This window comes from Jaculus jaculus, chromosome 2, assembly GCF_020740685.1.
Source record: "Jaculus jaculus isolate mJacJac1 chromosome 2, mJacJac1.mat.Y.cur, whole genome shotgun sequence".
NCBI lineage: Eukaryota > Metazoa > Chordata > Mammalia > Rodentia > Dipodidae > Jaculus > Jaculus jaculus.
The window spans coordinates 101,174,810-101,318,988 of record NC_059103.1 but is presented as its reverse complement, the minus strand read 5'-3'; the positions used below and the strand labels follow the sequence as shown (position 1 = coordinate 101,318,988).

General features: G+C 41.3%; 2 protein-coding genes across 4 annotated transcripts in view; both read right to left on the bottom strand.

The window, feature by feature from the left end:
• Window positions 1-33,833, bottom strand: part of Manba (mannosidase beta) — a 123,116-nt gene extending 89,283 nt beyond the window's left edge. Inside the window, exons 1-5 of the mRNA XM_004662987.2 lie at window positions 33,657-33,833; window positions 11,332-11,426; window positions 9,016-9,121; window positions 8,098-8,268; window positions 4,714-4,837 (exon numbers count right to left, since the gene is read on the bottom strand). Of these exons, the coding sequence (XP_004663044.1) occupies window positions 4,714-4,837; window positions 8,098-8,268; window positions 9,016-9,121; window positions 11,332-11,426; window positions 33,657-33,833 (673 nt within the window). The remainder of the gene's footprint in view (window positions 1-4,713; window positions 4,838-8,097; window positions 8,269-9,015; window positions 9,122-11,331; window positions 11,427-33,656) is intronic.
• A 26,011-nt stretch (window positions 33,834-59,844) lies between these two features.
• Ube2d3 (ubiquitin conjugating enzyme E2 D3) lies at window positions 59,845-98,016 on the bottom strand. 3 transcript variants are annotated; one of them, XM_004662989.2, is made up of 8 exons: window positions 97,883-98,016; window positions 96,493-96,645; window positions 74,232-74,295; window positions 74,102-74,133; window positions 69,577-69,654; window positions 66,634-66,739; window positions 63,190-63,283; window positions 59,845-61,313 (listed from the first exon to the last, which is right to left on the bottom strand). In XM_004662989.2, exons 2-8 carry the CDS (start codon window positions 96,514-96,516, stop codon window positions 61,268-61,270), a joined length of 444 nt encoding a protein of 147 aa, XP_004663046.1. In that variant the 5' UTR covers window positions 96,517-96,645; window positions 97,883-98,016; the 3' UTR covers window positions 59,845-61,267. The 3 variants fall into 3 exon arrangements, with proteins under 3 accessions (XP_004663046.1, XP_044998436.1, XP_004663045.1); XM_045142501.1 differs by lacking the exon at window positions 97,883-98,016 and adding an exon at window positions 97,512-97,531; XM_004662988.2 differs by lacking the exon at window positions 97,883-98,016 and adding an exon at window positions 97,338-97,483.
• Window positions 98,017-144,179: the final 46,163 nt, after the last annotated feature.

Genomic DNA, 144,179 nt, shown 5'->3' with positions numbered 1-144,179 from the left:
GGTAATGAAACTAGAAAAGAGACAATGAGGGTGAAAAGTGGTCTTAAGAAAGGTTCAAGGGGGGCTGGGGAAATGGCTTAGTGGTTAAGGTATTTGCCTGCGAAGCCTAAGGACCCTGGTTCAATTCCCCAGGACCCACATAAGGCAGATGCACAAGGGGGCACATGTGTCTGGAGTTTATTTGCAGTGGCTGGGGGCTCTGGCTGGCCCATTCTCTCTCTCTCTCTCTCTCTCTCTCTCTCTCTCTCTCTCTCGAAGAAAGGGAGAGAGAAGGGGGGAAGGAAGGAGGAAAGCATTTTCCAATACATTGAAAAAAATAAAGGTTAAAGGAGTGAGGGAAAGAAAAATGTGTATGACATGAAAGCAAAAGAAGGGCAGGGAGGTGGAGGAGGGGATGAGGAAGAAGATCATCAAAAGCATGAAAATCTCAAAATAAACCCCATTGCTTTGTAGTGTGGTAGAATGTGGGGGGAGGGTGCTGTGCCCGTACGTGTGAAGATGTGGAAGTCAGAGAAGGCTAGTGTCTTCCTTTATAGCTCATTCCCTTCATTTTATTCATAACCTCATATTCGCTGGTGTTACCTACCCAAAACCAGCATGATTTTGGGCCCATCAGTAGGTTGTCATGGATGATAGAAGAAAGAAGAAAGGAAGGAAGGAAAGAAAGAAGAGGAAGAGAGAGGGAGGTAGGGAGGGAGGCAGGAAAAAAAGAGAAAGAATAAAAAGGAAAAAAAGGAAGGAATGACTGAAGGAAAGAAAGAAAGAAGACATCATATAGAATAGGGAGTAGTAGGAAAGAAGAGAAGCGTTTCAGTGAAAGGGGGTGGGAAGGGGAAAGAGGAGTATGGTGAGAGAATATTATGTAACTTTTTAGTGCTCCCTGTTTTTCCTTTATTCCCTTGTATTAACTATTATTTGAGTATGGTTTATTTCTTTCCTATTTCCTCATGAGTGTGTTTTCCTTTCTCTTCAGCATGAAGGATCCCTTCAAGCATTTTCTGAAGAGCTGGCTTAGTGGTAATATATTCCTGGATGCATCATTCAAATAAATTTTTGTGAATCAGTTGTTTTGCTTTGGATTGAGTTGGTCTCATTTTATGAGGTCTCAGCAGGCTGGCCACAAAATTGCTATGTACTCAAGAAGGACTTTGAATTACTGATCCTCTTATCTCCACCTCCCAACTACTGGGATTACAACAGTGAGCCAACATGCCCAGCTTTTATTCTTTTTTGTTGTAGTTGTTTAGTTTTGTCGTGTTTTCTGAGGCAGTCTCATTCTAGCCCAGCCTGGCTCACAGCGATCCTCCTACCTCTGCCTTCTGGGTGCTGGGATTACAGGTGTATACTACCACACCTGGCCTCCTTGATTGGTTGTTTTTTTAGACAAGGTCTCAGTCTGTAGTCCAGGCTGGGCTTGAACTCTTAGTTATCCTCCTGCCTCAGCCTCCCAAGTGCTGGGATTGCAGTCATGCAGCACCACATTTGCACCTGTCACAGTTCGAAGAAAGTTGTCCCAATGCATTAGCATCTCCTAGTACTTAGGATCCTACGAGGTTGTTGTTTTTTTAAAAAAAAAAAAACAAAACTGACTTTTTCCCCTTTAACCTCAGTATTATATTTCATCTTAAATATTAGAATGTGAAAACTGGGACTTGGATAAAGCTTAGTGGTAGAACACTTGCCTAGCATTAAGAGGCCCTGGGTTCAATCCCCAGCACTCAATAAGCAAACAAACTTGAATATATGAAAATCATAGGAAGCTAAAGTTAACGTAAATTCAAACAAATAACCATACTATATCAAAAGTAGTTAGGTGTGGTGGCACAGGCCTTTAATCCCAGCACTTGGGAGGTAGAGGTAGAAGGATCGCTACGAGTTTGAGGCCAGTCTGGGACTACAGAGTGAATCCCAGGTCAGCCTGGGCTAGAGCGAGACCCTACCTCAAAAAAAAAAAAAAAAAAGTGAAGTGCAATAATATGGTCACTTTCCAGCTTTCTAGCCTCAACAGTGAAAAAAAAAGAAAGTATCTTGCAGATAAATTATTTGGCTGAAATGACTCGCTTGGTTTAATAATTTTTGTCCTTAATACATGCATAATTCAGGTTCAACATAGAAATTCTAGAAAGGAAACTAAAGCACACAGTAAAACAGCATGAATGATCCCCACTACAACTATTGAGAGAGGTACTACTGTTCAAGTTAGTTTTAAGCAACCTCATTTCATTACGAAATTTTTTTTATTTTTTGGATTATTTTTTATTTATTTATTTGAGAGTGACAGACAGAGAAAGAGGCAGAGAGAGAGAGAGAATGGGCATGCCAGGGCTTCCAGCCACTGCAGACAAATTCCAGACGCGTGCACCCCCTTGTGCATCTGGCTAACATGGGTCCTGGGGAATCGAGCCTCGAACTGGGGTCCTTAGGCTTCACAGGCAAGCGCTTAACAGCTAAGCCATATCTCCATGCCTTATAATCTCAGCACTCAGGAGACGGAAGCAGTAGGCAGGAGACTGTACAAGTTTACGTAGTGAGTTTGAGGCCAACTTAGACTACCTAAGACCCTTCAAGGCTATCCTGGACTACAGAGTAAAACTCTGTCTCAAAATGGATGGGTTGGGGGCTGGAGAGATAGATGGCTTAGCAGTTAAGCGCTTGCCTATGAAGCCTAAGGACCCTGGTTCAAGGCTCGATTCCCCAGGACCCACGTAAGCCAGATGCACAAGGGGACGCATGCAGCTGGAGTTCATTTGCAGTGGCTCGAGGCCTGGTACGCCCATTCTCTCTTCTCTCCTTCCCCCCCCCCCGTCTCTTTCAAATAAATAAATAATAATAAAATTCTTTTAAAAATGAAGAGGAGGAGAAGGTAGAAGAAACAGATTTGGTTCAACTGAACAACCTAGGGTCACTAGTACCCTAGGGGTAACAGAATTCTTGAACTGACACACCATGCTTTCTTCCTGGTTTCCCTAGCTAGGCTTCCACATAATTGGACTGAAAATTCCAGGCTATCATTTAAGATCACATTTGTCTCTTGCCTTCACTGGTTACCCACCTACCTTCTGGAATCTTCACTGGCCTTCGATTTTCTGAATGACTGACCTCATCCTGAAAGACGATTAGTACAGACTTGCCTGATGTGGTCATTGCTCCCACACACACACCCCAGCACAGCACAGCACACTGGGAACAACGAGACATGCTCCATTTCTTTCCTATGCCAAGCAATGCAGGGCTCAGCAAGGTAAACATTTGACCAGATTCTAGCTGATTCACAATCATCTGTGAGAATTCTGAAGTTTCATTTTCATTTCCTTGGTAGTGACTAGCTCACACTCTTCACTACATTCTGCGTCTTTGCCTTCCAGCTCTTGTTCAGCCTCCCAAGGTGGGTGTCAGGCCTCAGTGGGCGCTGAGTTGTGGAGATCAGTGCAGTGACTCCTCTTCTCTTCCCTTCCCTTCCCTTTTTTTTTTTTGTTTTTTTGTTTTTGTTTTGTTTGTTTTGTTTTCCCAAAGTAGGGTCTTGCTCTAGCTCAGGCTGACCTGGAATTCACTATGTAGTCTCAGGGTGGCCTCGAACTTATGGTGATCCTCCTACCTTTGCCTTCCTAGTGCTGGGATTAAAGGAATGCGCCACCATGCCCGGCCATCTTTATTTCCTTTCCCTTTTCCTCTCTTGTCTTTTTTCCTTTCCTTTAATTTTCTTTTCTATTTTTTTCAAAAACATGCTAAAAGGGTATGTATCCACTAACCTACCTGCTTTACACTATAAGTTTTTATAGTAAATCAATTTGTACCTATTTCATACTGTTTTAAAATGTTTGTGATACATTATTTTCTTAATATTTATTTATTTATTTGAGAAAGAGAAGAAAGAGACGGAATGGGCACACCAGAGCCTCCTGCAGCTGTAAACAAACTCCAGGTGCATGTGCCACTTTATGCATCTGGATTTACCTGGGTACTAAGGAATCAAACTCAGATCATTGGGCTTTGCAAGCAAGTTGAACCATCTCTCCAGAACCCTACATTATTTTTTAAAGTCTCTGAAATAAAATTGTATATTCAAAGCCAGGCGGGGTGGCAAACGCCTTTCATCCCAGCACTCGGGAGGTACAGGTAGGAGGATTGCTGTGAGTTCAAGGCCACCCTGAGACTCCATAGTAAATTCCAGGTCAGCCTAGGCTAGAGTAAGACCCTACCTCGAAAAACAAACAAACAAACAAACAAAAAACTATATATTCAAGCCATACATGGTAGCAAATGTCTTTAATCCCAGCACTCGGGAAGCAGAGGCAGGAGGAGCACATGAGTTCGAGGCCAGCCTGAAACTTCATAGTGAATTCTAGAGCAGCCTGGACTACAGCAAGACCCTACCTTGAAAAAAAATAAAAAGAAAAAGGGTTGGAGAGATGGCTTAGTGGTTAAGCGCTTGCCTGTGAAGCCTAAGGACCCCGGGTCGAGGCTTGATTCCCCAGGACCCACGTTAGCCAGATGCACAAGGCGGCGCACACATCTGGAATTCATCTGCAGTGGCTGGAAGCCCTGGCATGCCCAATGTCTCTCTCTCTGCCTCTTTCTCTGTCTATTGCTGTCAAATAAATAAATAAAAATAAACCAAAAAAAAAAAAAAGAAACTTATATTCAAAGTTTAAGTGCAATTTTTGTAACAAAGTAAAACTAAAATATTACAAGAAATCATAATTCTTTGCTTACCATATAATGGTGCAAATGTGAGGTAATTCAGCTGGCAAATATTATAGGCTTCAATTCTAACATCTTTCCAGATCCCCTGGGTAGGAAAGGAAGGACCGAAGTCCCAACTAAAGGAACACTGCGCCTGTAATTTCAAGAGAAGAAAAAAGATACATTCTGGTTATTTCAAAATGTAAACATTATAAAAGACACTTTTGAGGGACAAATGAAGACACTATGTAATGATGTCTAGATGTCTAGATATGAAAATGTCACAGTAAGACTCATTTCTGAATGCTAAACCAAAAGTAATAGAAAAGAAAAAAATACTTTCTTGTAAGTATTGTATGTGCATGTCTCCATCAATTTTCTAACCACCACATGGCAAGTTTATCTCCGCGTATGGCTTTTACCCAGGGGAATTCATTTCCTCCCAGTCGGGAGGCCAGAAGCCCCAGGCTGAGGTGCCAGCAGGTGCGGTTGCTCAAGGGGCCTCTCTTTTGGCTTGCAGTCGGCTACCTTCCTCAGTGTCCTCACTTGGCCTCTTTCTGTGATCCAGGATCTCTGCTCTGTCTGTCTGTCTGTCTTCCTTCCTCCCTTCATGTCTGTGTGTGTATGTGTCCCTTCTCCCCTTCCCCACCTCTCTTTTTCTAACATCCAAGCTCCTCTTCTTACACAGACACCAGTTATGCAGGATTAGGGCTCATCCTACCTCATTTTAATTCAACCATCTTCTGAAAAACTCTCTCCAGATCCATTCTGAAACGTTAGGGTTATACCTTCAACATGTGAGTTTGGGAAACAGGCCGTAGCCTGTGGGTACATGCGCCCTGCCTGTGCTGTGGCCTCCTCCTGGTACTCATGGCCCTCTGGGCTCCCCTCCCCAACATATGTGCTGGAAATCAAGAACTCCTCCTACCAATGGGATACAGAAGTGATGTCATTTCCAAAATTAGACTACAGAAGACAGAGCCTTCTGTTTGGGGCACTGTCCCATTCTGTGTCCCAAGCCAGCGGCCATGTCCTGGAGGAGCACAGCAGGGAAGCCACTCTGGGGTCTGCCGGTGGCCAGGCATGAACACCGAAACACAGCCGTCCTCGTCAAGGCAGGAGGTGACAGCTTGCTTGTGAGACCCAGAGCCAAGCTGGGTTCCTGACGGACAGAAACTGCAGTAACAAATGCGCTTTTCCACTGAGAAGTACACCAGGACATATGCTTATTACAGTAACTAAATACACATCTATATAACAACACTCAACCTAACAAAACAAAAAGAACATGTAATTCAATTACAAAGAGTTTTACATTCATTCTTCAAAAATATATTACAGGCTGGGGAGATATCTCAATTGTAATAAGTCTGTCTTACAGGAACGAGGACCTGAGTTCAATCCCAAGGCCGCATGTGAAGCAGCCCAGGGCCACGGGAAGTGCTTATCCGCCCGGTGCTGGCGGGAGGACACAGGAGGCTCTCTGGGCTGGCTGTCCTGTCAGGCTAGCCTCATTGGCAACTTTCAAGCTAGCGAGACACCGTCTCTCAAAAGGTGCTGGGTACTTAAGGAACACTATCTGAGTGCTCCAGCTTGCACATGCATATGTACATACATGCATGTATGTTTACACACACACACACAAGTGCTCACATACAAGTACACAAAAATGAATGATTATTACAGAAATGCACACTAGTTAGTTAGTTGGTTGGTTGGATGAGTTTTGTGAGACTAAGTCCCACTAAGTAGCCCACACTGGCCTTTAGCCAGTAATCATCATTCTGAGTCTCCTAAGTACTAGGATTTCAGATGATCACACCCAGCTAATAGTTACTCTTTTTAAATGTTTCCAAAATATCTCTGGGCCAAACCAGTTATTATATTTATCTCTGAGTTAAGTATAATAACAACTAAGAATCAGTAGCCAGACTAAAAGATAAGGATATCATAAACAGATTTAAGAAGCAGCCGCCTCAATGAGTATGAACTCAGAAGGCCTCCTCTCTGCACACGGCACGCACGCAGTCAGCTCCGACCTCACACACCGGAACTCAGAAGTCCTCTCTGCACACCTCTGCACACGGCACGCACGCAGTCAGCTCCGACCTCACACACCGGAATTCAGAAGTCCTCTCTGCACACGGCACGCACGCAGTCAGCTCCGACCTCACACACCGGAACTCAGAAGTCCTCTCTGCACACGGCACGCACGCAGTCAGCTCCGACCTCACACACCGGAATTCAGAAGTCCCCTCTGCACACGGCACGCACGCAGTCAGCTCCGACCTCACACACCGGAACTCAGAAGTCCTCTCTGCACATGGCACGCACGCAGTCAGCTCCGACCTCAGACACTGGCATGGGTGGCCCCAGCAGCCATTCTGTCTAATCCTATTTTTTTCTTTTTTTTTTTTTTGGCTATCTCCCTGAGGGATCCTGACATGTCACTTTTACATTACAAAGTTACAAAGGTTCAAATTCAAAAATAGTAAATAATTCTCTTAAGATAATTTCTAAAGATGAGCAGAAAAGAGTGTAATGGAATAAATGTGATGACAACAAAGCAAAAGGGAGGACTCTGGAGAAAGGAATGGAACTAGCCAAGGGCAGGGAGAAAACACAGAGAGGACAAGGAGAAGGGACTTACTGAGAACAAAATACCTCGCAGAGGTCTGAAAATGTCATAATGAAACTCACTCCTTTGCATGTGAGACTAAAACTTTACTTTAGAAAGTAAATGAATAGAGCCAGCCATGGTGTTTGACTCTCCAGATCCCACGTAAGCCAGATGGACAAGGTCATGCAAGGTCACACATGCTCACAAGATGGCACAGGTGTCTGGAGTTTGATTGCAGTAGCTGGAGGCCCTGGTGCACCAATTCTCTTAATCTCAAAAGTTCCCCCCTCCCCCTCTCTCCCTTCCTCCCTCCCCCCCCCCTCTTTCTCTCTTTCTCTTTTGCATTTAAAAAAGGCAGCATGTTGGGCTTGCCTCAAAAAAATAAAAATAAACAACAAAAAATTCTGGGCATGGTGGCACATGCGTTTAATCTCAGCACTCGGGAGGCAGAGGTAGGATTGCTCTGAGTTTGGGGCCAGCCTGGGCTAGAGTGAGACCCTACCTTGGAATACCCAGAAAGAAAGAAAATTTCAGCTACATATTTTTCTTCTTGTTTTGATTCTACTTAAGTCCCGAAATGTGCCTCTGATAGAAAACCTAGAAAGATGAAGTTTCTCCACAAACATTCAGAGACTTTCTGGATCTTTTTTCAAATCTTCAAGTCCTACATGCAGGATCTAGGCTCCTGGAGATCCCCAACTTTGAAAACACTGGTGGAGTGTTCAAACAAGTATTCACATTCCCCACAAATCAGCTTCTCAAGGCTGAAGTTCCTCCACTGGAAAAAACGTTACCTTTCTGATAAAGTTGACGTGGCACTCCCCCTTCTGCTGGGGCGGGGGGCACTCTGGGGGCACCTGGTAGCCAGCGTGACTCTTGCTCTGCCATGCTGCGTACTGCACCGCAGACTGGAAGCGCACCTCAATGGAGTTCACGTCTTTGACTATGTTGGTAATATCAAAGCTCTGGAGTAAAGAGAAAGAACAAAGAGACTCGTGAGGCAGAAGTAGTCTTGTGTGTAAAATCTTAGGAAGGCAGAAAATATAAGATGCCTAAAATAATTTAATCTAGGGTTAGCCTCATTGGCAGGAAACATCCTTCCAAAATGTAACTTAGTGCTCACTTTAATTAGAGCTAAGCATATTCTCCTATTCAAACACAGACTTCTAGGTTTCTCCTTCTATTTTTACTGACAAAACAATGGTCCCAGAGAGGCAAAAAATATCTTTAGCCCTGGCATGTCTGCTCTGCTATTTGCATGTGGCCTTGAACTGCCAAGGGTTCCTAGACACCTCATGACAACCCGACTCTCTGGAATGCACAGCATGTATTTCTGAGTCATAAGTTATTTTTGCTTTGAAAAGTGCACCCTTGAAATGGCAGGAAAATAGGGTGCAATGTCAATGTAATTGTTTCAAAAGCAAACATTCCTTCGGCAATCATGTATCAACTGTCATTTCCCTGGAAACTCTGAATCGGACGACAGAGACGTGGCTAGCACAGACAGACAGACACTTCCATCTCACACCGTTCCTTGTTAAAGTCCCACAACATCCCACGGGGCTTGTACTGTTTCTAATGTGCCACAAATGTGCTCATAAGAAATACAGTCACTTTTCCCAGCATTTTATAAACCTTGTGGGCCATCACGTAATAAAAAGAATGCAAGCACACACGTGTGCCCTTTCTAAACTGTAGCACTGTGTACTTACATATGAACGGAACATGTTATCTGTTGTCCCAAGGGCAACTTCATTGAACAGGATTTTTGCAACGGTATCAACTCCTTCAAAAATCAAATTTACTTTCTGCCATTGGCTAAGAAAAAGAAAAGACTTTTAAAACCAAAATGTGTGAAACACGTAGCTATCCTCATGTTGCTGAGACAAAACACCTGACCAAAAGGAAAAGGTTTATTTTGGCTCTTACACTCAAGGGGAAGCTTCACGGGGCAGCAGGAAGCACGGCATGAGCAGAGGCTGCACATCCATCTCCTTGTTCCACAGGTGGAAAATAGCAGCAAGAGAATGAGCCTGGCTCCAGCAAGGGGGAGCTGGCTATAACGCCCCTAAATCCACCCCCAATAACAAGCCTCCTCTGCCTAGGCTCCACCTCCCAAATTGCCATCCGCTGGGGAACAGGCATCCAAAATACATGATTTCATGGGTGACATCTGATTCAAACCACCACCAAAAAAATTAACTTACATAAACCTTTGTTATTCAAGAAGTAAAGAAATAAATATTTCACAGAAAATGTATATTTTTAAAGTAGCTTCTCATGTAGCCAGGCTGGCCTCAAACTCACTACGTAGCTGAGGATGAACTTAAACTCCTGATCCTCCAACCTCTACCTTCCAAGCAAAAGAATTTTAGGCATGTGTCACAATGTCCAGTTATTTTTTGCAGTGCTAGAGATCAACCCCTGGGCTTCCTTCATACCAGGCATACACTCCACAAGCTTCGTACATCCTCAGTCTAGAAAATATAGACTCTTAGCTAGCAGTTTTCAATGAAATGTTCCTGGGTATTGGTTTGACACATATATTTCTTTGAATGATCTAGCTTGTTTCTATAATGTAACAAGTAACCACCATAAAATCAAAAGCACAATTCTTAATTTCAAAATAGCTCATTTTTTTCCAGTTACTTCACAAAGTTCTTATGTGAGCCAAGTCAAGTAATACACAAAAGATTTGCCAAAGCTATCACATTTGCTGGCACTAAGAGATGGCAATGACCATTATCTACTATCTGTGAGTGAATGCATGTGTCCAGAACTCTATTAAGCCTCACAGGGAATGCTTTCTGAATTTATGGAATCTGCAGTCTGGTTGGCATTCAAGCTGAGGACACAGCAATCAGAGAGAAACCTTTTGCTCTATTCTTAAGTTTTTGTTGGGCACCTAGAAGAGCTATCAGAATTTATCCCACAAAGACAGACTTCGAGAAGAAAATTAAAACTCAAAGAAGAGATAAAATAAAGTGTGGAAGAGCCAGGCAGAGTGGCACACACCTTTAATCCCAGCACTCGGGAGGCTGAGGAAGGGTGATCGCCATGAGTTGGAAACCAGCCTGAGGCTACAGAGTGAGAGTTCCAAATCAGCCTGGGCTAGAGTGAGACCCTACCTTAAAGAAAGGAAGGAAGGAAGGAGAGGGGAGGGGAGGGGAGGGGAGGGGAGGGGAAGGGAGGGGAAGGGAGGGGAGGAGAGGGGAAGGGAGGGCAAGGGAGGGCAAGGGAGGGGAAGGGAGGGGAAGGGAGAGGAAGAGAGGGGAAGGGAAGGAATTAAACAATGACACATGCTGCAATGTTGATGAGCATAGCTAAAACAATCACACTGAGCAGAAGCCCTGAACAAGGGACCACACGGGGATCAGTGTGTATGCACTTTCTAGATCAGGCAAACCCAGAGAACAGAAAGCAAGCTAGTGGCTGCAGCCTGGTTTTAGAGAGGACATGAGGCACTGGGTTGATTCCTAGTAACATCCAACACATACACACACAGCAACAACAACTTCACAAAAATGCTATAAATAAATATCCTCTCCTGCTTACTGGGGAGGTTAGAGGCACTATCTGACTAAGTCAACTGACTCCATTATAACCACTGGGAAAATGACTCCATAAGACACAATTCCACGAGCAATATGATCAGTGGCACCACCCTCACCGTGAAACAAAACATAAACCATGATTTCATAAACCATGCTTTCATGCTTAATGTGGCCTGACTCTCTGATATGCAACCTAAGCAGAAAAAAAAGAAAAACTCAGGCTTGGAGAGATGGCTTTGCAGTTAAGGCACTTACCTGCGAAGCCTAAGAACTCATGTTTGAATCTCCAGGCTCCACATAACCAGACGCAAAGTGATGCAAGTGTGCAATGTCACACATGTGCACATGTCTGGAGTTTGTTTGCAGAAGCTAAGGCCCTGGTGTGCCCATTCTCTCTCTTTCAAAAAAATTTTTTAATTAAAAGAATTTTTTAAGCTCAGGTAATAATGTAAGTCAGTACAAATATATACATACCTAATATTAAAGGGCACTTTGAACTTCTTGCTGTAGATCCAGTTATCTAAGGAGACCCATCTGTAGTTACGGTCATTGAATCGGTAGTAAGGGTCCTGTTAACACAATATCAAATATTATGGCAGTTAGCTAAATAGGCCAAAGTAAATCAATAAAACAAATTGCTAACAATAGCTACTAGTCACCTAAAAATTAATGCACTCTTGACCATGAAGTATAAACAGCTAAGTTAGATCATTAACACTAAGAATGTGGGTGGGCACAGGGGCTGCAGATTCATCTCAGCAGAGAAACAGCTGCCTAAAATGCATGAGGTTCTGAGTGTGATATCCATCATTGCAAAACGACAAAAAATAAGCGGGGGGAGGGGGGGAATTTCTATAAATATACCTGAAAGTGTTCTAAGATATAAATGATATACTTTCATTATCGAAGAATATGTGTAGAGATTAATACCAGCTTCCCCTTTTAAAACCAGGTGCAAAAAAAGAAAAAGAAAAAGAAAAAGAAATTAAAACCAGACGCAGAACCTTCAGAGTATAGGCAGAAAATGAAAGACAGAAGTGACTGCCTCATGACCCAGTTCTTCACTTGTTGCTGTCACTACCCCCAGGTGGCCGCCAGGGGGAAGCACTTCTCCTCTACTGTTCAAAGGTCAGCAAAACTCACTCCTTGGAGTCCTTTGGCATTTCCAAAGTTATTTTTCACTTGGTTTTCCCGAGCACAGAGAGCACAGAAAGGACCTGTTCAGAGAACACACAGCTCACCTCCAAACTTTAGCCTTCTTATATTATGCTAATCTAGGTCTGCAAACTGTCACCCACAAGCCAAACGCAACTCACTGCCTGATGGTGAGGCCAGCAAGCTGAGAAGGGCTACGTGCTCACACCTGCCATGCCTTTACAAATTTCATGAGGCCTTCGTGCTGCACTTGCAGAAGTGAGTGGACACGACTGCAACCAGATGATCCTCGAAGCATACTGTGAGGACAGTCAAGTCCTGCGCTGAAAACGTCAGCCACCCTTTAGCCCTGGATGACCAGCCTCAGTATTCACCCATCTTGTTCCATGTCAACATCCAGCATCATCCCTAAGTGTTTCTTCCCAGGTCCACTTTCCATCCTTTCGCTTTCTCAGAGGAGTTGCCAGACGGGAGGCAGGCCCTACAGCAGTACTGGAGCGGTATGGTCATCTATGAGCGTAACCAGGGCTTCAGAGAAGGAAGTGGTATTGGCATGGAGGGAGGGCTTCCTCCTCCATTGGAGACAAAGGACAAGGGTTGTTGTCTCATGGACTACACCTCGACAAAGAAAAGCCAGCTTTGTCAAGATTCCAGCTGGATGGTCCTGTTCAGCTGGCAATGGCCGCTGGGCAGTGGTCCAAGGTGCCCAGCCATAAAATGGTACTGCTTGATCCAGTGTGACTGGGGGTAGGAGGGAATGCATCAAGACCAAGATCATTTATCTGCCGTGCTGTGCTCCAGATTAGAAGAAATCTTTGATATGCTACCATGAGGATGGAGGAGGGAAGAGTAATGGATGAGACTTAATAACACTAAATGAATTTTAAGTTCTGATTCATGGTAAGTTTGGTTCTGTTACGTGGTGTGTGCAAGTCCCAGCCAACATGCCTCCTCTCTGATCTTCTCTCATATAGGAGAGCCTCTCCAATGAATAACATGGACACAGGTTTAAAGAGGCACCTAATTATTAGATTGCCCAAGTGTCTCCACTCAGCACTGTTTATAACTCTACACTGTGGACTTGGTCCAATATAGCTAAAAATACCAGTGGCAGCAAAGTGTGCGGACAGCTCAACCACACACTTGTCATACTAAGCTGCAGAGCCCCCTGGCTTCCAGAAGGCAACATGCTGAGCAAGCTTCCTAGATGTATTTTCTCCACATGAACAGAATTTACAGGTTAAAAATGTTCTCTGGATTGAAAAATCAATGCCTACCAAATCAGAGAGCCAGAGCCCCAGAGGCCCCCAACACCTCATCACTGAAGCAGACCAAAAACGAACCCAACATGGCTCAGGGAAATTTTGTGGAAGAGGAGGCGGAAAGAATGTCAGAACCACATGTTGGGTCATGATCTGCAGAGACATTTATCGTACCAATAACTGTGGGCTAACTCCACAATGCACGACCCATATACCTCAACAAGGAGAGGCCAATGGGGAGGGGGTAGGTCACGGATGAGCCTAATGATGGTACCAAAGTGCCTGTACTTGCAGAATAGAAAACTAATTTTTTAAAAAAATGTTCCCTGGATTGAACAAAACCCTCGGTCTATTCTTATTCCAATCACAGGACTTTCTAGATGTTTAGCATAAATTATGAGAGGGGCTAGAGAGATGGCTTAGCTGTTAAGCGCTTGCCTGTGAAGCCTAAGGACCCCAGGTCCCACATTAGCCAGATGCACAAGGGGGTGCACACATCTGGAGTTTGTTTGCAGTGGCTGGAAGCCCCGGCGCGCCCATTCTCTCTCTCTGCCTCTTTTTCTCTTTCTCCCTCCCTCCCTCCCTCCCTCTCTCTCCCTCCCTCCCTCCCTCCCTCCCTCCCTCTCTCTCTCTCTCTCTCTCTCTCTCTCTCTCTCTCTCTCTTTCTGTCTCTGTTGCTCTCAAATAAATAAATATTTTTTAAAAAAGTAAGTGACTTAAAAAAATTATGAGAGGCCATGCTAAGTGTCACTTAAACAAACTGTAGTGATGCAGGTAGATCCACAAACAGACCAGTTTTTCCTGAAAATAGGAGGTTCTAGTCTACCTGTGATGAGTGTAATAAGGGAGTCTGTGATCCTTGATTTAAACTGTCAACTCTATTGGGCTGAGAAACCCCTGTGGCATTAGTGAGGGGTGTCTTCGAGGGAGTCTTCAGGGAAAATAACTTGAGAGGGGACACCACCCTAGACGTGGGCAGCCCCATGCCATGGGCTGGGGCCCAGACTGAGTAGGAAGAGTCGGAGGAGAAAACCAGCGGGCAGCACGGCAGTCCCTGCTCTCTGCTCGGTGAACTTCACCATGCCTTCCCCACCAAGATAGAATGTAACCTGAGCTAAAATAAAACCACCTAAGGTAAGCACCAGCATTTGGGAGGCAGAAGTACAAGGATTGTCCTGAGTTCGAGACCACCCTGAGAATACATAGTGAATTTCATGTCAGCCTAAGCTAGAGAGAGACCCTACCTTGAAAAACAAAACAACAAAAAGAAAACACCTATAAATCCTCTCTGCTTAAACCCTTACAAGAAAAGTAAACTGGAGTTACCCAGTCAGATTTTTGTGGTTGTTGTTGTTGTTTGTTTGGTTTTTTTGTTGTTGTTGTTTTTCAAGGTAGTGTCTCACTTTAGCCCAGGCTGACCTGGAATTGACTATGTAGTCTCAAGGTGGCCTTGAACTCACAGCGATCCTCCTACCTCTGCCTCCCAAGTGCTGGCATTAAAGATGTGCACCACCACTCCCAGCTCTTCCAGAATTGTTTTGTTTTGTTGTTTTCCAGGTAGGGTCTCACTCTAGCCCAGGCTGATCTGGAACTCTCTATGTAGTCTCAGGGTGGCCTTGAACTCACAGCTATCTGTCTGCCTCTGACTCCCAAGTGCTAGGATAAAAGGCATGCACTACCACACCCAGCAGGGTTTTTTTGTTGTTTGTTTGTTTGTTTTTAACTTTTAATGTTTGCTTCTTCCCTTCTTAAAACTCACTGTTCTAGCAGAGTGTGATGGCATGAGTTCAAGGCCAGCCTGAGACTACATTGTGAATTCCAGGTCGGTCTGGGCTAGAATGAGAACCTACCTTGAAAAAAAAAAAAAAAAGCAAAACAGGGCTGGGGAGATAGCGCAGACATAACATAAAAGGTGCTTGCTTGCAAAGCATGCTATCCTAGGTTCAATTTCCCAGTATCCACGTAAAGATAGATGCACAAAATGGCATGTGTGTCTAGAGTTCATTTGTACAAGCAAGAGGCCCTGGAGCACCCATACTCTCTCACTTTCTCCCTCTCTCTTTCTCTCATAAATAAATAAATAAATAAGAATACTTGATATTTTGAACTTTTGTTTGCATTTTTTATGACTGAGAGAAAGGGGAGAAAAGAATTGGCACTCCTGCCACTGCAATCGACCTCTAGACATGGGCACCATCTTGTGTGCATGTGCAACCCTGCACACTTGCACCACCTTGTGCATCTGGCTTACATAGGATCGGGAGCGTAGAACATGAGTCCTTAGGCTTCACAAGCAAGTGACTTAACTGCTAAGCCATCTCCCCAGCCCATGTTTGTTTGCTTTTTTTTACATATACTGCTCTGCCATTGAGGGTGAATTCTCATTCTGTTTTAGAGAATGGAAGTTGCTCTGAATCATCAATCCCAAATCCAATCCCATTCCATTTTTAGCCTGGGCTGGTGCTTTGTAACCACAGAACCTGGGAGGTAAAGATAGGAATATCTGGCACAACTTCAAAGCCTAAAATCCATTTGGCTATATACAGAGTTCAAGGGCAGCCTGACCTACATGAGACCCTGCCACAATGCACAAACACAACATGCTAATTGGGTGTTTTACTGAATTTGTTGTTGTAATTTTGTCTTTTGTGAAGGCAAAGCTGTGTAGACAATGAAAGGACCAGTAGTTACCAAGAGCTGACAAGGACAAGGGATGAATATGTGGCATATGGAGTATTTTAGGCACTGAAACTATTTAGTGTCATCTTGCAATGGTGAATGCATGTCATTCCACATTTCTCCACACCCACTGACTATACAGTCAGAGTAGACCCAAAGGCAAAGTGCAGACTTGAGGAAATACTAATAGTCGGTCCTTTACTGTTTATAACAAACATACCACTGTGGGGGCAGATGGTGAAGGGGAGTGGGCCTATATGGATTAGGAGGTGCATGGGAACTTTATTAATAGTCCAGCTTTTCTCTGAAACTACTACTGTGATAAAAAAAAAAAAAGTCTAATTGTCTTTTTTTTTTAATATTTTTTTGTTCATTTTTTATTTATTTATTTGAGAGCAACAGACACAGAGAGAAAGACAGATAGAGGGAGAGAGAGAGAATGGGCGTGCCAGGGCTTCCAGCCTCTGCAAACGAACTCCAGACGCGTGCGCCCCCTTGTGCATCTGGCTAACGTGGGACCTGGGGAACCGAGCCTCGAACCGGGGTCCATAGGCTTCATAGGCGAGCGCTTAACTGCTAAGCCATCTCTCCAGCCCTAATTGTCTTTTTTTTAATCAAAGACTTTATTGTAACAGGGGAGAGGGAGGAGGGGGAATATAGGAAGAAGAGAAGGCATGGAAGTTGTGTGCACCAGAGAAGTGCGGGGAAGAGAGAAAAGCAGGGACACTGCACACACCTGAGAAGGAAATCCAGAAAAAGAAACTTGATCTCAATAAAGGAATATATACTCTACACAAAAGTTGCAGAGATTTAGATTTTATTTGTAATAGTTACTCTAAATGTTAATCCTCCAACTTAATTTGGTTACAGATGGATTGGCCCACTTTGAATCATATTAAAACCTGAGTCCAGAGCCAGGGCATGGTGGCGCACACCTTTAATCCCAGCACTTGGGAGGCAGAGGTAGGAGGATTGCCATGAGTTCAAGGCCACCCTGATACTACATAGTGAGTTCCAGGTCAGCCTGAGCTAGAGTGAGGCCCTACCTGAGGCGGGGGGGGGGGGGGGGGGGGGGGCAAAACAAAACCTGAGTATTGTTTAAAGCAAACAGAACAGCCCAGCCCTTATCTTCCCCCAGCCCCTCCCCAAACTCCATGCCACACCTCCCCCGCCCCAGTCCACCCACACACACCCCCAAAATAGAAAGAAAACAGAAAAGAAAGCAAACAGCAGTTCAGAGTTACCTCTCGTGACTAAGGAGCAATGTAAGCTGCTAAACAAACCTATGAGCCCTAAGACTACTATGCAGTCATTGTTGACTACTGCATACCAGCCTTCAGGGGAGACACTTGCATACTCCTATCATCATAATAAACATATGTAGTTCAACAACAAGTTATCTAGGAAGAAACTTAAGGCTACAAATTGTGAAGTTGCTGTCTTAAAGCCCATGACTGAGCAGAAGTGTCTTCACGAAGGAAAGCAACTTACTCCTCCACTATGGTCAGCATTCCTGCAACCACACCACAGGGCCTCATGCCACATACACTGACCCTGCTGTGCCAGCTGATACCTGCAGCAACACTAATAAGAGCCAGAAGTTTACTGCCTGTGACCTACTGAGTAGATACCATTATCATTCCCATTTGCTAATGAAGAGTTCAAGGTGCAAAGTCAAATAGCTACTAGACAGGAGCCAGTGACTCAGACCTAGAAAATCTGGCTCAGCTTCCACACACTTAATCATTACCCACTACCGTGGCCTGTAAGAGACACCATCAATACTGACAGTGTCAGCGCTGCTTTGTGTGCCTAGCTAGTCATTCATAATTGGCCTTTACCACACTTCTTATATAACAACAACCCATGTGAGCTAAGCATGTGCATCTATAATCCTGACTCAAGGAAGGTTAAGGTAGGAGGATTGCTATGACGTCAAGGTCAGCCTGGGCCACAAAGTGAGCTCAAGACTAGCTGAGCTACATAACAAGACACTGTCTCAAAAAGAAAACTAGAGCCAGGCATCGTGGTGCAGGTGGCAGAAGTAGGAGGATCACTGTGAACTCAAGGCCAGTCTGAGACTACAGAGTGAATTCCAGGTCAGCCTGGCCTAGGCACAGACCCTAAATTGAAAGAAAGAAAGAAAGAAAGAAAGAAAGAAAGAAAGAAAGAAAGAAAGAAAGAAAGAAAGAAAGAGAGAGAGAGAGAGAGAGAGAGAGAGAGGGAGGGAGGGAGGGAGGGAGGGAGGGAGGGAGGGAGGGAGGGGGGAGGGAGGGAGGGGGGAGGGAGGGGGAGGGAGGGGGAAGGGTGGGGCAGGGAGGGGGAGGGGAAGGGGAGGGGAGGGGAGGGGAGGAAGGAAGGAAGGAAGGAAGGAAGGAAGGAAATCAGAGACACAGAGAGAGAGACGGGCAGACCCAGCCCCTCCTCGTCTCAATCTCTCGACCATGCCGTGAACAATGCACATTGACACCACGATGTGTTACCAAGGCTCCCAAACAATGAAGCCAATTGAACTGAATTGCAAATTGCAAAACTGGGAGCCAAAATAAACATTTTGTGTTTATAAGCTAATTAGCTCAGGTATTTATTACAGTGAGGAAAAGCTGATGGTGCTGTGGAGGAAGTGGGAAATGGGCTTGAGAGCAGCAAGTAATGCTATGGCACTGGTGATGTGCAGGCTTACAAACTGGATGGTGAGTAGATGGGTTTTCATTTAATTGTTAGAGCTTAAAAATTATTAACATATGCTCATATGTTATTAACATATATTCACATAATTATTATATTAATATAATCATTAACAGAAATACATTAACATAAGGACATGACCTTCCATGTGCCAAGTCCTATAATAAATATAAAAATAAGCAATGTTGCTGTGATGCTAAGCCACCCTACACGGCATGGAGGCTTCAATGTGCTCCATTCAGCAAAAGCTGTACTCTCCAATCTGGTTTCTCAATTGTCAGCTTCGAGCCTTCAAAGAGTGCATAGGTACAGCCCATGCGTCAGTGTTGAGTGCTCACCCATAAATGGGACATCTGTGTCACACCTTTCCAGGAACAGGGAACATTGCAGAATGGGTGGCTGAAGGAAGGTAAGAGTCAGAGGATGGGGTATGTTGTTTGGCTTCTGGATGTAACATGGGCGTTGTATTCATGAACTCACAGCAGCTGTGGTTTCCCTACACGAGGCTGAACAGCCAACAGTCCATCATAGATGGGGAAGGGACTCCTGAGATTCCCCCTCCTCCCAGAGGAGCTACTGGCAGTAGTGATACAACTAGACGTCAAACTATGTGAGGACTGAGGCCAGGAGTACGTCATGAACACGGCCACTGCACTCACGAACTCACAGCAGCTGTGGTCATCTGCATAAGATCGGGCCCATCAACTTCCATCATGGGTGGAAAGGGGTTCATGAGGTCCCACCCCTCCCTGAGTTGCAATTGGCAGTTAATGGTTGCTGGGGTAGGAAGAGACGTTTTCTTCAATGCTGATGTAGCTAGTGATAAGTTACCATACCATGCTCCAGTCAATAACCCCCACCCATGCTCATATAAGCATTTTTCTTCTTGTTTTGGTCTTTTGTTTTCTGTTGTTGTTTTTTCGAGGTAGGGCCTCACTCCAGACAAGGCTGACCTGGAATTCACTATGTAGTCTCAGGGTGGCCTCGAACTCACACCAATCCTCCTACCTCTGCCTCCTGAGTGCTGGAATTAAAGGCATGTGTCACCACACCAGGCAAGCATTGGGTTTTGTTTTTTAGACATGAAGGAGCTGGGGAGATGGCTCATCCATTGAAGGTGCTTGCTCATAAAGCCTGTTGGCTCGGGTTTAATTCCCCAGTACTCACATAAAGCCAGGTGTACAAAGTGACACGTGCATTTGGAGTTCATTTGCAGTTGCAAGAGGCATTGGCACAGCCATATTCATTCTTTCTCGTTCAATCTCTCTCTGTCATTCATACATACATAGATAGATACATAGATAGATACATAGATACATAGATAGATAGATACATAGATAGATAGATACATAGATAGATAGATACATAGATAGATAGATACATAGATAGATAGATACATAGATAGATAGATAGATAATTATAGATAGATGATAAATGGATAGGTGATAGATAAATAGATAGATAGAGAGATAGATAGGTAGATAGATAGATAGATAGATGGATGGATGGATGGATGGATGGATGGACGGACGGACGGACGGACGGACGATAGATAATTAAAATAAAAAACCATGAAGTAGCGTAAAGTGCCATGCAGGCTGCTGGGGAAGAAAAGTCTTCAAGAGTCTTAACCCAACAGTGGACCATGCAAGCTGCATAACCTCTTCGCCAGAGAAGGCATACCCACTGACGGAAGAATGGCATGAGTGTTATGGGAGTGTGGTAGTTGGAATTTATGTTCCCTACTAGACACAGATGTTTTACTAAAGCTGTAACTTGCATTCCAGTAGCCTAGTTGGAAGAAGTGTCACTGTGGGTGGATCCTGGGGTCCAGCCCTATCGTGTTCCTGGGGGTGGATCTGAATTGCAGCCTAAGGTATGCAGAGCGCTTGAGCTCTGCCTGGAGTTCCCAGCTGTTCGGTTCTTACTCACTGTGCTGGTGGCAGTTTCTTTCGGCATGGATTTGGTAAAGGGAGCCAGCTTCTTCCACCATCATGGAACTTCCACTGGATCTGTAAGCCTGAAACGGTTTCTGGTTTGGAGGTTCATCCCAGCAGCATGGAGCTGACGATGACAGGGAGTAACTAAGTACTCTCTGATGAGATTTGAGGCACATTCCACACAAGGAAATATTTAGGCCTGCTACTGAAAACCTGGTCAGAAGCCTATGGATGGGAAGCCGGGTGTGGTGGTGCACACCTTTAATCCCAGCACTTGGGAGGCTGACGTAGGATTGCTGTGAATTTGAGGCCATCCTGATACTACATAATGAATTCCAGGTCAACATGGGTTAGAGTGAGACCCTACCTCAAAAAAACAAACAACAGGGCTGGAGAGATGGCTTAGCAGTTAAGCGCTTGCCTGTGAAGCCTGAGGACCCCGGTTCAAGGCTCGGTTCTCTAGGACCCACGTTAGCCAGATGCACAAGGGGGCGCACACATCTGGAGTTCAGTTTGCAGTGGCTGGAGGCCCTGGCGCGCCCATTCTCTCTCTATATCTGCCTCTTTCTCTCTCTCTCTGTTGCCCTCAAATAAGTAAAAGCAAACAAAAAGGTTAAAAAACAACAACAACAACAAAATTTTTTTTAAACCCCATGGATGGGAAGGTCACAGGCTCTAAGGAGGGAGCTACTACTATTGTTTGGCTAAATGGATATGGTGTACCCATCAATTTGCCCTCTAAATATTTATGTTTATGCCCACAGATTAGTGTTGCTCTCTCACTTTTGATCATAGAAGCTTCTTTTGTAGATGACAATCCATGGTAGTTTGAATGCATGTTCCCCCATAGACTCGTGTGTGTGTGTTTTTAATTCTTATTTTATTTATTTATTTATTTATTTATTCATTTATTTATTTGTGAGAGAAAGACAGAATTGGCATGCCAGGGCCTCTAGTCACTGAAAACAAACTCCAGATACATGTGCCACCCTGTGTATCTGGCTTATGTGGGTCCTGGGAGCTCAAACTGAGATTGTTATGCTTTGCAGGCAAGCCCTTTAACTGCTGAGTCCCAACTCAGGTGTTTTATTAAAACTTGTAACTTGGATTTTCAGCCATCTGGCTGGAAGAGGTGTCACTGGGGGGTGGATCCTGGGGTCCAGATCTAGGGTGTTTCTGGGGAAGACCTGATTTCCAGCCCAAAGGTATGCAGAACAGTCTGAGCTCTGGCAGGGCCCTGTTGCTTGTTATCAGGTTTGTGCTGGTCGCTTTGGGTGTTTGCTGCCTGGTGATGGTTTCTCTCTGCTTGGATGTCTGGAAACAGCTTCTGCTGCCACTGATGGAACTCCTCCCCGCCCCCCACACACCTGGATCTATAAACTTGAAATAAATCCCTTGCTCCCCTAAACTGTGCCTGGTCTGGATGTTCATCCCAGCAACGTGGAGCTGTGTATAACACAGTGACTCCTGAAAAGATTCAAACCTTGTCCAAGTGCTGAGAAGTAACACATGAGTCTTTAGCACTAAATGAGACCTCTCTAGCACATACTGCAAGACTCAGAGCATTGCAAAAAGAGGTGATGGAAAGAATATAAATTCCAAAGGATGGGAAGGAGTGCTTTGGAACACTGAGCTCTGGACACAAAGCAGCCATTGCATTCATGACACCACAGCAGCTGTCATGACCTGCACAAGACCTGAAAAATATTGGGCTCATCAACATGTCATTATAGATGAAGGAAGAAGAAGAAAAAAAAACAATAAAACATGACATCAGAGAAACTAAGTGGAAAGAAGTCCCATGGAAAGGGGTAGGGGACAAAAGAAGGTAACAGGAGGTGTGGTGGTTTGATTCAGGTGTCCCCCATAAACTTAGGTGTTCTGAATGCTAGGTTCCCAGCTGATGGAGATTTGGGAATTAATGCCTCCTGGAGGGAGTGTATTGTTGGGGGTGGGCTTATGGGTGTTATAGTCAGTTTCCCCATGCCAGTGTTTGGCACACTGTCCTGTTCCTATTGTCCACCTTATGTTGGCCAAGGGGTGAGGTCCACCCTCTGCTTATGCCATCGTTTTCCCCTGCCACCGTGGAGCTTCCCCTCAAGCCTGTAAGCCAAAATAAACCTCTTTTTCCCATAAGCTGTTCTTGGTTGGGTGATTTCTACCAGCAATGCAAATATGACTGCAACAGGAAATTATGATCAAAATACATTACATGCATTTACACATTTACAAGTACCACCTTACTCAAATAGTTTTTCCAAATATCTGTGAAGATACAACCTTGGAAATGAGTTGGATGATGAAGTGTTTGCTATTACACAATAATTACACTTTGTCATTAAGTAGTCACCATCTCTTTTTTCTTGATATGCAGGTAGCCCTATAACATGGGGCAGCCATCTGATATGCTAAAGTCACTATTTCCCATTGGATTATTAGATGAAAAAGGCCTTGTGGAATAAACTCAAGCATTCTCAAAGCAGATGAAAGTGAAGACTCAGGACACCAGGGTCAATTGAGGCTAATATCGCATGTAGTTTGTTAAATAAGAATAAATTATTAAATTTGAAAATAATTTACCTTTAAGAAAACATATTGGAGAATGTTCACTGCAATATAAAACATTCACTTTCTTTCTGTTATCTCCCATAGAAGGGAAAAGGGGAGGGAGGGAGCTAAGTAGAAAAGGAAGGAAAGAAGGGAGGGGAAAGGAAGGAAAGAAAGGTGGGAGAGGGCTGGAGAGTTGGCTTAGCGGTTAAGGCACTTGCCTGCAAAGCCAAGGAATCCAGGTTCTATTTCCCAAGACACACCTAAGCCAGATGCATAAGGTGGCACATGCATTTGGAGTTCGTTTGTAGCAGCTGAAGGCCCTGGTATGCCCATTCTCTCCCTTCCTCTCCCTCTCTCTACTCCTCCCTCCCTCCCTCTCTCTCTCTCTCTCTCTCTCTCTCAAATAAATAAAATAAATGTTTTTGGTTTTGTTTTTTTAAAAAAACAGGGGGGTACTGGAGAGATGGCTTGGTGGTTAAGGTGTTTGCCTACAAAGCCAAAGGACCCAAGTTTGATTCCCCAGGACCCACGTAAGCCAGATGCACAAGGGGCACATATGTCTGGAGTTTGTTTGCAGGAGCTAGAGACCCTGACATGCCCATTCTCCCTCTATCTGTCTCTCTTCTCTCTATCTCTCTCTGCTTCCAAATAAAAAAACTATTTTTTAAAAATATTAAAACAATTAAAAAAGAAAGGAGGGAGAAATGGGAAAGGAAGGAGTGGGAAGAGGAAGAAAGGAAGAAGGGAGAAGGAAGAAAGGAAGGGAGAGAATGATAGAGGGAGGAAGGAAAGGAAGACGGGAGAAAGGGGGAAAGGAGAAGGAGGAAAGGAAGGGAGAAAGAAGAAAGAAGGGAAAGAGGGAGGAAGGATAGAGGAAAGAAAGGAAGACCTGAGCACCAGGTCAGAACTTCTGTCTAACTCTAGTAGATAGTACTTTTGGTGGTGGTGGTGTTTCTTTTTTGAGGTAGGGTCTCACTCTAGCCCAGACTGCCCTGAAATTCACTCTGTAGTCTCAGGGTGTCCTTGAAAATAGGACTTTTTTTAAAAAATGCATGATTTGGGGCTGGGAAAATTGCTCAGTGGTTAAAGCATTTACCTGTGAAGCCTAAGGACCCCAGTTCTATTCCCCAGGACCCACATAAGCCAGATGCCCAACAGGGCACATGCATCTGGAGTGTGTTTACAGTGGGTAGAGGCCCTGGCGTGCACATTCTCTCTCTCTATCTGCCTCCCTCTCTCATAAATAAAAAATTAAATAAAATGCATTTCTTATTGCTGAAGACTCCACATGCTTGGGCTGCAAGTTCACTAAGAAATCTTGCTGGAGCTGAGCTGAAAACCTCATCCCTGTACACTAGCTGACAGAAAAGCTACACTGCATGTAGTTCCATGAGAGAGAGAGAGAAGGCGTAAGTGGAGGTAACCAATAGTGGATATACTGCAAGCCTCAAGTTTGGCCAGTCAGGCCAAATGAGCCAATGGGTGCAACAGTAGCATGCCTGTTATGGAGGAAACCAACTGGTCTCTAATTGGGCTGGAGGCCCACTCCACTGGAGGGAATACATGCCTGATATTGAAAACCTATGATGGGGGAAGTCATGAGCCCTAGGGGTGTAAAACCTGCTGGCGTCTGGCTAAATGCACATATTATACTCACCAAACTGCGTGGTAAACACATTTCTTAACATCCGTACCCATATATTAATGCTATTCACACTTTTGGTTAGAGAAGCTTCTCTTTTCAGATGGTGGTGACCTCTGGGATGACTCAAAAGGCACAATGGTGCTGAGATGAAATGACAGAGGAGTGCTCAACACTGAAATATCTCTATCACACCTTCCAAGGTTCAGGGTCCATTGTGGAAGAGGTAGCAGAAAGAATGTAAGAGCCAAAGGAAGGGTAGGATTCCTTACAGTGCACTCTTCCAGACACAAAATGGCCTAGATACCCATGACCTCACAGTGCCTGGAACTACCTACACAAGACTAGTATAATATGATGAAAAGATAATGACATCAAAATAAAAGAGAGATTGACTGTGAGGAGGAGGGGATATGATGGAAAATAGAGTTGTGAATGAGAAAGTGGGGGAGGGCATTACCATGGTTTATTGTCTATAATTATGGAAGTCGTCAATAATAAAAATGCTTAATTTCTGAGTCATGTATGATGGCATAGGACCTGTAATTCCAATTGCTTGGGAGGCTGAGGCAAGAAAAGACAAAGTTCAAGGCCAGCCTGAGCAACTTAAGAAGACCCTATCTCAGAACATAAAATAAAAAAATAGTGGTTTTATATTTCAAAGCACTCTGGTTAGCATGGCATGGTATAGCATCCAGACTATGGAGACAATGTAAACCTAGATTAAACTTTTGTTTCTGTCATCTGGTTGCTATTTGATATTGGACATGTTCTCTAACTTCTGTGGACTTCATAAGTCCATGCTATTTATGAAATCCAGGAAAGGTCTGGGGAAATGGCTCAGTGGTCAAAGGTGCTTGCCAGCAAAGTCTAGGGCACAAGTTCAGGTGCATGAAGTGGTACATGTGTCTGAACTTTATCTGCAATGGTGTCCCTGTGTTTTCTCTCTGATTAAATAAAAAAATAATAATAAAATAAATTTAAAAAAAAACTAAAGACATCCAAAAAAAGACCTCCTTATCTCTAGAGTTGCTATGAGAACTGGACCATCACATGCTACCCCCAGGCACAGCAAAGACAAGTACATCTTCTCCCAGGCAGAGATCTGAGAAGAATATGTGTGGGAAGTGCAACAGCGAAAGCAGCGAAGGGTGCAAACCCCTGTGCTCTGGATGCCAAGCATGGGTCTGTAGGCTGGAGTAGCCATCTATAGGTCTCTCTCCCTCTCCTCACCAACACACACACACACACACAAAACCTCACATGTCCTCTGAAAAAAAATTGACTCTCAACCAAGTCAGCCTTAACAATGACATTGGGTGGGGCTGGGGAGATGGCTCAGTGTGTTGAGTGCAACATGAGGACCTGCATTGAGAGCCCCAGTGCCCATGTGAAGACGTCCAGTGTGGTGCTATGTGAGAGACTGTCTCAAGGAATAATATGCAGAATGATGGAGGAAGATAGCCCATGTCAAACTCTGGCCTATATATGCACCAGCACACTCAGGTACTCATACACATATGAACATACAGACATGCATGCACACGCACCACACACATATATACATGAAGAAAGCAATGTAGGTTTCCTGCAAAAATTATTATGACAGTTCCTTAAAATGTTAAACAGGGATGGAGGTTAAGGCGCTTGTCTGCAAAGCCGAACGACCCAGGTTCTATTCCCTGATTCCCAGTGCCCACATAAATCCAGATGCAATGGCACATGCATCCGTAGTTCATTTGCAGCAACTAGAGGCCCTGGCATGCCTTTTTTTTTTTTTTTAATTTTTATTTGTATTTATTTGAGAGTGACAGAGAGAGAGAGAGAAAGAGGCACATAGAGAGAGAGAGAATGGGCGCGCCAGGGCCTCCAGCCACTGCAAACGAACTCCAGACGTGTGCGCCCCCTTGTGCATCTGGCTAACGTGGGACCTGGGGAGCCGAGCCTCGAACCGGGGTCCTTAGGCTTCACAGGCAAGTGCTTAACCGCTAAGCCGTCTCTCCAGCCCCCTCGCATGCCTTTTCCTCTCCCTCTCTCTCTCCTTCTCCCACTCTCCCCTCCTTGCAAATAAATTTTTGTTTTGTTTTGTTTTGGTTTGGTTTGGTTTGGTTTGGTTTTTTGAGGTAGGGTCTCATTCTGGCTCAGGCTGACCTGGAATTCACTATGTAGTCTCAGGGTGACCTTGAACTCACCACAATCCTCCTACCTCTGCCTCCCAAGTGCTGGGATTAAAGGCGTGAACTACCATGCCCGGCTGCAAATAAATTTTTTTAAAAATATTTTTAAAAATTGAAAACAGAGTAAAAGGCTGGAGAGACGGTTCAGTGATTAAGGGCTTGCCGGCCAACCCTAAGGACTGGGGTTCAATTCCACAATACCTACATAAAGCCAGATGCACAAAGGGGCACATGGATCTGGAGTTCATTTGCACTAGCTGAAGGCAATCTTACCAAAAGCAATCTGCACATTTAATGCAATCCCCACCAAAATCCCAATGGCACTTTTCACAGCAATAGAAAAAACAATCCAAAAATTCATTTGGAATCACAAAAAAAAAATCTCAAATATCTAAAACAACACTGAGCAACAAAAATAAGGCTGGTGATATCACCATACCTGATTTGAACCTATACTACAGAGCCATTGTAACAAAAACAGCATGGTACTGGCACAAAAGCAGACATATAGATCTATGGAACAGAATAGAGGACCCAGATGTAAGTCCGGGTAGCTATAGCCACCTGATATTCTACAAAAATGCCAAAAAATTCTCATTGGAGAAAAGACAGCCTCTTCAGCAAATGGTGCTGGGGAAACGGGATATGTATGTGTAGAAGGGTGAAAATAGATTCTTCTCTCTCTCCATGCACAGGAATTAAGTCCAGATGGATTAAAGACCTTAACATCAGACCTGAAACTCTGAAACTGCTAGAGTTTCGAAAAAGTAGGGGAAACCTTTCAACATATTGGTCTTAGCAAAGACTTTCTGAATTATAACCCCAATTGCTCAGGAAATAAAACCACAGATTAACCACTGGGACCTCTTGAAATTACAAAGATTTTATACAGCAAAGGACACTGTGTATTCACAAGGAAAGAGGCAACCTACAGAATGGGAAAAATCTTTGCTAGCTATAAATCTAAGGATTTATATATTTTATATATAAATAGAGGATTAATATCTAGGATATACAAAGAACTCAAAAAATTAAATAATAAGAAATCAAACAAGCCAGTTAAAAAATGGGCTATGGGGCTGGAGAGATGGCTTAGCGGTTAAGCGCTTGCCTGGGAAGCCTAAAGACCCCGGTTCGAGGCTCGGTTCCCCAGGTCCCACGTTAGCCAGATGCACAAGGGGGCGCACGCGTCTGGAGTTCGTTTGCAGAGGCTGGAAGCCCTGGCACGCCCATTCCCTCTCTCTCCCTCTATCTGTCTTTCTCTCTGTGTCTGTCACTCTCAAATAAATAAATAAAATAAAAAGTTTTTTAAAAATATTTTAAAAAATGGGCTATGGAACTAAATACAGAGTTCTCAAAAGAAGAAATACAGATGGCATATAAGCATCTGAAAAAAAGTTCTACATCCCTAGTCATCAGGGAAATGCAGATTAAAACTACATTGAGATTCCATCTCACTCCTGTCAGATTGGCTACCATTATATACCATATATGGTAGAGAATCTTCTCTTTTCAGATGGCAGTGACCTTGGGATGACTCAGAAGGCATCATGGTGCTGGAAAGAAGTGACAGGAGTGCTCAGCACTACAATATCTCTATCATACCTTCCAAGGATCAGGGTCCATTGTGGAAGAGGTGGTGGAAAGAATGTAAGAGCCAAAGGAAGTGTAGGACTCCTTACAACGTGCTCCCTCCAGACACAAAATGGCCTGGATACACATGACCTCACCGTGCCTGACACTACCTACACAAGACCATCATGAGAGGAGGAAAATCATGACATCAAAAGAAAAGAGAGACTGATTGAGAGGGGGAGGAGATACAATGTAGAATGGAGCTTCAAAGGGGAAAGGGGGGGCATTACCATGGAGTATTTTTTATGATCATGGAAGTTGTTAATAAAAAAACATTTGAAAGGAAAAAAATAAAAACAGAATAAAAGACTGGAGAGATGGCTCAGTGATTAAAGGTTTGCCTGCAAAGCTTAAGGACTGGGATTCAATTTCACAATACCTACATAAAGCCAGATGCACAAAGGGACACATGGATCCGGAGTTCATTTGCACTGGCTGAAGGTCCTGGTGTGCCCTCTCTCTCTTTCTCCCACTCCCCATCCCCCACCCCCACTTCTCTCAATCTCTCTCTGCTTGCAAAGAAATAATATTTCTAAATAACAAGAAACAGAGTAAGACCCTTTCTTAAAACTATACCAACCAGAGATGCAGGGATGGTTCAATATATGCAAATCAATAAGTGTAATACACTATATAAATGGACTGAAGGACAAAAATCACATGATCATCTCAATAGATGCAGGAAAAACATTCAACAAAATCCTACATCCCTTCATGGTAAAAGTTCCACAGAAACTAGGAATAGAAGGAACACATCTCAACATAATAAAAGCTATTTATGACAAACCTACAGCCAATATAATACTAAATGGTGAAAAACTTGAAGCTTTTCCACTAAATTCAGGAACAAGACAAGGGTATGTAATGTACTCACTTTTATTTAATATAGTACTGGAAGTCTTAGCGATACCATTAAGGCAAGAGACATTCATAAAAGGGATACAGATTGGAAAGGAAGAAATCAAATTATCATTATTTGCAAATGATGTAATTCTATACATAAAGAACCCTAAAGACTCTACCAGCAAACTGTTAGAGCTGATAAATACTTTTATCAAAGCAGCAGGATACAAAATAAACACACAGAAATCAATAGCTTTCCTATATACGAACAACAAACAGGTGGAAGATGAAATCAGGGAATAAATCCCATTCACAATTGCCTCAAAAAAAAAAGTACCTTGGAATAAACCTAACCAAGGAAGTGAAGGATCTCTAAAATGAGAACTTTAAAACACTCAAGTGAGAAATTTCCAATGACATTCTTCACAGAAATAGAAAAAACAATCCTAAAATTCATTTGGAAGGACAAAAAAAAATTCAAATAACCAAAACAATTTTGAGCAACAAAAACAAGGCTGGTTGTATTACCATGCCCAATTTTAAGTTATATTACAAAGCCATAGTAACAAAAACAGCATGGTGTTGGCACAAAGACAGACACATAGATCAATGGAACAGAATAGAGGACCCAGATATTGATCCAAGCAGCTACAGCTATCTGATTTTTGACAAAAGTGCCAAAAATATTCATTGGAGGAAAGACAGCCTCTTCAACAAGTGGTGCTGGGAAAACTGGATATCTATATGTAAAAGGATGAAAATAAATTCTTGTCTTTCTCCATGCACAAGAACCAAGTCCAAATGGATAAGGGACCTTAGTATCAGACCTGAAACTCTGAAACTGCTAGAGGAAAAGATAGGTGAAACCCTTCAACATATTGGCATAGGCAATGACTTTCTGAATATAATCCCAATTGCTCAGGAAATAAAACCACTAATCAGCCACTGGGATCTCATGAAATTACAAAGCTTTTTTACAGCAAAGAACACTGTGAATAGAGCAAATAGACAACCTACAGAATGGGAGAAAATCTTTGCCAGCTACATATCTGACAGGGGATTAATATCCAGAATATACAAAGAATTCAAAAAACAAAACAATAAGAAATCAAACAACCCAATTAAAAAATGGGCTATGGCCAGGCATGGTAGTGTACACCTTTAATCCCATGATCTCCATGAGTTCAAGGCCACCCTCAGACTACGTAGTTAATTCCAGGTCAGCCTGGACCAGAGAGAGAGCCCACCTCAAAAAACAAAACAAAAAAAGGCTATGGAACTAAATAAAGAGTTCTCAAAAGAAGAAATACAGATGGCATATATAAACATCTAAAAAATTGTTCTACATCTTTAGCCATTAGGGAAATGCAAATTAAAACTACTTTGAAATTCCATCTCCCTCTTGTCAGAATAGCTACCATAAAGAAAACAAATAACAATAAATGTTGGGGAGGATGTGGAAAAGGGGGAACCTTTCTACACTGTTGTGGGAATGTAGTCTGGTACAGCCATTGTGGAAATCAGTGTGAAGGTTCCTGAGACAACGAAAAATAGATCTACCATATGACCCAGCAATACCACTCCTAGGCAGATATCCTAATGACTCTTCTCACTACCTTAGAGATACTTGCTCAACCATGTTTATTGCTGTTCAATTCATAATAGCTAGGAAATGGAACCAGCCTAGATGTCACTCAGTAGATGAATAGATAATAAAGATGTGGTACATTTACACAATGGAGTTCTTTCAGCAGTAAAGAAAAATAAAATGATGAACTTTGCATGGAAATGGATGGATCTGGAAAGGATTATACTAAGTGAGGTAACCCAGGCCCAGAAAGCCAAACATCATATGTCCTCTCTCATACATGGATCCTACTTACAAATGTTTACACTTGTGTGTGAGCTGAAACCAAAACTTGGTAGCAGAGGCCAGTAAGCTAGAAAAAGGCTATAAGGGAGGGAGGAGAGGGAAGGACTTTAGGGGATGGTATTGTACATATGTAAGTAAAAGAACAGTTTACAGGGAGTGGAATGGCCTAAGTGAGGCCAGGGAAAGAGATTGAGTAAGAGAAGGGTGGGGGCAGGGTCAAGCAAAATTCAACATATTGTGAATAAGACATATGAAAGCCTACTTTTTTGGATAATGGCACATCCAGAAGCCATAGATTGCTACTGGAAAATTTTCAGTGCCAGGAATAGGATACCTTCCAGTGAGTCGTTGGCCAGGGAGGTCCCTGTTGCCTCCAAAACATTACAGGCTATTGCCAAGGCCCTTGTTTCCCACAAGTAACAGATGGTAAGACCCTATTGCTAAAGACTTCACATGCCTGGGCAGCAAGGTCACTGAGGAATCAAGCTGGTGCTGAACTAAAAATCTTCTTCCTGTAGTCCAGCCAACTGAAAGCTGGAAAAAAGCTGCACTGCATGCAGCCCTATGGGAGGCAGAAGGCATTAGCGGTGAAAACAGTGGACACTGGAAGCCTCAAGTTTGGCCAGACAGGCCAAATGACTGAATGGGTGCCATAGTGGCATGCCTGCTCTGGGGAAAACCAACTGCTCTCTAAATGGACTGCAGGCCTGCTCTATGGGAGGAAATACATGCCTGACACTGAAAACCTTATCAAAAGCCTATGCCAGTGGAGATCATGAGCCTTCAGCATATAAAGCCTACTCTTGTCTGGATAAATGCACAAATTATTCTCACCAAAGTGCCCTGTAAGCATGACACCTAGTGTTCATATTCATATATTAATGCTACTCTCACTTTTGTTCCAAGAAGTTTCTCTTTTCAGATGACGAGGATCACTGGGATGACCCAAAAGGCAATATAGTGCTGAGAAGAAGTGACAGAGGAGTGCTCAGCACTAAAACATCTCTATCACCCCCTTCAAGGCTCAGGGTCCATTGTGGAAGAGGTAGCAGAAAGAATGTAAGAGCTAAAGTAAGGGTACAACCCCTTACAATGTAACTGTCCATACAGAAATTGACCTCAATATCCATGATCTTACAGTGCCTAGTAATACCTTCACAATCCTCATAATAAGGACAAAAAGGCAATGACCTCAAAAGAGAGACTGATTGAGAGGGGGAGGGGATATGATGGAGAATGGAGTTTCAAAGGGAAAGTGGAGGAAGGGAGGGCATTACCATGGGGTATTTTTTATAATCATGGAAGTTGTTTAAAAAAAATTTTTTTGAAAAAAACAAATAGTCAGGCGTGGTAGCACACACCTTTAATCCCAGCACTCGGGAGGCAGAGGTAAGGAGAATCGCCGTGAGTTCGAGGCCAGCCTGAGATTACATAGTGAATTCCAGGTCAGCCTGGGCTAGAGTGAGACCCTACCTCGAAAAACCAAAAAAGAAAAGGAAAATGCTTTAAATGTGTATTAGCAAAGTGGATGACTAAGGGGATTCTGGGACTATGAGGCTATGAGGGAAGTAAGTAGAAGGGACCACGGGGACAGAGGACAAGAGGGTGTTATAAGGTATGAATATAAGCAAAATACATGATGCACAAGCTTGAAAAGATCATAATGAAGCCCATCACTTTGTACAATGAGTATACACTAATTTTTTTAAATTAAAGTTGGTGGGCGTGGTGGCACACGTCTTTAAGGAGGCTGAGGTAAGAGGATAGCTGTAAATTCGAGGCCACCCTGAGACTACATAATGAATTCTTGGTCAGCCTGGTCTACAGCGAAACCCTACCTTGAAAAGCCAAATAAATAAATAACTTATTTAGGCTTTAGGATATAGGATGTAACTAAGTGGTACGATGTGTCCCTAGCAGGGACAGGGGTTTGGGTTGCATGAGCACGCACGTGGTACATACACACCCTGAACATTAAGGCTTGACATGAGCACCCCAAATCCAACTTGACTCAGATAGGTCTCCTTCTCAATCCCTTGCACCAATAGCAAATCTCACCCCTGAAAAACTGAGACATTACTCTCGGTAAACCCTTACAATCCTCAAATCAGTTAATTTCTCTTCAGACGCTAGAGCCAAGAACTATGGCAGTAAGAAAACTGCTCGGAGAAACAGCATTTTCTCTGCGTACACTTCCGCTCTCCGGGGTTCCCGCCGTGGCCGCGAGTGTGAGTCGGTCCCCACTAGTCTGCACCCCACGGCCTGAGCATCTCCCCCAAGAGCGCGCACGCGCCCAGGGGAGCTGGATGCCGCGCCCACAGACCCCCGGGACGGGCGCGGCGCGGGCGGGCGTACCTGGATGAGCCCCTGTCCGAGCAGGGCACTGTGCACGCAGCCGGGGACGGTGGCGGGCAGCTCCAGGGAGCCGTTCCCGGCGCGCAGCCTCCAGCTTCCCCGCAAGCTGCAGCGCTCAGCCGCGGACCCCCGGCGCGCTGCGCACAGCGCCAGCAGCAGGAGGAGGGGGCCGCGCATGGTGGCCGTCCAAACCCGAGACGGGGCCCCGCGGGACGCAGCTCGCCTCCCTGGCCCAGGCCGCCCCGGCCGCGGAAAAAAGCCCGCTGCGCCTGGCTCCGCCCCGGGTCAGCTGAGCTCCCGCCGGCCCCGCCCCGCGGGCTAGGGGGACCCGGAACCCGAAGCCGGGTCCCAGGTGCTGGCCCTGCTCCTCCTGTAAGAGGCTAGCACCTTGGGCGCGAAGTGACAAAGTCTGTGGGACATGCGACGCCAACAATATGGGAAACCACAGAAGGGTTCTTTGCTCTTGCCTAAAACGGAAAAACAGCGACGAAACAAACAACTCCAGATCCGCTTTGTGCAACTGGCTTTACGTGGGTACTGGGGAAATGAACCCTGGCCATGTGCCTTTAACCGCTGAGCATCTCTCCAGCCCTAATCTCCAGTTCTGTGGTTACATAGACTTAACCTAAATCCTGTTTTGGGGGATTTTTTGTTTTGTTTTGCAACATACTGTTATTCCATTAATCCTACGAAGTCCAGAGAGAATTCCACATTGTTTAAAATACTTATTACTTTGTTGAATATCTGCAAGTTTTCCCCACAACAATCCAATCCTTGTTCTGCCTTCTCATGGCTCTGAAATAGCCTCACTTGGTAGGTACACCACCATATTTCACTTTGACAGGGTTGGTGTTCTCACAACCTTATCATCTTGTCTGAGGGACACTGGATTTTCCAGCTCAACACCATCCTTGTTCTCAACTGAAAGACTTGGCTCCAAACAGGTTAACTGATTTGCCTATTAAGCACTGTAGTAGAAAGGATCAGCCCCCTCCTCTCCTGGCTGCTACTCTCCTTTCAGTAGAGCCCACTTCTATTTCAGGAGAAGGGTTCTGCTCATTCAAGCTTCCTAACTCTAAGGGCATACTTACTTTTTTTTTTTTTTTTAATTTTTATTTATTTGAGAGCGACAGACACAGAGAGAAAGACAGCTAGAGGGAGAGAGAGAGAATGGGCGCGCCAGGGCTTCCAGCCTCTGCAAGCGAACTCCAGACGCGTGCGCCCCCTTGTGCATCTGGCTAACGTGGGACTTGGGGAACCGAGCCTCAAACCGGGGTCCTTAGGCTTCACAGGCAAGCGCTTAACCGCTAAGCCATCTCTCCAGCCCGCATACTTACTTTTGACATGAACAAAGTTCTTAATTCAAATAAGACGTCCTATTTCATGGCATGAAAAGCCAGTCATGGTCTATGTAACACTGATGACAAGGCTTATTAACAAGAGTGGCAAAAGTGTTTTTGCATACACCACATACTTTTTTTTTCCAGGTAGGGTTTCACTCTAGTCCAGGCTAACTTGGAATTCACTATGTAGTTTCGAGGTAGTCTCGAACTCACAATGATCCTCCTACCTCTGCCTCCTGAGTGCCGGGATTAAAGGCGATTGTTTGTTTGTTTGTTTTGTCAGGTAGGGTCTCGCTCTAGCCCAGGCTGACCTGGAATTCACTATGGAGTTTCAGGGTGGCCTCAAACTCATGGCAAAACTCCTACCTCTGCCTCCCGAGTGTTAGGATTAAAGGCGCGCGCCACCACACCCAGCTCACCACGTACATTTTAATAAGCCAAATCAAAGGGAAATTTGTCTGAACCAGTGTGAACATTTTCTCCCAGTCTGTAGGTTGCCTCTTGACCTGATTAACATTCTCCTTTGCTATATGGATGTTTAGTTTCAGGAGATCCCATTTGTCGACTGTTTACCTTATTCCCTGAGCAAAAAGAGTCTTATTCAGAAAGGCCTTACCTATGCCTTTATCTTGAATTGTCCCTACTCTTTCCCCTAGATTTTCAGCAGTCCAGAGGTTGGTCCTGTAGCAGGGAAAGTGGCCTCCCTCTTGATGGTTGGAGGGCCTCAGGTCCTGTTTTAAAGCTAACAAAGACTTTGATGCTCCAGAAACGAAGACATATTCAGAGTACAGTGAAAGCAGAAGTAGCAGACTTTATTACAAGCATAAAAGCTCCCTTCTGGGTAAGCGGGGCCAGAGCTGGGAGTTCATCTGAATGGACTCCATGACTAGAATTTATAGGGTTGGGTGTCCCTGCCCCCCTTCCTGCCATGGTAATGAGGGATTGAGGTTCAATTCACCCCATTAGTGACCTCCAACAAGACACCAAAACTGTTGGCTTTTTGTTTTTGTTTTTTGGGTTTTTGAGGTAGGGTCTCACTCTAGCCCAGGCTGACCTGGAATTCACTCTGTATTCTCAGGGTGGCCCCAAACTCACAGCAATCCTCCTACCTCTGCCTCCAGAGTGCTGGGATTAAAGGTGTGCACCACCTCGCCTGGCCTTTTTTTTGTTGTTTTTTTTTTTGTTGTTTTTTTTTTTTGTTTGTTTAGTTAGTTAGGGTCTCACTGTAGCCCAGGCTGACCTCTAATTCACCATGTAGTCTCAGTTTGACCTTGAACTCACACCTCTACCTCAAGTGCTAGGGACTAAAGGCGTGTACCACCATGCCAAGCCTGCTGGCTTTTTACTCTTCTTTAAAAAAATATTTTTGTTTTATTTATTTGAGAAAAACAAAAGAAAGAAAGTTAATGTTTATGAACTGAGCATGGTGGTGCCTGCATTTAATCCAAGCACTTGGGAGGAAGAGGTAGGAGGATTGCTGTGAGTTCAAGACCAGCCTGGGACTGCAGAGTGTGATCTAGGTCTCTCTGGGCTAGAGTGAGACCCTACCTCAAAAAAAAAAAAAAAGTTCATATGGAATAAAAAAAAGAACCCAGTTTCTAAGGCAAACCTGTGAACAAAGAATTGAGAGAGATAAAGAAAGAAAGAGAGTATGGGCACACCAGGGCTCTAGCCACTGCAAATAAACTCCAGGTGTATGAGTCACATTGTGCATCTGGCTTTATGTGGGTTTTGGGGTATAGAACCTGGGCCATCAGGTTTCCCAAGCAAGTGCCTTTAACCACTGAGCCATCTCTCTCCAGCCCCTTTATTTGTTTCTTTCCCAGGTTCTGCTTTCATGTTTTTCTATCCCTGTGGGTTAAGTGTGTAAATAAACTGTTTCCTGTCAGCAGTTCCCTGAACCACTCCCTATTTGCTTATGCACCTCCTAAATGCCCTCAGACCCATCTGGAGCTGATTTTTGTGCGTGGTGAGAAGTAAGGGTCTATTTTCATTATTCAACATGCTGATTTACAGTTTCCCCCGCACTTTGTTGAACACGCTGTCTTTTCCTCCAAAATGTATTTTCGGCGTCGTTGTCAAGAAGCAGGTGGTTATAGCTGTGTGGGCTTTTACCTGGACCCTTTCTTGTATTCCTTTGATCTAATGATTGTTTTTGTGTCTGTACCATGCTGCTCTTTTTACTGTGGCCTGGAGTATAACGTGAAGGCAGACGTGGTGGCACCTGTACCATAATTCTTTTTTCACAGGATTACCTTAGAAACGGGGTTCTTTTTTTATTCCACATAAACTTTTTCTTTTGTTTTTTTGAGGTAGGGTCTCACTCTAGCCCAGAGAGACCTGGATCACACTCTGCAGTCCCAGACTGGTCTTGAGCTCACAGCTATCCTTCTACCTCTTCCTCTGGAGTGCTGGGATTAAATTCAGGCACCACTATGCCCGGTTCTTAAACATTAACTCTCTTTTTTTTGGAGGTAGGGTCGACCTCATGGCAATCTTCCTACCTCTGCCTCCCAAGTGCTGGGATTAAAGACATGCGCCACCACGCCCGCCCCTCAGTCTCAATATTTTTGAGTTTAACAGTGTGTGGTGGTGCATGCCATGAGGTCGAGGCCATCCTGAGACTGCACAGTGAATTCCTAGTCAGCCTGAGCTACAGTGAGACCCTACCTCCAAAAAAAAACAAAAAGAAAAAAGATTAAGATTGAATAACATTTAAAAATAGAAAAATATTTCTTTAATGATGTTGTGGGGCTGGAACGATTGCTTAGTGGTTAAGGCACTTGCCTGCGAAGCCTTAGGTCCCAGGTTCAATTCTCCAGTACCCACATAAGCCAGATATACAATAATGATGTTGTGGGCTAATGGCTAAATGGCTCAGTGGTTAAAGGCACTTGCTTGCAAAGCCTGCCAGCCTGAGTTCAGTTCCTCAGTACCCATGTAAAACCAGATACACAAAGTGGTGCATGCATATGGAGTTTCTCTGAAGTGGGTGGAAACCCTGAAATACCTATACTTCTCTTTCTCCTTACAAATAAACTTACAGACACATATTTTTTATAATGGTGCTGGAATTAGCCAGACATGTTGGTGCACAGCTTTAATCCCAGCACTCAGGAGGCCAAGGTAGGATAGCTGTGAGTTTGAGGCTACCCTGAGACTGCATAGTGAATTCCATGTCAGTCTTAACTGAGCGAGAGTGAGACCCTACCTCAGCGGTAGGGGAAAATGATATAATGAAATTTTCAGGAAAATGGAAGGAGTTGAAAAAAGTTATTCTAAATTAGATCACACAGGCACAAAAAGACAAACTGTGCATGTACTCTCATCTGTGGTTCCTGACTGGGATCAGTTGAAGATGAGTGGAAACGGTAGTAAGCACCAGGAATATGGGCATAAACCTAGAATGAGACCAGGAGACCTTCCTAATAAACCTCCATCATGAAACATGGAATGTTTCAATTTGAAGAAAATGGTTATGCAATATTTGGTTAGGTTTATTCCAAGCTGTATTTTTTTTTTAAAGATAAATGTGAATAGGTTTGTTTCCCTGATTTTTTTCTCAGTAGGTCATCACTATAAAGGAAGGCCACTGAATTTGTGTTAATTTTGTATTCTACCACTTTGTTGAAAGTATTTATCAGCTTTGAGTTTTCTGGTGGAGTATTAGGGTATCTAATGTACAGAAGCATTACCTACAAATAAGAATAACTGGGCCTTTTCTTTTCCTTTAAATATGTATTTAGTTATTTATGACAGTTAGAAAGAAAGAGAGATAAAGGCAAATTGAGAGAGAGAGAGAGAGAATGGAGCCAACCATGGCGGTGCATGCCTTTAATCTCAGCACTTGGGAGGCAGAGGTATGAGGGCTGCTTTGGCATGGTTCTTATGCCAACATCTTAACCGAAGTCCCCATCAGTTGATTTTTTTAATGATAGTCATCCTGACTGGAGTAAGGTGTAATCTCATAATTGTATTAATTTACATTCCCTAATGGTTAAGGATGTTGAGCATTTTCTTAAGTATTAGCTATTTGTATTTCTTCCATTGAGAATTCCTTAATCAGTTTTCTGTCCCATTTTTTTTTTATTAAGTAGAAAATTGTACCATCATTTTCCTCCCCCCTGCCCCCATTCTGCTGAAGGTCTTCACTAGTGAAATTGCTGGTATTCCCCTTAGGTTTGTGGATTATGAAATATGAAATATGAGAGCTCTGTCAATCATTTTATGACGAGACTGCCCCATTTTTTGAGCAGATTTATTTTATTGCTTAGTTTTTAATATTTTTATTTTTATCTTATTTTATTTATTTTTTATTTTTGGTTTAACTTTCGAATTTATATTAGAAAGAGAGAATGTGTTTGTGAATGGGTGTGCCAGGGCCACTAGCCACTGCAAGCAAATTCCAGATGCTTGCATCACCATTGTGCATATGACTTACGTGTGTACTTGGGTAACTGAATCTTGTTCCTTAGCCTTCACAGGCAAGCACCATAAATGCCAAGCCATTTCTCCAGCCATTATTGCTTAATTTTGAGTTCCTAGTAGATTCCAGATATTAGGCCTCTGTTAGTTATATAACTAGTGAAGATTTTTTTTTTCCCCATTCTATGGCAGTCTGTTGGCTCTGTCTCTGGTATGTTTGTCTCTACAAAAGCTTTTTAGCTTCATGAGATCCCATTAGTTGAATGATTCTTTAATTTCCTGGGCTACTGAGATAGTGTTCGGGAAGTCTTTCCCCACTCCAGTATCATGGAGAGTTACTCCCATTTTTTCTTTTAGGAGTTTAAGAGTTTCAAGCCTTATATTGAGGTCTTTACATTTAGTTGAAGTTTATGTATGGTGAGAGGTGTAGGTCTGGTGATTGTGCAATTTGTCCATCACCATTTGTTGAAGATGTTGTCTTTTCTCCAGTGTACATTATTGATCCTTTGTCAAAGATCAAGTCGTCAATTCTGTTTCATTGGTCTATATGTCTGTTTTTATGCTAGCCAATAACATGTTTTTGCTACTATGGCTTTGTAGTAGACTGGGTATGATGACACCTCCAGAGGTATTTCGTTTGTCGAGGATATTTTTGGATATTTGAGACCTTATGCCATTCTCTATGAATTTTGAGGTTATTTTTTCTATCTCTGTGAAGAATGATGCTGGGATTTTTATTGTTATTGCATTGAATCTGTATATTGCTTTTGATAGAATTACCGTTTTCACAATATTAATTCTACTCATGTAGGAATGTGGAAGGTCTTTCCATTTTCTCATGTCCTTTTCAGTTTCTATGTTTTCATTATTTGGGCCTCACATCCTTGGTTATTCCAAGGCATTTGGTTTCTTTGTGTGTGTATGCAACTCTTGGAAAGGGAACCACCACACTGATTTCTTCCTCTGTATAATTTGTCTTTTGTGTAAAGGAAGGCTACTGATTTTTGTGTATTTATTTTGTGTCCTGACACTGCGCTAAAGAAATTTATCACCTTTAAAAGTACTTTGTGTCACTTATGTATAGGATTTTGTTTTTTTCTTTTTTTAATTTTTTTCTCAATTTTTATTAACATCTTCCATGATTATAAAAAATATCCCATGGTAATACCCTCACTCCCCCCACTTTCCCCTTTGAAATTCCATTCTCCATCATATCCCCTCCCCATCTCAATCAGTCTCTCTTTTATTTTGATGTCATGGTCTTTTCCTCCTCTTATGATGGTCTTGTGTAGGTAGTGTCAGGCACGATGAGGTCATGGACATCCAGGCCATTTTATGTCTGGAGGTCCATGTTGTAAGGAGTCCTACCCTTCCTTTGGCTCTTACATTCTTTATGCCACCTCTTCATTAGACCCTGAGCCTTGGAAGGTGTGATCGAGATGTTACTCAGTACTCTAGTCACTTCTTTCCAGCACTATGATACCTTATGAGCCATCCCAAGGTCACTGCCATCTGAAAAGAGAAGATTCTCTACCCAAAGTGAGAGTACCATTAATATAAGGGTATAAATATTACGAGAAGGGCTTACTGGGCAGTTTGATAAGCATAGTATATACATTTTTCCAGACATCAGCAGATGTTACACCCCTGGGGCTCATGACTACCCCTGTTGTAAGTTTTCAGTATCAGGGATGTGTTCCCCCCCATGGAGTGGGCCTCCATTCCAATTGGAGGGCAGTTGGTTTCCACCATGACAGACATGCCACTATTGCACCTGTTGGCTCATTTGGCCTGGCTGGCCAATTATAAGGCTTGTAGTGTCCACTGTTAAGTATCTTCACTGGTGGTATCTCTTTCTCCCATTGAACTACATGTAGAATGGCTTCTTCCAGCTTTCTGTCAGCTAATGTACATGGAAGAGGTTATCAACTCAGTTCCAGCAGGATTTCTCAGTGGCCTTGCAGCCCAAGTATGTGGAGTCTTCAGCAATAGGATCTTACCATCTATTCCTGGTGGGAAACCAAGGGCCTTGGCAATGGCCTGTAATGTTTTGGGAGTATCAGGGAACTCACTGAAAAGTATCCCATCCCTGGCACTGAAAATTTTGTAACAATGATCTATGGCTCCTGAGTGTTCCATTGTCCAAAACCAGAGGATTCCATACGATTTATTTGTATCCTCTTAGCCCTCCCTCCACCTTTCCTTTACTCAATCTCTTCCCCTGACCTCACTTTGGACCTTTTCACCCCTATTATTCTATTATTGTACTTATGTATATACAATACCAACCTATTAAGTACCCTCCTCCCTTCCTTTCTCTTCTCTTTATGTCTCCTTTTTAACTTACTGGCCTCTGCTACTGAGTTTTTTTTCCTTCTCACACAGAAGCCCAATTATCTGTAGCTAGGATCCACATATGAGAGAGAACATGCGACCCTTGGCTTTCTGGGCCTGGGTTACCTCACCTAGTATAATCCTTTCCAGATTCATCCATTTTCCTCCAAATTTCATAACTTTATTTTTCTTTAATGCTGAGTAGAACTCCTTTGTATAAATGTGCCATATCTTCATTATCACTCATCAGTTGAGGGACATCTAGGCTGGTTCCACTTCCCAGCTATTATGAATTGAGCAGCAATAAACATGGTTGAGCAAATAGGGTTAGTTTGACTTTTGCCTTTCCAACTTGAATCCCATTTATATCTTTCTGCTCTCTTATTGCTTATGCTAGTACTTCTATTACTATGTTGAAGAACAGTGATGAAAGCGGGCACCCTGTCTTGTTCCTAGTCTTAATAGGAACTCCTTGAGTCTTTCCCCAGTAAGTATGATTTTGGCTTTAGGTACTTTGTATTTACCCTTTATTAGGTTGCAGTCAGGTTCACATTGCTGGCAGAAATCACCCAACAAAGAGCACATGGTGGGTAAAAGAGGTTTATTTTGGCTTATAGATTCTAGGCGAAGCTCCAAATGGCAAAGGAAAATGATGGCATGAGCAGAGGGTGGACATCACCCCTGACCAACATAAGATGGACAACAGGAACAGGAGAGTGTGCCAAACACTGGCAAGGGGACATTGGCTATAATACCCATAAGCCTGCCCCCAACAATACACTGCCTCCAGGAGGTATTAATTCCCAAATCTTCATCAGCTGGAAACTTAGCATTCAGAACACCTAAGTTTATAGAGGATAACTGAATTAAACCACCACATTATGCCCCTGTCCCCATAAACTGATAACCATACATGACATAAAAATGCAGTGCATTCTGGGCTGGAGAGATGGCTTAGCGGTTAAGCGCTTGCCTGTGAAGCCTAAGGACCCCGGTTCGAGGCTCGGTTCCCCAGGTCCCACGTTAGCCAGATGCACAAGGGGGCGCACGCGTCTGGAGTTCGTTTGCAGAGGCTGGAAGCCCTGGCGCGCCCATTCTCTCTCTCTCCCTCTATCTGTCTTTCTCTCTGTGTCTGTCGCTCTCAAATAAATAAATAATTAATTAAAAAAATGCAGTGCATTCATCCAACTTTAAAAGTCCCATAGCTTTTATCAATCCTAATGATGTTCAAACATTCCCATAGTCCAAGATCTTCTAACTGAGCCATAATCCCCAACCCCCCCCCCAAAACCCATCATGGCACAGAATAATCATTCACACTGCAAAAGATGGCATTGGGAATAGCAAAGAAATATTCAGCCAATTCAAGATTTAAAACAACCAGTGCAAACTCAAATTCTGTAGCTTCAAGTCCAACAACTCTAGTTGTGACAAATCTCCAAGCCTAATAATTATAACCAGCAACAATTTTCTGGTATTCCAATTCCACCCCTCCAGCTAGTTATTCACAGCCCTGGAAAACTTCATTGGGCCAACAGCTCTCCTTGGCAGCCATCTCATGGTCCTGGCATCTCCACTGGGTCTCCACTGCCATCCATGGTTCATCTTCATGGCTCCATGGAATCTCCAAACAGGCATCCAGCAAACCTGCTTCACACTGCCCATGGCCATTTCCAATCCACAAGACCACATTTCAAGCTCAATGACCTTCTCTTTCCTGCTTTCTTATACTCCACAATACCAGGTAGGGTGCCAATTTGTTAATCCAGGGGGGAATAAAGCAGACTTTGAAGAACAGGACAATCCTTGAGCACTCAGGCTCCTTCAAAAGAGTTTATATTCTTCCTATAGCCCCAGTGCAGATCAGCTGGCCCAATCTCAAAGGTTGTAATCTTTCACTTGCAGCTGAACAGGCAGCAGTTTACCCAAAGATTTTTCTTTCTGTGCCATAGCCTTCTGCTCACATCAGTTCATTTCTGTACAAAGCTACCCTGCACAGCTTCTCAGGACATGGGCATAACAGCAAGCCTTTTACACAAACTGCCTCTAACCCAGTCCAAGCAAAGCTCTTTCTCACCCTCATAAGCCAAATCTCATAGTCCACAGTTCTTACTGCATTCAGGTCTTTAAATTCTGATCAGAAGAATCCATCAAGCTGTATTTACAGCACTGCAAGGCATCTCTTAGGTCAAGCTTCAAAGCCTTCCACATTCCCCTTGAAAATCAGCTCCAAAAGGCCAAAGCTACACATTCAGGTTGTCTAGCAACAACCCCACTCTCGGTACCACTTTACTGTTGCAGTCAGGTTCACATTGCTGGTAGAAATCACCCAACCAAAAGCAACTTGTGGGGAATAGAGGTTTATTTTGGCTTACAGGCTCCAGGAGAAGCTCCACAATGTTAGGGAAAAACAATAGCATGAGCAGAGGGTGGACATCACCCCTGGCCCACATAAGGTGGACAACAGGAACAGGAGAGTGTGCCAAATACTGGCAAGGGGGCACTGGCTGTAATACCCAAAGCCCACCCCCAACAATAACACTGCCTCCAGGAGGCATTAATTCCAAAATCTCCATCAGCTAGGAAACTAGCATTCAGAACATATAAGTTTATGGGGGACACCTGAACCAAAACAACACACTTGTCTTGCCTAGTCTCTCCAGTATTTTGATCATGAAGTGATGTTTTATTCTGTCAAAGGCCTTCTCTGCATCTATTGACATGATTATGTGGTTCTTGTATTTAAGTTTATGTGGTTTATTATGTTTATCAATTTCCATATATTGAACCATGCCTGCATTCCTGGGATGAAGTCTGATTGATTGAGGTGAATGATGCTTTTGATGAATTGTTAAATTTGGTTTGTAAGGATTTTGTTCAGGATTTCTGTATCTAAGTTTATCAGTGATATTAGTCAACAGTTTTCTGTATCTCTGTCTGGTGTTGGCATTAGGATATATAGAAAGAGTTGGGAACATCCCCTGTTCTCTGATTCTGTGAAAAGTGGTTTCAGTTCTTTGATGAAGGTTTGGTAGAATTCTCCTGAGAATCCATCAGGTTGGACTTTTCCTTTTGGGAAGTTTTTTTGTTTGTTTGTTTTATTTTGTTTTTACATTTTCAATCACAATGGATGTTGTAGGTTTGTTTAGGAGATTTATCTACTCTGGATTTAGTTTTGGTAGGTGGAATGTATCTAGGAATTTATCCATTTCTCCCAGGTTATAAAATTTTGTGGAGTAGAGGTTTTGAAAGTATGTCCTGATATTCTTCTAATTTCATTGATGTCTGTTGTGATTTCTCCCTTTTCATTTTTAATTTTTTTTAATTTGATATTTCTCTCTGTTTTCTTTTCATTTGATCAAATTGGCCAAGATTTTTGTTGCTGTTGTTTTTGAGGTAGGGTTTCACTCTGGCCCAGGCTGACTGACCAGGAATTCAATAAGTAGTCTCAGGCTGGCCTTGAACACATAGCAATTCTCCTACCTCAGCCTCTCATATGCTGGGAATAAAGGTGTGCACCACCATGCCTGCCTCAGCTCTGATATTAATTATTTCTTTCTGTCTGAAACTGTTAGGGTTTGGATTGTTCTTGTTTTTCTAATGCCTTTATGTGCATGGTTAGGCTATTAATTTGAGATCATGCAACTTTTGTTATGAGGATATTTAGTGCTATAAATTTTTTTCCCTTAGGACGACCTTCACTATATCCCATAAGTTTTGGTATGTTGAGTATTTGTTATCATTCAGTTCTAGAAATTTGATAATTTCCTTCTGAGAGTTTGTTTAGAGTTTCTAGCGGGGGAGAATATCCACTCATATACCCTTCACCAAAAACTGGTCCTCATCTATTCAGGGCAGGTCATCCTCTTTGACCAAGTGCATAACTTTGGGAGGGCTACACATGGAGCAATAATGGAGGAAAGGGGCACCTTCCTACCCAGCCAGATAAACTGAATCAACACTGGTGATAAGTGAGGTGACAGATGTTACAGCCAGATCACCCTCATATTCTAATTTCCTTCTTGATTTCTTCCACAACCCATTCATTGTTAAATAGCATGTTGTTCAGTCTCCAGGAGCTGGTGTAATTTCTGCTGTTGCTCTTGTTGTTGATTTCTACCTTTAATGCACTGTGGTCTGATGTAATTCAGGAAGATATGTCAAATTTCTCGAATATGACTTCCTGGTAAGATGACAGCATAAGAACCACACCAAAGCAGCCTAGGGGAGAAAAAGCCAAAAAAAAAAAAAAAAAAAAAAAAAAAAAAAAAACAGCAAAATACACTTTTCTACTAAAAAGTGAGGTGCATAAGAAATTATCAACTGCAGCAGAGAAGTAAGAGAAATTCAGAGCATCTAGAGACCACAGAAGTAAGCAGTACCAGGTCCACATGGCCACAGCCCCAAGGATCAGCCTGAGCAGCAGAAAGAGACAGGTGAAGAGATTCTCCACTCACACCAGCCCTCTCACAAACTCAAGAAGTAAGAAGGGAGGATGGCAGAGACCAATAGAGTGGCTCATGAAGAAGAGAATCTCGAGGACCACAAGATCTTCAGCCACCATCACAGCCTCCCCTCCACCACCACCAGCACAGATGCCAGCAAGCACTAGACACCTGGGGAAGGGAACTCACCTACACAGCACCTGACTCAGGTGATCAGAGCAGCATCTCTCTGACCCAGCCAGCCTACCTTATCCCACAGTATAGCAGAAAGGGACCCAAGTGGGAATATAGCATAATTGAGACCAAAGCCATCTCAAAAGGTAACTGGAATTACACCAGGTCAGTACCTGCCAAATAAGCCTGGTAGATAGGCTAATTGCACCTTCCACGTCAGGGTAAACTATATGCTAAATCTGATGGATGGGATCAAGGAATCAAAGAAGACACAGGAAACCAATTTAATGAAATAAGGTGGTCAATACAAGACATAAATAAGGAAATAGAAATAATAAAGGAAAACCAGTCAGATACTAGCAATGAAGAACATAGTGAAATTAAAAAAAACAAACAAACAAAAAAAATACTCTGTAGAAAATCTCACCAGTAGAATGGATGAAGGAGAAAACAGAATATCAAAACTAGAAGACCAGGTGGCAGATCTAATACAGTCCAATAAAGAGAAAGACAAACTAATAGGCAAGTATGAATGGGAATTTCAAGATATTCGGGATACTATGAAAAGATCAAACATAAGAATTCAAGGTATAGTAGAAGGAGAAGAATTTCACTTCAAAGGCATAGTAGCTGTTTTCAACAAAATCACAGAAGAAAATTCCCCCCCCCCAAAGAAAATCACATATATAAGGAAACTCGAAAAACAAACCATGTTCAAATACTAGTTAATACAAGAGAGCAAAGGTAAAACCAGAACTACCAAAAAAGGCAAAAATAAATACACACCTTTCAATAATAACTCTTAATATCAATGGCCTCAATGCCCCAACCAAAAGACATAGGTTTGCAGACTGGATTAAAAAGCAGGATCCTTCAATTTGTTGCCTACAAAAAAATTACCTTTCTACAAAGGATGAACACTATATTAGGCGGAAAGGTTGGAAAAAAGTGTTTCAACCAAATGGGCCAAGAAAACAATCAGGTGTCACTATCCTAATTTCCGACAGGGTAGATTTCAGAACAACATTAGTTAGGAAAGATAAGGAAGATCACTTTATATTGATTAAAGGAGCACTCCAGCAAGATGACGATACAATCGTAAACATATATGCATCTAACATGTGGGCTTCCAACTTCATCAAACAAATGCTATTACAACTAAACCCACTAGTGATCTTGGGATGACTCAGAGGCATCTATTGTGGGCTGGAGATATGGCTTAGTGGTTAAGCACTTGCCTTTGAAGTCTGAGGACCCCAGTTAGAGACTCGATTCCACAGGACCCACGTTAGCCAGATGCACAAGGGGGCTCATGCATCTGGAATTTGCAGTGGCTGGATGCCTTGGCATGCCCATTCTCTCTCTCTCTCTGCCTCTTTCTCTCTCTATCGCTCTCAAATAAATAAATAAAAAATAAACAAAAAGTTTTTTAAATGCTGTATACAAATCTTCTCAGCCTTTATATATAAAAAAGAAGGCATCCATTGTGAAAGAGGTGGCAGAAAGAATGTAAGAGCCAAAGGAAGGGTAGGACTCCTTACAATGTGTTCCTCCAAACACAAAACGGCCTGGATACCCATGACCTCACAGTGCCTAACACTACTTACACAAGACCATCATAATAGGAAGAAAATAGCATGACATCAAAATAAAAGAGAGACTGATTGGTGGGGAGATATGATGGAGAGTGGAGTTTCAAGAGGGAAAGTGGAGGGAGTGAATGAATTAACATGGGATATTGGTTATAATTATGGAAGTTGTCAATAAAAAGTGAATAATAAAAAAATATGTATAACGATTGACAGGCCATCTGAAAAACAAAAAAATCCTAAGGTCACAGATAACACAAAACACAGTTGTAGTTGGTGACTTCAATACCCCAATTTCATCAATTGACAGGTCATTCCAGCAAAAAATAAACAGAGATGCATCTGGATTAAATGAGGTCATAGAACAAATGGACCTGACACATATAGAGAACATTTCATGCAAATGCTGCAGAATACACATTCTTTTCAGCACCACATGGAACATTCTCTAAAATAGACCATACATTACTACACAAAGCAAATCTTAACAAATACAGGAAAACTGAAATAATATTTTTTCACTCTATATGATCACAATGGGATCAAACTATAAATCAAAAACAGGAAAAGCTATAGAGCATACACAAAATCATGGAAACTAAAAAATATACTACTAAATGATGAATAGGTCAGTGAAGAAATCAAGAAGGAAATCAAAAATTCCATAGAGTTCATTGATAATGAGAAAACAACATACCAAACCTTTGGGACACAATGAAGGCAGTCCTAAGAGGGAAATTTATAGCTTTAAGTGCCTATATTAAGAAATTAGAATGGTCTAAAGTAAATGACCTAATGTTTCACCTTAAAGCCTTAAAAAAGAAGAACAAGGCAAACTAAACATCAGTAGATGGGAAGAAATAATAAAGATTAGGGCAGAAATTAATGGAATAGAAACAAACAAACAAACAAACAAAAAAACAAACCAAAAAAACGAATCAATGAAACAAAGAGTTGGTTCTTTGAAAGGATAAACAAGACTGATAAACCCTTAGCAAATCTGACCAAAAGAGAGGAGATACAACTAATAAAATTAGAGATGAAAAAGGCACAATCACAACAGATAACAAGGAAATTCAAAAAATCATAAGGACATACTATAAGAGCATATATGCCACCAAGTTTGAAAATCTGAAAGAAATGGATGATTTCCTTGAATTATATGAGCTACCTAAATTAAATTGAGATTAACCAATTAAATAGACCTATAGCAAGTATGGAGATCCAAGCAGTTACAAAAAAATCTCCCAGTGAAAACAAATCCAGACCCACATGTATTCACTAGTGAATTTTACCAGACCTTCATGGAAGAATTAACACCAATGCTTCTCAAACTTTTCCATAAAATAGAAGAAAAGGAATCCTACCAAAATCCTTCTATGAAGCCAGCATCACCCTGATACCAAAACTAGGCAAAGATAGAACAAAAGAAGAAGAGGAGGAGGAGGAGGAAGAAGAAAATAATTAGAGACCAATCTCCCTCATGAACATAGATGTAAAAATTCTCAAAAAAAAGTTGGCAAACAGAATACAAGAATACATCAGAAAGATCATTCACCCCAACCAAGTAGGCTTTATCCCAGAGATGCAGAGATGCTTCAACATACACAAATCGACAAATGTAATACATTATATAAATGGACTGAAGGACAAAAATTACATGATCATCTCATTATATGCAGAAAAAGCATTTGACAAAATCCAACATCAGTTCATGATAAAAGTCCTACAGAGACTGGGAATAGAAGGAACATATCTCAATATAATAAAGGCTATTTCTGACAAGCCTACAGCCAACATATTACTAAATGGGGAAAAACTGGAAGCTTTTTCACTAAAATCAGGAACAAGACAAGGGTGTCCACTGTCCCCACTTTTATTTAATATAGTTTTGGAAGTCTTAGCCATAGCAATAAGGCAAGAGACACACATAAAAGGGATACAAATTGGAAAGGAAGAGATCAAGTTATCATTATTTGCAGATGACACGATTCTATACATAAAGGACCCTAAAGACTCTACTAGCAAACTGTTAGAGCTGATCAAAACCTACAGCCATGTAGCAGGATACAAAATAAATACACAGAAATCAGTAGCCTTCATATATGCTAACAACAAAAACACAGAGGCTGAAATCAGAGAATCACTCCCGTTCACAATTGCATCAAAAAAAAAAAAAAAAAAAAGTACCTTGGAATAAACCTAACCAAGGAAGTAAAAAAACCAAAAAAAAAAAAAAAATAAATAAATAAAAAAATAAAAATAGGCTAAAAGATAGGCTGTGGGTGGCCCAAGATATGGGTTGGTCGGGTCAACCTAAACTTTATATCCCAGGAAGAGGATAAACAAAAATACAGTTTTGAGAAATACCAAAATAATAAAAGTTTCCCAAGACAGCCTGAACAAGGACTTAAATTCTGGTTATGCACAAATAAGATATGTAAACATAACTGTACAAGCTTTGCAAATACCCTTGTGAACCCCCCCCCTTTCCCTTCCTTGCTAAAAACCCTATAGAAAGAAACACCCAATAGGGCTCAGGGTCGACTCCTCTGTCTCCTGCATGAGATATGTGTCGGCCCCAGAGCTCTGGTTTCCCGAATAAAGCCTCATGCTTTTGCAGCAAGTTTGGTCTCCCGTGTGTCTTTGGGTGCGTGCTATCTCAAGACTTGAGTGAAGGTCTCCCTCTGGGGGTCTTTCAGGTACAGTAGTTTGGGTTGGAAACCATAGCTTTTTAGACTTTAGAGTGTTCCATTGAAGTCCTTCAGGCTTTCAGAGTTTCCATCAGAAAATCTGAGGAAATTCTGATGGTATTGCCTTTCTATGTAATGAATTGTGTTTCTCTTGATGCTTTTAGCACTCTCTCTTTGTTTTCAGTGTTTAGAATTTTGACTATGATGTGTCTCTTTGGTCCAGTCTGGTGTTCTGTGAGTTTCTTGCACTTGGATGGGACTCTCTTGAGAGTTTTCTTCAATAATTTTCTTGAACATGTTGTCCATGCCTTTGACTTAAATTTGTTCTCCTGGTGTACCCATGATCTGGATGTTTGGTCACTTTAGGGTATCCTACAATTTCCTTATTTTTGTTTGCATGATATTTTGAACTTATCAGAGTTTTTGTACTCCCAACCAGTTTCTTCTGTCTTGTCTTCCAGATCTGAGATCCTATTTAACTCTGATAGTGAGGGCTTCTTGAGAGGCTTTTACAAGCTCTATTTAATTTTTGTTGGTTTTTTTTTTGTTGCATTTTTCTTTATTGAATCTATCCCTTTGTCAAGTTCCAATTACAGGTTGTGGTTTGATTTTCTTGATGCTTCTTGGAATTTATTCTTGCTTTTATTATTATTGTTATTTTGTTTTTTTGAGGTAGAGTCTGAATCTAGCCAAGGCTGACCTGGAATTCACTATGTAATCTCAGGCAGTCCACCTACCTCTGCTTGCTGAATGCTGGGATTAAAGGCGTGTGCCACCACACCCAACTCCCATTCTTGCTTTTAATCATGTCTTCATTAAGCTTAGTCAGCTGATTATTGAGATCTTCTATTTTTTGATTCACATTCAGTTCATTTATCTCTTGAATTTTCCTGGTTTTCTTCAATTAAGCCTAGTGACAAAAGCTCTGTGTTCTGTAAGAAGAGATGATTCCATTCAATTTCATTTCTGTAGTTAATGGTTTTTGATGCTTTGCTTCCAGCTCAGCCATTTTCCTGGTCAGGGTCTCATTGACTTTTTGTTAGTTTGTTTTTGAGGTAGAGTCTCGCTATAGCCCAGACTGACCTGAATTTTTTTTTTTGTTGAGTTTACTAAATAAGCTTATTGTATTTTCATTTTTGATTCAGTTTCTGTTGACTCATCTGTTTTCATTCAAAACTTCTGTTGTAGAACTAGGCAACCTTGGTGGAGATCTCTAAGTTTGTGGACTTTCGGTTTTATTTTTTGCACTGGGGTCCAACCTTGGGGTGAAAGTCTTATTTCATTATGGAGGAAGTATTTGTCCTTGTAGTGAATGCTTTGTTTTAGGTTTGAACCAGATTGGAGTGAGATGATATTGTACCTACAGATGTGCAAGTCATGGAGGTTGCAGGTGCCTCAGAAGCTCTGTGCTGGTGGCTGAAGTGAACGTTCCATTTGGAGGTCTGGAATCTGATCTACAGAACAGGCAATGCCCTGGGTCTGCACAGTTGACCAGTATAGGGGCTTTTGTGTGTGGAGGTGGCTAGCAGTCCGAGGACGTGACCAAGACCAGAAAGTTCTCCTGTTGCTGGCAACGTGTGTGGATAGTACATGGTGTGAAGGAGGCTAAGGATTGCTGTGAGTTTGAGGCCAGCCTGAGAATACAGAGTAAATTCCAGGTCAGCCTAGGCTAGAGCCAGACTCCACCTTGAAAAATCAAAAGAAAACAAAAAAAGGTAGAAAACTAGAAGAGGTAGCACATGCTGTGATTCCAGAACTCTGAATGTAAGGCTGGAGCATCAGAAGTGCAAGGTCATTCTCAGCTACATAGGCATGAATTCCTCTTCACGAATGGTCCTCATATCCAATCAGAGTGCTGTTGATTATTCTTATGACCTTTTTTCATTACTGAACCACTGGATATAACTTGCCTGGCTGGTTGCTTTTGTAGCTTATGAGATTCACTGCTTGTTCACTCTTGGTCACTTTTATCCTTCAGTGGCTTGCAGTGCTTTCCAGCATTGAGAGCTAGCCAGAAGGGAGCTGACTTCCATCTCAGTTCCAGCATCTCTCAATGTTCTGCAGTTGCAGCCTGTGTGATTTTTAATAGGGTCTTACCATTTAGTTCTGGTGGTTTCACAATGGTCTGCATTTTGGGGGGGGGGGCACCCCATAGGCCTTCATTTCCAACAGCTCACTGTGGTGGGGATAGACTAATTCTAACACTGAGATTTATCAGCCACAACCTATGGTTTTAGGGTAAAGCTTCCTCCACTCCAGCAGGTGCTTCTGCCCAAACTCCTCTCTCTCAAAGTTATTTTCATTAGCTAACAATAAGGGAGATTTTTATAGTATCAATTCATACCCTCATTAGTTTTGTATATCTTACCTTCCCTTCCTCTGTCCCCCAAAATCCTTCTACTGTCCCCCCACTTGCCTGTGTACTATCCCTCCTCTGATCCCTTCCTCTTCTCCTCTCTCCTATCCTCTTTATACAACTTATACAAATCAAATTATTCCATATTAAAATCCACATGTGATAGAACATGAGGCATTTGTCTTTATGACCTTGGGTGACCTCACATAGTATACTTTTTCTAGGTCTATCCACATTCCTGCAAATTTCCATGGCACTGAGTAGTACATTGTGTAAATGTACCATATCTTCATTATCCCTTCATCAGCTGATGGACATCTGAAATGATTCTAGTTCCTATTGCTAGCTCTTTTTTTTGAAAAGACAATTATTTACCTGTTGAAAGGCTTTGTGTCATTCTTGTAAAATATATGTTTACCAGAAATGTATGGACCTCATACTTGTATTTTATGGCATATATATTTAGTCTTATTCCAGTACCACACTGTTCACTGTTTTGATTACTGAAACCTTGTAACTTGGGAAGTTATTATTAGAAGACCATAATATGAGAACAAAATAAAAATCATGACATCAAAATAGAAAAGGGACTAGTTGGGCATAAGAAGGGGTTCAGTGAAGGGGAGGAGAGAAGGAATAAAAAATATAATGCAGAAGATGTCAAAAAAGTTTTTAAAAAAGAATTACATCTTCTGCTCAACTTTTCTGGGACTACTGACTAATATTTTAGGGTAAAACTCTTCACAAAGGACTAATTTATTTCAAATTCTTAGAATATTCCCAGTGTTTTGGGCAGAACACCAACGTCCAAGGTAAAGCAGACTCCTTAATTGGGTGTATCCTTGCCTTTTGTCTTATTCATTTTGCACTTGAAAGGCTTCTCAAGAAAATTGGGTTCCTTTTTGGTTTCCTGTTTTCCCCGGCCCCCCTTAGATAGGGTCTTGTTATATAAGCCAGTCTGGCCTTCCAATTTTTTACCTCCTCCCTTAGCTCCCGAATGCTGGGATTACAAGTGTGTGCCACTGTCTCCTTTCTTTCTGGCTAGAATAATCTAAAAGTATATAAAGTTCCCAGCAAGTTTGTTTTACAGAATTTCCCAGGGTAGTCATGCATGCTAACAGAAGTACAGTTGAGAACCTAGATTTTTGTCACAACCCCAAATAGTGACTGGAATGGAAGGTGACTAGATTTGTCAGTAGTAAAATCACTAAAATCAAGCCCTTGATAAATATGAGGTGTTTCCAGACGCACTTATCTGTGTTATGTCGCCTGGCTTTTACCACATTGGTTTCAAGCAATATGCACACCTCATATTACACACACCACCATGCCAAACACCACAAACACATATTGCCTAATAGTGTATGCTATCTATTTTAACTGTATACACAACTTTCTTGCGGTTACAGGTTTATACAGGCATAGTGATAGATATTTATCTCAGCACTTGGGAGGCGGAGGCAGGAGGATCACTTTAAGTTTGAGGCCAACTGGTTAACATAGCAAGTTCCAATCCAGCCAAGACTACTTGGCTTTTTTTTTTTCCCCCCTCTTCTTTTTAATGTGTGTGTTGGCACACCAGAGCCTCTTGCTGCTGCAGTTGAACTCTATATATTTATTTGCAAGGAGAAAGAGGAGACAGAGAAATGGGCATGCCAGGGCATCTAGCCACTGCAAACTCCAGATGTATGTACCAGTTGGTACATTCAGCTTTACGTGGGTACTGAGGAAACAAACTCTTGTCATTAGGGTTTGTAGGCAAGAGCTTTAGCCACTGAGCCATCTCCTCAGATTTTTTTATATTTTATTTTTTTAAGGGGCCTAGAGGTATCAAGGCTGGGTCTCACTCTAGCTCAGGCTGACCTGGAATTCACTGTGTAATCTCAGGCTGGTCTTTAACTCTTGGTGATCCTCCTACCTCTGCCTTAACTTGTACCTTAAAACAAAACAAAAAAAACACCTGGCCAGGCATGATAGCACATGCCTTTAAACCCAGCACTCAGGAGGCAGAAACAAAGAAACAAAAAAGGTATATTATAACAAAGAATTGTTTTAAAATATATTAGTAGTAAAATATTTGCTTTGTATCCTTACATACCCAAATTGTAATGAAAAGGGGTCAAAGATGAAAAAAAAATTGTCAATGAACTATATAGCAATATTATGCTTATCTTTTTGAGGTAGGGTTTCACTCTAGCCCAGGCTGACCTGGAATTCATTATGTAGTGTCAGGGTGGCCTCAAACTCATAGTGATCCTCCCTCTGTTTCCCAAGTGCTGGGATTAAAGGCATGCACCACACCAGACCCTGCTTATTCTTTTTTAAAAAAATTATATATATATATATATACATACATATATATATATAGTCTCTGTCTCTCTCTCTCTATAGTTTCTATACTTACAAACCATGGCACTTCCCTCCTTGCTTATTCTTTTTAAATTATTTGAGAGAGGGAGGGATAGTGGGCACACCACTGCAAACTCCAGATGCATATGCCACTTTGCATCTGGCTAACATAGGTCCAGGGGACTCAAACCTGGATTCTTTGGCTTTGCACGCAAATGCCATCCCTCCAGCCCCAATGATGCTTATTCTTATTTTTTTGAGGTAGGGTCCACTGCAAATGAACTCCAGATTTATCACCATATACACCTGGCTTATTTGGTACCTAAATAACTGAACCTGGGTTCTTAGGAATCACAGGCAAGTGCCTTAACTGATAAGCCATCTCTCCTGCGCTAGAATTCTTTTAAAAATACTTACCTGGTTTTTCAAGGTAGGGTTGAGCTCTAGCTCAGGCTGACCTGAAACTATGTACTCACAGGGTGGCCTTGAACTTAATCCTCCCTCTGCCTCCTGAGTGCTGGGATTAAAGGTGTGCACCACCAAGCCCGGCATTAAAAGACCATGAGTGCAACTCCCTATTGTCATGTTATATGAACACGTCTCAATTGTCTTCTTTAAACTCCTAGGCTGGTGCTGGTCTCAGCCTCTTGTCAGAGTTTTTCAATGGCCAATGGTTATTGCAGGAACATCTGGCCAGAGCTGAGAATGATTGTACATATACTTCATTACAGGACATTGCCATCAACTCCTTCAAAGCTAATCACACAATAGGAGGCAAAATGTTCAGCTCTCTTAGATGTGGCAAGGGCTTATGAGGCCCCACCTTTCCCAAGAAGACCACTGGTAGAAATTCGCTGCTGGGAGAGGACTCATGTTCTTCATGGGTTTGCCCATTCTCATGTAGGCAGCCTAATTAAATTCAGTCAGTCAAACCCACACACAGGACATCTAGCTGGGAAAAGGACAAGTTGGGAAAAAAAGAAAAAAAGATGTGCCCACCACTTAGAAGTGTGACTGTCATAAGGGTAACCAACCACTGATTGGCTGAGCCCCACTCAAGATGAAATCCACATGTCCGGGAAATAACCTGTCAAAAGCCCATTTTGGGGGGCTGGCTTAGCGGTTAAGGTGCTTGCCTGCAAAGTCAAAGGGCCCAGATTTGATTCCCCAGAACCCAAGTAAGCCAGATACACCGGGGGTACATGAATCTGGAGTTCGTTTGCAGTGGCGGGAGGCCCTGGTGCACCATTCCTATACTTACGTATTTCTTTCTCTCATCAAAATGCTGGTAAATCACATGTACTCAACACCAAATAACAAATATACAACCCAGGGAATATTGTAGAGGTGAAAAGAATTTAAGACTCAGAAGATATAGTACTTTTCTTCCTTGATTTTTCCAGGTAGTCTCACTCTAGGCTCAGGCTGACTTGGAAGACAAAATAGGTGGATATCATGATCAAAATAAATTCTGTGTATGCACATGCCAATGCAGATGGGAAAACAGGATTGAAGGAGTCTTTGCTTGACACAGGTAGGGAAGACTTTAGGTGACTACAACAATCCAGATTAAAAACAAACTTCACTCTAGTTCCCCAGCAGGTTCTGTGTAAGATTAAGGAGAAATGAGGACAGTTTTGATTGAAAAGAGCTTAACATTGATGGGTTTTGGGTCAGTGCATTTGTCTGATAAGGCCAAGGTATGTCTGGAGAAAAACGACCAGTTGAAGAATTACAAAGATGCTCAGGTTAACCTGAAGAGGAAAAAGAATTCAGAAGTGGGAGGCAAATGACAGCTCCTAAACAACAGGGCATGAAAAAAAAATTATTTCTATGTTGCACCTATCCAGACTTGATATAAACTAGAAATCTAAACTAAGTAGAAGCTGCCAATAGTATGTCAAAACGTACATTTTCATAAAGTTCCCTTATTATTGCTGAAATGTGAGGGCTTCCATTTGCAGTAGCCATTTAGTTAACATATCAGAAATTGTGAACCTAAGTAACATAGCAGAAATAATGAAAAAGGTGCCATTATAATCCTGTAGTTTTTATGTGCACACGTGTTACGGGTATACCAGCAGGGTCTCTTGCTGCTGCAAACAAAAGCAATTTGCTTGCCCCACCTTTTGCATCTGACTTATATGGGTGTCTTGGGAAATGAACCTGGACCACTTTATATAGCCGAGAGCCATTGTTCATGGGCTTTTTTGTTAGTTTTTCTTAAAAAAAAAAAAAAAATGCTGGGCATGATGGCTAAGGCTTTTAATACCACAGCACTCTGGAGAAAAATGGCAGAGGATCACTGAGAGTTTGAGGCAACCCTGAGACCATATACTAAATTTCAGGTCAGCCTAGGAGCAAGACCTACCTTGAAAAACTAAAACAAAACAAAATTCAACTCTACTACAAACACTATTCACATTATGCCAGTTTCCACTGGGATAAAAACTGTTATAGCTTAATAGTCAAAACATGCCCTCTATAACCAAACTGTAAAATAACTAGTTTCAAAGAACATTTGGCTGTAGTTTGTCACAAGGGAATGGTCAATCTTAAACACAAAACATCTCTGGCCTGGGCATGGTGGCTCAGAGTGGTCTATAATCCCAGCATTTGGGAAACAAGAGGCAGGATTGCTGAATCAGTAACACTCTCAATCTTTACCAATCACTTGGAACACACTTTACAAGGTACCGCATTCCACCTCAACTCGAATCTAATTACCAGAATCAAGACAGGGCCTGATGAGGAAAAGTTTTCCAGATGGTATTTTTGGCCGTCATACTTTGAAAACCATCATCATAAATCCTTTGCAAGTGCTGCTTCAATATGCTGAGAATCAAGCTCACACAGCATTAAGTTCAAGTGTGGACTTCATGTTAGCTGTAATTACTTGAGTAAGACCAAAGTGTGTTTAAACACAGACTTTAATGGTAACAATTCCTTTAAGCTCAATTAACTTTAGCTATTACAAGTCATATGCAGATGTCACTATTAGACAACATTTAGTGACTTGCACTGGGTTCCTCATAAAATAGAAGACAAATTCACTTAAGTGTAATCAACAATCATTTAACAGTTGTTATGCCAACACAAAACATGGCTAATTTGCCACTTCTCCCCCCTCCCCAAATCACAAACACAGCATGATCAATGTCTTAAGTATACTTCAACTAAGTCATAAAAAAGTGAGTGCTTCACTACCCCTGAGACCACTAGTTAACTGTGGTTCATACTTTTGAACGTGAGCACACCCACATAAGCAAAAACTATGTTAAAAAAAAAATCTGATTATCACATTGCAAACTTGCCCAGGAAAAAAAAAGTCACTTAAAATTTAAATTTACCATTAACAGACCAACTGGACTTTTAAAAACAAGAATTTAAATGTATGCATTTAAAAGTATAGGACATACAGGAATAGTCTAAATCAATACTTTATCTGTTTTATATTCACTTGAGTCCTACACATGGCACTAGTAATGGCAAAACTACTGGGTTAGGTGGGGAAGGAAGGGAAATTCTTGGATTCTTTTGTAAAGTCTTGTTGTGGATGATCCCAAGTCCAGTCCATACATTCAAACTGTTGGGTTTTTCCAGGTATTTTACTGTTCTCTTAGACCTGGAGAAGCCTCTATGGCTTATTCCCTTAGAAGCGACATGTGAAATGTTGTATAAAGCATCAAGTCAAAGATAAAGAACTGGACATACCCATTAATCACGGCAATCAATGGTTTATGGAAATCATCTCTATAAATACCTATAAAGCTAGAAAAAGCATCAATTGAAAGCCAATTAGGGATCCATTCTCTTATAAAAGTTTTACTTGTTATTTGGCTTCCAAGAAATATGCCTACTAAAGCTGTTATTTTGAGAGTACAAGAGTTTCAGAAATGATTTTTGAAAACAGCTAACGAACTCTTACCTTGTAGAACACTATGCTATTTTCTCATTCATAATTTGAATCCAAAAGCTTTAATAACATGACATCTACCCTGAAGAACCCATATTTTAAGCAGAAAACAAAATCACTCACTGGAAAAATTAGATAGCTGAATTGGTATTTCTCAATGAAATACTTATTACAGAATTAAAGCCAGAACATCTTCAGAAAGCATGCATTTCACTTCCAGTTTAGAAGAACCTTAAGTCAATAAATCATGTCCAAATTACATATTAAAATGCTTATAAAAAATTAAGCTTTAACATTTATTTCTAGCTTTCCACATCTGTGAGCAGACAGGGTAAGACTGCAAGTAAGTGTAAGCAGTGCAGGTGTGAAAGTGGAGACATTTTATGTGCTAGATATCAAATACAGGTTTTTAAGAAATAAAGCAACAGACAAAGCTAGAAAAAATAAAAACATAAAACTCTAGGGCCAGAAGTAGGAAGGGTGAAGCATGGTAATGCCCTTGTTACTACAGAAGCTTAGTGGCACAGATGGCACTTGTTAAACAAAATAATAATAAAAAAGCAATCCAATAGCATTGACTTTTATTCATTCATGTTAAGTCACCTGAAATGGTATCTGCTGCATATAAATATGCTCATTAATGTAAATGGCTGAACAAATCCATTAAAATGGATACTCAATATCTCACAGTTAAGTCACTTCAACACAGCCTCATGACAACTCCCACACCAAAACAGTACTTTATTTTGTAATTTTTGACCCATTATCACTCCCAAATTATGTCTCTTTTCAGCTGTTAAGTGTACAAGAAGAAGAGAAATTTTAGAGAAGGGGATGTACCTGGAAAATAAGTTTCTTCAACCTCCATATACATGTTTCAAAACTGCTGGGTCCCAAGTCCATTTATGAACTCTAGGGCTGCCAGTATCTGTGCAGCATATTAAAGCTACACTATCTGAATAGCTTATAATTCTGCATAAATCAGGTCAAGCAATGTGCCAACCTGCATCAGACTGTGCACTTTAACTGAACATGGCAAAATATTCACTCTTTTGAACTTTACATCATCATTTGATGTCAAACAATGAAGCAAATCCCAACAGTATATACAAAAACAGCTTTGCATTTACAAAAGATTGTTTCCCATACTGATTAATCCAGGCAGCTAACTCATTGGTTTATGCAACTTTATTGAAGAAAAATAAATCAATTACTAGCAGAGCTATTAGTTGATCACTCATCCATTGACAACTTGCATCATGTATTCAGTGCTATATTAAACAGTGTATTGGAAGATAGATTAACTAATAGCTCCAAGCCTCCTAACAATTTTAAATGAGAATTACAAAATGTTTTGAGACCCTATTTTGGAATACAAAGGGTGTTTGACTTCCAATTTCCATTCTCTGTAGAACAAGAACAGGTCATTCCTTTATTGACATGCATAAGATACATCACATTTTCTGTTCTGTTGATGCTATAAATTCATTACCAATTCTCCAGACACATCAGTTATGAGCATAAAGTATATCATGTAACCTCAAATCTCTAACAGTGGAAGGCTTAAAAACAAGAATGGATGCTGCAAGAATGTTTCCTTTGATGTGACAGCATCCATCTCCCTCCCCCTCAGATGACTTCTTCAGCATGTTAGAGCAGTGAGGAATGGTTTAGTCTCATAACCAAGTTAGAGTGAAGACATTGGCCACATAATACACATGCTCCATTGTTTAAAAAATTTCTGAATCTTGGGCAATTGTTCTCTTGTGACTACTTTACAGTTTCTAAAAGCAGTTATTGTCCAAAGCTGGAAGAACTTACGTCTTCTCAGATGAGCATGTGAATGAGTGGAGGGAGGTCAACAAAAAATAAAATTAAAAAAGATGAGGTCTGATAGGGGAGCAGCCGGATAAGAAAATCAAAAAAGGAACAGTAATTTAAAGTTTATTCCAGCTATAATGCAGGTTATTCTGACTTTAAGGTAGCATCACATGGCATACTTCTGAGTCCATTCCCGAGATATTCTGTTGTACCTGTAAAATAAATAACGTTATTTAAAAGAAACTTAGAAAAATATTAATATATTAAAGGGAAGTAACTTTTACCTGTGGTTACATTTTAAGTCACCTATAATAGCTATGAGTAGAATGGTCAGCAAGGGATAGAAATAGCATTGGCATTCAAAGCAGTATGGGAAATGAGAAACACGACAGCAGTTATTTTAATAAGTGTGTCACCGAGATTGAGGGGCCAATGAGTAACAATCTCGTCTCTTTGCCATCACAGCTAATGTCCTACAAGATTCTAAAGTTGGTTGTACATTCTGACAGACTTACATTTAATCACCAATGTTTTTCAGAATAGTATGTACATTTTATACATCAACAGACATTTCCACCAAAGCTAGAACTAGACACAGTTAATGAAAAATTATACCTGAAACTAGACTTTGAGAAATTAGCTGGTTCTACATATTACTAGTAGAGAAAATGCCTTTGAAATTTGGGCAGATGAACCATTTTTGGGAAGGGTGACAAAAGCAGTTAATTTTCAGGAGGTATGATCTAAAGCTATGCATTGCTTTAAAGATAATGATCAGAGCTAGGAGACCCCCACTGAGACTGGATGAATGGGAATCCCAACAAGTGCAACCATAAATCCTGACAATACGGTACTTTCCCCTAGAGTACATATATTTGGCTACTTACCCCAACAAAAATAGTGACAAGACCTTAAGAAATGAGTATATCAAAGGGCATAAGAAAACTTTTAGATTTATATAAAATACCCTCTTCAAAAACCCAGCGCTTTAAAACAAAGAATTTATTTAGCATACAGGGAAGCCACAAAGTATAACTAACACTAATGCATGCTTGTAAGTAATAATGAACATTTAGTTTAGATGCTGAGGCTTAAATGTTTTTCCCTTAGAACACTACCTATTGGAAAAACCTGAATAAAATTGCCACATCATACATAGTATTCATTTTATACAATGTTTCAAGGTAAAACTTAAAACACCCTGGCAATTCAATAAAGAACAAAGATACTCTTTAAATTTCCACTTCTTACCATTGCTTTATGTAACTGCTTTGCCATGCAAGAATATATTCAAGCAGTAATGGAAGACAACTGAGTATATACTTTCACACTGAACAGAGATCAAGCAGTTAAGGGTATAGTTCTCAGAAAACTGCCATGTCTGTTACCTTTTGTTAGTTAATACAGTGCCTTGAAGCATGCAGCACTCAAGTGCTGGCAGTACCATGAATAAGCGCACCAGAGTGCAGATCTTCTTACCCTACAACATAGCGTATTTCTCTGTCCACTCTCTTGCTAACCTATTGTACCTAATTGAACAAGTACACTTAGCATTAATTTTAATATGTGAAAGTTACATTGGTTAAGCTGAACATAAAAATCAAATACACACATTGTACCAAAAATTTTACAATAGTACTAATATTTTTGGGAAACACACACTATAAAAGTGATGAACAAGTACCTTCTTTCCCCAAACTTGAGAATTAAGTGACACAATGTTTAACACATTAGAGGGAAAAAGGAAAAAAAACAAAAACAAAAAGAAACCAACCCATAACCACCACCACAAAACCCCATCTTTTCAAAGGGGCTGCCACTCACTAGGATATATTGGAAAACCTGGTAATTATTTAAATAATTTATTTCTTTTAAGACACAATCCAGGTTGGCTTCACACTTCTAATCTTGAGTGTGGGGACTCTTGACATATGTACTACCATGCCTGGTCCATAGTGTTTTTCTTAAATAACATTTAATCATTAGCATACCAGAAACAAGTCATCCTGGCATTGTTACAACTTACAATATGAAATAAGCCCAACTCCTTAAGTAAAACCATTTCTTTATGAATTACTGTATACTTACTTATCTCTGTCTGTTTTATAGATCCGTGCAATCTCTGGCACTAGGGGGTCATCTGGGTTTGGATCACATAGCAGTGAACAAATGGATAAAAGAACTAGAAGAAAACAAACAGCTTCAAGTGTTTGGATGAACAAGTGTTAGAACTTACAAACACGTTACACATATCAAGCCACAAAAGGTTTTATCATTAATTTGTATAATTTCAACGAGAAATACTTTTATAGAAAACAAGCTCCTGGTAAATGAGTGGTTAAAAAAAAAAAAAAAGTGTTTTGTTGGCATCAAAGTCAGTACTGATCAGCTATACAATTAAAATATTGCTAAAACCAGGAGTTTTGATTTAAAAGTAGTCAAATGATGTCCCATTAATTTCTTAAAAGTCTAGGCAGGTATAATAAGTATCATCAAAAATTTAAAAGTTATTTGAGGGGATAAAAAAATTAAAACCTGTAGCATAAAACCATCACTAATGTCACATTGTTTTTACATGTGTACACAGATGCATACACCCTGCACGTCTGTATGAGTAGAACACTGGAGGGCTGGAGAGATGGCTTAGCGGTTAAGCGCTTGCCTGTGAAGCCTAAGGACCCCGGTTCGAGGCTTGGTTCCCCAGATCCCACGTTAGCCAGATGCACAAGGGGGCGCATGCGTCTGGAGTTCGTTTGCAGAGGCTGGAAGCCCTGGCGTGCCCATTCTCTCTCTCTCTCTCTCTCTGTGTGTCTGTCGCTCTCAAATAAATTAATTAATTAAAAAAAAAAAAAAGAGTAGAACACTGGAGGTCTTCACAGATTTTTTCTACTTTGTTCCAAACAGTCCCTAACAGGACTGTTCGTGTTGTGTTTTTTTGTTTATTTTTTGGTCAGACTGGCAGACAAGTGAACCATAGTTATTTCTCCAGTCTCTTGTCTGCCTTAGGACTGTGGTTGCAGGTATAAATGACCATGGCCAGCGTTTTTAGATAAGTGCTGGGAAGAAAAATCAGGTCTTCATTCTTACATGCATGGCAAGCCCTCTAACCCACTGAACCTCTTCCCAGCCCAGTTTTACATTATTTTTAGGTAGAAGACATAACCTAAACAACTCATACTCTGCCTTACAAGATTCTCACAAAAACTGCAAACTGGTAGAGCATGCCTTTAATCCCCACACTTGGGAAGCGAAGGAGGATCACCTTGACTTTGAAGCCACCCAAAGACTACATAGCCAGGTCAGCCTTGGCTACAGTGAGACCCTACATCAAAAGACAAAGAACAAACAGCTCCACTGATCCTTTGTTTCTCTGCATATGTTCCCCAGAAGGTTGGTTGGTGTGGACAAACAATGGTAGGATCTCCTTGGTGCTTAGAGAGCTTTCCTCTCGGCTTAGTTCTTACTTGGGCACTTCTATAAACCAACTAGAAGATGCCAGCACAGATCTCATTCCTTCTTTTTTCAAACACCTGTTATTTTCTAGTCACCATATGCTTAAAGTAGTTGTAACAGTTGAAGAAAAAGAAAAAAGTGTCAAAAAGACATTAACTGTCACATAATGTATTGTTAACAGCACAAATATACACTTCCAAATGAAATAAGTGTTGTAAGGTGGACACATTATAGAAGATAACAGTAACTAAGGAAATAAAAAGCTTTGTTGTGATTGTTAGCTTAATAATCAGAACACAACTGTTAAATTATCTCAAGAACACAACTTGCACTTGTAGAAATAGTTTATTACAGTGTATACTGGAAACAACAACAACAAAAAAAACCCTGAGAAACTGGCAAAGAGGATATGAGACCATGATTTGAGCAGGGGTTAAAAATCAAGAGTGGAAGCCAGGCATGGTGGCATGCACCTTTAATCCCAGCACTCAGGAGGCAGGGGTAGGAGGATCACTGTGAGTTCAAGGCCACCCTAAGACAACATCTAGAACACCATACCTAGAATGCCTCCCCCAAAAAAATCAGAATGGAAAACTGGTCTAAAGATTTGAAAATCATTGAAATAATTATGATACCATTTACACAGTGATAAAATACAAGCTATACATATATGCATCTGGAGTTCATTTGCAGGGGCTAGAAGCCCTGGCATGCTCATTCTCTGTCTCTTTCTTTCACTCTCAGATAAAGAACACCAGTTTAAAAAAACAAAAGCAGTTAAGGTGTTTGTCTGCAAAGCAAAGGATCCTGTTTCAACTCTCCAGGAACCACGTAAACCGGATGCACAAGGGGGTGCATACATATGGAGCTCATTTGCAGTGGTTGGAGGCCCTGGTGCGCCCATTATCTCCTTCTCTTTCTAATATATTTAAAAGGAAAAAAATAACCTAAATATAAAACTTGGAAAACAATGCACAACTGCACAGAAATTCTAATGTATTGAAAGAATGCTTCTGTGGAACAGAACTGCTTCATTTTCTATTCATCAAATCCATACATTTACTTGGTAAAATATTAACAATTACACCAAAACATTTTCTGGACATAACTTATCCCAGCACTTAAGAGGCAGAGGTAAGCGTGGCTGTGAACTACACAGTGAATTCCAGGTCTGCCTGGACTAGAGAGAAACACTACCTCGGAAACCAAACAAAAATGTCTAAAAAACCCTTCCTAAGTCTAAATTATTAACGTTAAAAACCCAATTCTGACAACCCAAGAAATGCTAAGCCAATACTGAAAAACAAACAGCTAACTAGTCATGCAAAATATGTTAGCTGAAGAGAACAATTTATACTTGAGATATTCCTACAGAATGGCCAACTAAGTGCACATACATTTCTACTTAAAAAACAAAATCAGAATTAATCTACAGACCTTTGCCCAATTCCATAATTTCAGTATTATTAAATAGAAACAACCTACCAAGGCAATATAACATCTAACTTTTAAATAAAAATAAACCACAGAAATTTCCTGGAATAGAAAGCTCAAGATTTAAAACCATGATCAAATCTAGTTATATTATACCACTCCTGCTAAAATGGCAGTGAGTGTGAGATGAATAAGTGGGTTAGCATCTAACTTATAGAAGTTTATTCAACTAAGTTTGCTATTATGTAAAGGAATCTCAAGCAATTTAACACCTTCCCAAGCTAATTTTAACTTCTGCCATAAGTTCTCTACAGAATTTTTATTGATGAAAGAGTAAAGTCATCAACAAAAACACAAACTGTTTTTTTAAACAGGCCTCACGTATTTCAAAATTGACCTTGAACTTGCTATGTAGACGAGGACCTTGAATTCATAACCCTCCTACCTCCATCTCCCCATTGCTGGTGTATAACAGGTATATACCAATCATGCCCAGCTTATGTGATGTTAGGGACTGAATCCAGGGCTTTACACCAAGTAAGCTTCTTATTCCTTCCCTACTTCTTACCAAAGTGCAACAAAAATACTTAGAAGAAGTCTTAAACTGTTAGAAAATTTGCTAAGACTAGCCCAAAGTGATTTTACCTTTAGAAATAGTTAAAGCAGGAGACCACTGTGATCTTAGAATATCAAGACAAATGCTGCCATTACTGTTAATATTTGGATGATAAATTCTTGTTGTAAATGCAACCTAAAAAAAAAAAAAAAACAAACACATACACATGTCAAATATAACCTTTAATAATCTTTAGATAGTACATATGAATAAGTAACCTAAACTTTAAGAGGGAGACTTTAAAAGCAAGGTTGAATGTCACAAAAGTAGGGGGCGGGGAGAAGGTAAAAGGAAAATCTGATTCACATTATATATTTGTATAAAAATATAATGGAAACCATTAAATGAAAGCTAATAAAGATAGCATCCCCCCATAGGGGGAAAAAAACTAAGAAAAATAAAGTGATTTGTGTCTTCTGACCACAATTCTGAAAGTTTTTTTAAAAAATAAAAATGTAATTCTGGAGCAAAAATGGTGTTTCAGTGTAACTATCATAGGTCGATTTGCTTTCTTTTGGTGGGGTGGGTGGGTGAGCTCAAGGTAGAGTCTCACTCTTAATACAGGTCAACCTGTAATTCAGTGTAGTCTCGGTCAGGCAGCCTCGAACTTAAAGCAATCCTCCTATTTCTGCCTTCTGAGAGCTGGGATTAAAGGTGTGCAATACCACACGCTGGTGGTCAATTTATTTGTATTTTACCTCATATGTAATATAAGCATAATATCTAAGTTAAAGGTAAGATTACACATTCAAGGAAGCTGAATGCGATGGCAAGAACATGCTTGTGGTACCAGCTACTAGGGGTGAGGATGAACCGAGGCAGGTCAGTCACTTGAGCCCAGGAGTTCAAGCACAGCTGAGCACGAGCCAACCCTATTTCCTTTTTACAAAACACTCTAGGGGTTGGAGAGATGGCTTAGGTGCTTTCCTGCAAGCCAGAGGACCCAGGTTTGATTCCCCAGTACCCACATAAGCCAGATGCACAAAGTGGTGAATGTGTCTAGAGTTTGTTTGCAGAGGCTGAAGGCCCTGGCATGCCTATTCTTTCTCCCTCTCCATCTGCCTTTCTCTCTCTCAAAAACAAAACAACAACAAAAACCAACTTTATTTGCAAGCAGAGAGACAGTGCGAGGGAGGGAAGGGAAGGGGCACGACAAAGCCTCTAGCTGCCACAAATGAACTCCAGATAGATTACATGTACCACCTTGTGCTCTACATGGGGGAATTACCTTGGGTCATCAGACTTTGCAGGCCAGTGCCATCTCTCCACCCTTCAACCCCATTTCTTAAAACCCAACAAAAAATCCTATCCATTATGGATATCTAGCAAGCATTTACAAAGCCAATAATAACCTTGTACACAGTTCTGTTCCTGTTCTGACCATTATATACCTCAGATCCGATGTTGCTTTCTCTGGCAAAGTGTTTTACTTGGACTAGTATTAAGATTCACCTCTCAACTGAGACCAGTTTCCTATGCATTCTGAAACACTAAAGCTCTAACAAAAGGGGAGTTGTGAAGCATTGTTTTACTGAAATCACTGAAGCTATAAAAAGGCAAGGAAACTTCTTAAGGCAAATCCTCACAGGATATCTGAATAGCAACTTTCAATTTCTACTAAGAAAAAAAATTATTTGCAAACATAGAGATAGAGCTCTACGTGGGTACCGGGAAATTAAACCCCAGTCATTAGGCATTGCAAACAAGCATCTTTCCTACCAAGCTCTCTCTCCAGCCTTCAACTTTTTAAAAAACTTATTTTTCTTAAGTTTTTTCTCTCCCTCCCCCACCCCCCCCCCACCAGAGGTAGGGTCTTGCTCTAGCCCAGGCTGACCTGGAAATCACAGTGTATTCTCAGAGTAGCCTAGAACTTAAGCAATCCTTCTACCTCTGGCTTCCAAGTGCTGGATTTAAGGCATACGGCACTATGCTGGCTAAGCTTTTTTTTTTTTAATTTGAGTGAGTGGGGGGGGGGGGGCGGCAGGCAGATAGAGAATAAGTATACTAGGGCCTCCAGCCACTGCAAACAAACTCCAGATGCATGTGCTAACTTGTGCATCTGGCTTACCTGGGTCCTGGGGAAATCAAACATGTCCTTTGGCTTTGCAGGCAAGTGCCCTAACTGCTCAGCAATCTCTCCAGCCCCATCCCTCAAATTTTACTTTTGCACTCTGAAAAACCAACTGGGTAAGTTGGTGAGACTATGGGTTTAGCTTTGTTCTTATTTTCCTTAGACATGAGTCTCTTACTGAAATCAAGAGCTCTGTTTTTATTTTGGCTAGACTAGCTGACCAGCAAGCTCTAGCAATTGAGTTACAGGCATGCAACAGCCTCATACAGCATTTTATGTGGGTGCTGGGTATGAAACTCAGGTCCTTTTGCTTACACAGTTAGTGCTCTGATGATACACTAACTCAAATCCATAACTTCACCATGTGAACACTTCAGTGTGTTTGTTTGCTAAGACTTCAATAAAAGAAACAAAGTGATTACAGTTTACCTCATGTGTCACGTTAAGTATAAATACATGCAAATTATATGCTAACCATACCCTTTATCATTAGCTTCTTAGCTAATCCTATAAAGCTGAACATCTGATCCTATTATAACATAATAAATAGGACCAATAATCAAAACATATACAGTACTAACAAAATACGTGTGGGAGGACTTTCACACACTAGCATGCAATGTAAATGTGAGCCTTTTTAAAACAAGGCAAATCTTCTCATCATTTTCAAAGTTAAAAAAAAAAAATCCATGTCTAACTGTTAAAGGTCAAGAGTCAGTATTATATCTGGGTATGGTGGAACATGCCTATAAAGTAATACTTCTTGTATGGTGGAAGGTGGGGGATAAAGTGTTCTAGGCCAGCCTAGTAAAAGTCAGTATTGAGCCCTAATTGTTACAATGCTTTATTCTTATGAAACAAACCTTAAACTACTAACATATTCTTTGGGTACAATACTTACCTTAGGTGGTTTGAAGGGGTAGTCTGTAGGAAAATGAATTGTCAAAAAGAATACACCGCCTTGATATGGACTGTCATTCTGTAAGACAAAAAAATATGAAGACTATAACTTTAATTCCAATATTTCCATTTTACCTACTACATAAATTATCTTCTTAAAATTCAGTTCACACTATGGAAAAAAATTACTACAAAGCAATGAACCCCTAACTTGCAGATCTAAGATTTACAAGTTACCAGTTTTGTAAAAAGCAAAAACCTTTGTTCTAAGTCCAAATGAGAATGTATACTTAGCTGCAAGTTCTCCAAGCACAATTAAGTATCAGACTATTAATTTAAAGGCAAACTATTACATGTGTCTTTAATGAAAGTTGTCTATATAGAAATGGTTTTGCAACTGAACAAGTCTTCCCAAGAGAATACCAAAATATTACCTTTTCTAATAATACCTTAAAGAGGAGGTATCACTGTGAATTAAAGTCCAGTCTGGGCTAGAGTGAGACCCTACCTCAAAAAAAAACACAAAAAACAAAAAAAAAAAAAACACAAAAAAACAAAAAAACACCCACGTTAGCCGGATGCACAAAAGGGGGGGGGGGCGCGCACCTATCTGGAGTTCATTTTCAGTGGCTGGAGGCCCTGGCACACCCACTCTTTCTGTCAAAATATATAAATATGTATATATAAAAACACCAAAAACACAAATTCCTTAACTGCACCTGAATTTCACAGGAGTTAACTTGAAGACATGTCCCAGCATTACTTGCTCTCTAGGTTATGTGTGTGTAAATTCACAGGTCTTTTCACTTTATCTGCCTTGAATGCCAGACAAAATCTTTTTGCATATGAGTGTGTGTGGTGTGTACCAATGTGTGCATCTACTGTTCCCTGCCCCTCCACTGATCATCTGAATGCTTCTGTGTCATTATTCACTCCTTTTTTACATGGGCTCTGAGGATGGAACTCAGGTACTCTTGGCTTAAGCTGTGCTTTATCCACTGAGCCATCCTCCCCAGTCCCCAAAATGCCAGTTATTATAGTAGTAAATATAAAGAGTGTTTTATGATCTGGGTTCCAACCAATCCAGCATCTTCTACCATTTCTCTAGAACATACTCTCTAAGTAGTTATATAACTCAATTTCACACCGATTTTCAGTTTTCTCCGTATTTTTTTTTATCATTTTTTAAAAATAATATAGACCTTCCTTAAAGAGTCCAATTTGTTGGCTACCCTTTCTTTACACCCCTTTATGTACTAGTTATTATGCAGAATACTAGTATTTATGTATAGTTCCTTCTTCAACTGGACTAGAAAGGTCTCTATTATAGAATAAGGTAAGAAGGACAAAAAAAAACCCTGTTTATTTAGGAAATAAACACAATACATTTAGAAGAAGTTGAAACAATGTTTTTATGTGCTTGTAAAATAATACCTCTTATTTCAGATGCCTGCAGTAGTTGATATGCTCTATTATTCATGATACAGTTTTCTCTTCTACAGCTATACCACAGACTAAGGTAGAAATTAGTGTGGTTCTTCCAAATAATTTCAACATCTGTCAATTTACCTTTCCAAACTCAGGAAAATCAGACATTGTAAATATCAGAAGCAACATGTAAGGAAACTTAATTTCTGCTGATTACATAAATTCTCAGTGAGAATCACTCTAAATGAAATATACTATCTTCAAACATCAAAACCAGCTCACTGGCAATCCTGTCATGTAAATTCTTATAAGTTTAGTTTCTAATCAGTATTTGTGGTTCCAAAGTATCTTCAAATAAGCCAATACATACTATATAAACTCCAAGCATTCATATGTGTAGCTTCAATAATCCAGAATGTTTCCTGAATGTAACTCACTAAAACTTTGTATGTACAGATAGATTTTAAGAAGTAATTTAAAATGCTACTAATGTAAAATCCTAAAGTTATGGTACCTATTTTTGCCAGTCAGTTCTGAAATCCATTACTTCTGTTTAAAAAGCAAAACAGGGGCTGGAGGGAGGGCTTACTAGTTAAGGCATTTGCTGGCAAAGCCAAAGACCCTCGGTTCGATTCCCCAGGAACCATGTAAGCCATATGCACAAGGGGACTGCATGCATCTGGAGTTCATTCGCAGTGGCTGGAGGCCCTGGTGTGCCCATTCTCTCGCAAATAAATAAAAGATTTTTTTCAAGCAAAGGTTATCTACATTAAGTGTCTTGAAAATAATTACCAACAGTTAGCCATATGCAATAAATGAAAAAAACAAAAAAAACACAAAAAAAACAAAAATCAGAGTCATGAGAAGGCTGAGATAAGCTCCCAGGACAGTCTGCACTTGTGCAATAGCCCTAGCTCTTTTGTCTCAAAAACTCTAACAATAAGAAATAGAAGTCAAATTTGTCAAGGTAAGTAACAATCAATCACACTAGGTTTTTTTTGTTGTTGTTGTCCCCCGCCCATGTAAGGTAGGTAGTGCTATAGCCCAGACTGACCTAGAATTCACTATGTAGTATCAGGAATGCCTTGAACTAAGGGCGATCCTTCTACCTCTGCCTCCCAAGCACTGGAATTAAAGGTGTGTGCCACCATGCTGGCCTATCACACAAGTTTTGAAGAGTGCTTGCTTAGCATGCAAAAAGCCCTAGGTTCCACCCTGAGCACTGTGCAAAAGACTTGCTCTGGTGATCAATGCACGTAATCCCAGCACTTTAAAGATAGAAGCAGGAGTTTAGAGGAGTCATGGTTATCTCCAGACAGGATGAGCTGGAGATAAATTTTAATCTCAGCACCCAGGAGGACCACATGTTTGAGTTCAAATGGGGCTACATAGTGAGGCCCTAAACACAAACCTAAACACCTTATTATATATCCTTTTTATTTGTGTGTCTTGTGTGCCAGGGTCTCTTGCCACTACAAATACCAGATTGGCAGGCTTTGGAATGAAGAACCTTTAACTGCTGAGTCATCTTGATTACCTGCAGTAAATGTTTTCTTAATATCAAAAGTAATTTTTATAATTAGACTATCCTATAAGGTACAGACTACAGCAAATATCACACCTAAAACAAGGTAAAAAAAAAAAAAAGTAGCTGCTATTCAACCCTTAGTCATCCTGTTTGTGAACAGACAGCCTAGTCAGAGGGGTTTAATTCCAAGGGCAACAATAGTTAAAATGTTGTATGAATCAAACTAGAATGCTCCACTGTGGTTCAACCCCTATAATCCTAGCACTTGGGAGACTAAGGCAGGAGTTCAAGGCCTCCCTGAGACTGTGTTAAACAAAAGACCAACCAATCTGCCCAAACCAGTACCTCATCATCAATGTAATCCATTCACTATAAATAATTCTTTCAAAGGCATTTTCTCCTTTAGAATTACAAACTACTTAATGACTTTCCTGTCTAGCAAATTGCTGCCATTAAATAGAATTTCCACAAAGTGAAGAAAATTTTCCATAAGACACACATGTAACTAATAGGAACCCTAAAAGTAGTGCTTGTATAAAAGTTTTACTTTCAGTTGATTTACTATGCTCTATTTCTGATATTCTTTAATGATAGTCATAACTATGAAATCAATTAGCTAGCATTATAGTTTCTTAATCTGCCCATGAGAGAAGGGAATTTTGCTATAATCAAAGTATCACTTTCTACTTTAAATTCACATTTTGTATAAACCTAAAGTTCTATAAAAAACTAAAATAGGGGCTGGAGATGGCTCAGTGGTTAAAATACTTGCTTGTAAAACTAGATGACATGGGTTCGATTTCCCAGTACCAACATAAAGTGAGATGCACAAAGTGGTGCATGCACCTGGACTTCATCTGCAGTGAGCAGGAAGCCATGGTGCACCCATATTTACTGTCTGCATCTATCTGTCACACTGTTGTAAATAATTATATAAAAATATTAAAAAACATAAAATAAGTCAGGCGTGGTGGCACATGCCTTTAACCAGAACATAGGTGGTAGAGGTAGGAGGATTGTGGTGAGTTCAGGGCCACCCTGAAACTACATAGTGAATTCTGGGTCTGCCTGGGCTAGAGAGAGACCCTACATCGAAAAACAAACAAACAAAACCTTAAAATAACATGGATTATACAGATTAAAATCTTAGCAGGTAGAAGAAATAGGTACAATTAGAAGCAGTAAGTTGACTCTTTAAAAGGAAGCCCAATAATTGCTATCATAAAGGAAAACTGAGACTGAAGCAGATAAGGCATTTATTATGGTAGGTTCAGAGATGCCATACTCTAGACAGCAGAACCTCATCACAGGAATACATGGCAGGTACATTTAAGAAATGAATACAGTTAATTCCAAGTGAGCCTAGGCTACATTGACACCGTACCTCAACCCCTGTATCCCAAAATGATTTATTCTCTTTATCTACTGACTTATTCACTGTCAAAACAGTACCACTATGGCATCTTCAAAACAGAGTCACTATACATAAAGCCAACATTTAAAGGTTACAGCCAAAAAATAATGATTTTAAAATTAAAAGCAAAAATTAAAAAAAAATTTAAATACTTACAGGTCCCATAATTGTGGCTTGCCAATGAAACACTAGAAAAAAGGGGAAGAAATTAAGAAAAACCTCATTACTCATAACATACCACCTTTTCTAAAGTTGGGCCATAAAAATCAACTTAAAAGTTACTTACTATCATCCCCAACTGGACCTGCAGAACATTGTGCTGGAGGGTCACGGGCCAAATCACTAAGTTCCTATACCAAAAAGAAAGAAAATGATAGGTCATGTAGCTTTTTAAGCAAACAAGCAATTAAACAGCCAACTACTTTTCCAATTATTTTTATTATCTCATATTTTTATTAAGTGATATGTAATCACAATTAACAAACAGTATACTCCATTAGGGCAGGGGGCAAAAAAGTTAATTCAAATTTCCAGTTCCTGGAACATGGTGAGTGGTATCAGACACATACTGAAATCATCATCGTCCCATTGGTTAGGGCTTTTAAAAGTTACTAACATTTTTTTATATCAAAGTGTATTTGGGAAAAACAAAACAGACCAAAAGAACCACAAAGCTGTCATGTATCAAAATGCTTTCATGTAACATTAAGGCAGGGATCAATTCTCAGGAATCTTCCTAAGGGGCACACACATGCTAAACAAGTACTTTATCACTCACTATCTTACATCTCCAACTCAAGTTTTTTGAGGTCTTCCCCAGTTGACCAACTTGGCTACAAAGTCCTCCCACTCCATCCTCCCAAACAGTTCCATCTGGCTTATGTGGGTCCTCATGAATCAAACACTTTAACCACTAGGGCATCACTCCAGCCCCACATTTTAAATTTCAACTGAATCCAGGCATGGTAGTCCACACCTCTAATCCCAGCACTTGGGAGGCAGAGGTAGGAAGATCTCCACAGTTCGAGGCTACCCTGAGACTACACAGTAAATTCCAGGTCAGCCTGGGCTAGAGTGAAACCCTGCCTCAAAAAACCCAAACAAATACAAATAAAATCTTCAGCCCTCAATTCTACTCCTATGTTATAGAAATCTAGGTACTTTTTCAGCCTGTACTACTGAATAAACTCCTCTTTTGCAGGATACAGATAAATTAAAAATATTTATGTCCAGCTATATTCATTGAAAATCCATGTATGGAAAAATTTTGGCACTCAAATGTGGAAACTGCAAATTAAATGTGTAGTTATGTCAGAACCATACTACTTCTATCAAATGTAAATAGGTACCTAAAAAACTCAAATGAGTTATAGACTTTACAAAATGCCTAGAAACCCTGCTTTTACCTATCACATTGGCATGACACCAGGTTTACTTTTCCCTCCTTAACGTTTTCCTTAAAACATTAGCTGCAGGCTGGAGAATTGGCTTAGAGGTTCAGCGCTTGCCTATGAAGCCTAAGGACCCCAGTTCGAGGCTCGATTCCCCAGAAACCACGTTAGCCAGACGCACAAGGGGGCTCATGCGTCTGGAGTTCATTTGCAGTGACTAAAAGCTCTGGCACATCCATTCTCTCTCTCTGTCCAATAAATAATAAAAAAATTTTTAAAAAAACAGCTGCATAAAGCAGAATAGCTACTAGTGGACCTTCATTTTGCTCAATTGAAGATTTTGCTTTCTAAAAAATTCTAGTAAGAGGTATACTGCAGGGGGCTGGAGAGATAGCTTAGAGGTTAAGGTGCTTGTTTGCAAAGCCAGAGGATCCTGGACCATGAAAGCCAGATACACAAGGGAGGGGGGCACACATCTGAAGTTTGTTTACAGTGGCTGGAGGCCCTGGCATGCCCTCTCTCTCTCTGCTTCTTTCTCTCTCTTAAAAATAAAGGTATAGTAGTAACAAAACCAGCATGGTACCGGCACAAAAACAGACAGGTAGATCAATGGAACAGAATAGAGGATGCAGATTGAAGTCCAGGTAGCTATAGCCACCTGTTATTTGATAAAAGTGCCAAAAATACTCATTGGAGAAAAGATAGCCTCTTCAGCAAATGGTGTTGGGAAAACTGGGTATATATCTGTAGAAGGATGAAAATAGATTCTTCTCTCTCTCCATGCACAAGAATTAAGTCCAAATGGATTAAAGACCTTAACATCAGACCTGAAACTCTGAAACTGCTAGAGGAAAAAGTAGAGGAAACCCTTCAACATATTGGTCTTGGCAAAGACTTTCTGAATACAACCCCAATTGCTCAGGCAATGAAACCACAGATTAATCACTGGGACCTCATGAAATTAAAGATTTTGCACTGCAAAGGACACAGTGAAAAAAGCAAAGAGGCAACCTACAGAACGGGAAAAAAATCTTCGCCAGCTAAATATCTGATAGAGGATTAATATCTAGGATATACAAAGAACTCAAAAAGTTAAATAATAAGGAATCAAACAAGCCAAATTCCCATGAAAAAAATGAAGTTATGAAATTTGCAGAAAAATGGATGGACCTGGAAAGGATTATACTAAGTGAGGTAACCCAGGCCCAGAAAGCCAAACACCACATGTTCTCTCTCATATGTGGATCCTAGCTACAGATGATAGGGCTTCTGCCTGAGAATGAAAATACTGTAGCAGAGGCCAGTAAGTTAAAAAGGAGACATAAAGGGAAGAGAAAGGAAGGGAAGAGGGTACTTAATAGGTTGATACTGTATATATGTAAGTACAATGATTGAGATGGGGAGGTAATATGATGGAGAATGGAATTTCAAAGGAGAAAGTGGGGGGGGGATTAACACGGGACTTTTTAATAATCATGGAAAATGGTAATAAAAATTAAAAAAAAGAAATGATCATTAAAAAAAATGGATCTTGCTATGTATCCCATGGTGGCCTTGAACTTAAAAAGTGATCTTCCTTACTAAACCTTAATCTAAGTGCTGGGATTAAAAAGCATTAACTACTGGGCTGGAGAAATGGTTTAGCACTTAAGACAGTTGCTGCAAAGCTAACGACCCATGTTTAACTCTCTTCAGATCCCACAAGAGCCAGACACACTAAGGTGAGGCAATCCCAAGGTTGCACATGCCCACTAGGTTGTGCAAGAACCTACAGTTTGATTTTAGCGGCCGAGGAGCCCTGACATGCCAATCCCACCTGTTTAAATTAAAAAACACTGTGGAGCTGACCTGAAAACCTCCTCCCTTTTGACCAGCTGACAGAAAGCTGGAAAAAGCTTACACTGCATGCAGTTTCATGGGAAAGAGAGAAATCACTAGTTGAGATAATAGATACTGCAAGCTTTAAATTTGGCCAGGCAGGCCATATGAGCCAACAGGTCCAATAGTGGCTTGTCTGTTATGGGGGAAACTAACTGCCCTCAAATTGGACTCAAGGCCTGCTCCCCATGAGGAAATACATGCTTGATATTGAATACCTATGACAGGGGAGGTTATGGGACCTTGGGGTATAATGCCTGCTGGTGTCTGGTAAATGTATATACTATGCTCACCAACTTCGTTATGATGGCATATGATGCCATATATTAATGCTACTCTCCCTTTTGGTTAGAGAAGCTTCTCTTTTCAGATGGTGGTGACCTTGGGATGATTCCAAAGGCACCATACTGTTGAGAAGTGAGAGAAGAGTGTTCAGTTCACCTTCCAAGGCTCAGCGTCCATTGTGGAAAAGGTGGTAGGAAGAATTTAAAAACCAAAGGAAAGGTAGGACTCCTTACAACACCCTACTCCAGACACAAAATGGCTTGGTTATCCATGACCTCACAGTGACTGACACTACCTATGCAGGACCATCTTAGAAGAAAAAGATGCTGACATCAAAATAAAAGAGAAACTGAGAGGGGGAAGAGGTGTGATGGAGAGGAACTGCAAAGGGGAAAGTAGGAGGAAGGAGGGAATTACCATGGTTTATTGTCTGTAATTATCGAAACTGCCAAATAACAAATGAAAAAGAAAAGTTTAAGATGTCTTTTTTGGGACCTCATGAAATTACAAAGATTTTGCAATGCAAAGGACACAGTGAAAAAAGCAAAGAGGCAACCTACAGAATGGGAAAAAATCTTTGCCAGCTATATATCTGATAGAGGATTAATATCTAGGATATACAAAGAACTCAAAAAGTTAAATAATAAGGAATCAAGCCAATCAAAAAATGGGCTATGGAGCTAAATAGAGCATTCTCAAAGGAAGAAATACAAATGGCATATAAGCATCTAAAAAATGTTCTACATCACTAGTCATCAGGGAAATGCAGATTAAAACTACATTGAGATTCCATCTCACTCCCGTCAGATTGGCCACCATCATGAAAACAAATTATCATAAATGTTGGCGGGGATGTGGAAAAAGATGAACCCTTCTACACTGCTGGTGGGAATGCAATCTGGTCCAGCCATTGTGGAAAACAGTGTGGAGGTTCCTAAAACAGCTGAAGATTGATCTACCATATGACCCAGCTACAGCACTCCTAGACATATATCCGAAGGACCCATCTCATTTCCTTAGAAGTACGTGCTCAACCATGTTTATTGCCGCTCAATTTATAATAGCTGGGAAATGGAACCAGCCTAAATGTCCCTCAACTGATGAGTGGATAATGAAGATGTGGCTCATTTATACAATGGAGTTCTACTCAGCAGTAAAGAAAAATGAAGTTATGAAATTTGCAGAAAAATGGATGGACCTGGAAAGGATTATACTAAGTGAGGTAACCCAGGCCCAAAAAGCCAAGCGCCACATGTTCTCTCTCGTATGTGGATCCTAGCAACAGATGATTGGGCTTCTGCCCAAGAATGAAAATACTTAGTAGCAGAGGCCAGTAAGTTAAAAAGGAGACATAAAGGGAAGAGAAAGGAAGGGAGGAGGGTACTTAATAGGTTGATATTGTACATATGTAAGTACAATATTGTATATATGTAAGTACAATGATTGAGATGGGGAGGTAATATGATGGAGAATGGAATTTCAAAGGGGAATGTGTGTGGGGGGAATTACCATGTGATTTTTTTTATAATCATGGAAAATGTTAATAAAAATTTTTAAAAAATGTCTTTTTAAAAATTATTGTTGTGGGAATATAATGTAATAGCTGAAAGTGCTTTGAGGCCTCAGATCTCTAGAATTGTAAAACTCAACAACTTTAGACTATTATCAATAGAATGCTTGCAGCTCTTAAAGATAGGTAGCATCTGATGTTAGCCTAACAGGTGGTAACTGTATAGCTGGCTCTATTTTGCTTTCTTTAAAAATTCAGTTTTCTTGCTGTGTTGCTAAGGTTGGTCTCATGGGTTAAAGTGATCTCAGCCTCCTGAGATGGATCACAAGCCCAGCTAGATATTAGGTCTTGATCATCTTTGTATTAATTCCACCAAAAATTAACTCCAATTTCAAGATATTATAACATGTGTGACCTCTACATGGTGGCTCCCACCTACAATCTCCAGTTCTCCAAGTTTAGGGAGGAAGGACTGCCTTGAGTTGAAGGATACTGTTTATGTGGATCCTGGGAATCAAACTTCAGCAATGCCTCAGGCCTACTTGGGCCCTCATGTTTGCAAAAGGGATTGCTCTTATAAGGCCTTTTTGCACCATCTCTCCAGGTGGCTAGTGAGGTTTTTTTGTTTTTGTTTTTGAGACAGTGTCTTGTTTGCTTTAAGCCAGGCTTATGTGGAATTCACTATGTAGTCTCAGGTTGACCTTGAAATCACATCAATCTACCTACCTCTGCCTCCTGAGTGCTGGGATTAAAGACATGTGCCACCAAACCTGCCTAGTAAGATTTTTGATGTAAGCAAACAAAGCATGCATGGTGGTTCCAATGTCAAATGCCCAAGGTGTTTGAGATTATACTCCCTAGCCACCAGCTGGTGAAGCCTTGCTGAAAAAGGTGTCATTGGGGGCATGCTTTGCAGATTATTAGTCCAGTCCACTGGGTATTATGAGCTGGCTCAACAACTTCCTTCTGGGTAACTGTTGATGCAATACCCTGCTGCCTTCTCTACCATGCTTTTCTTCACCATGGTGAACCTTCGCCATCACTATTAAGCCTCATCAAGACTATGTAGGTTGGGAGAACAGGCTGGACACAAATTATCACCTACTATTTATAGTCATTAGAATTGATGAATGTACGCTGTGATACCAAGTCCTAGGAATGAAACCTAAAAGTAAGGCATTAGGGGGCTGGAGAGCGGCTTAGTGGTCAAGGTGCTTACTTGCGAAGCCCTAAGGACCCAAGTTTGATTCTCCAGGTCCCACATAAGCCAGATTCACAAGGTGGTGCATGCCACCTGGTGTTTGCAGTGTCTAGAGGCCTTGGCATGCCTATTCTTTCACTCTCTGTCTCTAGTAAATAAAAAATAAAAAATAGCCGGGTGTGGTGGTACACGCCTTTAATCCCAGCACTCAGGAGGCAGAGGTAGGAGCATTGTTGAGTTCGAGGCCAGCCTGAGACTACATGGGAATTCCAGGTCAGCCTGGGCTAGAGCCAGACCCTACACCTCAAAAAACCGAATAGATAAATAATAAGCTGGACATAGTGATTCACGCCTATAATCCCAGCACTCAGGAGGTAGGGGTAGGAGGACCAGCATGGGTTCTAGGCCACCTTGAACTAAGACTACATAGTGAATTCTAGGAGAGCCTGAACTAGAGTGAAACCCCACCTTGAAAAATAAAAACAAACAAACAAAAAAAGAAGGGATTAGGAGGGCTAGAGAGATGGCTTGGTGGTTAAAGTGCTTGCCTGAGAAGTCTAAGGACCCATGTTTAATTCCCCAGTAACCATTTAAGACAGATGCAGAAGTGGCACATGCCTCTGAAGTTCGTTTGCATCACCCAGAGGCCCTGGCATGCCCATTCTCTCTCAAATTAAGAGGGGAGGAAAATTAGGAGCTGGGCACTCCCAGCACTTAGGAAGCAGAGGTTAGCAGGACTGCTGTTTGAGGCCAGCCTGGGCTAGAACAAGATCCTACCTAAAAAAAAAAAAAAAAAAAAAAAAGCTGGACGAGGTGGTGTGCAACTTTATTCCCAGCACTCGGGAGGATCACTGTGAGTTGGAGGTCACCCTGAGCCTGAGAGACCCTACCTTGAAAAACCAAAAACGGATCAGGAGCTGGGGATGTGCCTTAGTGACAGAATGCTCAACCAGTGATGCACACCCCTATTAAAAAAAGACTGGGTGTTATAAAAGTGATGTGACTAATAATAATAATAAAAAAGAACTTCAAGAAAGAGCAATGGCAGGCTGGAGAGATGACGACTAAAGGCAACTGCTTATAAAACCTGTGGGCCAGTACCTTTGTAAAGCCAGATGCACCAAGTGGCACTCATGTCTGGAGTTCACTTGAAGAGGCAAGAGGCCTTGTCATGCCCCTTATCTTTTACTTTCTCCTCAAACATTTTTTCAGAATTTTTTGTTTGTTTTTAAGCAGTAAGAGATAACAAAACAGAGACAGAATGGGTGCACCAGGGCCTCCATGCGCCACTTTGTGCATCGGGCTCTGCGTGGGTACTGGGGAACTGAATGTGGGCTGTTAGGCTTTTCAGGAAAGCACCTTAACTGTGGAGCCATCTCCTCAGTCCCCAAATATAAGAAAAATTAATAGCTTCTTACTATTCACCTGTTAAATAAGCAGAATATGACCCCATTACTACTGCTCAAACAGTAAATATTTGCCTTTATCTTACATTGCAAACACACTTTAAATTAAAAAAAAAAAAAAAGAAATACAGGCCAGGCGTGGTGGTGCACGCCTTTAATCCCAGCACTCAGGAGGCAGAGGTAGGAGGATCATCACAAGTTCGAGGCCACACTGAGAATACATAGTGAATTCCAGGTTAGCCTGAGCTAGAGTGAGACCCTACCTCTAAAACAAAAACAAAAACAAAAACAAAAAACAAAAAAAGAAATACAGGATGGCAATACTAAAGGAGCAAGAACTGTCCTGATGCTCATCCTGGTTCTGAAAAACTGCTCATTCCCAAGATCTACAGTCTTAAGACGATCAAAACAAACCTTCAGCTCTGCCATATAAAAAGACCTTCAACATGAATTCAAGAATGGGAAAAAAATAAACCAAGTATTTTAAAGACTCTAATCAACAGGAATTATAGAATTTCTAACCCACCACTTTATACACCTTATATAAGTTACATCAAAGGTAATTTCGGGGCTGGGCGTAGTGCCACACACCTTTAATCCCAGCACGTGGAAGGCAGAGGTAGGTAAATCGCTGTGAATTCAAGGCCATCCTGAGCTACAGTAAGACCTTACTTCAAAAATAAATAAAATAAAAGAGGTAATTTGGTGTGAAATTTTCTATTTAGGGCATTATGATGGTACTCAAAATTTTGAGTTTTCCAGCAGTTTACAATTCAAACATTCTACCCCATCTGAAAACTCCATTTTTTTTTGCTTTTATATATATATATTTTATTTTCATTTATTTATTTGGGAGAGTGAGGAAAAAAGAGAAAGAGAATGGGCACACTAGGACCTCCAGCAGCTGCTAATGAGCTCCAGATGCATGCACCACCATGTGCATCTGGCTTAAGTGAGTCCTAAGGAATCAGACCGTGGTCTTTTGGCTTTGCAGGCAATCACCTTAACCACTAAGCTGTCTCTCCAGCCCTCAAGTTTTTTTTTGTTTTTTTTTTTAATTATTTTTATTTACTTTCTTATTTGACAGAGAAAGAGGGGGAGAGAGAGAGAATGGGCGCGCCAGGGCCTCCAGCCACTGCAAGCGAAGTCCAGACGCATGTGCCCCCTTGTGCATCTGGCTAACGTGGGTCCTGGGGAATGGAACCTGGGTCCTTTGGCTTTGCAGGCAAGCGCCTTAACCACTAAGCCATCCCTCCAGCCCCTCAAGTTCAAGTTTTTAAAATATTTTTTATTTATTTTTATTTATTTGAGAGCAACAGACAGAAAGAGGCAGATAGAAAGAATGGGCGCTCCAGGGCCTCCAGTCACAGCAAACTCCAGATGCGTGCACCTCCTTGTGCATCTGGCTAACGTGGGTCTTGGGGAATCGTGAAAACTTCATTTTTTAGGGCAACTTAAATTAACCAACTACCTAGTTATTGAGCAAATGACTTTTAAGTGAGTGTTCCAGGTCAACCTGGATAGAGTGAGACCCTACCTCAGTAAGTAAATAAGTACAAAATGCCTTTATTCATGCAATGTAAATAGTCAAGGACAGCAACGAAAAACAAAAGTATGAGTTTGTGCTTCCCCGATTTATTAGTATGGTGTCTCACTTTGAGAAGATGAGAACAAGACTTGAAGCACTCTGGTACAGCATCTGGCAATTAACAGTTGATTTTCAACAAGTAGACCATTCACAGAACATTCACCTTGAAGGCATTCCTGGGTAAAGCTCCTAATTTGTTCACTGAACAAAAGCAAAACTTTCATAAACAGGTTACATTAAATAACCTAGCTCAATCTTTGGAGTAAATGAAATCTTTATACTTAGTAGTCTAAAATTTATTAAGTATTTAAATTCAAATATTATTGAATTCAGTGTGAAGTTTTACATCTAATAAAAACACTTTGTTAAACCGAGTAGGGAAAAACCTTTTTTTTGTTTTTGATGTAGGGTCTCTCTCTAGCCCAGGCTGACTTGAAGTGTTAAACTAGCCTCCAACTCAGTGACCTTACCAAGTGCTGGGATTAAAGGTTTGTGTAACCACACCCAGAACATTTATTTTTAAATAAGAAACAATTTAATGATGGTTAGTCTAAACAAAATACCCAGTAATGACTTCACCTACTAAACTATAATAGATATTTGAAGTCAAAGGAGTATTTTAATACACTGTTACTTATGAACTTATAATAAGCCTTTAAATGCTAATAGTCTCATTTCTTTAAGGAAGTAATTTCATAGCTAATGCTGTATTTAACTTTCTTCTTACTCTCAAATCATTTCTAAGGGTCTTATTTTTCAAATTTTCTGCAGGAAAAAAAAAAAATCAAAGCTCTAAAATTAATAGCAAACGTAAATAGAAGAGTACACCCTCCCCCCCCACGTCTGTGGACTATTTTAAAGATCCAAAATAAAGGAGAGATGCTGGATTCAGTTAAGAAGCCTATAATCCCAACACTTGGAGGCAGGATGATCAGAAATTCAAGGTCATCCTGGGCCTACATGAGAGCAAAATGAAAAAAAAAATATACTATTCTACTTTGTTTCTCACTACTTAATATTACCTAATGACAATTAAATCATGTACCACCAGCACATATCTTCACCACGCTGAGCTTTAAAAGATTTAGGAAATAGACATGCAACCCGCCTCTGATTAAGCATGTAGGGATTGTTTCCTACAGATAATGCCTTACTTGGATTGCAAAGTGTCCTAATTTCCTTCTAATAAATTCCTTAGCCTGGGTCATGCCAAGAAAAGGGGGTGGTGAGGGGAGAGCAGGTTGAGAATTCATCTTAAGAAAAGTGCAACTTGATAACCTTTACCAAGTACATAGATCTTATCTCACCAAAACAATATGCTGCTTGAATCTTGCTGGAAGTTATTAAATGACAATGAAAGCCTTAAATTAGAGAAGTCACCCATTCCACTGAGTAAGGAATAAGCATCTATCATTGCAACTATATTAATTTCATTGTATTTCTAACATGGGAAGTGTAATTAAGCTACTAGCTAAAACTCACTATCAAATCATTTTATTCACTAAATCTATATTAAGACCTTTTCTTTAGAAACTAACTGCTTGGCAAAAATCATTATGAACACTTTTTTCCTAAGTATGTTCAGTACTAAAAACACCAAGAAAACATAAAGCCTAACAAAAAGGCACAAAACAAAAACCTTCAAAATAAGAGCTTCCAGATGCACAAAGTGGTACCACATAGCTGGAGTTCATATGTAGAGGCAATAGGTCCTGGTGTGGCCAATCTCTCTCACTCAAATAAATTAATAAATATGGTAATAACAATAAAAAGCATTCAAGTATTTGTCTGGATCTAAAATAGTGATTTTATCAAACAAAGAGGAAGAGGTGTTAACACAGGTTAAAAAATTTCCTTGAAGACCAAGTACTACAGTGTGATACATAACCACTGAAGGAGAAGCCAGAAACATAGATTCATTTTTTTTTTTTTTTTTGGTTGTTCCGAGATAGGGTCTTAGTCCAGCCCAGGCTGACCTGGAATTCACTATGGAGTCTCAGGGTGGCCTCGAACTCACGCCAATCCTCCTACCTCTGCCTCCCGAGTGCTGGGATTAAAGGCATGCGCCACCACACCTGGCTAGATTCATCTTTTTTTTTGGTTGTTTTTCTAGGTAGGGTTTCACTCTAGCTCAGGCTGACCTGGAATTCACTCTGTATTCTCAGGGTGGCCTCGAACTCATGGCGATCCTCCTACCTCTGCCTCCCAAGTGCTGGGACTAAAGGCGTGCGCCACCATGCCCGGCTAGATTCATCTTTTTTTTTTTTTAAGAACCTTGAATGTTACTTCAGACTATCACAAAGGCAGGAAGTAGTAATTGAGTTTTAAAATAAAACAGAACCAAACATGGATGTCTAAAAGTACTGGTAGTATGCCAAAAGTGATACTTATTTTTAATTCTATATATTAACAACCTTCATGATTGTAAACAGTATCCCATGGTTAAGTCATATGCTAAAAATACTTACATATCATTAATCCCAAAACTAATATTCTTACTTCAAATTTTAAGAACCATGACAAGCCAGGTATGATGGTGCAATCTTTAATCCCAGCACATGGGAGGGAAAAGTAGAATCGCCATGAGTTCGAGGCCACCCTGAGACTATAGTGCATTCCAGGTCAGGCTGGGCTAGAGTGAAAGAAACCCCACCCCGAAAAACCATAAGAACCATGAAAAAACTAGATGCATGCCTAAAGTAATTAGAACACTCAGGAGACAAATGTACCAGGTAGTTTTCAAAGTCAGCCAGGGGGTACAATGATATCTGGTATGAATATCACAGGAAAAAGGAAAAGCAAAAAGTAAACAAAATGTAACAGAAGGGGTGAGCAATATGTGCCTAACATGCACAAGGCTGAAATTTAAAAAAAAGGGCTGGAGATGGCTCAGCAATTAAAGGCACTTGCTTATAAAGCCTGACAGCCTGAGTTTGATTCCCCTGTATTCATGTAAAGCCAGATGCACAAAGTGGCCCATGCATCTGGAGTACACTTACAGCTGTAGGAGGCCCCAATCATGCCCACTCACTCTCTTCAAATATTAAAAAAAGAGAGAAATACAGAAAATCTAAAAGACAATATTAGTTTTTTTTTAAAAAAAGAGCATACAGTACTATTTATCAGGTTTGCAAAGTTTAAATGCTATATGACCATTTAAATCTTGTTTACCCAAGTGACATTTCTGCTAAAACCTACAAGAGGAATTTGTGTGAAAGAAGATACTGTGTAAGGAAAAGAAAGATTGTGGGTGAGAACTAAGTACAAGGCTTTGCACAAGCTAGGAAAACACTACATCAGAGGTATACCTCAGCCATTAAGAAAAGATCTCAGGGCTGGATTAGTGGCTAAGGTGTTTGCCTGCAAAGCCAAAGACCCCAGGTTCGATTCCCCAGGACCCATGTTACCCAGATGCACAAGGGGACGCAAGTGCCTGGAGTCTGTTTGCAGTGGTTAGAAACCTTGACGTGCCCATTCTCTGTCTCCCTCTTTCTCTGTCAAATAAATAAATAAAAATAAAACTTTTTTTTTGAAAAGAAAAGATCTACCAAGCATTTTATTCTCACCTGATCCCATTAAAGTTCGTTTTACAAAGGAGCCCCTTAAGGAAAAAGAATGATTATGGAGGCTGGAGACATGGCTCACTGGTTAAGACACTTGCCAGTAAAGGCTAATGACCTGGGTTCAATTACCCAGTACCCACATACAGCCAGATGCACAAAGTGGCACATGCATCTGGAGTTCATTTGCAGAGGGGGCCCTGGTGTGCTCATTTTCTCCCCTCCCACCGACCCCTAGTCTCTCTGCTTGTAAATAAATATTCAAAAAGAATAATCATGAAGGCAAATATAGGTGGGACACAAGAGCTTCAGCATACACAGAATAATAATAAACTAGACTGAGAAAAGGACTGGGTTATAAAAGTTCAATCACACCACCCAAACACTATTAATGAACAGATATAGAAAAGTTAACATTCTTTTAAACCTTGGCTCAGTTCTCCTGAAACTATCCAATCAGTATGCATCCATATTGTACCAAGAATGAGTATAGTGTTACCCATTTTTCATGTTTTAAAATCACACTGAGACAATGATCTTTTCCACTCTAAGGAAACTGTGCTGGATCTGTGCTTGATTTCCAATGAAGTATACACTCAAAGGTTTTTCTAAAGTAATTTTCACCTTATAAAATGAATTTCCACAAGCTAAGGGACAAAAGCAATTTATAAAATTGTTTGAAAAACAGGCTGTCAATGCTCTCTGTTCTCAGTAGAGTTCAGTAGTGACAAGGACCAAAAGAACAGCTCATTCATAGCACCCACAATATTTTCATCCTCTGCTGACACCCCTCCAGCTAGGTATTAGCATTAATCCCTCATGTTCTTGGCCAAATATTTAAGACAAGTGAAATTACAAAATAGCCATTCAACAGTTTGGCACATATTAGAAGTTGCTAAAGGCTCTACTCACTTTGAAGGGCCAAAGAGATAAATTAAATACATACAATTAGGGACCAATGCTAAGAAACTGTACATCACCTACTTTAAAAGGTTAGCCACCCCACACATTGTTCTCTTTTGGAGAAAAATTCTCCGCTGGCATCTTTGAATAGTTTCTCCTGAAACAGTACACACATGAGCACTCACTGGGAAACATTTTATTTTCTTCCTTTTTAAACCTTATGTATAAGAAAGGATGTCAGACTACACTTACTTTTTTCAACTCAAGCAAATGAGATTCTAAAAGCTCTCACGGGGTCGTTAGGTTTAAGATGACACAGAAGGATTTAGGAAAACGGATGTCATATAACTGAACTATTTTCTGAAGGTTGCATGGCAAACACTGGCAATAGATTAAAACAATTTGCCAAATAAAATCTTTCTGGGTTTGATAATACTTAAACCAGTGAACATTTTCATCTGCAGAAACAGAATTAAGTCCTAAGGGACTACATAGTGAATTCCAGGTCAGCCTGAGCTAGAGTGAGACGGTACCCCCCCCCCAAAAAAATAGTTGTTTTTTTTTTTTCCCTTTTCGAGGTAGGGTCTCACTCTGGTCCAGGCTGACCTGGAATTAACTCTGTAGTCTCAGGGTGGCCTTGAACTCACGGCAATCCTCCTACCTCTGCCTCCCGAGTGCTGGGATTAAAGGCATGCGCCACCACGCCCGGCTAAAAAAAATAGTTTTGAGATTAAGCATCACCCTTCGCTGTCCATTAGGCAAATAGTAACTATGAGAACTAGTTGTATGAAGAACCAGTTTACCTAAATCTTTTAAATCTTCAATATCCTGAATATTTATTTGTTAACTGGAGTGAAATTCTTTTTTTTTTTAAATTTTTCATTTATTTATTTGAGAGCGACAGACACAGAGAGAAAGACAGATAGAGGGAGAGAGAGAATGGGTGCGCCAGGGCTTCCAGCCACTGCAAATGAACTCCAGACGTGCACCCCCCTGTGCATCTGGCTAACGTGGGACCTGGGGAACTGAGCCTCGAACCGGCTTCACAGGCAAGCGCTTAACCGCTAAGCCATCTCTCCAGCCCATGGAGTGAAATTCTTGTGAAGAGAAGGAAACAAAGTTTTCAGAAACATAGTTACTAGCAAGTATTTTAAGATAGTTGGCAAAAGATTATGCTTTGTAGGCTGGAGGGAAGACTTAGAGGTTAAGGTGTTTGTCTGCAACTCCCCGTTAGCCAGATGCACAAGGTGATGGATGAGACTGGAGTTCATCTGCAGTGGCTGGAGGCCCTGGTGCACCCACTCTCTCTCTCCCCTCTTTCTCTGGCAAATAAATAAAATATTTTTAAAGAACAGATTGTGACTTGAATTTAAAGAGAACTCAAGACTCAAAAGAAATAATGTGTAGGCTACAACTGGTAGCATATGCCTGTAAGCAATCCCTGTGCTTGTGACCTGAGACAGGAGGAGGAATTTGAGTCAATCCCAGGCAACATGTGACCCCTTCTCAAAAAGTCAAAACCAAAACAATGAGGAGTCATCCCTTTAAAATTCAATCTACGCCGGGCGTGGTGTCGCATGCCTTTAATCCCAGCACCTGGGAGGCAGAGGTAGGAGAATCAGTGTGAGTTCAAGGCCACCCTGAGACTACAGAGTTAATTCCAGGTCAGCCTGGACCAGAGTGAGACCCTACCTGGAAAAACCAAAATTCAATCTATTTGTAAGTTGTTTTGATAAACCCCAAATTTCTTTAATCTTAAAGATTAACAGGTAGGTTCTGTATACTGTTGTCTGCTTACATCACTGACAAAGCATTAACTTCCTGTTTAGTTCTAATTATAGGTGAGACAAGTATGCTTGTTTATTAGACAAGGCACTAAGAATGGCCAGAGTGAATAATGCTACAATTTTCTTTCTTTAGATCACCCATGAAGGTAATTAGTTAAGATGCTTTCAGGTAGGAAGGAGCACATGATGGAATGCATGTGTAGCCCTACAGAGGTCATCCTAGGTAACAAAGTGAAGGCACATCTCAAAAATAAATTAAAAAGTTTAAAAATCCAAAGCATTTCTGGTTTTTTTTCCTCCAAGGTAGGGTCTCCCTATAGCCCAGGCTGATCTGGAATTCATAATGTATGTAGTATCAGGTTGGCCTTAAATTCACAATGATCCTCCTCCTACCTCCCTCGTGCTGTGATTAAAGTGCACCATCACAGCTGGTTCTGTTCTTTTTTAAAAGAAGCAGTATCTTTTTAGACTAAGAAAGTCAAATTAACGTTCTAAGTTTTGATCAGTAAAGTAAGGCATTTCATGGATATGAAAAACAATCAAAGCATATAGAGCAACAAAGAACACTGCAAAAGTTATTCAGCTAAATTTCCATGATAATCTGAATGTGAAGACTCACTTTGTATAAATATTTCTAAGACTTATGTTCTTGATAGGTAAACAATTAAAGTGGTAAATATTGGGCTGGAGAAATGGCTTAGCGGTTAAGGTGCTTGCACCTAGGTTTGATTCCCCGAGGCCAACGTAAACCAGATGCATAAGGCGGTGCACACACCTGGCATTCATTTGCAGTGGCTGAAGGTCCTGGTGCATCCATTCTCTCTCTCTCAAATAAATAAATGAAAAAATTTTTTTTAAAAAGTATCAAATACTAATTAGTCCTATTTGTTTTCTCTACTTAAGAGGGCAGCCTTTCATGACAGTCTTCCTTTTCTATTGGTCTTTCAAAGTAAGGTCTCCCTGTAGCCCAGGCTGACCAGGAATTCACTACATAGTCTCAGGGTAGCCTTGAACTCATGACAATCCTCCCACCTCTGCGTCTCAAGTGCTGGGAGTAAAGGTGTGTGCTACCACACCTGTCTCCAGTCTTCCATTTTATCCTGGGAATAGATTATTGTACCTAATACCAATTATGACTCCAGTTAAGTCTGATGAAATGACTAATGAACCCCTATAACAGGGGTTCCTAGCTGAAGAGGGGCTTTGGATTCACCAGGGAATATTTCAGAATTATGTTTGCATATAGAGGAGGATGAAATATTAAGTCCCAATACCGCCATACTAAAACTCATTAAAATGCAACCCATCAAAACCTAATTAAAAGTCAGGTATAGTCGCTCATGTCTTTAATCACAGCATTCTAAAGGCAGAGGTGGGGGATCACCATGATTTCCAGGCCAGACTGGGCTAAACAAGACCTTACCTCAACAAACAAACAAAATCCACCAGTTAAGTTCTTGTACACACTGGTACAATAAATTTCTATTAAAAACTACATGAGGGGGCTGAGGAAGAAGGCTCAATTGAAGTGCTTACCTGGTAAGCCAAGAAGACAAGGACTTTGGATCCCCACTGTCCTTGTAAACATTAGGCATTACAGTGTGTGCTTGTAATCCTAAACTTTGGGAAGGCAGACGGAATCTCGGGGGGTTCACTGGGTAGCTACTCTAGTTTAATCAGTAAGCTCTAAGTTCATCAAGAAACACTATCTCAAAAAGATGGAGAAAAACTCAGAAAGAACCCTAATGTTTGATTTCTGGCCTCATGCACCCACATACATGTGTCCACACATTGAAGGAAAAATGCAGCTGGATGTGGCAGCACACACCAATAATCAACAATCAGGAGGTAGAGGCAGAAGAGGACTTTGGTAAGTTCAGAGATGGCTTGGTCTACCTGAGTTCCAGGCCAGCCAAAGCTACAAAAACAAAAACCCTGCCTCAAAACACAAAAGTGAAGCAAAAGCCAACCCACAGAGCTGGGAATAGTGGCTCAGACCTGTAATCCCATAATCATACCATTTGTGAGGGTGAGGCAGGAGGATTGCCATGAGTTTCAGGGCAGTTGACTACCTTGCCACAACAACAACAACAACAACAACAACAACAAAAAAGGCAAGCCAGAATTATAAGTGTATCTGAAATAGGTCTATCTCCGTGTTAGGAATCTAAACGACAGCAAAATACTTTGAACAACATTGTTAAGAATTGATTATACCTTTAAAAAAATAAAAAAAGGATTGATTATATCTTGAACAAGGGACAGCTGAGCCTACGAATTAACACAGGAAGTTTTGTGAAAATAGTTACACAAGCAGCTTTTCCCAGTGCTATATGAAGAATACTCCACAATACAAGTGTGTGCAGAACAAAAACTAAATTTACTGTAACAATCATGATGAATACAACAGTGTGTATTTGTCACCTTTTATTAAAAAACAACAACTTTCAGTAACAATATCCTATAGTAGTAAAAAATAATAAGCCAGGCGTGGTAGTGCACGCCTTTAATCCCAGCACTTGGGAGGCAGAGGCAGGAGGATCACTGAGTTCGAAGCCACCCTGAGATTAGATAGTGAATTCCAGGTCATCCTGAGCCAGAGTGAGACCCTACCTCAAAGGGGGAGGGGGGAGTCTTGAAGATCATAAAAGAAAGCCTATCCAGCCTAGACTAGGGAGCAAGAAATGCTATTTTGTTCACTTAAGATACCCCTAGCACCTAACCAACACAGTACCTTTTAGCCCTTAAAGAAACTTACACAAGACCATCATAATAGGAAGAAAAGATCATGACATACAAATAAAAGAGACTGAGAGGGGGAGGGGAGATGATGGAGAATCGAGTTTCAAAGGGGAAAGTGGGGGAGGGAAGGCATTACCATGGAATATTGTTTACAATCATGGAAGTTGTTAATTAAAAAAAAAATTAATTAATTTAAAATATTTTTTTTAAAAAAAGAACTAATCTCAGGCTAGAGAGATGGCTTAGTGGTTAAGCACTTACCTGTGAAGCCTAACCTGGTTCGAGGCTTGATTCCCCAGGACCCACCTTAGCCAGATGCACAAAGGGGGACATGAGTCTGGAGTTTGTTTGGAGTGGCTGGAAACCCTGGTGCACCCATTCTCTCTCTTGCTCTCTGCCTCCCTCCCTCTCTCTCTGTCGCTCTCAACTAAAAACAACAACAACAAAAAAAAAAACACTACTCTAAAGCTGGGCGTGGTGGCACACACCTTTAATCCCAGCACTCGGGAGGCAGAGGTAGGAGAATCGCCATGAGTTCGAGGCCACCCTGAGACTCCTTAGTGAATTCCAAGTCAGCCTGATAGAGACCCTACCTTCAGAAAACCAAAAAAAGGAAAACTTACATTCACTTCTTACAAGACACAATTTTTTTTTTTTTGAGGTAGGGTCTCTAGCTCAGGCTGACTTGGAATTCACTAAGGAGTCTCAGGGTGGCCTCGAACTCATGGCGATTCTCCTACCTCTGCCTCCCGAGTGCTGGGATTAAAGGTGTGTGCCACCACGCTGGGCTTTCTTTTTTTTAATAGTTATTTTCACTCATTCATTTATTTGACAGAGAAAAGAAGGAGGGAGGATGGGTGTGCCAGAGCCTCCAGCCATTGCAAATGAACTCCAGAGCCCCCTTGTGCATCTGGCTAAGGTGGGTCCTGGGGAATCGAGCCTGTGTCTTTTGGCTTTGCAGGTAAACGCCTTAACTGCTAAGCCATCCCTCCAGCCCCTTACAACACAATTCTTCATTCACCAGCTAGCTATAAACCCAAGAACAAGGCTGTTCCTATTACTTAAATACAAAGTAGAGAACTTATAGTAAAAACTAAAGCCACACACACTAATAGGAACTGAAATGGACTAAAACTTAGCCTGATCTTTTTATAAGGTGGATTATCTGATTAAAATCTCAAGTTACTTATTTTTGTGACTAGACATATTAACTTCTGTGCCAGTTATCTCATCCATAAAGTTGGAGTATTCTCATATGGCTATTTCAAAAGAACAGTACATTCCAGAATCCACATGCTAGGTTTTAGCCTAAAGAGTGGTATGAAAGTATAGTGTTTTAGAGAACACAGCCTGGAAAAAGGCCTGAGTTCTAATCCAAGTCTGCCACAACATGAACCAAAGTGTGTGTTATTAAAGACTTCTCACATGTATTAATAAAATTAAATTACTTAATAGAAATTACTGCTTACAGTAGTTATAAAAAGTTACGAAACTTACAACGTCTGAAAACCATGGGTTTGGTTTGAGAGTTTTAGGTTAATATAAAGTTCTTCTCAAATAGCCTCAAAATGTTATGTAAATATTCATTTCATTTTGAGAGTAGTAAAGTTGTTTCAAGGTCCCAATTTTAACATTCTGCTTTTTGATTACTTAGTAACCCTATTTAAGAACAGGCTAATGATTGGTGCAAATGAATATAACTAAAGACAGACAGAGTAAGGTTATCTAGTCAGTCCAAGACACTGTCAAAGAATGCAAATTTGCCAGCTGTGGTGGCGCATGCCTTTAATGCCAGCACTTGGGAGGCAGAAGTAGGAGGATTGCCTTGAGTTCGAGGCCACCCTGAGCTACAGTGAGACCCTACCTCGAAAAACCAAAACAAAAGAATGCAAACTAAGAAAAACATTAATTCAATGGCATGTTCAAGTTTATTACTAAAATTTAAAGCACCTATAAACATTTAAATAAAATTTAAGTGATGAACATATGCTAGACAAGTTAATGTTTCTGGTGCAATGGATAAGGATTCAAAATATGCCACCAATGACACACAAAAAAACATACTATCTTGATCCATTATTTTCAGAAAAGAAAAAAAAGAAAGAGTACCCCCTTTCTGAACCATCCCCTCACCAAAACTATGTCTGGATCTGGGGTGTATTTTTAAAGGGTACTCATGATCTGACAGCAACAGCTGGAGGGGAAAATTCAATGCACATGGCTTTTTTCTTAAACCATGTGCCACCTAAACAGTTTTACAATTTAGAAAGGGTGTATCAAGTATCAGTGCTACATAGTTCTTTAAAATTTTTAAACCTGCTATCAACTAAGTCTACTAGACCAGAAATTACAGTTCTAAAAGTTTTTCAGTATACACTGTACTAATCAAAGAGTACTGTCATGTGCCAGGTCTGTTCATAGCTACAAACTAATCCATTTAATCCTCAAAAAAAAAAAAAAAAAAAAAAAAAAAAAACCCTAGCAATTATAGACTAGACTTATTTTCACTACTGCTACCCCCAGTATCTAGAACAGTGGATACCCCTCCACACACATAGTAAGCACATACGTAAACTTGCTCAGAACTAGAATTCTAACTGAAGGATTTTTGCTTAACCACTGCTGCCTCTCTAGAGCTTTAAATCATTAAAGTGGTGTCATAGCAGCTGGGTATACCTGTAAGAAACTAAAAGTTGAGACCTTCCTTTATAAAAAGTCTTTAGTTCTACATGCACAAAAAGCTATATACTTGAGTTTATTTCACATAAGAGTGGCCCATACTAATTCTTAAAAATGTGGATGTTTTATTGTGCATGAAGTACGCTGAAAAACACAATGCCTCTCTAATGTTGTTTGTTTGCCCTTAAAAGTGTGCACAAAGTGGTTATTACTTAAAAATAATTTTTTTCCTTTGCATAGTATGACCTCAAGAACATTTTAGTATTTTACATAAACCTACAATACTACAATGTCCATAGGACAATTGAAGATTTCAACACTGATGCATTTAGAGTCAAGATTTAACTTCTGTCTTCCACGGAACTGTTGTGGAAATTAAACTTGTTATACTTAACTGAGTAACTATAAATGGGGTAGCATCAGGTATGTTTTAGTAAAGCCTGGTCCTAGCCCTTTTATTTTTCCATATAACTTTTATAAAATAGCAAAACAAATTTCTAACACATAACCTTCACTATTTTTTTCTATTAACGCTGAATTTATTCCATGACATTTTTTTCAAGTTAGCTGTAAGTACTCCACCCTCCTCGATTGTGCAACCACCAAATACACTACACATTCATAACTTACCAAAAAAAAGGGGGGGGGTACAGTTGAGTTAGAATTTAGGTTAAGTCTGAAGAAAGTCTTAGGACCCTGCACAACCTTATAAAAGTTAACACTTAAAGAACTTTACTTCACATTTGTTGGGAAAGAAGATACCCAAAGAACCCGAACCAGTTAAAGCAGCCGCCATCTTAAAATGCAGGATAGAAGTTGGGAGCAAGAAAATGAGACTAAACCACCGGAGGCGTACGCTCCACTTACTTCAAAAGCTTCGAAAAGTTCTAGCTTCCCCCCCCCCACGAAAGCAGATTAATTTACTACCAAAACAATCCCCCTAAGGGTGGTTCTAGGTGAAAAGTGGTGTCTTCCTTACAGCCACACCTCCGGAGCCCCCTCCCGAGCCAAACGCGAAAAGAGACGACCTTCCAGAACTCATTCACATCAGTTGCCTCTGATAAAGAGCTTCGCGTGAAGGGAACACAGGAAGCAGCAACAGAGCCTCCTGCCAACCCCACTTACGCTTGTGTAACCCGCCCCGATTTGGTGGTCTCAGACGCCTTCACTACCTTTAAGCAGCCCGGGGGATTTCGTCCTCAGTAAGTTTGTGACTGACAACTGTTTCGTACTTTTTCCACTTTAGAAGGCCCACAGCCGCTGTTCTAAAACTAAAGGAAGTTTTGAAGCACCAAGAAAGGAAGCAGCACCATGACATCTGCCGGAGGGCACCTCCACAAATCCACCTCCCCAACCCGGACCACGAAAAACCAGGACGCCTTAACTCACTCGCCTTCGCCCTCCTTTAAACGAAATCCAGTTCGACACATGCGTGGGTAACACTCGCTGGTCACCAACCCTGTTTCCAGCGCTGAACCTCACATCATAAAGTACACCCGCGGTAGCCGCATTAATGAAGGCACAAGAAGTATTTTCAAAATTTTGACTCCCCCTGCCCCACAAGGCTTGAGGTTTCCTCTCCTCCCACGACCCCATTTCTTTCAGGCCCAACAGTACCTTATTAATCCGTTTCAGCGCCATAGTCTGTGCTTCTCGCCTGGGTCCTCACTGTCTCGACGCGTGCTCAAAGGTCCGGCCAAAACTCTTGATTATCCAGGCGACGAGGAAGGATTGTCTTTTCGTCTCACAATAGCTCTGCCACACAGGCGCCTTTTGCAAAAATAAAAAAAGCCAAAACAAAAAAAACAAAAATGGAGCAGATGAGCCAGTCGAACAGGCCCCGGAGAGCCCCTGCCGGCTCCAGATCCCCAAGAACGGTCGCGGTGCGGCCGAGCTAAGCCCCCAACGGCCTCTGTGGGCGCTGCGCTCCCGGCGGGGGCGAGGGGACGCGGGAGCGGCGACAGGCAGCAGTCGGGGCTCACTTCCCGGCGAGCGTCGGAGGAAGCACCCGGGCCGCGGGGGGAAGAGGCGGAGGAGAAAGGGTGGGTGCGGGGCAGGGTCCGGAGCCCGGGCCTAGTCAGCGCGAGGCCGGCGTCACTCGGGCAAAGAAAGGCGAGGGGGATGGGAGACGGGAGGCTCGGGACGGACGGACCCACGGCCTTCTTTCGCTTTCGGCTCCCAAGGCTTGGCCAGGAAGCGGAAGGAAGCGGGGCTGAGCGTGTGCGGCCTCTCCGCGGCTCGAGCTGCGGCGCGGACCGTGACACCGCCGTCCACTCCGCCTTCCGGCGCGGCCGGGTGCGCGCGCCCCGCCGCCTCCCCTCCCCTCCCCCCCACCCCGCGGCTCGGGGTCCCCGCATCGCCCCGCTCGCTCAGTCAGCCCGCGCGGGGGGGAGGGGGAGCCCTGCCCTCCTTCCTCCCTTCCCTCCCACCCCCGTTCCCCGGCTGTCCACACCCACGCGTACAGAGGGCCGGGGCCTCCCTCGAGCTGCGGCCTCGGCCTCCTCCCCGCGCGGCAGCTGGTGCCTCCCCGGCCCTACGGGGCTCACGCGCGCACGACACAGCCACAAGATGTCCGCTCTGACGGAACTACTGCCAGCTGCCACGCTCCGCCCCTCCCCCTCCTCCTGCCTATTCACCGCCGCGTATCCGTCCGCCGACGCCGACGTCGCGAGCGCTGGTCCCGTGCAAGGGCGAACGGGAGCCGTTTGCTTCCCACGTCCGCGCCCGAGTGGCGCCGCGTTTCCTCCCCCCCACCTCCCGCCCCCTTCTTATTGGAGCAGCACCGTCTAAAACCGAACGGATCGCAGGTTGGGCTGCGCGGGCGGGGGACGGAGGCGGGTCATGGGCTGAGGGTGGAGGGGGAAGGTGGACGAGTGGCGGAAACCCATAGACTTCAGAGAAGCATCGAGAACCGGAAGGAGACCTTAGGGGGAAGGTAATGGAAGCGGCAGCTGCGCGGTCGGGCCCCACGCCCCTCCCTCCAGCGGGGCCCCCCCAGTTTCCTCACTTGGTGTTGAGGAGGCGGATCTCGCGAGAACCTCGAGGCAGGCTAACCGGAGCCGTCGGTCTGCAATGACTTTAAGGGCAGTTTTGTGCTCTCTTCCTGGCTAGGGCCCGCCCCCAGCTCCGCAAATTCTCGCGAGACAGGCTGGGAACTCAGGCTGGCCCTGGGCGGGCCGCTGCCGGCGAGCACCGCCCCGGGATGATGCTTACGGCGGGTGGGAGGGAGAGGAAATGGAATTCCCGCGACTGGTGTGCGCGCGCGCGGACGCAGCCCTCTCCCGGCCGTCCAATCAGAAACGTGGCCGTGGGCGGCGCCCGGGGTGAGTTACCAGATTCCTTTAGTCAAGGTTGAGCTGAGTTTTGAGGTTTCCGATGCGAACAGGTGATCGATATTTACACGAGGCCCGCCCGGACGTGTTAACCTACGGGAAGGAGGCTCCCCTCCGAGTAAGAACAGTAATTCGAAACACCCAGGCTGACCGCTGAAAGCCCTGCCACGTGCCCCAGGGCCGAGCTTTGTCGACCCAAGGGACCCATCCTGAGAAAAGCAGTCCCTCGGACGGGTCTCGCAATCAGAACAGCTTCAGAATCGAGCCTAATTTAGTGAAGTGAACAGGATGGAGAAAACGAGGGATGGGCAGGCTGCGTGCTTCTATCGTCCATCTCCACCGTCCGTGCTAGGCTCAGGGGAGGGACAGCCGGAGTCATTCCTCAGTTTCCTTTACCTCCTGTTACTGTTTTCAGTTCTTGAGCCGGAAAGCAAAACTCTCTATCAGGAAAGGAGGTAGCGTTTGGGATCACAAAATTCCAGAAATATTGACCTATTTTAATCTGCGAGATGTAAGGTACTGTAGGTCAGTTTTGCTCTCCACTCCGCTAAAAATAAGACTTTTAATCTTTGAAAGAATTTTTAAGGACAGTAAGCAGCAACCTTTTCAAGGTGTGTTTAAAAGAAAAACTCCTTTAATTACCCCAGTTAAATCTTTCAGTATTACAAAGAAATAATGTTGATTTTTTAAAAACCTGTTGCAGTCAATATTCCCTAATGATAGCTGTCCTAATATCTATCCTTCAAGTGGCTGTCTAGTGTCACTAGAGCAGTTAGTAAAGCACTACTAACTAGTGACAAATCACCTGAAGTTTTCTTTCAGTGCCAATGCTTTTGATTTAGTAGGCAAGTCTAGGAGCTGGAGATTCCACAAGTCCGACAATATCCAAGTGATTGTATGCCAAAAGCATTCTGTGAGGAGCTGATCACTGAGAATTCACCACATGGCCTGTTGGACGCCACTGACCCTTCCTCCTCCCAAGCAATCCATTGTTCTCTTCTAGGAGGGCATTTGTAACATAAGCACAGGATTAGGCAAGGTTTGAGTTCTTGCTTATTAGTTTCCATTTGTGATAGTGGTCTGGTTACTCATCTGCGTTTGTTTCTTCATCAAGCTAGATGTAATAATACCTGCCCTTTCTCATGCAATTATTGTGTATTTTCAGTGTCATAATGTTCAAGGATACTGTAAACTTTAGAGTGCTGTATAAGTGGTTTTTATTCTTTTCCAGTACATAAAATATTCTCATTGTGACATTTTGATGCACATATATCATTATAGTTTGTTCATTTCCTACAGCTCCTTCTTTTCTCCTTGCTGTATTACTAAAATAATCACTCAGATATTAACTGACTTAATATAAATGAATGTAAAATAAATGTTTAATAGGTATAGGTAGTAATTGTGGAACTTACAGACTTCTGTACTTAAGTTATGTTAACATATGTACTAGGTATACTGAAGTGGCAGAAGTAGAATGAGAATTCATTTATTGAATGGAGTTTTTTTTTTTTTTTTTTTTTTTTGGTTTTTCGAGGTAGGGTCTCACTCTGGTCCAGGCTGACCTGGAATTAACTCTGTCATCTCAGGGTGGCCTTGAACTCATGGCACTCCTCCTACCTCTGCCTCCCAAGTGCTGGGATTAAAGGCGTGCGCCACCACGCCCGGCCCTTGAATGGAGTTTTGTTGAATAAGATGTTTTATATTTGTGCTTTAGGTTGATATATGAATCTACTGTTTGATTCAGTTTTGTTCTTTCAGAAGTGAGGGTACAACGATTAGTAGACAACTTTTGCACCTACTAGTGGGGAACTCATATCCAGGGAGGACAATGAAAGAAAGGGTCAAAGAAACCAGTTGGTATTACCCTAAACAAGCTTCAGTGTAAAAGTGTGCTGAAGGGATGGTTAAGGCATTTGCCTGTAAAGTCAAAGGATCCAGGTTCAATTCCCCAGGACCCAGGTTAGCCAGGTGCACAAGGGTACGCATGCATCGAGTTCGTTTGCAGTGGCTGGAGGCCCATTCTCTGTCTCTCTCACTCTCTCTGCCTCTTTCTCACTCTCAAATAAATTAAGTAAATATTTTTTTAAAAAATGTGCTGTAACACTACTGATATGTGTTAATAGAGCACAATACAGTGGGACAAATTTGAGGTCAGAATGCTTAGCTTTTTTGTGTGCCTTAAAAATTTGGGCAGAAGCAGAGCATGAGGGCTCACGATTTTAATCCCATCATTTGGGAGGCAGACTGGGCTACAGAGTGAATTCCAAGTTGGCCTGGGCTAGAGCGAAACTGACTTAAAAACATGGGCAGTTTAGTGGAGCTGTGGAGTCTTCTCAGAATGACTTGTTATGTGTATATCATGATATTATAAAGGAAAACATTGAAAGTATAGTTATCAAAATTGCAAGGAAAAACCAATCCATGCACTCACATGTTTTAAAACCCTAGATTGAAATTTTAACATAGAACACTAATTGATCTTCATAACCATAGGGGTTCATTAAGGAAATGTTTAGTTAACATCCAGTATTCTTCTGAAAGTATGTAAGTGGGTAGCAAGTTCAGGTAAGTTTTATCCCATTTGATGATTCCTTTTTCTATTTTATGAAAATACTGTGGAAAATCAATCTATCAAAAATGATCAGAACAGGTGCGATGTTGGTGGTATAGTGGTGAGCATAGCTGCCTTCCAAAATGATCAGAACAATTAATTTCTGAAAAAATCTAAGTAAGTTAGGCTTTAAATACAATATATGGAAGAAACACGGTGAAAATAATCAGGAATGAAATAAATACAGAGTCTTGTATTTAAGTTTTCAAGTAAGTCTTTTCATTCTTTTTTTTTTTTTTTTGCTTTTCTTTTCTTTTGAGGTCATTGTGGTCCAAGCTGGCCTCAAACTCATGGCAATCCTCCTGTCCCAGTTTCTCAAGTTTAGGATTATGTGCATGAACCAGTACACCTAACTGCAGATAAAATTTTCTAATCAGCTGAAGCACTTAACTATATCCTGGGTCCCTTGATTCGTTGTCTTGCCAAAGCCTAAGTGTACAGATGAAAACACTCAAGGTAATGCAACTAATCAGTAGTGGAATTGGGATCTCTAGGCAGGCAATCTTGAAGCCCACACTATTTTTTCTATTTTTTTTAAATTATTTATTTATTTGAGAGCGACAGACATAGAGAGAAAGACAGATAGAGGAAGAGAGAGAATGGGCGCGCCAGGGCTTCCAGCCTCTGCAAACGAACTCCAGACGCGTGCGCCCCCTTGTGCATCTGGCTAACGTGGGACCTGGGGAACCGAGCCTCGAACCGGGGTCCTTAGACTTCACAGGCAAGCGCTTAACCACTAAGCCATCTCTCCAGCCCTATTTTTTCTATTTTTTAAAAAATACTTTTATTTGAACTGGAGAGATGGATTAGCAGTTAAGGTGCTTGCCTGCAAAGGCAGAGGACCTAGTTGTTTTTTTTTTTTTTTTTTTTTTTTTTTTGAGGTAGGGTCTCACTTTGGTCCAGGCTGACCTGGAATTAACTCTGTAGTCCTAGGGTGGCCTCGAACTCACGGCGATCCTCCTACCTCTGCCTCCCGAGTGCTGGGATTAAAGGCGTGCGCCACCACGCCTGGTTTTTTGAGGACCTAGTTTTGATGTCATAGGACCCACGTAAGCCAGATTCACAAGATGGCACATGTGCTTGGAGTGAGTTTGCAGTGGCTAAGAGGCCCTGGAGTGCTCATTCTCTATCTGCCAGCCTCTCCCTCTCTTTCTAGAAACAGAAAAATTATTTCTTTTTATGCAAGGAGAAAAAGAATGAACAAGCACTAAGGCCTTTGCATATGAACTCCATATGAATGTACCACTTTGTACATCTGGCTTTACATGGATACTGGCGAATTGAACCCAGGCCTGCAGGCTTTGCAAATGAGTGCCTTTAAATTCTGAGCCATCTCTTCAGCCCACACTTTTTTTTTTCCAATTTTTTTTTATTAAAAGCTTCCATGATTCTAAAAAATATCCCATGGCAATTCCTTCCCTCCCCCTACTTTCCCCTTTGAAACTCCATTCTCCATCAGATCCCCTCCCCCTCTCAATAAGTCTCTCTTTTATTTTGATGTCATGATCTTTTCCTCCTATTATGATGGTTTTGTGTACGTAGTGTCAGGCACTGTGAGCTCATGGATATCCAGGCCTTTTTGTGTCTGTGGGGAGCACATTGTAAGGAGTCCTGCCCTTCCTCTGGATCTTACATTTTTTCCGCCACCTCTTCCACAATAGACCCGGAGCCTTGGAAGGTGTGATAGAGATATTGCAGTACTGAGCACTCCTGTCACCTTTTTCCAGCACCAGGATGTTTTCTGAGTCACACCAAGGCCACTCCCATCTGAAAAGAGAAGATTCTCTACCAAAAGTGAAAATAGTATTAATACAAGGGTATGAACATTAACAGAAGTGCTTACTGGGCAGTTTGATAAGCACAGTATATACATTTAACCAGACAGCAGCAGACATTACACTCCTAGGGCTCATGACTACCCCTGTTTTAAGTTTTCAGTATCAGGGATGTATTCCCTCCCATAGAGTGGGCCTCCAGTCCAGTTAGAGGGCAGTTGTTTTCCACCATGACAGACGTGCCACTGTTGCACCCGTTGGTTCATATGGCCTGGCTGGCCAAATATAAGGCTTGCAGTGTCCACTGCTGAGTATCTTCACTCATAATTTCTTTTTCTCCCATTGAACTGCATGAAGAATCAGCCCACAATCTTAACTCTTAGCTCTTGAGCTAATATTAATTTCCCCATTAGTACAACACATACAAATTTACTAACTGAAAATTTTGATATACTCATTAATATCCCAAGTAAAATTCTACCCCAGGATTCAATGGGTTTTCCCATAGTCTTCCTTTACAAGTGGTACTAATTAGTCCCATGTGGGGGCTGGAAAAGAGTTTGCTTTGCAGAATTTTTGTAATCTTTTAAAAATATTTTATTCATTAATTTACTTGAGAAAGAGAGAGAATGAGTGCACCAGAGCCTCTAGTCACTCCAAACTCCAGGCTCATGTGCCACCTCGTGTATCTATCTGGCTTTCATGAGTACTGGAGAATTGAACCCAGGTCCTTAGGTTTCACAGGCAAGTGCCTTAACTGCTAAACCATCTCTTCAACCCTAGAAATTTTTGTAGTACTGCTAAAAAAAAAAAAAAAAAAGAAAGAAAGAAAGAAAGAAAAAAAAAGTGTTTCCCTGGCTGTTATACATACTTTCACATTTGAAGCCTAAACTTTTGTTTTATGATAGTGCCACTGTATTTAATATTATAAAAAATATGGGACTGGAGAGATGACTTAGCAGTTAAGGCTCTTGCCTACAAAACCAAAGGAACCAAGTTTGATTCACCAGTGCCCACATAAAGCCAAATGCATAAGGTAGCTCATTGCATCTGGAGTTCATTTGCGAGTGGCTAGAGGCCCTGCCACACCCATTCCCCCCCCCCACTTTCTCAGAAAAGTAAAATATTTAAATTATATATATATATTCATGCATTGGTGTTGCCTTCGGTCCCAGGTACTTGGGAGGCTGAGGCAGGAGGATTATTTGAACCCAGAGTTTAAAGCTGGGCAGTATATTGAGATCTGGTCGCTTAAAACTTCAAGAAAGAGCTGGAGAGATGGCTTAGTGGTTAAGCCCTTGCCTGTGAAGCCTAAGGACCCTCGTTGGAGGCTTGATTCCCCAGGACCCATGTTAGCCAGATGCACAAGGGGTTGCACGTGTCTGGAGTTCGTTAGCAGTGGCTGGAGGCCCTGGCGTGCCCATTCTCTCTCTCTCTCTCTCTCTCTCTCCTGTCTGACGTTCTTAAATAAGTAAATAAATAAAATTAAAACAAAAAAAACTTCAAGAAATGCGGCTGAAGGAATGGCTTAGCGGTTAAGGCATTTGCCTATAAAGCCAAAGGGTCCACGTCAGCCAGATGCACAAGGGGGCACAAGCGTCTGGAATTTGTTTGCAGTGGCTGGAAGCCCTGGTGCGCCCATTCTCTCTCTCTCTCTCTCCCCCTCCCTCCCTCCCCCTTTTTCTCTGTCAAATAAATAAATAAATACATGAAAAAAAACTTCAAAAAAAAAAGAAGGGAAGCTGGAGAGAAGGCTTAGGAGTTAAAAATGCTTGCTTGAAAAGCCTCTGGCCCGGATTCAGTTCTCTGGGGCCTATGCAGAGCCAGATAAACAAAGTGGCACATGTATCTAGAGTTTGTTGCAGTGGGAAGAGGTCCTAGCATGACCATTGATAGTCTTATATTCTATTTCCCCTTTTTTGCAAATAAATTTGTATGTATGTGTGTGTGTGTGTGTGTGTGTGTGCATATATATATATATATGCAAGAGAGAGAGAATGGGCACCGCAGGGCCACAGCAAATGAACTCCAGATTCATGCTCCACCTTGTGCATTGGGCTTACATGTGTTCTGGGAAACACCTGGGTTTGTAGGCAAGCACCTTAACTGGTAAGCCGTCTCTCCAGCCCAATAAATTTAAATTTTAAAGATTATATAAGAAACTATATATGAAATAAATAATGAAATACGGAGTTCTAGATTCCTCATGTTTGTTGAGGAAAGTTATGGTGTAATGCCAGATACATTTTTTTAGCACTATTACAGAAGCTATTGGCCACTCAAGCTTTCTGCTTACTTGGTTTGTTGCATGTTTTAGCCCACTTTGACTCACTTTTGAGAAAGTTAAATTAAAAAGAGCATGGCCTAGAAGCAGTTTAAAACATTATGGTAAAGCAGGCTAAAATGAGCTCAAAATCTGAAATGTAATTGTACATAAGCATAATGTAGATAATAGGATACATTCATTTGTAGTATATCTATGTTTTCATATATTGGTAAAATTGTTAAAGAATTATATAACTTACCATGGACACTAGGTCTTAGTATACTGTATATTATATATAACATTTTATAGGTTTAACTAGGTTTTTTGTTTTTGTTGCTTTCCTTCTGGTGGTAGAGATCAAAGCCAGGACCTTGCACACGTAAGGCAAGCACTTTACAACAGAACTGCACCCCCAGTCCTTATCTTTTTAATTAAATTATAAGTGCTATAATCAACATTTTATATTCAAACCTCATGTTTCCATATTCTACTTCAAAGGATAGTTTTTGACTCAAGTCAAAAACTTCATATTTCGTACACAGCAATCAGATTAATCTGGGCTTAGGGGGCACACACCTTTAATACCAGCATTTGGAAGGCAGAGGTAGGAGGATCACCATGAGTTTGAGGCCAGCCTGCGACTACAGATTGAGACCCTACCTCAAAAAATAAATAAAAAATAGAAAGGCTGAGAAGATGGCTTAGTGGTTAGTTAAGTCACTTGCCTATGAAGCCTAAGGACCTGGATTTGATTTCTCAGTACCCATGTAATCCAGATGCACATGATGGCACATGTGTCTCAAGTTCGTTTACAGTGCCTAGAGGCCCTGGCCTGCCCATTCTCTATCTGTGTTTTTCTCTCAAATAAATAAAATATTTCTTAAAATAAAGAATTCTTGGTGTGTTTGGGGAAGCATGTGTATATGATGTGCATGTGCATATTCATATGTGTGCATGCAGGTACATACACCAGACCCCATGGAGGTTGGATGACAACTTTTGGGTGTCTGTCCTTTTTTCACCACTGTTCCTTTTGCCATGCTGTCTCCACTTCTTGCCTGGAATTACAGACACTAGTAGTACAGTAACCAGCTTTTATGTGAGCTCTGGGGATCCAAACTCATTCATGCTTGCATGGCAAACACTTTATCCACTGAGGAGTGTCCCCAGTCTGCAAATGAATCTTAATGCTTGACAGTTCATAGTATCATTTTTTTGGCTGTTTTTTTTTTTAACTTAAAATTTTTTATTAATATTTTCCATGATTATAAAAAAAATCCCATGGTAATTCCCTCCCTCCCCACCCCCACACTTTCCCCTTTGAAATTACATTCTCCATCATATTACCTCCCCATTATAATCATTGGAATTACATATATACAATATCAACCTATTAAGTATCCTACTCCCTTCCTTTCTCTTCCCTTTATGTCTCCTTTTTAACTTACTGGCCTCTGCTACCAAGTATTTTCCTTCTCACGCAGAAGCCCAGTCATCTGTAGCTAGGATCCACATATGAGAGAGAACATGTGGCGCTTGGCTTTCTGGGCCTGGGTTACCTCACTTAGAATAATCCTTTCCAGGTCCATCCATTTTTTCGCAAATTTCATAATTTCATTTTTCTTTACCGCTGAGTAGAACTCCATTGTATAAATGTGCCACATCTTCATTATCCACTCATCAGTTGAGGGACATTTAGGCTGGTTCCATTTCTCAGCTATTATAAATTGAGCAGCAATAAACATGGTTGAGCACGTACTTCTAAGGAAATGAAATGAGTCCTTTGGATATATGCCTAGGAGTGCAATAGCTGGGTCATATGGTAGAACAATCTTTAGCTGTTTTAGGAACCTCCACACTGTTTTCCACAATGGCTGGACCAGATTGCATTCCCACCAGCAGTGTAGAAGGGTTCATCTTTTTCCACATCCCCGCCAACATTTATGATCATTTGTTTTCATGATGGTGGCCAATCTGACGGGAGTGAGATGGAATCTCAATGTAGTTTTAATCTGCATTTCCCTGAAGACTAGTGACGTAGAACATTTTTTAGATGCTTATATGCCATTCTTATTTCTTCCTTTGAGAATGCTCTATTTAGCTCCATAGCCCATTTTTTGATTGGATTGTTTGATTCCTTATTATTTAACTTTTTGAGTTCTTTGTATATCCTAGATATTAATCCTCTATCAGATATATAGCTGGCGAAGATTTTATCCCATTCTGTAGGTTGCCTCTTTGCTTTTTTCACTGTGTCCTTTGCGGTGCAAAATCTTTGTAATTTCATGAGGTCCCAGTGATTAATCTGTGGTTTTATTGCCTGGGCAACTGGGGTTGTATTCAGAAAGTCTTTGAAAGACCAATATGTTGAAGGGTTTCCCCTACTTTTTCCTCTAGCAGTTTCAGAGTTTCAGGTCTGATGTTAAGGTCTTTAATCCATTTGGACTTAATTCTTGTGCATGGCGAGAGAGAAGAATCTATTTTCTTTTTTTTGTTGTTGTTGTTTTTGTTTTTGTTGTCAAGGTAGAGTCTCACTCTAGCTCAGGCTGACCTGGAATTAACTATGTAGTCTCATGGTGGCCTCGAACTCACGGCGATCCTCCTACCTCTGCCTCCCGAGTGCTGGGATTAAAGGCGTGCGCCACCACACCCGGCAAGAATCTATTTTCATCCTTCTGCAGATATATATCCAGTTTTCAAAACACCATTTGCTGAAGAGGCTGTCTCTTCTCCAGTGAGTATTTTTGGCATTTTTATTGAATATCAGGTGGCTATAGCAACTTGGGCTTACATCTGGGTCCTCTATTCTGTTCCACTGATCTACATGTCTGTTTTTGTGCTGGTACCTCGCTGTTTTTGTTTCTATGGCTCTGTAGTATAGGTTAAAATCAGGTATGGTGATACCACCAGTCTTATTTTTGTTGCTCAGTATTATTTTAGATATTCGAGGATTTTTGTGATTCCAAATGAATTTTTGGATTGTTTTTTCTGTTTCCATGAAGAAAGCCTTTGGAATTTTAATAGGGATTGCATTGAATGTGTAGATTGCTTTAGGTAAGATTGCCATTTTCACAATACTGATTCTTCCAATCCAGGAACAAGGGATGTTTCTCCACTTTCTAGTGTCTTCTGCAATTTCTCGCATGAGTGTTTTAAAGTTCTCATTGTAGAGATTCTTTACTTCCTTGTTTAGGTTTATTCCAAGGTACTTTATTTTTCTTTGATGCAATTGTGAATGGGAGTGATTCTCTGATTTCATCCTCTGTGTGTTTGTTGTTAGCATATATGAAGGCTACTGATTTCTGTGTATTTATTTTGTATCCTGTTACATGGCTGTAGGTTTTGATCAGCTATAACAGTTTGCTAGTAGAGTCTTTAGGGTCCTTTATGTATAGAATCATGTCATCTGCCAATAATGACAACTTGATCTCTTCCTTTCCAATTTGTAGCCCTTTTAAGTGTGTCTCTTGCCTTATTGCTATGGCTAAGACTTCCAAAACTATATTAAATAACAGTGGGGACAGTGGACACCCTTGTCTTCTTCCTGATTTTAGTGGAAAAGCGTCCAGATTTTCCCCATTTAGTAATATGTTGGCTGTAGGCTTGTCAGAAATAGCCTTTATTATATTGAGCTATGTTCCTTCTATTCCCAGTCTCTGTAGGACTTTTATCATGAAGGGATGTTGGATTTTGTCAAATGCTTTCTCTGCGTCTAATGAGATGATCATATGATTTTTGTCCTTCAATCTGTTTATGTAATGTATTACATTTATAGATTTGCATACATTGAACCATCCCTGCATCTCTGGGATAAAGCCTACTTGGTCAAGGTGAATGATCTTTTTGATATACTCTTGTATTCTGTTTGACAATATTTTGTTGAGAATTTTTGCACCTATGTTCATGAGGGAGATTGGTCTATAATTTTCTTTTTTTGTTCTATCTTTGCCTGGTTTTGGTATCAGGGTGATGCTGGCCTCATAGAAGGAGTTTGGTAGAATTCCTTCTTTTTCTATTTCCTAGAAAAGCTGAAGAAGCAATGGTGTTAACTCTTCCTTGAAGGTCTGGTAAAATTCAGCAATGAATCCATCTGGGCCTGGGCTTTTTTTAGTTGGGAGATTATTGATAACTGTTCGGATCTCCATGTTTGTTATAGGTCTATTTCAGTGATTAATCTCATCTTGATTTAATTTAGGTAGGTCATATAAATCAAAGAAATCGTCCATTTCTTTCAGCTTTTCATACTTTGTGGAGTATATGCTTTTATAGTATGTCCCCATGATTTTTTGAATTTCTCTGGAATCTGTTGTGATGTTACCTTGTTCATCTCTGATTTTATTAATTTGTGTCTCTTCTCTCCTTCTTTTGGTCAGATTTGCTAAGGGTTTATCAATCTTGTTTATCCTTTCAAAGAACCAACTCTTTGTTTCATTAATTCTTTGGATTTTTTTTTTTTGTTTGTATTTCATTAATTTCTGCCCTAATCTTTATTATTTCTTCCCGTCTACTGATTTTTGGTTTGCCTTGTTCTTCTTTTTCCAAGGCTTTAAGGTGAAGCATTAGGTCGTTTACTTGCGACCTTTCTATTTTCTTAATATAGGCACTTAAGGCTATAAATTTACCTCTTAGAACTGCCTTCATTGTGTCCAGAGATTTTGATATGTTGTGTTCTCATTATCGTTTGACTCTATAAGTTTTTTGATTTCCTTCTTGATTTCTTCATTGACCCATTCATCGTTTAGGAGTGTATTGTTTAGTTTCCATCTTTTTTTGTATGCTCTATAGCCTATCTTGCTACTGATTTGTAGTTTAATTCCATTGTGGTCAGATAGAATGCAAGGAATTATTTCAATTTTCCTGAATTTGTTAAGATTTGCTTTGTGTCCTAATATATATATTCTCTATTTTAGAGAATGTTCCATGTGCTGCTGAAAAGAATGTATATTCTGCAGCCTTTGGATGAAATGTCCTGTATATATCTGTTAGGTCCATTCCTTCTATGACCTCATTTAGTCCAGATGCCTCTCTGTTTATTTTTTCCCAGGATGACCTATCAATTGATGAGAGTGGGGTGTTAAAGTCACCCACCACCACTGTATTTGGTGTTATCTGTGACCTTAGTTCTAATAGTGTTTGTTTGATGAATTATGGAGCCCCCATGTTAGGTGCATATATGTTTAGGATTGTAATGTCCTCCTGTTGGAGTGTGCCCTTAATCAATCTAAAGTGACCTTCCTTGTCTTTCTTGACTAATGTTGGACTAAAGTCTACCTTGTCTGATATTAGTATAGCAACTCCTGCTTGTTTTCTAGGCCCATTTGCTTGAAACACCATCTTCCAACCTTTCACCCTAAGATAATGTCTATCGTTTGTAGAAAGGTGAATTTCTTGGAGACAACAAATTGTAGGATCCTGCATTTTAACCCAGTCTGCAAACCTATGTCTTTTCGTTGGGGCATTGAGTCCGTTGATATTAAGAGATATTATTGAAAGGTGTGTGTATTAGTCAGGGTTCTCTAGAGGAACAGAATTACTAGAATGAATTATTTTATAAAGGGAATTTATTGGATTAGCTTACAGTAGTCCAATAGCAGTTGCAGGCCTGAGAATCACCGAACCTGGTAGCTGCTCAGTCCACGTGGCCAGATGCCTCAGCAGTCCCGACCGGCACTGCAGATGGTGCCGGAAAACCTGGAGTCCTCCTGAGGAGCCGGAAAGCCTGGAGGCTTCCTGAGGAGCTGCTGGGTTTCGATCCACGTGGGTCTTCAGTTGATGTTGGTCTTTAGTCCGCACTGGTCTTCAATCCACGCTAGAAGGTAGGGAGCAGCTCCGGCAGCCAAGTGTAAGGAAGGAAGGGAAAAAAGGGAACTCTTCTACCCAGTGCTTCCTTATATCAAGTCCCTCTCTGAGCGGGACCGCCCACTCTGGGGGAAGGGCTCACCCTGGGAGAAAGACCTCCTCCTTTAGTTGATCCTTCCTAGAAGCAGCCTGTGGATTACTAAAGAGATGAAGTTGACAACACCTTAACTATCACAAGTCCACCACTTGTCAACTTGGCATCAAATCATGTCTCCTTACATCATACTTAATTTCCAAATAAAAACAGTAACAAGCTCATAATTCCGCCTAACATCGCATAACTATCACACGTACAAGCGGAACCACAAAATCTTCCCCCCAACACAAGCTTAGTCTCTAATACAATGGGTCTAATATAAATTCAACAGTTTAGCTAATGATACAATCTTAATATTGGTGTAGATATAACACTCTGTTATCAAGGCAGGACAGAAACATTGCAATCACAGTCCTCTTTTCTGTAAGTGATCACGTGGCCTTAGCTGATATTTGTAACTGCCTTCTTCTACTACCCATTCTGTATTCCCTCCACCTTCAGCAAGCACCTCAGCAGGTCTTGGTTCTTTACCTGGAGGGGTAACCCATACCTTCATTCCTGAAGGATCTGGGCCATTTATCACACTACTTCTATTGGGTTGTTGCAGTCGTCCATTGACTTTGACAACAGGACATGGTAACACTAACAGACGCCCTAAAGGATCTCCTGCACTCCAGGCATACTCTTCCTTACCGCCATTGTGGAGGAGCAGCCCAATTTTCCCCTGGTAATCTGGATCAATCACCCCTGCAATCACTGTAACTCCTTTCTCAGCCTGTTCACTCAAGGGCATTAGGAGCCCAAAGTGACCAGGGGGAAGTCTTATCTTCCAGTTCAATAGAATGTTCTTTGTGTCTCCTGGCAAAAGCACACCCCACTCCTGGTACCAATTTCTGTAGCAGACAGCTTCAGGTTCACTGAGATGAACTTTCAGACCAGGCATAGTTATGGAGGAAGGGATTTATTGAAGCTTACAGATCCAGGGGAAGTTCCATAATGGCAGAAGAAGCTGGCCTGCCTTCACAGGCCCAAGCAGACAGAGAGAAGCACAAGCCTAAAGGCCAAAAGCCACACAGCACACTTCAGGAATTCCAGCTAGGCACACTTTGCATATCTTTAGATTGAAATCAGAAAACCCACCACCTCACCTTTTAAGATCACCCCACACAGTGACATTGCCTCCAGCCAGGTAGCCAGCAGATACAAACTACAAACAATAAAGAGCTGAATATATTGGGGGCCATCTATTCAAACCACCACAGTGTGTATTTAAGTTTGCCTTTTTTTTTTTTTTTGGTGGTTCTGGTTCTACCTGTGCTCTCTTCTGTTAACTAGTATTTGAGTATTGCTTGTTTTTTCTAGGTTCCTTATATGTGTGCTTTTCCTTTTCTTCAGCATGGAGGATTCTATCAAGTATTTTCTGTAGAGCTGGTTTTGTCTCCAAATACTCCTTTAACCTGCTTTTGTCATGGAATGTATTTATTTCTCTGTCTATTTGAATGGATAACTTTGCAGGATAAAGTAACCTTGGTTGACAGTTGTTATCTTTCAGAACTGAGAATATATCACTCCAAGCCCTTCTGGCTTTAAAAGTTTATGTTGAATAATCTGCTGTGATCCTGATATGCTTGCTTTTGTAGGTAACTTGATTTTTCTCTCTAACTGCTTTCAGTATTTTTTCTTTGATGTGTGTGTTTGGACGTCTGATTATAATATGGCGAGGAGAGGTTCTTTCCAGGTTTTGTCTGGCTGGGGTTCTAAAGGCTTCCTGTATCTGTATTGGCACCTCTTTCCCAATTTGGGGGAAATTTTCTTCTATGGTTTTGTTGAAGATGCCTACTATGCCTTTGGAGTGGAATTCTTCTCCTACTATGCCCTGAATTCTTATATTGGATCTTTTCATAGTGTCCCGAATATCTTGAAATTCCCACTCATACTTTTCTATAAGTTTGTCTTTCTCTTTGTTGGACTGTATTAGATCTGCCACCTGGTCTTCTAGCTTAGATATTCTGTCCTCTCCCTCATCCATCCTACTGGTGAGATTTTCTACAGAGTTTTTTATTTCATTAACTGTGTTCTTCATTGCTAGTAATTCTGACTGGTTTTTCTTTATTATTTCTATTTCCTTATTTATATCTTGTATTGCCTTCTTTATTTCATTAAATTGGTGTACTGCGTCTTCCTTGATTCCTTTGATTTCCTCTTTGATTTCTTCTTTGATTCTTTTGATTTGTTCTTTGACTTCTTTGAACATATTTATAATTATTCTTTTGAACTCTTTCTCAGGCATTTCCTCTAACTCGTTCTCACTGGAGGACATTTCTGATGCATTAATACTTTTAGGTGGATTTATATTGTCTTGCATTTTAGTGTTTCTTGTGTTATAATGTATATATTTTTGCATCTTGGATTAAGTTAATGCTTGGATTTACTAGCTAGCTGGGTATTCTTAGCTGTATCAATTGATTTGATGTTATATATTTTCAGGGTAGGAGCTTAAGGTGTTAGGTGTGGCTCTTAAGACTCTCAGAGTATCTACAAAGGTGTTCCTAGGGGTTGAGTTTCCCTGCTATGGGAGTATTCAAGCAGGCTGAGTGGAATAAAATACAGGTAGATTCTAAAATTTAACTAAACACTGTACACATTCAATCAAAAATAGCCCCAAGTATGTTTGTTTGCAAGAGTGGTTATTATAACGACCAGATCCTCTATCAACAAAGAGGTTAAAATTTCTGGTCTGTTGAGGGATTCAAGTCAGCTTGCGACCAAGTGAGACCCTTCCCTGGTGCAATCCCAGTTACCTTGGATGATTTTGGTCTCAGTCAAGTTGCTGCCTGGGTCATCGGGCTGCTGTTCTGGTTTCTGGAGCTGGGCACTGGCTTTTCCTGTGGGGCAAACTGAGCCTCGCAAGTGTGGCCCTGCAGATCAGCACCCCTGCTGCTGGAACTGCTGCTGCTAAAGCTGCCGCTGCTGCTGAAGCTGCTGCTGCTGGGCCCACCGCTGCTGCTGCCTCTACTGCTGCTGTAGCTGCCACTGCTGGAGCCACCACTGCTGCTGAAGCTGTTGCTGCTGTGTCCACTGCCGCTGCTCCCCCTGAAGCTGCTGCTGCGGGATCTGCCGCTGCTGCCACTCCTGGGCCTGCTGCTGCTGGGTCTGCTGCTTCTGGGGCCACTGTTGGCTCAAGTTGGCTTGGCCAGGTCTCAGGACCACTGCTTTGTTTGCTGAAGCTGGGCTCAGTTGGTGGGGGAGAGGAGGGTGGTGCAGCTGCGCTGATTCTCTTGCTGTTCCACGTGTTCTTCTACTTCACGGTCTGCTCCTCTGTTGTTCGCTGCCGCTCTCCCTTCACGTTTCCTGAGTTGTGGAGAGTGCCGGTGTGAGGGGAAGCTCTCGCACCTGGCTTTTCCTGTGGCTGGAGCCGAGCCTGGCTGTTTTCTGTTGCGCTGCTGCCGCCACGGTTGGCGGAGGTGCTAGAGAGCCGCTTTTGCTGGCCTGTGCGGACTCTGGATGCTCTGGATCTCTTCTACTTCTCCGCTGCCGCTTCAATTTCCTATACACCTCACTTTTTAGTAAAAGTGTGTATTTGGCTGAGGTTTTTTGGTCTTTTTTTCCCCCCTGGCTGCTTTGGCGTGGTACCTACGCCGCCATCTTAACCAGAAATCCCATAGTATCATTTTTATAAAATTATGGTTGACAAAACTGTAGTTTGGCTAGATATTGTGTTGTATAGCTCTAATGGTAGCACTGGAGAACCAGAGATAAAAGATCTGTTTGAGGCCATTCTGGACTATATAGAAAGACACTGTTTCAAGACAGAAACTGCTTTTTAGCTAACAACATCATTTTGACCTTAATAGGGTTTGGACATGTAATGAGCCATGTAAAAATCCTTAATATAAAAATGAATTAGGACATTTTTCCACACAAATATTTATTAAGCACAAATGTTCATGACATCTGTTTCAGTCAGGTTCGCATTGCTGGTAGAACTCACCTGATCAAGAGCAGTTTGTGGGGATAAAAAGGTTTATTTTGGCTTACGGACTCTAGGAGAAGCTGCATGATTGCAAGGGAAAATGATGGCATGAGCAGAAGGTGGACATCACCTCCTGGTCAACAACAGACCTATTGTAGCAACAGGAGAGTGTGCCAAACACTGGCAAGGGGAGACTGGCTATAACACCCATAAGCCTGCCCCTACCAATCCACTGCCCCTAGGAAGTGTTAATTCCCAAATCTCCATCAGCTGTGAACCTAGCATTCAGAACACTTAAGTTTATGGGGGACACCTAAATCAAAACACCACATTCTGCCCCTGGCCCCCATAAATTGATAACCATCATGATATAAAATGAAATGCGAGAAACTATGCACAGAAGGGAAAGAACTGCTCACAGAGGGCAGTGTCTCCCGCCTGCCTGCTGTGATGGGTAGAGCTCCATGCAGCCATACTCACCCAGGTCATCTATCTGAGGAGCTCAACAGCATCGAGTCCCACGGAGAATTTCACAAACACTTGCACAAAGGGTAGAGTATTCTGAGAATCAATAACAGACATCAGTTTCAATGCAAGAAGGGAACACATTTAATCATTGTCACTCAAATTGCAGCCACAGTGCCGTGAAGTAACCATGATAGCATTATGCAAGCACCACCTGGCAAATACTTGCATACCAATCTTTTAAAAACTGATGTGAGCTGGGTGACAGACAACAACATGAAAGGCTGGGCTTTTGACTGTGACACAAATTGGTCAAATTTCTCAAAAGTGCCCCCAGAGGGCCATCATTCTCAACATTAGGAAATTATAATCCATTTAACAGAGTTTTCCTCATTGCTATTATATCATTTCTGTTAAAGTATATACTGTAAATAATGTGGTTCATAATTGAGTTGCATTCTCCTGAGACAAATAAAAGCAAATGTTGGTAATCACAATGACTACACAGAGGTTTACCTAGCATTGGCTTGTATTCTAGTCACCCGTGTGTGAGTGTTTTAGCCAGCATCCCATCTGGCTGGCTCTTGACTAGCTTTCTGTGAAATATGGGGAACTTATCAGAAAAGGCAATGGATGATATTGTAATACTGTTCTGTGCTGTGAAAAAGCATAACTACATGAACATAGAAAATAAATTAATATAGATTTCAATTTCTATAACTGTAGAAATGATAAAAATTAAAAGTTAATAATAATTACTTTAAAAAAAATGAAATGCATCCAGTCTATCTTTAAAAGTTCCCATAGTTAACCAACTGCCCTCAAATTGGACTGGAGGCCCGCTGCATGGGGGGAAACATATCCCTGATACTGGAAACTTAAAACAGGGGTAGTCATGAGCCCTAGGGGTGTAACATCTGCTGATGTCTGGAAAAATGTATATACTATGCTTATCAATCTGCCCAGTAAGCACTTCTCTTAATATTTATACCCTTATATTAATGCTACTCTCACTTTGGGTAGAGAATCTTCTCTTTTCAGATGGCAGTGACTTTGGGATGACTCAGAAGGTATCACAGTGCTGGAAAGAAGTGACTTGGAGTACTGAGTAACATCTCAGTCACACCTTCCAAGGCTCAGGGTCTAATGCAGAAGAGGTGTTGGAAAGAATGTAAGAGCCAAAGGAAGGGTAGGACTCAGTAAAATGTGCTCCCTCCAGACAAAATGGCCTGGATATCCCTGACCTCATAGTGCCTGACACTCCCTCCACAAGACCATCATAAGAGGAGGAAAAGACCATGACATCAAAATAAAAGAGAGACTGATTGAGATGGGGAGGGGATATGATGAAGAATGGAATTTCAAAGAGGAAAGTGGGGGGGGTACTACCATGGGATACTTTTTATAATCATGGAAAATGTTAATAAAAATTGAGGAAAAAAAGTTCCCATAATTTTTATCAATCCTAATGATGTTCAATCATCCCCATAATCCAAGGTCTTTTAACTGAGCCATAATACCAAAATATCCCTAGCCCCCAAAAATCCATAATGGTACAGAATAAACACTCATACTGCAAAAGGTAGCATTAGCATAGCAAAGAAATACTCAAAACAATACAAGATTTAAACAGGGCAAACACCAAACTCTGTAACTCTTTGACTCTAGCCAGTGACAAGTCTCCAAGTCTGATAATTCTAACTAGCAACATCTCTGGAGTTCAATTCTGCCTACTCACATTCCGGAAAAACTTAAGCAGAGGCCAGCAGCTCTCCTTAGCAGCCATCTGGTAGTCCCAGCATCTCCACTGGGTCTCCACTGCAACCCACAGTTGGACCATCCTCATAGGTCCATCAGGTCTCCATACAGGCATCCAACAAGCCTGCTTCACACCACCCATGGCCGTTTCCAAAACACAAGGCCATGTTACAAACTGAATGACACTCTTTTCCTGCATTTCTAATACAGTACCAGGTAGGGTGCCAATTTGTTAATCCGGTGGTGGTGGGGGCGGGGGGAATAAAGCAGACTTTGAAGAACAGGACACTCCTTGAGCACTCAGGACCATTCAAAAGAGTCTTCATTCTTCCTGTTGCCCTGTGCAGGTCAGCTGGCCCAATCTCAAAGGTTGTAATCTCAATTGCAACTGAATGAGCAGCAAGCAGTTTCAACCCAAAGATTTCATTTCTGTGCCATATACCTCTGCTTACACCAGTCTGTTTCTATGCAGTGCAACCCTGCACAAATTCTCAGTATGGGCATAACAGAAAGCCTATCACACAAACTGCTTCTAGTCCAGTGTAGGCAAAGCTCTTTCTTACCCTCATAAGCCAAACCTCACACTCCTTAGTTCTTACTGCATTTAGATCTTTTTTTTTTTTAATTTTTTTAAACGGGTTTTTTTTTTTAAATTTTTATTTATTTATTTATTTGAGAGCGACAGACACAGAGAGAAAGACAGATAGAGGGAGAGGGAGAATGGGCGCGCCAGGGCTTCCAGCCCCTGCAACGAACTCCAGACACGTGCGCCCCTTGTGCATCTGGCTAATGTGGGACCTGGGGAACCGAGCCTCGAACTGGGGTCCTTAGGCTTCACAGGCAAGCGCTTAACTGCTAAGCCATCTCTCCAGCCCTGCATTTAGGTCTTTTAACTCTGACCAGAAAAACATCCATAAAGTAGAAGCAACCTAAGTGTCCACCAGCTGATGGATTAGATAGAATGTGATATAACCACAGGATGAAATAGTTTTAATAAGAAAGAAGAAAATACTGTGTGGTGGTGCATACCTATAATCCTGGCACTTGGGATAATCCTCCCCCATTGCCTGGGAAATCAAGAAGAACATGAGGCTTGCAGTGTCCACCATTTTTACCACTGAAGACTTCTGTCTCCTATAGGGTTGCATGCAGTGCAGCCTTTTCCAGCTTTCTATCGTCTAGTCTACAGTAGGGAGGAGGTTTTAAGCTCAGCTGCAGCGTGAATTCTCAGTGACTTTCAGCCCAGGCATGTGGAGTCTTCAGAAACAGGGTTTTTCCATCTATTTTTGGTGGAAACCAAGAGACTTGGCAATGGCCTGTAATGTTTTGGGGGCATCAGGAACCTCCCTGGCCAAAAACTCACTGGAAGGCATCCCATCCCTGGCACTGAAAATTTTCTAGTAATAGTCTATGGCTTCTGGATGTGCCATTATCCAAAAAAAGTAGGTTTTCATATGGCTTATTCCCAATATCTTGAATTTTGATTAACCCTCCCCTCACCCTTCTTTTACTCAGTGTTCTCCTTATCTTGCTTAGGTCATTCCACACCCAGTAATCTGTTCGTCTACTTACATATATACAATCATATCCCCTTAAGTCCTCCTCTCTTCCTTAGAGCTCTTTTCTGTCCTCTGCAAATGATTTTTGGTTCCAGCTCACATACAAGTCTAAACATATGTAGCTAGGATCCACATATGAGAGAGAACATGTGACATTTGGCTTTCTGGGCCTGGGTTACCTCACTTAGTATAATCCTTTCCAGATCCATCCATTTTCCTGCAAAATTCATTTCATTTTTCTTTACCACAGAATAGAACTCCATTGTATGAATGTACCACATCTTTGTTGTCTATCATAAGTTAAGGGACATCTAGGCTGGTTTCATTTCCCAGCTACTGTGAATGAAGTGTCAGTAAACATGTATGAGCAAATGTCTCTAATGTAGTGAGAAGAGTTTTTAGGATATATACCTAGGGGTGGTATATTTGGGTCATAGGGTAAATCTATTTTTAGCTATCTCAGACCTACACACTGATTTCCACAATGGCTATATGAGACTACATTCCGACCAGCACTATAGAAGGGTTCCTCTTTTTCCACATCCTCACCAGCATTTACTGTCATTTGTTTTCTTGATGATAGCCATTCTAACAGGAGTGAGATGGAATCTCAAAGCAGTTTTAATTTGCATTTCCCTGATGGCTAAGGATGTAAAACACTTTTTAGATGTTTATGTGCCATCTGTATTTCTTTTGAGAACTCTCTATTTAGTTCCATAGCCCATGTTTTAACTAAGTTGTTTGATTTGTTATTATTTAGCTTTTTGAGTTCTTTATATATCGTGAGCATTAGTCCTCTGTAAAATACATAGCTGACAAACATTTTCTCCCATTTTGTACATTGCCTCTTTATTCAGTGTCCTTTGCTGTACAAAGGCTTTGTAATTTCATGAGGTCCCAGTGGTTGGTTAGTGGTTTTATTTCCTGAGCAATTGGAGTTATATTCAGAAAGTTGTTGCCTATGCCAAGATGTTGAAGGGTTTCCCCTACTTTTTCCTTTAGCAGTTTCAAGAGTTTCGGGTCTGATAATAAAGTCTTTTATCCATTTGGACATAATTCTGCATGGAGATGGATAAGGATCTATTTTCATCATTGTACATATAGATACCCAGTTTTCCCAGAACCATTTGTTAAAGAGGGTATCTTTTTCCCAATGAGTATTTTTGGCATTTTTGTCTAAGATAAAGTGGATGTAGCTGCCCAGACTTACATCTGTGTCCTCTGTTCTATTCCACTCATCTACATGTTTTTGTGCCTGTAACATGCTGTTTTTGTTACTATGGCTCTATAATATTGGTTAAAATCAAGTATGGTGATACTATGAGCCTTATGTTTGTGGCTCAATATTGTTTTGGCTATTTGAGGGTTGTTTTTTGGGTGTGCATGTGTGTGTGTGTGTGTGCGCGCGCGCGCTTCCAAATGAATTTTAGGATTTTTGTTTTTATTTCCATGAAGAATGCTATTGGAATTTTAATAGGGATTGCATTAAATGTGTAGATTGCTTTTGGTAAGATTGACATTTTTACAACGTTAATTCTTCCAATCCAAGAACATGGGATGTCTTTTCATTTCCTATTGTCTTCTGCAGTTTCTTGAGTTTTTTAAAGTTTTCATTAGAGATCCTTCACTCCCTTGACTAGCATTATTCCAAGGTGTTTTTGTTTTATTTTGTTTTGTTTTACCTGAGGCAATTGTGAGTGGAAGCAATTCCCTGGTTTCCTCCACAAGTTTGTTGTTAACATATAGTAGGCTACTGATTTCTGTGTATTTATTTTGTATCCTGCTACATGGCTTTAGATGTTTATCAGCTTTAACAGTTTGCTGGTAGAGTTTAGGGACCTTTATGTATAGAATGATACCATCTGCAAATAATGATAACTTGATCTCTTCCTTTCCAATTTGTATCCCTTTTATAAGTGTCTCTTGCCTTATTGCTTTAGCTAACACTTCTAGTATTATATTAAATAAAAGTGGGGCCAGTAGACACCCTTGTCTTGTTCCTGATTTTAGTGGAAAAGTTTGAGGTTTTTCCTCATTTAGTATTATGTTGGTAGTAGGTCTGTCATAAATAGCCTTTATTAAATTGAGATGTGCTCCTTCTATTCCTAGTTTCTTTAAGACTTTTACTATGAAGGGATGTTGGATTTTGTCGAATGACTTTTCTGCATCTATTGAGATGATCATCTGATTTTTGTCCTTCAGTCCATTTATATAGTTTATTACATTTATCAGTATGCGTATGTTGAACCATCCCTGCCTATCTGGGATAAAGCCTATTTTGTCAGGGTGAGTGATTTTATTGATACCTTCTTGTATTCTGTTTGCCAATATTTTGTTCAGAATTTTTGCATCTATGTTCATGAAGGAGATTGCTCTGTAATTTTCTTTGTCTGGTTTTGGCATCAGGGTAATGCTGGCTTTATAGAAGTTTGGTAGTATTCCTTTGTTTTCTATCTTATGGAAAAGTTTGAGAAGGGTTAGTTTCAGTTTTTACATGAAGGTGTGATAAAAATTTACCAGTGAATTCATCTGGGCCTGGCCTTTTTTTAGTTGGGAGATTTTTTTAAATAACTTCTTTGATCTCTATACTTGTTATAGGTCTGTTTAAATGGTTTATCTCATCTTGATTTAATTTTGGTAGGTCATGTAAATCTAGAAAATCATCCATTTCTTTCAGATTTTCAAGATTCCTGTCTAGTGATTTTTGGCTTGCCTTGTTCTTTTGCCATGGCCTGAAGGTAAAGCATTAAGTTGTTTACTTGTGACCTTTCTAATTTCTTTAGGCACTTAAAGATATAAATTTCCGTGATAGGACTGCCTTCATTGTGTCCCAAAGGTTTTGGTATTTTGTGTTCTCATTATCATTTGATTCTGTGTTTTTATTTCCTTCTTGATTTCTTTATTGACCCGTTCATCATTTGGTAGTGTATACTATTTAATTTCCATGAACATTTTTTGTTATTGTTGTTGTTTGAGGTAGGTATTTACTCTAGCCCAGACTGCCCTGGAATTCTCTATGTAGTCTCAGGGTAGCCTTGAACTCATGGCGATTCTTCTACCTGTGCCTCCCTAGTGCTGGGATTAATGGTGTTGCCACCACATCCAGCTGTTTCCACAATTTTTTTTTTTTTAAATTTTATTTATTTATTTATTTATTTGAGAGCGACAGACACAGAGAGAAAGACAGAGGGAGAGAGAGAATGGGCGCGCCAGGGCTTCCAGCCTCTGCAAACGAACTCCAGACGCGTGCGCCCCCTTGTACATCTGGCTAACGTGGGACCTGGGGAACCGAGCCTCGAACCGGGGTCCTTAGGCTTCACAGGCAAGCACTTAAAAGCTAAGCCATCTCTCCAGCCCTGTTTCCACAATTTTGTATATGTGCTGTAGCTACTTTTTTTTTTTTTTTTTTGCTTTTCGAGGTAGGGTCTCACTCTAATCCAGGGTGACCTGGAATTCACTATGGAGTCTCAGGGTGGCCTCGAACTCATGGCAATCCTCCTACCTCTGCCTCCCAAGTGCTGGGATTAAAGGCGTGCGCCACCAAGCCTGGCTGTATGTGTTATAGCTTTTCTTATTGATGTTTTGTTGTTTAATACCACTGTGATAAGATAGAGTGCAAGAAGTTATTTCAATTTTCCTGAATTTGTTAAGATTTCCTTTGTATCCTAATATGTGGTCTGTTTTAGAGAATGTTCCATGTGCTGCTGAAAAGAATGTGTATTCTATAGTATTTGGATAAAAACTTCTGAAGATACCTGTTAGGTCTATTTGTTCTATGACATCATTCAATCCAGATGCTTTTCTGTTTATTTTTTGCCAGGATAACTTCTCAATTGATGAAAGTAGGGTAGTGAAGTTACCCACTACAATTGTGTTTGGTGTTATCTTGACCTTAATTCTAGTATTGTTTGTTTGATAAATTGGGAGCTCGTATGTTATTAGTTGCATATATGTTTAAAATTGTCATGTCCTCTTGTTGGAGTGTACCTTCAATCAATATAAACTGACCTTCTTTATCTTTCCAAACTAATATTGGTTTGAAGTCTTCCCGGTCAGATTTTAGGATAGTGACAGTTGCTTGTTTCCTAGGCCCATTTGCTTGAAAAACTATTTATTTTTTTAAATTTTTTTATTTTTTTAAATTTTTATTAACATTTTCCATGATTATAAAATATATCCCATGGTAATTCCCTCCCTCCCCACCCACACACTTTCCCATTTGAAATTCCATTCTCCATCATATTACCTCCCCATTACAATCATTGTAATTACATATATATATTATCAACCTATTAAGTATCCTCTTCCCTTCCTTTCTCTACTTGAAAAACTATTTCTATCCTTTCACCCTAAGACAGTATCTTTTTATTTATTTATTTATTTTTGAAGGGTGAGTTTCTTCAGGCCAACAACTAGAAGAACCCTGATTTTTATCCTAGTCTGCAAGCCTGTGTTTCTTGGTTGGGACATTGAGGCCATTAATATTAAGAGTTATTATTAAAAGGTGTGTATTTATTTTTGCCATTCTTCTTGCTTTATAGTTCTTCCTGTTTTTCCTTTATTGCCTTGTACTATTATTTGAGTATGGTTTATTTTTTCCCTCTTTCCTTATGTGTGTGTTTTCCTTTCTATTCATCATGAAGGATACTTTCTAGTGCTTCCTGTAGAGCTGCTTTAGTGTTCATATATTCCTTTAACTTGCTCTTGTAGACTGTCCTTATTTCTCCATCAATTTTCATGGATAGCTTTGCTAGATAAAGTAATGTTGGTTGACAGTTGTTATCTTTCAGAACTTGGAATACATCATTTTTAAGCCCTTGCGTCTTTTAAAGTTTGTATTGAGTAATCTGCTATTATCCTGATGGGCTTGCCTTTACATGTGACTTGATTTTTCTAACTGCTTTGAAAACTTCATGTTTTATAGTTCAATTATAATATGGTGGTAAGAGTTTCTTTCGTAATTTTGTCTGTTTGGCGTTCTAAAGGCTTCCTGCAAATGTATTGGCATCACTTTCCCTTCTTCCTTTTTTTTTCCAAAGTAGGGTCTCACTATAGCTCAGGGTGACCTGGAATTCACTTTGTAGTCTCAGGGTGGCCTCGAACTCATGGTGATTTTCCTAACTCTGCCTCCTGAGTGCTGGGATAAAAGGCATGCACCAACATACCTGGCTCCACTTTCCCTTTTGGGGGAAGTTTTCTTCTATGATTTTGTTGAAAATACTTACTATGCCTTTGGCATGAAATTCTCCTATTATGCCCTGAATTCGTTTTTTTTATTTTATTTTATTTTTATCTTTCCTCAATTTTTTTAAACATTTTCCATGATTATAAAAAATATCCCATGGTAATAACCCCCCCCCAACTTTCCCCTTTGAAATTCCATTCTCCATCATATTCCCTCCCCATCTCAATCATTCTCTCTTTTATTTTGATGTCATGATCTTTTCCTCTTCTTATGATGGTCTTGTGGAGGTAGTGTCAGGCACGATGAGGTCATGGATATCCAGGCCATTTTATGTCTGGAGGGAGCACGTTTTACTGAGTCCTACCTTTCCTTTGGCTCGTACATTCTTTCTGCCACCTCTTCCGCATTAGACCCTGAGCCTTGGAAGTTGTGATCAAGATGTTACTCAGTACTCCAGTCACTTCTTTCCAGCACTATGATACCTCCTGAGTCATCCCAAGATCACTGCCATATGAAAAGAGAAGATTCTCTACCCAAAGTGAAAGTAGTATAAGGATATAAATATTAAGAGAAGTGCTTACTGGGCAGTTTGATAAGCATAGTATATACATTTTTCCAGACATCAGCAGATGTTACACCCCTAGGGCTCATGACTACCCCTGTTGTATGTTTTCAGTATCAGGAATATATTCCCTCCCATGGAGCAGGCCTCCAGACCAATTGGACGGCAGTTGGTTTCCACCATGACAGACATGCCACTATTGTACCCATTGACTCATTTGGCCTGGCTGGCCAATTATAAGGTTTGCAGTGTCCACTGTTGAGTATCTTCTCTGGTGGTATCTCTTTCTACCATTGAACTGCATGTAGAATGGCTTCTTCTAGCTTTCTGTCAGCTGGTCTACATGGAAGAGGTTATCAGCTCAGTTCCAGCAGGATTTCTCAGTGGCCTTGCAGCCCAAGTATGTGGAGTCTTCAGCAATAGGGTCTTACCATCTATTCCTGGTGGGAAACCAAAGGCCTTGGCCATGGCCTGTAATGTTTTGGGGGCATCAGGGACCTCCCTGGCCAACAACTCACTGGAGGTATCCCATCCGTGGCACTGAAAATTTTCTAACAACGATCTGTGGCTCCTGACTGTTCCATTGTCCAAAACTGGAGGATTCCATATGATTTATTTGCATCCTCTTAGATTTTGATTAGCCCTCCCTCCACCTTTTCTTTACTGAGCAGGTCTTGAACTTGTGATCCTCAGCCTGTGTAACTAGGCCTGGCTGCCTTAAAACTTTTAAAAAATGCACATTTAAAAAATTTTTTTTTAATTTATTTGAGAGCGACAGACACAGAGAGAAACACAGATAGAGGGAGAGAGAGAGAATGGGCGCGCCAGGGCTTCCAGCCTCTGCAAACAAACTCCAGACGCATGCGCCCCCTTGTGCATCTGGCTAACGTGGGACCTGGGGAACCGAGCCTCGAACCGGGGTCCTTAGGCTTCACAGGCAAGCGCTTAACCACTAAGCCATCTCTCCAGCCCCCTTAAAACTTTTAAGGCAAGGAAACATTAAGCACAAAGGACAGATGATAAATTTATAAAACTGATTCCACAATAAAAGGAAAGTGCCTTGAAATCATTTCAAATTCATTCTTATTCTGTAATTCTGGTTGTATTTTCCTTTCTTTTCTTTTCTTTTTTTCTTTTTTGGATTTTTCATCACCACGCCCCACTAATTTTTTTTTTTTTAAAGAGAACACAACTGAGCCGGGCATGGTGGTGCACACCTTTAATCCCAGCACTCAGGATGCAGAGGTAGGAGGAACGCTGTGAGTTCAAGGCCACCCTGAGACTACAGAGTGAATTCCAGGTCAGCCTGGGCTAGAGTGAGACCCTATCTTGAAAAAAAATTATTTATTTATTTGAGAGAGTATGTGAAAGAAAGAGGCAGATAGAAAGAGAATGGGGGCTGGAGATATGGCTTAACAGTTAAGGCACTGGCCTGTGGAGTCTAAGGACCCAGGTTCAATTCCCTAGGTCCCATGTAAGCCACATGCACAAAGTGGCACATGCATCTGGAGTTTATCTGCAGCAGCTGGAGGCCCTGGTGCACTTATTCTCTCTCTCTTCCTCATACCTCTCTCCATTTTTCTCTCATGTAAATAAATAAAAATAAAAATAAAAAAAGAAGGAGAGACAAAGGGCATTCCTCGGCCTTTAGCCACTGCAAACGAACTCCAGACACATTTACTACCTTGTGCATTTGGTTTTATGTGGGGACTGAGGAATCAAACTCTGGTCCTTGGGCTTTGCAGGTAAGTGCCTTAACTGCTGAGCCATCTCTCCAGCCCAGGATGTATTTTCTTACAGAAAAGTAGCAATGTCTGTAGATCAACATACTGAGCTTTTTTCCTGTAAATCCACCCTCTGTGTGTGTGTTACATTCCTGTGCGAAGGTGTTCAATGAAGTTCCAGATAGATTCAGCAGAGTGCATTTACTCTTCTGGCCATCAGAATGAGCCTCCTACCTTTCTAGTTTGTTGGTAGAATTTCCTGCTTAAAGAAATAGGAGTAATTGCAGATGCATGCACCACTTTGTGCTTTACCTGGATACTGGGAAATCGAACCCAGTTGTTAAAGCTTCACAGTCAAACACTTTAATTACTCTCCAGCCCAAGCTTCCAGTTTTGTTCCAGCTTAATTTCTCCACATCCTATAGCCAAAGCATGTCTTTAGCACTAGGATATTACCATTTAGTTCCTAGGGTGTAACCCATAGCATTGGGAATAACTTGTACATTTTGTGGGGAGCCTCAAAGTCAGTCCTCCCTGGTGAACAACTGTGAAGGTAGTCCACCCCTTACACTGGGATATTTATTCAACAGAATTAAGGCACCTGGGCATTCTTTTTTTCTCACCCAGGTAGGATACCTTCCTTTAAATCCCTTAACTGCCGTCTTTATCCTCCCAGATTCATTTCCAAACATTAAGAAACTCAGAGGTAGCAGGGCATGGTGGTGTGTATGCCTTTAATTCCAGCACTTGGGAGGCAGAGGTAGGAGGATTGTGAGTTTGAGGCCATCCTGAGAATACACAGTGAATTCCAGGTCAACCTGAGCTAGAGTGAGACCCTGCCTCAAAAAACAAGCCTAGGTTCTTAAGCTTTGCAGGCAAATGCCTTGACCACTGAGCCATCTCTCCATCCCAGTCATTAATTTTTTAAATATTTTTTAATTGTTCATTTTTATTTATTTAGTTGAGAGTGACAGAGACAGAGAGAGTCAGAGAGAGAGAGAGAGAGAATGGGTGCACCAGGGCCTCCAGCCATTGCAAACAAACTCCAGACATGTGCGCCCCCTTGTGCATCGATCAGGCTAATGTGGGTCCTGAGGAATCGGGCCTGGAACTGTGGCCCTTAGGCTTCACAGGCAAGGACTTAACTGCTAAGCCATCTCTCCAGCCCCCCAGTCATTAATTTTTTTAAAAAAAAATTTTTTTAATTAATTTTATTTATTTATTTATTTGAGAGCGACAGACACAGAGAGAAAGACAGATAGAGGGAGAAAGAGAATGGGCGCGCCAGGGCTTCCAGCCTCTTCAAACGAACTCCAGATGCGTGCGCCCCCTTGTGCATCTGGCTAACGTGGGACCTGGGGAACTGAGCCTCGAACTGGGGTCCTTAGGCTTCACAGGCAAGCGCTTAACCGCTAAGCCATCTCTCCAGCCCGCCAGTCATTAATTTTTAACAATAACTGTTTAATAAACACTTCGCAAAATTCTTAAAATTTTTCTAAACTGGCATTTGTAAGCCAGTATAAGCCATTTCACTCTAGCTAGATTAGCCAATACAAGTTGAAAATGTTCTACTACCTAGTGATAAAAGAAATAGTACTCAGATTTACATAGCCAAATCTTAAATTCTGCTCTTGCAATGTAAAATCTTTCACTTGGGCACAGTGGCATATACTTATAACCCCAACTTTGAGAGGCAGAGGCAGGAGAACTGAAAACTCAAAAGTTAGTTTTTTTTGTTGTTGTTGTTTTGTTGAAATCTGTCTATCTATACTTAAAGCAAACCTAAATGGCACCTTGCCTGCTCTGACAAAACTAGAAACTGCATATCTGATCCAGTTTCACCCAAGATGGCTACAAGTAACAACCCTTCAGTAGCCTTCCTGCCTTTTCTTCAGTTTATTGTGTGGCTTCCTGATTCAGTATTTTGAGCCCAGCAACCAATTAGGTCTCTCCCTTACACACTGTGACCTGATGTTGAAGCTCATCCTATTTTGATGTTTATTCCTTATAAACGGGCTTGCCAGGTGTGGTGGTGCTCGCCTTTAATCCCAGCACTTGGGAGGTAGAGTTAGGAGGATTGCCAAGAGTTCAAGGCCACCCTGAGACTGCATAGTGAATTTCAGGGCAGCCTGAACTACAGTGAGACCCTGCCTCAAAAAACAGACAAACAAAAACATATAAATGGGCCTGGCTGGCATATGTAGCTTCTTGGTTCCATAGTCCTGGCCTTCTCGGCTCTTTCCCAGTATGAGGAGGGTCTACTTGGTTTCCTGGAAACTCTCCTTTCCCAGAAGAATTTTTTCCCAGGGACTTTCCTGGTTTGTTTAGGGTGTTTTCCTGCATGTGTGATCTCTTTAGGCTCTGACCCCTATGCCAGGTGGATCGCTTGTCTTGGGCTCTCCTGCTTTGCTTTCCTTGTGGCTTCTTCCCTAGAGATCTCTATGTGAGAGAGACTTTACTCCACCTTCCTTCTTCCTTCTCAGCCTCATTGAGAAAGGGGAGAACAACTTCTGGCTTTGGCCTTTCTTCTTGCCTTCCCTCTGGATCCTAATTCTTCCTAAAATAAACCCTATAATTCATAATTTACCCACGTTTTAAATTCTTTGATAACTTGGACAAGGATGCAAAGGTTGGGGTCCACAGGCCTATGGCTAGAGCAAGAGCCTACCTCGAAAAATCAACAACAACAAAACCCTAAAAAATGATAGGAGACAAAGATGTTAAAGGAAAGCTTATTACAACTCCAAATCAGCATTTTAATGGTCTCCTGTATCATTATGGACATCTAATCCCTCCTTGTATCCCAATCTTCTGCATCAAAAACACTTGGGCCTGAGAGAGCCTGAGACCACTGGAGCTTGACTCTCCAGCACCCACTTAAACAGCTGGGTGTGGCCACACACATTGTAACCTGTTCTGTAGGGTTGAAACTAGAGAATCTCTGGGCTCTGGGTTGAGTAAGACTCCCTTTCAAAGAAACAGGCAGATGAGCATAGAAAGGATACATGTGCATACCCTACACACACACATCACGTCACACATACTTACACAACTCACACACATACATGCTTAAAAAAAAAAAACAAAACTAAAGTGCTTGTGGTGGCACATGCCTTTAATCCCAGCACTGGGGAGGTAGAGGTAGGAGGATTGCTGTGAGTTTGAGGCCAGCCTGAGACTAGATGAGTGCCAGGTCAACCTGGGTTTAAAGCAAGAGCCTACATTGAAAAACCAACAACAACAACAAAAAAAAACTAAAAAATGACAGAAGGCAAAGATGTTAAAGGACAGTTTTTTACAATTCCAAATCAGCATTTTAATGGGTAAAATAGTTCTATCCACAGTAGATATTGGATGCTATTAGGGACTAAGTCATTGGACAAGTTTAGTTAAATACTATGGCAGTTAGCAGTCTAGACATATCTAAATAGACTAAGGTGGACAAGTTCTGAGTGTGTGTGAGAAGATTTAGAGTTAGTATGAAGGTTGCTTGTCCATGATAATTTTTAACAATAGGAGGAAAGGGCTGGAGAGATGGCTTAGCGTTTAAGCGCTTGCCTGTGAAGCCTAAGGACCCTGGTTTGAGGCTCGATTCCCCAGGACGCACGTTAGCCAGATGCACAAGGGGGTGCACGCATCTGGAGTTCATTTGCAGTGGCTGGAGGCCCTGGTGCACCCATTCTCTCTCTCTCTTTTTGCCTCTTTCTCTCTCTGTCACTCTCAAATAAATAAATAAAAATAAACAAATTTTTTTTTTAAATATGAGGAAAAATTAAGGATTTAAAAAGGTACAGAACGGCTGGGCGTGGTGGCGCACGCCTTTAATCCCAGCACTTGGGAGGCAGAGGTAGGAGGATCGCCATGAGTTCAAGGCCACCCTGAGACTACAGAGTTAATTCCAGGTCAGCCTGGACCAGAGTGAGACCCTACCTCAAAAAAACAAAAAAAAAAAAAAGGTACAGAACGTATCTTACTGTTTTTTTTTTTACCTCAATGAAAGGTAAGTATAGATAGACAGATTTCAAATTTAAATGTGTATTATACACACACACACACATATATATACATATATATATATACATATATATATATATATACACACACACACACACACACACACTTAAAATTTAAGAGAAACACATTGTGCATATGATTTTTTTTTTTTTTCAAGGTAGGGTCTCACTCTGGCCCAGGCAAACCTGGAATTCACTATGGAGTCTCAGGGTGGCCTCGAACTCACAGCAATCCTCCTACCTCTGCCTCCCAAGTGCTGGGATTAAAGGCGTGCGCCACCACACCTGGCATGCATATGATTCTTAAGGCACTATGTTTGGCCTCATAGAACTAATATGTCCTCAAGTTGTTTGCCTGGATTATAAATATAGCACTAGTGTGTTTGTGTGTGTGTGTGTGTGTGTGTGTGTGTGTGTGTGTGTGTGTGTATATATATATATATATATATATATGGAGAGAGAGAGAGAGAGAGCGAGAGCAAGCAAGTGAGCGAGAGCGAGCTGTTAGTTGTGGTGATAACTAGTGCGACACAGAGGAAGCACAGCTGTTGGGATTAAACTTGGAGAACCTGGCTGATCTTTAATTAATGCCCTATGTAATCACTGTACCAATCCATTTAATAAAACAGATGGAACCTGAGTAAGTATAAAGTGTGTATTTTAAAATTTTTTTTATTTGCAAGCAGAGATAGAACACTGACAGAGAATGGACACACCAGCTGCTGCAAACAAACTCGAGATGCATGTGCTACTTTGTGCATCTGGCTTTACATAGGTACTGGGGAATTGAACCAGGGTCATTAGGCTTTGCAGACAAGCACCTTAACCACTAAGCAATCTCTCCACATGTGTTTTTCTTGTTGTTGATAGCTGTTTTTTATTTTTTTTTTGATAGGAATACAAATTTTCCCTAAGCTGCTCTTGGTTGGGTGATTTCTACCAGCAATGCGAACCAGACTGCAACAGTTACCTTCCTGTTTGCTGAGACAAAATAACCTGACAAAAATCAGTTGAAGGGAAGAAGGGTTTATTTCAGCTTACAGTTCTAGGTTACAGTCCATCATGGAGAGGAAAGCATGGTGGCAGGAGCTTGATGCAGAGCTGGTCACATTCAGTCCACAATGAGGAAACAGTGATGAATGTGTGTAAACAGCCAGCTCTCTGTTTTTTTATACAGTCCAGGACCTTGGCCCATGAAATGGTGCTGCCCACAGTTAAAGTGGGTCTTCCTACCTCAACCTAATCAAGGTAATCCTGCACAGGTGACTCTTCCTAGGTCCTGTCAAGCTGACAATCAACATAAACCCTCACATCAAGTTTATTTTGCTTATCATCACCAGATAAAACGCAGTTTTCATTACAATGTAGCCTAGTGAAGTTTTCAATGTTTTGTTACTGTATAAAAGAGAAAAATCAGAGCCCAGTATGATGGTTTACAACAGTTATTCCTAGCACTGCAGACACTGGGCCAGGTTGTTTTCCATGAGTTCTAGGAAGCCTGTGCTACGTATTGAGACTGTGTCTCAAAACACCAACCAACCAAATAGATAAATGAGACCTTTATCTCTTAAGAATGAAACCTATAATCAGACTCTGACTTACCTGAGAGTATGTTTTTCCTTTTGTGTCTTGAGTTACAAGTTCCTTTGGGGGAAGGGTATGCATATGTACATGTGGAGTCAGATGTCTTCCTCTATTACTCTCTACCTTATTCTAGGAGACTGAGTTTCTCATTGAGTTTAGAGCTCATGGATTTGGCCAGACTAGCTAACTTGCGAGCCCAGGGATTCCCTGTCTCTGCCACCCCACTTCTGGGAGTACAGGTGTATGCCACCATACCCAGCATTTTCACATGGGTGCTGGGAGTCCAAACTCAGGTCCCCAGAATTGTATGGCAAGCACTTTACTCACTAAGCTTCTTGAGCCCAAAGTCTTTGAAAAATGTGTTTGTGTAGGCCAGAGGTCAACCTCAGGTGCCGTTCTTCCATAACACTGGTCACCATTTTTGTTGAGACAGGGACTCTGATTAGCCCAAAGCTTGTCAATTATGCTAGACTTGCTGGCCATCAAACCCCAGGGATCTACTTTTCTCTGCCTCCTGAGCATTGGAATTACAAGTGTGGTCACCAAGTCTGACATTTTTACACATGTTCTGGGAATCAGATTCAGTTCATCATGCTTGTGAGACAGTTTGCCAACTGAGCCATCTCCTCACCTTGAGTTGCAGATTCTTGAGTAATAGTTACTGCACTGGAGCTAGACACATGTACTAAACATTATCTATAGACTAAACATATATACAATAACTATCTTGTGTTTTAACCAAAACAAAATTAGCAAAGTTTCTTTCAGCTGTAGGAGGAGGCTCTGGTGTGTCCATTCTCTCACCCTCTCTCAAATAATTATATGTAAAAATGAATGTATAACTGCTATAGATATCAATGTGTATGAATGTCATAATTCTTCTAAGTGAAACCAAAGATAAACTACGCTGATAAGAACAGGTACTACATTAGAACTTTGCTAAGGGTGAGAAGTGATAGAAACTACAGTATATATAACTTGTATAAAGGTTAAGTATGGGCAAAGCCAGTCAAGGTAATGACTAAGAAAGGATGCTGTAAGAAACTTTTCCTCTGGGGAGAAGTGAATACACGTCTTTACCCCAAATAGGGCTTAGATGGCAGACCAAAGTATGATTACACCAATACCAGTTTGGTGTACCAATGAGTTTACTAGGGACACTTACAGAGAATGGAGAGGGATTGTTTATAGGAATGTGGAGCCCCCCCAAAGCAAACACTTTGATGTGTCAAGATACTCCTTAGTTGTTCCTCCCTCAGCCTCAAGATGAGGGTTCCTTACAGAGCACAGGAACCTCAGAATAGCTGAACCACTGAGAAGTCTTATCCTATCATGAATGATGACTTCCCTGTCGCATGTTTCAGAAGCACCTTGTCCCCTGTCCAGGAGTATGATACCCTAAAGCAACACTTCAGTGGGGCTCACTATATGGGGATTACCCCCATGAATGCTCCTCCCTCAGCCTTGGGGTGAGGGCTTACTTACAGAGCATAAGACCCCAAAGCAGCACTTCAGAGGTGCTCACTATGTTGGGATTTCCCTAGCAGATGCTTTTCCCACATTCTCAAGGTGAAAACTTACTTACAGAGTATGGAGACTTAAAAGAAACTGCGGTGATGGAACTCATAGTTCCTTGATTTTTCACCCTGTATATACTATTATCTTCTGCTGAGGTCACAAGACCTTGTGCACTTATTGTATATAGCTGGTTCAGGGGCACCTGACTCTCTGGTGGAGGTCTCATGACCCTCCCACATGTCCTCTCTTGTGAGTAGGCCCATATATTTTTGATGAAGCTGACAATAGTTGTTTACCCTTTTCATGGTGGAGGGAATTTGCCATACAACAAGGGGCATAGCAATGTAATTATTAATGTAGGTGGTAGTCACAGCTTCTCTTTGGCTAAGTCACTATGCAGAACAATTTGTTTACTTTTCTGTATGTATGCCATGCTGTCATGCTTCTAGCAAAAGCTTATTTTAAATAAATTCATATATGAGCTAGGGATGTAGCCCAATGGTAGAGCTTTACATGCAGGTGATCCTGGGTTTGATTCCCACTACCAAAAAAAAAAAAAAAAAAAAAAAAAAAATCACATGCTTGCCCTCTTGTACGTGGTATATAACTTCTCTGGCTGTTCCTAAGATGCTTGTTTTACCAGTTGATTTCAGTGGGCAGGAGTGACTTACTTATGGTTTGCTGAGCTTTGTGGATGTGTCATTTTATGCATTCCACCCAATTTGGAAAATATTTTGCCACTATTTTCTTTATAAATTAAGAAACAGACATAAAAAAAACAGATCTTTTTTTTAAAATTTTTATTAACATTTTCCATGATTATAAAATATATCCCATGGTAATTCCCTCCCTCCTCACCCCCACACTTTCCCATTTGAAATTCCATTCTCCATCATATTACCTCCCCATTACAATCATTGTAATTACATATATACAATATCAACCTATTAAGTATCCTCCTCCCTTCCTTTCTCAGATCATTCTTATTGCCACTCTGCATAACTTCTGGGAAGCTCACAACTTCTCTTTTTTAGTTTAGGAACATACCACCTTCTAGTATTCAGCATTTCAAAGTTGCAGTTTTCTCTCAGCTCCTCCCTTAAACTAATTATCTAATTTGTTTCCTCCAAGTTCCTGTTTTTTAATATTTTATTTTTATCTGTTTACTTATTTGACAGAGAAAGAGAATGAATGGTTGTGCCAGGACCTTCAGCCACAGCAAATGAACTCCAGATGTGTGTGCTCCCTTGTGTATCTGGCTAACATGGATCCTGGGGAACTGAAACTGGGTCCTTTGGCTTTGCAGGCAAATGCCTTAACCATTAAGCAATCCTTCCAGTCCCCAAATTCCTGTTTAATCCATCCAGTTATAAGCTAATGACAGGGAATCAGTATATATACCCTTACCTCAGCCATGTCTCCTAAAGTTCAACTGTATTTTCTTTTGCTATCATGTTTCAGTACTGAGTGATACTGTATATGTGACTACTAACATCCAGCTCCTGCCAGCTCTGTACACAGATCCTTTCATGAACCATGAGCACTCATGTTCTCTCCTCCATTCTTTATGAGGCCAGCTGATGTTTTTTCTGAGGTAGACACATGCTGAAGAAGGGGAAGGAATATAGGAGCCTGACTCATTCATCAGTTCACCTGTGGCCATGGTTCTTTCACACAGTGGCCTGTGGTGCTCATCCAGTTGAATGGTTTGGTGGATCAGTACCATCAGTTCATCATGTTAAGTTTGGTTCACATGGCCACTTGTCCCATAGTCAGGTGTTTCCATCTTTTTCAGGTAACAGCTGTTCTAAAAGCAAAAAAATAAATACAGAAACTAAAAAATAAAAGGTAAGGAGAATACAACTTTGTTACTACAAATCCTAGAGTCTGTGTTGTGATTATTCCACTGGACATTTGTAGTGGTTTCATGTAGTATCCTTCCCTATTTTCCAGGGAATACAGCATCTTGTAATGACTACTTATTAGTTCCAGTTCTAGGTGTATGCTTTATTCTGTGGTTCAGCATGCCAACTTTTTTTTTTTTTTTTTTTTTTTTTTGGTTTTCCAAGGTAGGGTCTCACTCTGGCTCAGGTTGACCTGGAATTCACTATGTAGTCTCAGGGTGGCCTCGAACTCACGGCGATCCTCCTACCTCTGCCTCCTGAGTGCTGGGATTAAAGGCGTGTGCCACCACGCCCGGCAGCATGCCAACTTTTAATAGCTTAGTATCATAAAAGCTTCATTCTTGTGCTGGGAAGATGGCTCAGGGGTTAAGGACAGATGCACAAAGTGGCACATGCATTGAGTTTGTTTGCAGTAGCTATAGGCACCCATTCTCTTGCTGTCACTGCTTGCAAATAAATTAAAAAAAAAAAAAAAGGGCTGGAGAGATGGATTAGTGGGTAAGGCGCTTGCCTGCAAAGCCAAAGAACCCACATTCGCTTCCCTAGGACCCACGTGCCGATGCACAAGGTGGCACATGAGTCTGGAGTTCATTAGCAGTGGCCAAAGGCCCTGGTGTGCCCATTCTGTGTCCCTCAAATAAATGAAAAAAAAATTTCGTAAAGTTTCATTCTTGTTTGTTAAGTGTCTCGGTCTACAGAACCCTGCTCCTTCTCCACCAGTGCTCTATCCTTATAGTAAGAAACTGTAATGACAGCTTTTAACCAAAGCCACAAATCCACCCATCTGTCCAATGATTAAAGATACAGCTCCTTCAAAGGTGCAGGGAATTCTGACTCTTCAAATGCATTCGTAATTGTTTATTCATAGTTTTGCTTTTTTGTTTTTCTTTTTGAGATAGGATCTTGCTCTAGCCCACGCTGACCTGGAATTCACTATGTAGTCTCAGGCCGGCCTTGAACTCACATCCGTCCTACTTCTGCCTCCCGAGTGTTGGGATTAAAGGCATATGCCACTATGCTTGGTAGAGAGAGAATGGGTACACCAGGCCCACTATCTACTGCAAATGAACTCCAGACACAGGTGCCACTTTGTCCATCTGGCTTTACATCAATACTGTAGAATCAAACTTGCATAGTTATACCTTGTAGGCAAGCTCCTTAACGGCTGAGCTATTTCTCTAGCTTGAAAGTAAAATTTATAAAGCAAAACCATGGGTGCTGGAAAGATGGCTCAGCTGTTAAGGTGCTTGCCCATAAAGCCTAATGACCTGAGTTCAGTTCCCCAGTACCTGCATGGTGCATTTTTCTGTAGTTCCTTTGCAGAGGCTGGAGGCCCTGGTGCCACATGCCTTTAATCCCAGCACTCCGGAGGCTGAGGTAGAAGGATCAGTGTGAGTTCTGTGGGTTCAAGGCCACCTGAGACTCATTGCACATCAGTATCAGCTTGGGCTAGAGTGAGATTTAACCTCAAAAAAAAAAAAAACCTAAAATACTTTTTCTCACACAAATCTGCCTCTTTCTCTCTCAAATAAATAAACATTAAGAAAAAACTAACTAAATAAACCTTATAGGCGCACAAGAACAGCCACATGGGTCTGCAATCTTTTTTTTTTTTTTTTTTCGAGGTAGGATCTCACTCTAGCTCAGGCTGACCTACTTGGTTTTTTTTTAAATATATAAATTTATTTGGGGGGGGGTGTTGTGGTTTTAATAGATGGCCCCCAATATATTCAGTTGTTTGTAGTTTGCATCTGCTGGCTACCCGGCTGGAGGCAATGTCACTGGGTGATCTTAAAGTGTGGTGGTGGGTTTCCGATTTCAATCTAAAGATATGCAAAGTGTGCCTAGCTGAAGTTCCTGAAGTGTGCTGTGGCTTTTGACCTTTAGGCTTGTGCTTCTCTGTCTGCTTGGGCCTGTGAAAGCAGGCCAGCTTCTTCTGCCATGATGGAACTTCCCCTGGATCTGTAAGCTTCAATAAATCCCTTCCTCCATAACTGTGCCTGGTCTGGAAGTTCATCTCAGTGAACCTGAAGTGGTCTGATACGGGGGGGGGGGGGGGGGGTTGGGGAAGGTTGGCAGATATAGAGAGAATGAGCACACCAGGGCTTCCAGCTGCTGCAAATGAACTCCAGATGCATGTGCCACCTTGCGCATCTGGCTTACATGACCCACATTAGCCAGATGCACAGGGGCCGCTTGTGTCTGGAGTTCGTTTGCAGTGGCTGTGGCTGTAAGCTCTGGCATGCCCATTCTCTCTCTCTCTCTCCCTCTTTTCTCTGTTGTTCTCAAATAAATAAATAAACAAAAATTTTTTAAAAAGGGACTTTGCACAGGGAAATCAAACCTGGGTTCTTTGGCTTTGCAGGCAAGCACCTTAACTGCTAAGCCATCTCCCCAGCCCAACAATCTTTTTCTTTTTGTTTGTTTTTGGTTTTTCAAGATAGGGTCTCTCTCACTCTAGCACAGGCTGACCTGGAATTCACTCTGTATTCTTAGGGTGGCCTCGAACTCACTACAGTCCACCTACCTCTGCCTCCTAAAGGTATGCACCACCCCACCCAGCCTCAATATTTTTGTTTTTATTTTTTGGAGAAACGTGGTGGAGCCACAATCTTTATAACTACATAATTACCATGGTGACACATTCTTTCTACCCTCTCTCCATTATGATTTACTGGTGCTGTGGTTTGAATGTTATCCCACTTCTCCCCAACCCCCACCCCAGCCAAGGATTCATATGGTGGAAGTTGGGTCATCAATGTGAAGTTTTAGAGATGGAGAAACCTTTAAGAGGCAGGTGAGACCCAGTGGGAAACAATTAGATCATTGGGGGCATCCCTCTTCAAAGTGTTTAAGGTAGTTTTCAGTACACTTAGTTTCTGAGGTGTTCCCCCCCCAAGGGGGTTTATAGGTCTAGACCAGATCCTCCCTGTCCTTTGAATTGGGAGGCTGTAATCTAGAAAAAACCATCTTTACCAGTCAGCCTGCCCATAGATTCTAAGGGGGTTTTCAGACCTTTTGTTCTTTTGGGTGCTAAGTTTTAGGATTATGTGCCATCTCTCATCCCTACAGAGCTAGGCCATATACTACAAGGCTTATGCTCTCCCTGCCCCCACCAGAGAAGTATTCAAGGTGTGTACCTTCCCTCCAGGCCAGCAGAGAAAAGCCAGTTGCTGGTATGTGTGCTGTCTACAGGGGCCTACATATTCATCTTAGGGGAAAGTGGAACAGTGGCTACAGTTGTGGGAGTGTGCAGTACTGAGGGTGTTTGTCTGGTGTGGCATCCAGAGAGGTTCATGACCAGGCTTCTTGGAGGAGTCTGAAAGCCAGTTAGAAGGGTTCTGCCATTGTTCCAGCTCTTAGCTATCCCCACTCTTTAGCCATGAAGACTCCCTCCATGTTCTGGGTTCTTGGAAGTATCAAGAAAGGCCAGCACAGCTAGGCAGTGACTGTTCTCACTCTCCCTTAAGAAAACTGAGTGAGAGGTGTGTGTGGGGAGGTGTTGGGTGAAAGTCCAGGCACTACCCTGTACTGTGCTTGGGAGGATGATGTGAGTAAAGAGAAACAAAATTGTTCTGACCCTCTTCAGAGCATTTATTCTTGGACTTTTTTTTTCTTCCCCTACAAGGGTGCTAGAAACTCTTTAACTAGTCTGAGTTCCATAAAGGCATTTCTATCTGGGGGTGGTTGTTAAAATTGGTGCTTTGAGGGCTGTGACCTCCTATTCTACCATCCAGTTGATGTCAGTCAGGGTCTTTTTAATCTAGTGGTATTATTCCACACATGATGCCGCCTGAATTTACTTGTACAAAGGCAAAATTAAGTTTGGCAGCATTTATTCTGAAATTTATTCTGTGCACAATTGTTACAAAAGCATTTAAGTTTTTTGTTGTTGTCTTTTGAGACAAGGTCTACCTGGCTGGTCCTGAACTTCACATGCCTTAGCCTGCTGGGATTACAGGGATGTGCCACCATGACTTGCTTTTGTTTTAGTTCATCAGCTCCTGGAGTAAAATGATTACATAAACTTGACACAGGAATCTGCCCTATTTAGTTATCAGTTAATTGTTTCATTATTGGTTACATATGCAGAGTATAGGGAACATTAAACTTTAGTAATTTTTGAGACTGGGTCTCAATATGTATGTAGCTCAGGCTGCCTGAACTCAAGATTTTCCTATGTCAGCTTCTCAAGTGCTGGAAGTCCAATGTGTGCACAATTGGCTCAGCCATTTCAATTTAGGATTGCAAACGTGATGTATCAGTATTTGCTTGCAGAATTAATAGTAGAAAGCTTTTTTTAAAGCTCACTCCATCATATATCTAAGAATTTTGTACAAACAGTTCTGTAACTTCTTGTTTTTAAGCACAATATAGAAAATAATTTAAAAACAGTTCAACCATGTCACTAACCACTTCTGTTTCTCTAACTTTTGCCTGTTTCCTGCACTTCCTCTTAAAAGCTATGTAAAGACAAGGAAGTTCACATGGAGTTACTCACAAAGGGGAAGTTTAATGTAAAAAGGGCAAACACTGAAGTCAAAGTACCTTTTTTTAAAATTTTTGTTTATTTATTTATTTGAGAGCAGCAGACAGAGAAGAGGGAGAGAGAGAGAGAGAGAGAGAATGGGCGCACCAGGGCTTATAGCCATAGCCACTGCAAACGAACTCCAGACACAAGCGCCCCCTGTGCATCTGTCTAATGTGGGTCCTGGGGAATCGAGTCTTGAACCGGGGTTCTTAGGCTTCACAGGCAAGTGCTTAACCACTGAGCCATCTCTCCAGCCCATACTTTTCTCTAAGCTTTTCTTTTGTTTTTCAAGCTAGGGTCTCACTCTGGCCCAGGCTGATCTGGAACTCACTATGCAGTCTCAGGGTGGCCTTGAACTTGTGGTGATCCTCCTACCTCTGTGCCACCATGCCCAGCTCAAGCGTTTTTTTTTCCCCCCCCCGAGATGGGGTTTCACTCTAGCTCAGGCTGAACTGGAACTCACTATGTAGTCTCAGGGTGGCCTCAAACTCATGGCAATCCTCCTACCTCTGCCTTCCTGAGTGCTGGGATTAAAGGTATGCACTACCACGTCCAGCTCTGACTATGAGTTTTTAAGTCTACTCAGTTCAGTACATTCACCTGTATGTGCATCATATGAAACCTATTCTTCCCCACTATATACTTGTACAAGTTACTTTTGGTCTTTGTAGAGAAGTTATAAAAGGTTAGATACAAAGAGTTTCAGAAATTATGTGGGTATTTCTTTCTTATTTCCTTTTTTAAAAAGTCTGAATTTATTTAAGAAAGAGGCAGACACAGTGAGTGAGAATGGGCACTGCAAATGAACTTCAGGCACATGTACCACTTTGTTCATCTAGTTTTATGTGGGTTCCAGAGAATTGAACCCAGGCCAGTAGGCTTTGCAAGCAAGTACTTTTGACCACTGAGCCATTTCTCCAGCCCTACGTGGGTATTTTTTTTTTTTTTTTTTGAGGTAGGATCTCACTCTGGACCATGCTGACCTGGAATTAACTATGTAGTCTCAGGGTGGCCTCGAACTCTCGGCGATTCTCCTACCTCTGCCTCCCAAGTGCTGGGATTAAAGGCATGCGCCATCACGCCCGGCATACGTGGGTATTTTTTAAACATTTATACTTACCAAAATCTTCGGAACTTAATAAACACTATTAATATGATATATAATACCATCACATTTACCAGGCCTCCTAGATTCACCACTGTAGAAAACAAAGGAAAGCTGGGCATGGTGGTTGCTACTTGCCTATTATTTCAGCACTTGGGAGGCTGGACTAGGAAGCTTGGGCTACATAGTAAGCTGTCTAAAATCTCAAAACCTAAAATGAGTTTTATGATCTTTTAAAGATGACATTTACTCTAAGACTACATAGTTAATTCCAGGTCAACCTACCTCCTAACAAAACAAAACAAAGATGATATTTAAATACAAGAACTAAGCATTAATTAAACCCGACATAAGATAGGTATTATCACTTCTATTTAAAACATAATGTTTTCAGGCACCCTGTTTTATGTAAAGCCAAAAAAGCAGGGTATGGAAAGAAAACAAAACACAAAAAATGAAAAACATTTTTATTTATTTAGTTGAGACCAACAGAAAAAAAGGGAGAGAGAGAATGGGCGCGCCAGATCCTCCAGCCATTGCAAAGAAATTCCAGATGCGTGCACCCCCTTGTGCATCTGGCTAATGTGGGTCCTGGGGGGAATTGAGCCTCGAACCAGGGTCCTTAGGATTCACAGGCAAGCGCTTAACTGCTAAGCCATCTTTCCAGCCCACAAAAAACCAAACGTAAACATATGAATGAGTGAGGTGCAGTAGCATAAGCTTGCAGTGCTAGCACAAGGGAAGCTGGCAAGAGGATGCGGAGTTTAAGGCTGGGCTGGGTATGCGAGATCCTATCTCATGTAACAGAAAAAAAGAAACAGGATTTAAGTTTTGAAGGTAATCTTTAAAAAAAATAACAACCCTAACTGCACAATAAAGATCTTTTTTTTCCAAATAGGCAGGGTCAGGAATAGCAACAACAGCACAAACAGCTAAGATATTCACACTTATTTTTAAGGTTTTCTCATATAAACTTTCATCTACTACATTTTTTTTTTCCTAATTAAAACTGTTTAACCATTGCCTGTACTAAGGGGAAGCTGATCACAAAAAAAAAAAAAAAAAAAAAATTATGCCCTAGGGCTGGAGAGATGGCTTAGCGGTTTATCGCTTGAAAGCCTAAGGACCCTGGTTCGAGGCTCGGTTCCCCAGGACCCACATTAGCCAGATGCACAAGGGGCACACACGTCTGGAGTTTCTTTACAGTGGCTAGAGGCCCTGGCATGCCCATTCTCTATCTATCTATCTGCCTCTTTCTCTCTGTGTCGCTCTCAAATAAATAAATAATTAATTAAAAATTAAAAAAAAAGAATGTCCGCACTTGCAAAAAAAAATTATGTTCTGTGTAATTCCTCTTCTAAAATGTGCAAAAACACGCAGAGCAAAACAATGGCAGTGGTGTTGCTGAGTGGGTGATAACAGAGGGAACTGTCTGGGTGCTAGACATTTCTATTGATGTGGGTCGTGAGTAGGTGGAAATGTGACTTGACAATTGAACATTTTACTATATTATATCTTTAAATTGAGGCACCTACTTTTGTTTTTTATTCCTTAAATATAAAACAACAAGGAGCCGGGTATGGTGGCGCACGCCTTTAATCCCAGCACTCGGGAGGCAGAGGTAGGAGGATCACTGTGAGTTCAAGGCCACCCTTGTCAAGATGACAAAGCCGGTAATTAAAAGAAACTATTCAATGGCCCTTTAGGCTTTTTCCTCCAATGCTTTCAACCATCTCTACAAGGATGGTACAATTATTTATCAGCAGATATTAAAGATAATAGCCAACAGAACAAGTTGAATTCACACTTTTAAGGACCAACAACCCCAAATTCCTCCTTCCCTCAGAACTGAAAACTCTCAAAAGAAAATCCTATTGTACACACTATTCAAATCACTTTTGTTTATCATCCATATCGCTGTAGTTCTCTTAACATCTGCATACTCAAATTTTGACAGGTTAAAAATGATAGAAATCAAGCCAGACATGATGGTGCACACCTTTAAAAACTTGAATCACAGCACTCGGGAGGCAGAGGTAGGAGGATTGCTGTGAGTTCAAGACCACCCTGAGACTACATAGTGAATTCCAGGTCAGCCTGGGGCTAGAGTGAGACTCTACCTCAAAACAAACAAAACCAAAACAAAACAAAAAGCTTAATCTAGATTTTCTTTATTGCTACATCTTTTTTAGTGAGAAATAATCAGTCCAGAAATGACAGTTTGCTTTCAAAAGAAATCCATTATCTTTCCTATTTTCAATTTTTTAAAAATTTTATTTATTTGAGATAGAAAAAGAGAATGGGTATACCAGGGCCTTCAGCCACTGCAAACAAACTACAGAAGCACGCACCATCTGGCTTACATGGGTCCTGGGAGCCATCCCTCCAGCCCTATCTTTCCTATTTTAAAATAAAACTCCAAGGGGAAAATAAATAAAATTGTAACTGGCTATTACATTGTCAATGAAAAAGAAATAGGGTATGTTATATAACACTTTGTGAAGATCTTTGGTACAGTCCCCTCAGCTCCCCAGTTCTTGTGATCTCTGTCAAAAGAACACAGACAAGACACAAAGTGTAGTATAGACGACAAGTAGAGTTTATTACAAGGTAAAGTGGAGCACTTTCAAGGGTGAGAATGGGAATGGGCAGTGGCCAAATGAGTCACTGTGGAGGAGAACTCTGTCAAGACGTAATGGCGCCAGGCATGGTGGCAAACACCTTTAATCCCAGCACTTGGGAGGCAGACGTAGTAAGATCGCCATGAGTTCAAGACCATCCTGAGACTACATAGTTAATTAATTCCAGGTCAGCCTGAACCAATGTGAGATACTATCTTGTGGCGGGGAGGGGGGGGGGGGGAGGGAGTAGAGTGGCCAGATAGACCACTGTGCCAATCAATATGCTAATATGCTTAATAGCCTTTCTTTCTTTTTTTTTTCCGAGGTAGGGTCTCACTCTGGCTCAGGCTGACCTGGAATTACTATGTAGTCTCAGGGTGGCCTCGAACTCTCGGCAATCCTCCTACCTCCGCCTCCTGAGTGCTGGGATTAAAGGCGTGCGCCACCACACCCAGCTCCAGCCTTTATTTCTTACAAGTTTCTGGAACAACCTGGGCATTGTGGTACATGCCTTTAATCCCCACTTGAGAGGCAGAGGTAGGATTGCCATGAATTCAAGCCACCCTGAGACTACATAGTGAATTAATTCCAGGTCAGCCGGGGCTAGAGCAAGACCCTACCTTGAAAAAAAAAAAAATAAAGTTTCTAGAACTGTTTTCCTGTCCAGGTGATTAAGAAGTCCATTTGGATCAACTGGTTTGGTGTGTGTTCATATATGTGTAAGGGCGTGTGTGCACAATTGCATACTTGTGGCCAGAGGTCAATGCTGGTCATCTTCTTCATTTACTCGCCATTTAAATGAATTGTTCTTTACTAAAAAGCCTCTGCTATATAATAACCTATGCTCTTTTGTGCAGTCTAGAATGTCATGTTTCTCCACCCAAGCCAAAGATATGATTTAGATCTCTCTCCTTTTTTT

What these genes read in the sequence shown, in the direction of transcription:
- Ube2d3 (XM_004662989.2), bottom strand. Translation starts at nt 96,516, where the DNA reads ATGGCGCTGAAACGGATTAATAAG. An exon ending in CGCTGAAACGGATTAATAAG is followed by an intron (nt 74,296 to 96,492) that starts GTACTGTTGGGC and finishes TTTTTGGTATAG; the next exon opens with GAACTTAGTGATTTGGCCCG. An exon ending in ACCCCTTCAAACCACCTAAG is followed by an intron (nt 66,740 to 69,576) that starts GTAAGTATTGTA and finishes TTTTTTTTTTAG; the next exon opens with GTTGCATTTACAACAAGAAT.